The sequence below is a fragment of the Periplaneta americana genome, chromosome 16 (assembly GCF_040183065.1).
Source record: "Periplaneta americana isolate PAMFEO1 chromosome 16, P.americana_PAMFEO1_priV1, whole genome shotgun sequence".
NCBI lineage: Eukaryota > Metazoa > Arthropoda > Insecta > Blattodea > Blattidae > Periplaneta > Periplaneta americana.
Window position 1 is genome coordinate 175224671 of NC_091132.1, and position 143025 is coordinate 175367695.

The following is a 143025-nucleotide window of genomic DNA, read 5'->3' on the forward strand; positions in this document are numbered from 1 at the left end:
CCTATAAATTGCCATAGTAACCATATTAAAAAATATAAAAAAGAAAACGACATAAATACTTACGCGGTATTCTTAAGTATTGTTGAATATCACGTAGTTTGCTTTATGTCGCAATTTTATTCACGCAGAGCAGCAATAGGCGTATTAATAGAAAATTAATTTCCTTTCAGTCCACATAGTACAACAGTCCTACATTTCGAGATGCAAGGAAACTACAGAAGGACTTACGAAATACTTACAACTGGATATCATCAAATAAGCCGTGGACAATAATATATTTATAGTATGTTGTACTGTATTGTACCCTATGAAAATATTCTCCCCTACATGATATCATATACTATTTTCATAATAACATGGTAACTTGATCGCATGATAAGACATGGCGATTTGTTACAAACAACGTAAAATGGCAGGGTAGAACATGACATAAAAATGGCATAGGCCTACCTACTGACACCGTATCACGTCACTATCTACATCACTACCATCTCAAGTGACTTCCTCCACCACCACAAGAAACAGCATACAAATAATTAACAATCAACTTAGTGCAAAATTAGAAGTATAGAAAAAATGCGCCACGACTTAATAAAACTAAAAAGAAAAATGAGAATATAGGCATACTATCATTATAATGAGTTGGTACACGAACCCAGAACTCCTTGGAGTGTGAACCCAAGACTATAATGTAATATGAATTGTGGGTGTCATCAGAAGAGCGTTGCTTTAGTAACTTCCATATTTTATTAAGAAATAATCGTTGATTGTGTTAAGAAACAGCTGCAAGTTAACCTCTGAAGTGACCCTTAATAGCTGGACACGAACGATGACATTTCCAAGTTTTGGTTTCTATCACATGATGACGCCTCGTGTGACAACGCCCTCACAAAATATTATAAATGTGTGTGACTTGAGTTTTTCGATAGAATTTAGCCTCCACCGGTGTTAGCATGTAGTTAACTTCTGTACTTCTTCTTCTAAATACATCTTCATTTTCTTTCAAGTCTAAATTATTGGACTTAGTCTGTGAACGTCGGCCTGCGCACCTCATCCTCCCTAAAGTGGAAGACTTAGCTTTTCCACCGAATTCATTCCGACATCACGTTATCCATTAGTCGTCCTATAAGGGCAACGTTACATCATGTCAGACGAAATAGAAGTTAATGATTCTTCATTTTTGTATATATAGGCTACTTTTAACAATTATATAATATCACTGATTAAATTTCAAAATTATTTACCGTTACAAGACTTTCAACAATGAAGTACAAGACTTCGAAACTAGTCAAGCAAGGTAAATTCTAAATATTAACACGACAAAGAAGTTTGCAATTTAATCAGTGAGAAATTTAACACTGTACCGAATTCCATACCTCAGATTGAGGTTCTGGCTGATATGTAGCCAACATCTATTAACGATATATTATATCAGAAAAAGAACAATAATTGTTTCTATACATTGTTTTTTATTGTTCACTTTAACACTTGATTAAAACTACAAAACTTCGTAAGTTAAAACGTTAAAAGCGTTACAATTAAAAATAAAAAAGAAAATGTACCTTTGTGACAGATGGGCCCCATTTCTACATCAGTGTGGTGTCATTTTGAGTGTCCTTCGAACTACATTAGTGTTTGTATACATTTGAAGTCTGATTAGTGTAATATGATGCATTTCACTGACACTATAGAACACATTTCATTGACGCTATAAATTATCACTGATCGAAACTGTTCACTGCACTGTAAAACCATAACTTCACTGACTCACCTCGCTTCACTGATACAACAGTTCAAATAAGTCAAATAATTACATCCTTATGCATACTTATAAACAAAACTACATTTAAACTAAACATTTCTAGTCTAAGGCCCTCTTATACGCTATTTTTAAATAATTTACAATTCAAACCAAGGAAGTAACTCGTCAAGCTAGATAAATACATGTCACCTTAAAAAATTAAATGTTGAATGTCACCTTAATTTTAATTTGCACTTTATACACAACTTTTTAAGTTATTATTGAATTTCCTTAAGGAAGGACAGCCCTCAAAGACCGCTGCAGGTAGGTCATTCCAATCATTTATAGTTCTATTTAAAAATGAGAATTTACCTACATCCGTTTTCTGTTTCCTACATTTGATTTTAAAATCATGATCGTTCCTACCATTTCAGGCATAATCCCACGGAATTGTTATAATTGTAATAGCTTTTTTGTAACACAGAAATCTTATGAGTACTATTACCCCATAAAAGTAGTCCGTGTCCACACCTGTGGAGACATGGTCAGCGCGTCTGGATACGAAACCAGGTGACACGGGTTCGATTCCCGATCGGAACAAGTTACTTGGTTGAGGTTTTTTCCGGGGTTTTCCCTCAACCTAATATGAGCAAATACTGGGTTACTTTCGGTGCTGGACTCCAGACTCATTTCACCGGCATTATCACCTTCATCTTATTCAGACGCTAAATAACCTAAGATATTGATAAAGCGTCGTAAAATAACCTACTAAAATAAAATAAAAGTAGTCGGTAAGAAAGTGTGCTCGTCAAACACTGTGGAGTAACGGCTAGGATGAAATGACAGTGAAACAAGCGGGCTCCGGTTCAAATTCTGGTTGGGACAATTTACCTGTTTGATTTTATTTTCCAGGGGATTCTCTCAACTCATTGAAAGCAAATGCTGGGCAACTTTTGGCGCTGGATTCATTTCACTGGGAGTATCACCATGTCATTCAGATGCCAGATAATCACAGCAAATGAAAAAGCGCCGTAAAATAATTAACTAAGAAAAAAGAAAGTATGCTATTAAAATAAAGTATCATTACGATAATTTCAAGTCCACACCTGTGGAGTAACGGTCGGCACGTCTGGCCGCGAAACCAGGTGGCCCGGGTTCGAATCCCAGTCGGGGCAAGTTACCTGGTTGAAGTTTTTTCCGAGTTTTTCCCTCAACCCAATATGTGCAAATGCTGGGTAACTTTCGGTGCTGGATCCAGGACTCATTTCACCGGTATTATCACCTTCAGCATTTCATTCAGTCGCTAAATAACTTGAGATGTTGATACAGCGTGGTAAAGTAACGCAATAAAAACGATATTTTCATTAATTTTCAAATGTTCTTTATTAGCAGTAAGTGGACAATGTATAATTTTTTTTATTCACAATTTAAACTTTATACAAATAAAAGTTACAGTGTGTTCACTCAAGGGAACACTCCACTAAAAATGAAAATCCTTTTCCTAATCAAACTTTTTCAACCAAATTTTGAAAGCATGTTTAGCATGCAAAGGAGTAACAAAATGTACAGGCTTTTGATTATTTTTAGACAAATTTTCAAACCCACCTTTTCAGTAGAAGATCTCTATTTTTAAGCTTCCTACTCTTTTTGGCTTACTTACTTACTTACTTACTGGCTTTTAAGGAACCCGCAGGTTCATTGCCGCCCTCACATAAGCCCGCCATCGGTATCCTGAGCAAGATTAATCCAGTCTCTACCATCATAACCCACCTCCCTCAAATCCATTTTAATATTAACCTCCCATCTACGTCTCGGCCTCACTAAAGGTCTTTTTCCCTCCGGCCTCCCAACTAACACTCTATATGCATTTCTGGATTCGCCCATACGTGCTACATGCCCTGGCCATCTCAAACGTCTGGATTTAATGTTCCTAATTATGTCAGGTGAAGAATACAATGCGTGCAGTTCTGTGTTGTGTAACTTTCTCCATTCTCCTGTAACTTCATCCCTCTTAGCCCCAAATATTTTCCTAAGCACCTTATTCTCAAACACCCTTAACCTATGTTCCTCTCTCAGAGTGAGAGTCCAAGTTTCACAACCATACAGAAGAACCGGTAATATAATTGTTTTATAAATTCTAACTTTCAGATTTTTGGACAGCAGACTGGATGACAAAAGCTTCTCAACCGAATAATAGCACGCATTTCCCATATTTATTCTGCGTTTAATTTCCTCCTGAGTGTCATTTATATTTGTTAATGTTGCTCCAAGATATTTGAATTTTTCCACCCCTTCGAAGGATAAATTTCCAATTTTTATATTTTTGGCTACATTCAGAAAACAGAGAGATACATTTGTATGTATCATTTTATGAAATATCTCATATATACGCCTTCAAGAAAGTTGTTAATGTTTTGAAAACGTTATTTTTTATGATTGATAAAAAAATTAATAAAATAAACTTGTAGCACTTCTTACAAGATAAATGCACAGAAACTTACAACTACTTCATAAATACTTGCGTAAAAATTTCAACCCCACTGATTAATATTTCCCACAAAAAAGGTATTGAATCTTACGGAAAAATGGATTTGAAAGTAAAATGAATATTTATGCAACACACAACTATTAAGATTCTCGTCCCCTATATTGATCCACCAACTTCTGGAAGCCAACTTTAGAAAAAAAAAGTTACTAATTTGCAATCAGCCATCGGCGTGGCTCAGTCGGTTAAGGCATTTGCCTTCCGGTCTGAAGTTGCGCTCGGGAGAGGGTTCGATTCTCGCTTGGGCTGATTACCTGGTTGAGTTTTTCCCGAGGTTTTCCCCAACCGTAAGGTGAATGCCAGGTAATCTAGGCCGAATTCTCGGTCTCATTTCGCCAAATACCATCTCGCTATCATCAATCCCATCGACGCTAAATAACTTAGTAGTTGATACAGCGTTGTTAGACAACCAAGTAAAAATCAATTTAATCAGAAATTTGTAAACGTACATATATAGATGTTCTGTCCATGGGCAGCAATTGCACTTCAAACCCAGGTTTCTATAATGTTTCTGATTTTATACATTCCTCATAGTCTCCACATATGAAATTTCTAAAAAAAGAACTAAAAACATTATAACTCTTTTTTTCTTAACGTATTTGTAATCTGATTCGACTAAATCTATTTGCGGTATGAAAATCTACAGGGTGTAACAATTTTAATGTTTAGAATTTCTGGAACATGTTCCCTGACATGTTCTACGTCGATTAAACCTAACATACCTATATCCAAAGTTCTATAGGTTTGGAGTATTTGTACCCCAAAGTTAAATATTTTAGTTTAATTTTATCGCTGAATACTGAAAGAAGCAACACCAATTTCCGAAAGTGACATGTCTATGTCATTATTTTTATTACTACCATATTACATTTTAATATCAACTACTTGTGAGTATGAAAGAAGCAGTGCAAAGTTGAAAAAAAAAATGTCGTTAAGATTCCAAACACTGTACTTCTTGAAATTTGCCAATAGGCACGTGAAAATACCTGTGCACTAGGAATCCTACGATTTGGGAACCGTGCTTGATATGCCAAAACAGCTGCTGTTGCATTGCCATCACACAGTCCATACACAAGAACTATGTCGGCGTATTCCTGATGTGTGTACACAAAAGGCATGTTTTAATGGTCAAAACTCAATCAAAAGACTAGTCACAATACGGTTTATTTTTCTCACAACTGTTATTTTAAACTGTTGTCTGTTTCGTTTCTTTAGCAACCCAAACAATTTTAATTTAATTTCTCTTAAAAGTAAAATTTCCTTAACTCACTGCTTTTCAAATGTTTCTTATGTATCTCTACTTAGTAATGCCATAAAATAGGCCTTGTATAAACGGTATAATGCTTGGAGCTGCAAGAAGTTCTATTTTTTCCAGCTCTGTTATCTCTGTAACCTCTCAATTTCGGATATAGGTATGTTAGGTTTAATCAACGTAGAATGTGTCAGGGAACACGTTCCAGAAATTCTGAACATTAAAGTTATTACACTCTGTTTATTGTAACGAAGTGAAATGGTCAAAATAAATATTTTGAAAAATAATTCAATAATTTTCACTGGAGTCTCCCCGTAACACTCTCCACTTACGTCACATTTGTATTGTAGTTTTATCGTTTGTGGTGGCGTATATGGGTAGTGCGATCTCCAGATCGCGAAAAAACCTTTCCACAAATATAACACTTGAATGGCTTGTCACCGGCTTTGAGATCTGCCGATTGAGCGAAAAACTTCCCACACACATCACACTGGAAAGGCTTCTCGCCAGTGTGTATTCGCGACTGTCTTTTGAGATTCCCAGACTGCGAAAAACATTTTTCACACATGTCGCATTTAAATGGCTTCTCACCGGAATGTTGGAGTGCGTGCCTTTGGAGACCTCGAGACTGCTAGAAACACTTTCCACAGATGTCGCATTTAAATGGTTTTTCGCCGGTGTGTTGGCGTGCATGAGATTTCAGATGTCCTGAACGCCAGAAAAATTGTCCACAAACATCGCATTTGAATGTCTTTTGGCCTGTGTGGTAAAGTGCATGTGTCTTTAGATCTCCCGATCGTGGAAAACTCTTCCCGCAGAAATCACATTCAAAAGGTCTCTCGCCTGTATGAGTGACTGAATGGCATTTGGGGGATAGAGCAGAGGCTAAAACTTTTCCACAAATATCACATTTCATTCAGCCATCACCTGTATCACTACTAGACTGTCTCAAGGGGTCTTCTTTCTCAGATGACATAAATTCTTCAGGATCTTCATCCAGAGTACTACAAAGAAAATGTACAACTGGTCTAGTCCAAATAATAATCAAATTAAATCGAAATAAAAGTGCACCACACTAACCCGAAACATCCCATGATTCTCAAATACTAATCAGTATTAACAGTGACATATGCCTTCTCTTCATACTCGTATGCACTGCGGAGAGATTTGGGATTTAACCCAAGTATATTGGTGCACAATGTAGTGCTTAGAAGTTGCGCATCGCCACCTCTACTAGTACAGAGATAGACATTTTACGTGAACATTATTGACCCCGGCTGACTATTCTAGAGGCAGACGCACTACCACAGAGTAACCAACTTTATAAACCTTTGCAACCGTCCGGAATATTCCCGGATTGTCACTAACTCAGTCCTCTATGCACAAAAACAAAATACATTCTTTTCAGGACGTTTAATGTCCGGAATTTTGTTAATTGGAATATTATATTCTCAGAAACTTAACTGTTTTGCATTAAACTTAACTAGTGGCTTGTGCAACAAATGCTGCAAACTAAGTTCGTTAGACGTTGATATAAAAATTTTTCAGATTTATTTTCGATGAAGAATACTTGTCTTTTTGATAGTTATTTGCATCCATAATAATGAAACATACTCTCTCTGAATGGATTTTTTTAGGCCAAATACTTTTTCTTGAACCTATCCAACTTCAGTTTTTGAGTTTCAACGCGAAAACGCAAATATCAATGTCAGGACGATAGCAGTATCTATTTCACGTCATTGTAGATTGTAGGCAAAAGTTTAAAAAATGTCAGGTTTGCTAAGCTTTCGAACAATAGCATTTTCGTATAGCTGCTGCATGTAGAATTTAAAATGTAGAGCGTAAAATCATTTTATCCTACTAAGAGATCATGCTGAAATGATCTGGAGACTACAAAATTTTCTAGGCTTCTTATTATACCAGTAAGTAATACCTTTTTATCTTTCCTTAGGAACTGTAATTTTTGCGCTCTCTCGAGCCAATACAGAAGACAACGACACATATCAATATCTACACTACACCACCATTATGTATATGAAAAAGACCCAACCCCACTGGGTAAATAAGTATAAAAATATTTGATTTTTAATAACAATATTATTATCTTACTTAAGTTTTGTAGTTATATATAGCAGTCACTCAGTAAACTATAGAAATGAAGATCTAAATTAAGATATTCTCTACATTTACTTACATAACCTCAAAACGTTTCACTTTTATGTCATCAATATAGCATCAATATTATGTACAATTAATGAAGAATAGACGTATAATGATATTAACTATAATAATGTTTAATTTCTAATGGTAATAATGTCCTCACACCACCTCAAGTTTCGCACATTTGAATATCCAATACACAGCTGTACTCAGAAAATTATACATTGCAGAATCAGTTTTTAATAACAAACTGAATTGAGCTCTAATATGTCGGCAATCCTGCAGGTCATGGCCTTCGTGTAATAGCCTATTGTTTATTATAGTGTGTGTTTTGTTCTGAAATTGAATCAAGTCGGTCGTGATTCAATAAAATTAGTTCTCAAAACTGACAACAGATGGATTTTGGAAAATAGGAAAATTATGTAGGAAAATTGACATTTCACTGAAAACTACTATTTTTCCAAAAAACTTTGGATGCCAGGCATGAAAATGAGGGGTCACTCATTAAAATCCGTTCAGCCGTTTTCCCGTAATTTCCATTACCAGTTCAAATTACACATATAGATTTGACTGAAAAGTTCAGTATTATCTATTAAAGTATTGATCAGTTTGTAAAGAAATAATATTAAAAAATAAATAGATAAATCATTATTTACAGTAAAATCTTGAAGAAATTAATATTTAAATATATATACCATAATATTAAAGAGGATATGACAGTGAAAAGAAGCAATATCAGATTATAAAATTCCTCTTTAGAAAATATGCCCACGGCATAATAGAATCTCAGGTTGATAAAAACATATCTGACGAATGCTTAAATGGTATTACATGTATATATATATATAAAACTAATCAGACATATTTACACACAGAATAAAAAAATTTACAGAGAAAGAGTTCGTCCAAAGGGCTGGAATCTGGAAGAGTACCCAAAACGCTCATTGCATTTCCGCGTTGAATAGCAATACTTAAGCGTTGACGCAAATAAGTAGTGCAACGGCGATCACCAGTAATGCAGATCAAAATTTGGCCGATTTGAGATACCAAAACTTTAGCATCATGACTCCAAGGACCAAAGGTCTCCACAGCAAAGGGGACAAAGATATAATTGTCTAAAAGATGAGCATATTTACTGACCTTCTTCTTCACGGCTAATTCAGCAGCAGATGCTGCGCGTCTGGAGGTATTCGGCAAGTGAGATGGAGCTAGAGTGTCAACGAAAGTGGAGTCCCAAATTAAAGATTTTCCTCTAGACCATCGAATTAAGGTGAGACCATATAATATTCTGCAATTTCACATTGATATTTCATTATTAGGGATCCACCGTAGTTTGTAATCGCTACATAACAAATATAAATGACACTCGGGAGGAAATTAAACGCAGAATAGGGAAATGCGTGTTATTATTCGGTTGAGAAGCTTTTGTCATCTAGTCTGCTGTTAAAAAATCTGAAAGTTAGAATTTATAAAACAGTTATACGATCGGTTGTTCTTTATGGTTGTGAAACTTGGACTCTCACTTTGAGAGAGGAACATAGGTTAAGGGTGTTTGAGAATAAGGTGCTTAGGAAAATATTTGGGACTAAGCGGGATGAAGTTACAGGAGAATGGAGAAAGTTACACAACGCAGAGCTGCACGCATTGTATTCTTCACCTGACATAATTAGGAACATTAAATGCAGACGTTTGAGATGAGCAGGGCATGTAGCACGTATGGGCGAATCCAGAAATGCATATAGTGTTAGCTGGGAGGCCGGAGGGAAAAGGACCTTTAGGGAGGCCGAGACGTAGATAGGAGGATAATATTAAAATGGATTTGAGGGCGATGGGATGTGATGATAGAGACTGGATTAATCTTGCTCAGGATAGGGACCAATGGCGGGCTTATGTGAGGGCGGCAATGAACCTCCAGGTTCCTTAAAAGCCAGTAAGGAAGTAAGTAAGTACGATATACTTTTTGATGAATAGAAGCAAAGAGTTTGTAAGTATTATAAGCTCTTTGGATAGAACACAGAAGCGAGTTCGTGGCGCTCATTGGTTGACAGGTCTTGGTACTAAATCGGCATTTGAATAACTTGGGTTATTTCTGATGTGCATCTCTTTAAGAATGAAGCACTGAATGTGTATAAGAGGTCCATTGATTATTTTAAAAATGGTTTGATTACTATTTTTCATTTCTTAAGAAAATCACTTTTCTAAGCCTTAATGAGATTTTCACATTCAGTGTCCTTACTGAAATTGTGAATATATTGCACGTTAATATAGAACTGGACTTTGAAAATGGTGACGCATTGTACCAAGAGTATTGCTTATTGAAAGAGACGATGCCAATACTGAAAGATCTACCAATTCCTCAAGAACGCCAGGATATGGTTTTCGAGACACATAGTATATCAAACTTAAAGAAAATTTCTGAACACATACATGCTTTTCCAATTAGTAATGCTGATGTGGAGCGAGTTTAAAAAAAAATTGAGGAATCTCTGAACTGACGAGAGGAACTGGATGAGGCCAGAACTTGTAAGATCAGAACTATTGGTAAAGACGAACTTTTAATATGTCATGTAGAGAATTTTTGATTATATTTCAACAAACAAAGAACTAATAAACAAAAACAAAGGAAGCAACGAGTATTGTTTCAAACAATGTTAATGTTAATGAGTGTAGAGACATGTATACGTACCAAACCCTGTGTTTTTCAATGTGTACAGACATGTTCTTTAATACAGGACTACAACACTACAACCAATTAATAACACGAAGGCAATTCTAATTGATAAAATGAGCGTGAAAATAAAATTCTATTTACATTTAAATTCATTATATGTTTATGTGCTTTTTAATTTTTTTAAACTGTCCTGCTTTTCCGTCCTCTAGACTTGGCAACCCTGCCACAGATCTACCTCAGCAGATTGAAAATAGTAGGCTACCTCCAAATTGGCATTCACCATAATTTTTTTGATATTATTTATGATCCTATACTTTCCAGCAAACATTGTCCAATCTTTATGACATTTTGTAGCCACACAGAACTATTCCCTAGATAAGTTTCATGTATCGATGTTTTATACTTTGTTTGTACCCAAAACAACTATTTTAAAAAATAGTGACATCAAGTAGGAAGACAATAACTACAAAAGTAAAGATTATATAGAAAAGATTATACTACAAGTTACTTGTCCAACTATTCTACACCACATATTAAAATTTTATAAATTTGACTGAAAATAAATAGGGCCCAAAAATACTAAAAGCAACAATAAATAATAATACAAAAAACTAGAAAACTAATTACTTCCAAATGTTCAATATTTCAATACAATGTCAACGGGAATATAGTAAGAAAATTTGGTTGAAAGTTCGTTGTAAACAAATCCTGTAACCACAATGCCACTTTTTGAATAGCCCTTGTATCATTACACATTTATGTTCCAAGTCATCTATTAACCGAAACAATGAGAGAAAAAACTGAGGATTCTTCTTTCACTGTACTGACATCATATGATTCTTTCTGGGAAAAAAAAAAAAAAAAAAAAAAAAGCGTAAATAACCGAGGATTCAGTCCACTTATTGATATGCAACAGATCTGAATTAAATTCTACTGGACACACAAAAAATGGTTAAGTCACAATTGACGGTTCTGGGCGTCAGTTCTCATGGAATGTCCCAAAGGATTTGAACTAACCAAAGCTGCAAGATGATTGGGAACAAATATATTGCAAGCTTGGAAGAGCCCTTGTAGATTGGATTGGACAAAATCTAGGGTTTTGCCACTTTACCACATTAGTTAACAGTATGTAATAATTTTCGGGAGCATTTTCAATTTATTTTAACTACTCCTATAGTTTTGTAATCATTCAGTGCTCATCACATAAATTCTGGTAGCAAACGACATTTTAAAGCCTTAACCTCAAAGGGGGTCCAAGCAAGGGAAAATAATAATAATAATAATAATAATAATACCAACAATAATAATAATAATAATGTTAACAAAAATACTAACAATAATCACAATAATAATAATAATATTAATAATAATACCAACAATAATAATAATAATGACAACAAAAATAATAATAATAACAATAACAATAATAATAATAACAATAATACTAACAATAATAATAATAATAATGATAACAAAAATAATAACAATAATAACAATAATAATAATGATAATAATAATACTAACAATAATAATAATACTAACAATATTAATAATAACAAAAATAATAACAATAACAATAACAATAATAATAATAATAACAATAATAATACTAACAATAATAATAATGATGATAACAAAAATAATAACAATAATAACTAATAATAATAATAATAATAATAATAATAATACTAACAATAATAATAATGATAACAAAAATAATAACAATAATAATAACAACAATAATAATAATAATAATAATAATAATTATTATTATTATAACAATAGGCCTAATAACAATAATAATAAATATAACAATGATATCAACATTAATAATAATAACTTTAATAACAATAATAATAACAATAATAATAACAACAATAATTACTTACAAATGGCTTTTAAGGCACCCGAAGGTTCATTGCCACCCTCACATAAGCCCGCCAGCGGTCCCTATGCTGTGCAAGATTAATCCAGTCTCTGTCATCATACACCACTTCCCTCAAATCCTTTTTAATATCCTCCCATCTACGTCTCGGCCTACCTAGAGGTCTTTTTCCCTCCTGTCTCCCAACTAACACTCTATAAGCATTTCTAGATTCGCCCATACGTGCTACATGCCCTGCTCATCTCAAACGTCATAACGTCATAATTATGTTCATAATTATGTCAGGTGAAGAATACAATGCGTGCAGTTCTGTGTTGTGTAACTTTCTCCATTCTCCTGTAACTTCATCCCTCTTAGCCCCAAATATTTTCCTAAGCACCTTATTCTCAAACACCCTTAACCAATGTTCCTCTCTCGGAGGAGAGTCCAAGTTTCACAACCATACAGAAGAACCGGTAATATAACTGCTTTATAAATTCTAACTTTCAGATTTTTCGACAGCAGACTGGATGATAAGAGCTTCTCAACCGAATAATAACACGCATTTCCCATATTTATTCTGCGTTTAATTTTCTCCCGAGTGTCATTTATATTTGTTACTGCTGCTCCAAGATATTTGAATTTTTCCACCTGTTCGAAGGATAAATTTCCAATTCTTATATTTCCATTTCGTACAATATTCTGGTCACGAGACATTATCATATACTTTGTCATTTCGGGATTTACTTCCAAACCGATCGCTTTACTTGCTTCAAGTAAAATTTCCGTGTTTTCCCTAATCGTTTGTGTATTTTCTCCTACCATATTCACGTCATCCGCACAGAAAAGTACCTGATGTAACCCGTTCAATTCCAAACCCTGCCTGTTATCCTGAACTTTCCTAATGGCATACTCTAGAGCAAAGTTAAAAAGTAAAGTTGATAGTGCATCTCCTTGCTTTAGCTCACAGTGAATTGGAAACGCATCTGACAGAAACTGACCTATAGGAACTCAGCTGTACGTTTCACTGAGACACATTTTCATATTATATATAATAGACTACAAAATTATTTTAAATATCTGTAGCCTACATAAAACATTTGAAAAAGCTTCTTACAAGGTTCTGATTAAAAACTCCTCTTCACTGTAACGAATTTAGTGAAAATTGCCGTAACTGGCTAGAAAAATAACACTGTTTCTTATGATCACTTTAACACTAGATTAAAACTTTCTAGAGCATATATTTCAACTGGGCTTTACAAAATAAAATGCAACAGTTGTCCACATTTTTACATAGAACAGAGAGGAAGATCATTTCAAATAAGATACAATGGACACATAAAAGCTATAACTAAACCATACATCACATTAAATTACGCAGAACATATTGCTAACAAGAATCATGGCTACAATAAGATCGAAACAGATATTGAAATGCTACACATCACATCAAAAAATCCACACTTAAACATATTAGAACAATAAGAAATATACAGGCACACAATAACATATCCACAGCATATACTTAATACACAATTACAATTCAATACACATACGTTATTCGGTATCATAATACATGACACACAAACAACCAACCCCCACCATAAAAGAGCAACACATCCCTAGCGCCCACCAATGACGAAAGCTAACGGCGGAAATCAAGACCAGCTGGAGGAACAGTAGTTCGAATGACATTGAATTTGACAACACACCAGTGTTGAAACGGGACCTATGTGTCATAAAGGTACATTACCTCTTTTAAATTTTAAAATTGGCTTTAATTTTAGGCCTACTTTTTCTTTTCACTAACAAAATATGTTCATAAAACTCCATTTCCTCATCATCTGAATATTCCGATTCAACACAGTAGCCTTTGTACATAATTTGTAAACGACAATATACGTAAATACATAACCTATAATATTTTCCAAGCGGTTAGCAACTAGAAACAATAGACTGTCCACGGCCAACTTTGGACTGTGTCGTATTTCCATTGAGTGCTAGCTCGTTGCGTATTTCACATTGATGCTTGTGAAATGTTCGTTATTGGTTGTAATGAAAATGTTAATGACCAAAATACAATAATTGGAATAATAATATTTTACTAGAGACGTAGAAAAATAAAGTTTGTTTTAATGAAATTTATTGATCACGTTTTATTTTCAATTCTGGTGGGATTATTATTGCTTAGGCCTACTTTTTTTTTCAAAGGATATGTTTTTTAATTATAGCTGTTAATTTTGTTGTTATTTTTATTTGTTACTTTACTAGAGACGTAGAAAAAGTCTGTCGCAATAAAATTTATTGATCACGTTTTATTTCCAATTCTGGTATGATTATTATTGCTTAACCTCATCCCACTTTGTTAACTACGTAAGCATACACTACAAGTACCGGTACACGTAAATTACTCCATTAATTCATATTTCCATTATTATTGTTGTAAAGGGAAATGCAAATTAATATTTATTGGTTTCATAGTTAATTATCGCTATAATCTTGAATGAGTGAAGCGATTATAGTAAATTTCAGTTCGTTTTGCACAAACAAAATTAATATTAACCTATTTCTTGCAGGTATATTCGAGTTTATGGTGGAATTTAATATACTTCATTAAACTAATAAATTAACTTTATGCATTTAATATTTCAATAATGGAAGGAAGGTGTTAATATTACCAAAAGAACACAACGAAAGTGTAACATATTATTTTGTCGTCTACTAGGAGAGAGATCTGCGATGATGAGGCGATAGTAGCGATCCTAGTGGCGGGGAACTACCCATGTTTGCATTTTTACTACATATTGAGCTTCGCGACTGTATATAGTAGACTGTGTCATTACTATAATCAGAAAAATGCTTTCTGCATGAAGGCAGTGCATAGATGATCATAGCGAGGTGTGATCTGTGATAGCGAGAACTCGCCAAGTGTGTGGAGGAAAGCTCTTCGCCTCTTTCTCGCAACACATTTCTCGCTAGCGAAAACTCTTCAAGTGTGTTAGGGCCTAATAAGCTAATATTTAGTATATTATAAACACATATGTATAAATGCCATCCGTATAAGTGGGTTATGAATATTAATTCGATTCACGGCGGTGATTCGATTATTGTCCAAGACCGCTTTAAAAATGCAGTCATTTGTTTTATCTTTATTGTTCATATAACCTGAGATGGCCATGACACAAAAAGCATTGTTATTTTGAAAGTAATGTATGTCCTTAAATAACAGTCCTACCAAAATTTTACATAATTAAAACTTATCGGAAATCATTTTAAAATAAACTTTTGTTATGTAACATTTTTCATGAAAATCAATAATAAGGAAGATATTTCAATTTAATTCAGACCCCCTTATAAACCTCTTTTTAGTATTTTGAATGCTATATAGCATAAAATCTAAGTTGGAACAAATTTAATTAAGCTCCAATTTTCATATAAATCGGTTCAGCCATTATCGCGCGAAAAGGTAACAAACATCCAGACAGACAGACAGACAAAAATGTCAAAAAAGCGATTTTCGGTTTCAGGATGGTTAAGTATACATGTTAACACCAATTATTTTTGGAAAAGCGAAAATTACCAGAAAAAAATTTCGGTTACAGATTTATTACTAGTATAGATTGTCTATTGTTATGCCTGTTCAATACAGAAAACAGATATTAATGTCTTTCAGTTTACCTGTGATAACGGCTTCTTCTCTTCTACATTCGTGTTATCACTTCCTTCTGTAGCCAATGGGTCGACTTTGGATTCCATCTTGATCACATCCATGACGACTGAAAGAGATGATAAAGAAAATAATATTCATTTGCAGAACGTTGGCTGTTGGCATGGAGTTCTTACCACATATTTTCCTAAGACTTCGAAACATTCCTAAACTAATTGAAGACTTGAAGTAAATAAGGGTCTGAGGGCTGTTTTAGTGAAAATCATGTTTCTGCTGGAATAACAATATTTATGTAGCGCGTCTTATAACACAGTTGGCTGGTTTAAGTTTATTTAGAGACGTCCTAAACCAGGTATGCTCAAAATTGTAAAAGCTCCGATTACACGGATGATGCTGCACTGCATAACACACACAGCGTACGGACTGGGCTCCGCAACTACACTGCAGCACCGCCCGTGCCATAGCTCTCACACTCTTACAAATACGGATAATAAACTGAATTTGAAAAAGGAAAGTGTATACATTGTAATATTAAGTTATTACATTATATTTTATTATATTTAATATAGTTATGATATTATTATATCATAGGTAATGTTATTTTCATATTCCACCACACATTGCGGTCTATTCAACATGTGCATTATTTTCTGCAAGTAATCGGAAATCTATTTCTAACGAATTTACTGAAATGCGCAGCTGGCTCAAAAGATGCTCATCTGTTAATCGGGACCCATGTTTGGATTTCGCAATCTTCATTCTGGAAAATAATTCGCACACGTAATGTCGAGGCAAAGATAGTTAACGTAGTTAACATAGTCGCAGCGCATAAGCTCAATAATAATAATAATAATAATAATAATAATAATAATAATAATAATAATAATAATAATAATAATAGACCTAATAATGATAATAATAATAATAATAATAATAATAATAATAATAATAATAATAGACCTAATAGTGATAATAATAATAATAATAATAGACCTAATAATGATAATAATAATAATAATAATAGACCTAATAATGATAATAATAATAATAATAATAATAATAATAATAGACCTAATAGTGATAATAATAATAATAGACCTAATAATGATAATAATAATAATAATAATAATAATAATAATAATAATAATAGACCTAATAATGATAATAATAATAATAATAATAATAATAATAACAGACCTAATAATAATAATAATAATAATAATAGACCTAATAATAATAATAATAATAGACCTAATAATAATAATAATAATAATAATAATAATAGACCTAATAATGATAATAATAATAATAGACCTAATAATAATAGACCTAATAATAATAATAATAATAATAATAGACATAATAATAATAATAATAATAATAATAATAGACCTAATAATGATAATAATAATAATAATAATAGACCTAATAATGATAATAATAATAATAGACCTAATAATGATAATAATAATAATAATAGACCTAATAATGATAATAATAATAATAATAATAATAATAATAGACCTAATAATGATAATAATAATAATAATAATAATAGACCTAATAATGATAATAATAATAATAATAATAATAATAGACCTAATAATGATAATAATAATAATAATAATAGACCTAATAATGATAATAATAATAATAATAATATTAGACCTAATAATGATGATAATAATAATAATAATAGACCTAATAATGATAATAATAATAATAATAATAATAGACCTAATAATGATAATAATAATAATAATAATAATAATAATAATAGACCTAATAATGATAATAATAATAATAATAATAATAATAATAATAATAATAATAATAATAATAGACCTAATAATGATAATAATAATAATAATAATAATAGACCTAATAATGATAATAATAATAATAATAATAGACCTAATAATGATAATAATAATAATAATAATAATAATAATAGACCTAATAATGATAATAATAATAATAATAATAATAATAATAATAATAATAGACCTAATAATAATAGACCTAATAATAATAATAATAATAATAGACCTAATAATAATAATAATAATAGACCTAATAATAATAATAATAATAATAATAATAATAATAATAGACCTAATAATGATAATAATAATAATAATAGACCTAATAATAATAGACATAATAATAATAATAATAATAATAATAATAATAGACATAATAATAATAATAATAGACCTAATAATGATAATAATAATAATAATAATAATAATAATAATAGACCTAATAATGATAATAATAATAATAATAGACCTAATAATGATAATAATAATAATAATAATAATAATAATAATAATAATAATAGACCTAATAATAATAATAATAATAATAGACCTAATAATAATAATAATAATAATAATTATAGACCTAATAATAATAATAATAATAATAATAGACCTAATAATAATAATAATAATAATAATAGACCTAATAATAATAATAATAGACCTAATAATAATAATAATATACCTAATAATAATAGACCTAATAACAATAGTAGTAGTAATAATAATAATAATAATAATAATAATACTAATAATAGACCTAATAATAGTAATAATAATAATAATAATAATAATAGTAATAGACGTAATAACAACAATAATAATAATTTTAATAGACCTAATAGCAATAGTAATAATACTAATAATTTATTTATTTATTTATTTATTTCAAATATTATTGTGCAAAACAACAGCACAAAGCCAATTACAGTTTAGCACAAAATAAAAAAAATAAAACAAGACAGAACAAATGATTGTGAATGAATGACAGAAAATGGCAGTGAGATGAAATACAATCAATATAATGGTCAACATTAACCATTCACCAAATGCAACAAACTAAATGGCAATATCTAACAAATAATAAAACATATTAAATAACAAGTAAGGAATATCATGCATAAGTAAAATCAAATCAGATCTTGCAAATTGGCACTTTTAATACATCTGGCTATTGGAGAAAGGGATTTAAATAATTTAGTGAAGAAAATTCTTTGACCACGAAAACCTTTCACGGGAATTCTAAGGTAGGTGTTAGGTATAAAAGAATCACAATCAATTACACCATTAATAGCATTAATAAAGAAAGTGTAATCAATATCCTGACGTCTCGAATACAGACTGGTACAGTTAAAATATTTACTAGATAGTTCATAATTTAAAGAAGAGGAGTTGGGTACGAATCTGAACGCACAAAGAGAAATGAATTTGCTTTGGATATTTTCTAGTTCAGCTGAATCAGTAGACGTAATAGAGTTCCACGCAACAGATGCATATTCTAATTTAGACCTTACTAAAGCATAATATAATGTAAGTAGTGTATCAGGAGAGGAAAAGGAATAAGTAATAGACCTAATGAGACCAAGCATTCTTAGTGAATGATTAAATAAGTGATTAATATGGTCATGAAAGTACAATTTAGAATCAAGATATATACCGAGATCCTTTATACAGTCCTTCCTGATTATGGCTGCATTCGATAGCGAATAGTTGAACTTCAATGTAGTTGTCTTCCTAGAGAAAGAGATAACGCATGTTTTAGAAATATTAATTTTCATACCGTTATAATCAGACCAACGTTGAATGGCATGTATATCATTTTGAAGTAAATGACAATCAGCAAGACTATTAATTTTTCTAAATATTTTTAAATCATCGGCAAAGAGAAGATAATGGGAACAGATGGGCTTACAAATGTCATCGATAAAAAGCAGGAATAATAACGGACCTAGGGTGGAGCCCTGTGGAACACCACAAAGAATAGTGAAAGGATCAGAGAGAGAGTTTCCCAACCGAACACGAGATTGTCTGTTGGTTAAATAGTTTTCAAACCAGCTAAGATAATTAATGGAAAGTCCAAACTGATCTAATTTACTTATTAAGATTTGATGAGGAACAACATCAAATGCTTTACTGAAATCAAAATAAATGGCATCAATTTGGCCTTGGGATTCAACTGTAGGCATAATAAGATTGAGATAATTGACCAAATTCGTTGTTGAAGATTTATTTTTAATAAAGCCATGTTGAGCAGGATTTAAATTAGATTTAATATAAAATGAAACATGTTTGTGAATAATTTTTTTAAAAATTTTTGAAAAGTTATTAAGTATTGAAATAGGTCTGTAATTATTAACAGAATGTTTATTGCCATTCTTAAATATCGGAATGACAGACGCTTCCTTCCATAAAGAAGGATAAATACCCGTTCTAAGGCTAAGATTAAAAATAAAAGTTAATAGAGGAATAAGAATCTGAGATCAACCTTTAATAATGAAATTAGGTATGCCGTCAGTTCCCATGGATTTATTGGGCTTAAGCCCCCTAATGACATTCAAGACATCTTCACACACAATAACCGGTAAACATAAGCAGTCAGTAGTGATAGAATCATTAACAAATATATGATTGAGCTTTTTTTGTACCGATTTAAATTGATCAGCAAAAGCATTTGCGATCTCAGTTTGATCAGTGATGTGCTCCCATCAATAATTAACTCAGTAGGCAAGTATTTTGATTTATGAAATGATTCTACATACTTCCAAAATTTCTGAGGCTCATTTTTCAAATTTCTATCAATAGATTGGAGCCAGAGTAATTTATCAGATTTTATCTTATTTTTTACTTGTTTTCTAAGGGAAGAAAATATAAGATAATGATAGTTAGATTTTGATTTTTTAAAATTCTTGTGAGCTTTATTTTTTTTCTTTATGAGTAAACGAAGCGAGTTTGAAAACCACTTAGGATAAGTAGATTTTTTTACTCGTGATAAAGGTACAGCATCAGCAATCGCGTCATTTATTGTATGAGTTAATGAAACTACGGCTTCATTGACATCAGTAGACTCGTGAAGACTAGTCCAATCATGATTAAAAAGAGTTGTGTATAATTTCATATAATCACCCTGCGAGAAATTAAAATAAGAATGATTAGAAGAATATAAAGGAAGAGATAAATTGACTTCAAGATTAACACAAATAGAAGGATGATAATTGTCTTGACGAACAAGAGAATGATTAGCTAGGTAAACAGAACTATTAATAACATTGGTAAAAACAAGGTCAAGAAGATTTTTATTATTCAAAGTAAAATTAATCTGATTTAAACCAATAATAATAATAATAATAATAATAATAATAATAATAATAATAATAGTAATAGAGCTAATAATAATAATAATAATAATAATAATAATAATAATTAATAAGACCTAATAATAATAACAATTATGATAATAGTAACAGACCTAATAACAATAATAATAATTGTAATAGACATAATAATAATAGTAATAATAATAATAATAATGATGATAATAATAATAATAATAATAATAATAATAGACCTAATAATAATTATTTATTTATTTATTTATTTAGAATATTAATGTGCGAAACAACAGCACAAGGCCAATTACAGTTTAGCACAAGTACAAAACGAAACAAAACAAGAAATGATGATGAGAATGAATGATAGAAAATGGCAGTGAGATGAAAATATAATCAATATAATAGTCTACATTACTTAATTGACCAAAATGCAACAAAATAAACAGACAAATAATATTATTAAAATTACTTCAGTGAGATAATTAAAATAATGGCAATTAAATAAAATGTATTACAAATGAATTAATGAAATCATATAAATGGAGACAGGAATCATATAATTAATATTGTAAGTTATGCAAATGACGAGAATAGTATGATACATATCTAACAATGGCATAAATAATAAAACTGACATAAAACTCGAAAAGTATATACTACACATTAAATGGATCCAAGTTCAATCCATGCAAATTAGCATATTTAATACATCTGCAGACCGGAGACAGAGATTTAGAATTCCTATTATAAAACATTTTATGAAATCTTAGACCCTTAGCAGGAATACGAAGACTGATATTGCTTATGAAGGATTCACAATCAATATCACCCTTAATGACTTTACAAAAAAATAAATAATCAAGATCCTGACGCCTGGTAAACAAACTACCGCAATTGAAATATTCGCAATTAGTCTCATAGTTATAATCGGAATTTGGTAAAAATCTACAAGAACACAGGGAAATAAATTTTCTTTGAACATTCTCCAATTTAGCCGAGTCAGTGGAAGTAATGGAGTTCCATACAACAGATGCATATTCAAGCTTGGATCTAACCAATGTATAGTATAAAATTAATAAACACATAGGAGTAGAAAAAGAATAAGTTATAGATCTAATTAGACCAAGCATTCTTAATGAATGGGTATAAATATATTGCACATGATCATGAAAATATAATTTTGAATCAAGGAAGACACCAAGATCTCTAATACAATCTTTCTTAGTAATTACGACATTACTAAGAGAATAATTAAATTTTTGGGAAGTAGTTTTCCGTGAGAAGGAAATAACAAAAGTTTTGGATTGATTAATTTTCATTCCATTTTCAACAGACCATTGTAAAATTGAATTAATGTCATTTTGAAGAATTTGACAATCAGCCGAACTATTAATTTTACGAAAGATTTTGAGATCATCCGCAAATAAAAGACAGCCAGAACTTATTCTCTTACTTATATCATTTATAAATAATAAAAATTGGAGAGGTCTCAATGTAGAACCTTGAGGAACTCCACATAAACTATTAAATGGAACAGAGAGAGAATTACCTAGTCGAACACAAGACTGTCTGTCTGTTAAATAATTTTCAAACCAATTAACGTAGCTAGTGGAGAGACCAAAATTACTTAATTTGTTTAATAAAATTTTGTGAGGAACAACATCAAATGCTTTGTTAAAATCAAAATAAATTGAGTAGATGGGAGGATAATATTAAAATGGATTTGAGGGAGGTGGGGTATGATGATAGAGACTGGATTAATCTTGCACAGGATAGGGACCACTGGCGGGCTTATGTGAGGGCGGCAATGAACCTTCGGGTTCCTTAAAAGCCATTTGTAAGTAAGTATGACAGAGTTTTGCCTTTCACAGCTCCAAACTCCAGAAGATCGCTGTGACACATGATAGCGATTTTGTCACAGTTAGTTTTGTGTTCGGAAGATTCTTCGCGACTATGAATGTAAATCCTTGGTGTTCACGGAGTCAATCATTAAAAATGATGGCAGGCAATACATGGCACATTTAAAAAATAACATCATCAGCAGTCGTAATGTGAAAGTTGCTTATTGCTCCAAGTACCAGCTTGTCTGGTTTCTTCAAACCTTCAATTCGTGGCAATTTTACAATATTAAGAAATGTGTTCTTTGCAAAGAGTAAGTACCGTATATCGGAATAAAACTGGAATGAATCCGAACATTACAAACAAAAGGCATAATACAGCACGTAATGTTAAATGTACCGAAGACAAATCTTCATTTTGAGTACCATTACTTCTAACTGGTGACAAGTAATGTGTTTAGACTTCTCTTTCACATTTTCCATAACATTAGAAAATTGAGATCTTACAGAAATCAGGAATGAAGGTTACGTAGTTAAATCCTTCTAAATTAATCGCTTTTAACAATAAGAATTATAAATCAGCAGTATATTTAATCAAGATATCTTGGAAGATCTGGATTTAGCTGATGATATCCGTTTGCTCTCCCGTAGTTTTGGTGATATGCAGAATAAAGTTAATACTTTATTAGAAGTAATGAAAGGGGCTCATATGAAAATAAACGTAAAGAAAACTAAAGAAATGTGATTAAATAGTAAAAATACAGATAAAGTTATAATAAATAATAATTAAGGAGCGGGTTCCTATGTAATTAAATATTTTTCTTGCGTGTGATAAAACACAATCAACAAAGTTAAAAATGCCGAATGTCAAGTTTCAAGTTTAAAACCCGAATTTTATTTCACACAAAAACACATATTTTCACAAAAAAAATTATGTAAATACATATTATCAGAAAATCTATTATAAACACATAAATCTTGGAGTTTTTTACTTAAATATTTTTTTTACAAGGACTTTTTAATATTTTAAAACTAAATCAATTATATCACTCAGAAATACGTTATCTTTTTAAGAATTCTTGGTTGCTTCGTGTTTCTATGGGCTGTGTGGTGTATCCGTGATCCATTTTTGTAATAGTATCGCCTCAAGTTCTGAGAACAAATCAGTGTTATTATATGAGAATAAATTAACATGGACAAGGAGGAGAGATTTTGCAACACATAATTAGGAATGTTTATTGTTGCTGAAGATGATTTCATTCCCGCTTTGTTTGTGAAACACAACTGATAAGAGCTCGGGTATAAACATTATTTAATTTAAACGAATCTCTCGCCTCTCGCTCATGCCTATGAAGTGAGGAAATACATCTTGTGATTCCCCATTATCGGACCATAAGCATAAGCTGCGTAGTGTAGACGTGGTGGCGTCGCTATAGGAAGCTTTTCTCTGACATCGTCAGCCGGTAGCTAGAAACATTTTTTTACGTTAAGACGTGTGTATATTAGCCTCTTAAGATGCCTAAAATCAAATCGAGTTTAAGATCGCATCTTCAGCATATGTAGATAAATATAAAAACATTTTTACTACCGACGGAAAAGAGTTATTTTGCCAACCATGTGGTAAATCAGTAAGTGCAGATCAGAGCTCTCAGGTAACCCAACATTTGTCTGGAAACAAGCACATTGCCGCTGCTTCACGTGTGCATTCACGGCGAAACAGTGTATATAAAAAAATGTGCAAAGTTGCTCAAGTATTGGAGGGTGTGCCTGTAGGTGAAATTGACGGTGTTTGTGTTTGTGACATTCCTCTCTTTAAATATGCATGTCTGACGTCCTGTGATGTGGAAAGATCGTTTTCACAGTATAAGTCGTTGTTCAGAGATAATCGGCATGTATTTGTGATGGAGAATTTGGAAATGACCTTTTGTTGTTCACTGCAATACTCGGCCAACTACTAGCAACTGATACTCAAGTGTGATCGGTGAGTATCTACCTAGGAACGTTCTTTTTTTCAAGCTAAGCAAGATATTCTTGTCATATTTAAAAATATATATATATTTTTTTATTTTTAGCAAATATTTTCGTAATTTTTAGCACATAAAAGTAAATATATTAACATTTTTAGCACATAAAAATCTGCTCCCTGATAAAAATAACACTGATGCTGTTCAAGGATTTAAATATTTGGGTAGTATAATTGACAAGGATGGTGGAGCCTTTGAGGATGTAAAGAACCGAATAAAAAATGCAAATAGTGCATTTGTCCAGTTGTACCCAATACGGAAATCTTATATTATATCTAGATCTACAAAAATTAAAATCTTTAACAGTAATGTGAAATCAGTCTTATTATATGGCTGTGAGACATGGAAAACAAGTAAAATTATACAAAATAAACTGCAAACATTCGTTAAATTAATTTAAAAATTAGATGGCCAGATATAAACACAAACTCAGAACTCTGGAAGATAACAAGTCAGAAAGAAATCACAATAGAAATCAAAAGACGAAAGTGGAATTGGATAGGGCACACAATCAGGAAAGAAGATGGAGCAGTAGAAAGAATGGCTTTGGATTGGAACCCCCAGGGTAGTAGAACAAGAGGAAGGCCAAAAAATACATGGAAGAGAACAGTTTTGGAGGAAATTGCTAGGGAGGGGAAAATATGGAGCGAAGTGAAGAAGTTGGCTACAAATAGGGTCCGATGGAGGCACTTTGTGAATGCCCTATGGTCCTCATGAGGAGATACAGGAGTTTTATTGATTGATATTTAATCAAAATATTAAATGTTTTCCATCAAGTGCAGCAAATGTTTGTTAATCGCTTTTCTGCGGATTGAATTCATATACCGGTGCAATGCCTTATATCAACAAAAGTGATTAGCGAGGCAATTAAACTAAAAACAAAACACACTCGGAGTATCTTGACGTGTGTTATCGCGGTGTGTGACTCATTCGCGCCAGAATATAGTGAATCAGCATAAAAGAGATAAGAACGCTGACCTCCAGTCTAGAATGTGACTGTAACCCAGATATGACGTACTTCAAGTTATTTATTTTATTGGGTTATTTTACGCCGCTATATCAACATCTAGGTTATTTAGCGTCTGAATGAAATGAAGGTGATAATGCTGGTGAAATGAGTCCGGGGTCCAGCACCGAAAGTTACCCAGCATTTGCTCGTATTGGGTTGAGGGAAAACCCCGGAAAAACCCTCTACCAGAACCTCTACATTGCTAGACAAAAATGGATATAATTTCTGAACTATTCAAGATACATGCATGAAATTTAGAACACACATACTTTAAATTATTAGGAAACTTTTCTCTGTAACAGAATTCTGTTAATTGATTTCATTTTAAAACTACGTCCGTTTGCATGCAAGAAAGGAATTCAAAAAGTGTTATTAAATTTTAATTATTTATTTTACAAAAGTAGGTATAAATAGCACAATTCTGTTACAGACAGATTGTAGAGCATGCTTTTGCAAGTTCATTTCAAAAAACTGGATCAATCTACATTTAAAAATGGTTTAGATATATCCGTTTCAGTAAAATCCTGCATTTGGTATATACAGTACTTCTTTTTCAAATCTGCGCCCCAAATAATTTTTTTTTTTCAAAATATTTATTTTTGGTTGCGTTGCTACAGCTATGAGCTCTCTACATACAAAAAAAATTAATATTTTACACCAAATAGGAAAAATGTTTTGAAAAATAACATCCTCTCCCCTTAAGTAAGTATTTGTTTATCATTTGAGTCAATAGATGGATACATGTACGTAAGGCGCTCCAATTTGCACAGACAATAAAATAATATAAATTACAAATGGTCCGAAACTACAGACAAATGTTCCCTTCAGATTACTCTTATTCGTGAAACAATTTCGACACACCTCACATTTCAAAGGCCTTTTGTTAGTGTGTATGCGTGCATGTCTCTTTAAAAAATCCGATGATGAGAGACACTTTCCACACACCTCGCATTTGAAAGGCCTTTCGCTTGTGTGATAACCTCCATGTTCCTTCATCCCTCCCAATTGCGGAAAACACATTTGCATTTGCGTGGTCTTTAGGCTGTATGTAACCGAGCATGTCTGTTTAAATCTGACGTTACTCTAAAACACTTACCACAAACCTCGCATTTATAAGGTCGTTCGCCAGAGTGTATGCGTGCATGTTTGCTACAATCTGATGACCTTATGAAACCCTTCCCGCAAACATTACATCTGAAAGGCGTTTCTCCTGTGTGTATGCGCAAATGTATGTTTAGTTCAGATTGTATTCTGAAACTCTTTCCACAAACATCACATATGAAAGGTTTTTCGCCTGTGTGAATGCGGGCATGTGCGTTTAAAACTGACAATTCTGAGAAACACTTTCCACACACCTCGCACTTGTATCGCTTTTCCCCAGTGTGTACGCGAGAGTGCGTTTTTAAAGCCGACGATGTTGCGAAACACTTTCCACACTCTTTGCATTTGAATGGCCTCTCGCCTGTGTGAATACGAGCATGGATTGTTAAAGTCGATAAATGAAGGAAACACTTTCCACACTCTTTGCATTTGAATGGCCTTTCAGCTGTGTGACTGCGAATGTGTGCCCTCAAATACGGCATTCCCGAGAAAAACTTCCCACACTGCTCGCATTTAAACGGTTTTTCGACGGAGTGAACGACCACATGGTTGTTTAGACTTGAACATTGGATGAAGCACTTTCCACATATGTCGCATTTAAACGGCTTTTCCCCTGTGTGAATCCGAACATGTTTCTTTAAGTTTCCCAACTGCGAACAACATTTCCCACAGAACTCGCACTTGAATGGCTTTTCTCCTGTGTGTATGCGAACGTGCATCTTTAAAAATGCCGGTGATGAGAAACACTTTCCACACACATCGCATTTGAAACGTGTATCGCCTGCGTGTAAACGTGCGTGTCTTGATAAATCTGTCGATACTGAGAAACACTTTCCACACAACTCGCATCTGAACGCACTTTCGCTTGAGTGACTTTGTAAATGTCCTTTTAAATATCCCATTTGTGAGAAAAATTTCCCGCACACATGACATTTGAATGACTTTATTGCGTTTATGTGAGAATGAATTTGCATAGATTCCGGCGTCAAAAAAATCTCGTTGCATATATCACACTTGAGAGAATTGCAGCTTACGTCACCATTACTTGAAGTGTGTTTTTCTTGACTGTTGCTACCATTCTGTGTCAATTTATCTTCCTCAAGATCATTGCTTGCGTGTTCCTGTGACAAGATCTCCTCAACATTATCCACAATGCTGAAATGAATATAGAAATATATCGATATCCACAATAGCCAATGTGGTGAAATCAAAATAAGGTACTGGTAATGGTTATTTATACATGCGTAATTTCAAGAACAATTCCTGGAGAGAGAATATCATCGAAATGATAGCTGTCCAAATCTTGGATTTAAAATATCGGCATCCTAATCAATTCATATGAACAAAAAAGAAAATGTAAATTAACGTTAAAAAAATACATAATGAAATTTTGGTTATTTCCAAGAAGTCGTCGCTGTACGATTCACATCGTTTATAGTTTACTTCTATTGTTACACAACAAGATGGATGCACTAAACGATTCACATCATTTATAGTTCACTTTTGTGAAGAATATTCTGCGACAAGATTTGGTAGCTATCAAAACGATAAAAAATTTATTGAAAATGAATAAAATACATTGAATATTATAAAGATGAACAGAGATGAGATTGATGATTTTCAATGTAGATTTTAAAATGGTTGATGCAATTGTCTGAAGAGTCTTATCAGGAACCTTTAATTTTCTGAGGATCTCCAATGTAAATTTGAGAATTGTTCCTCGCGCATCAAACATAAGTCCAACGACATTCCAATCTTGAATATTATATTTATGACAGAGATCATTACAGCATGGAAGGTAAATAGCGCATTTCTCTTCATGTACCTGCTTTGGTTGATGTTCATTAATTTCGAAAATTACAGTGGGATCAAGAATGAGACCAGTTTCTTTATCTCGGTCAATTATTATGATGTCAGCACGCCGTGTAGATCCTTCCGCAAAAAGACATTGAACTTCCTCATATACTTCGTATTCACCATGTTTATAATATAATATAATGTATATAAAACAGTGTTTTGCAAAAGTTGTATATATTTAAGGATCTGATTTTCTGTTATACGTGTGAACAAAGTACGTATTTAAACCTTCAAAATGACCCAAAGGTCGCATATCTTTGACAGGTAATAACAGAAATATTCACAATTACCTAGAAACGATGAGCAAAATATTTCAGAACCTTAAATGCTTTGTACTTACCCAAATAATCAAAAGGGAGTGGAATAAAAAAGACGTATTTCATTCTTTTTTTTCAGTGATGTAATATGTAAATTTGCTTTCACCGAAATCCGGGACATGAAGGACAAATTTTCTCTAAATTCATGCGATTAGACGTGGAATTATATGTACAGTGGAAGCGTAAAAACCTTGCAGATTGAAAGGCACAATAGCATATGCTGAAATGAATACAAAACCTATATTACGTTTTGTAATTAAATGTACGGTTAATTATATACTAAGAATTCTAGCAACAACGTCGCTAAAATACCTTCTCGTGATAAACATGTAAAAGGTGAATGAACTCGGTACGACTCGGTAGATGACCTGTTATCTTGCGCTGTGTACCAACCAACTGGCATCGAGCAGTGGCATGAATTTAGAGGTTCTTAAAAGTAAATTTACACGAAATCCGTCCACACTATTCAAATACGCCAGAGGGATAAATCAGTCTTAGGCCCGTAACACACTTACAGAGTTTTCGCCAGCGAGAAATGTGTTGCGAGAAAATAAAAAAAATTGATAACATGGATTCAAATGGACGTCCACACACTGGAAGAGATTCTCGTTCGAGGCAAAAACCTCGCGCGAGTTTCTCGCTGGAATCGGTAGCTCAGCGAATTTTCTTGACTCATGTAACAAAGATCTTTGACATTTATACTCTTTATGACGATTGAATGTAGAGAAAGATATCAAAGGTGGCGATGAATTGTATTGTTTTTATTTGAAAATGAGGAAAGATGGCTGATAATTGCAGTCAGAAACTTATCGAACTTGTACGATGTCACCCATAGGCCTATTTATATGATACACGGGATGAAAACTATAAAAACACGATACTTAAAGAAGAAATCTGGAGACAAATATCAGATTATATGAAAATAAATAGGGCTGTATTTTATTTTGTTGAGATTTAATAGTATTGATTAAACATTTGAAATAAAGTATCTACAGTATATGTCTTAACAGTTTACGTAATTTTAATGAGAATATAGCAAAAAATCCTCTATCATATCATGAATGGCAAAGTAAAGCTGTGGTCCATTCAACCTGAAATAACGCCTAAATCGAAACCAGTGTCCAAAACTACCCCTTATTTTCGTAAGATGCAATGTGATTTTCAGATATTTCTGGCTTTAATTTTAGGCCTACTTTTTCTTTTCATTAACAAAATATGTTGATGTAACTCCATTTCCTCATCATATGAATACTCAGCTTCAACATAGCGTTCGTACGTCATTTGTAAAGTACGACAATATACTTACAGGTTATATATTTACGTATGATAATATACGTAAATACATAACCTATAATATTTCCCCCAACGAGTGATTACTACAATCAGAAAAATGCTTTCTGCATGAAGGCAGTGCATAGATGATCATAGCGAGGTGTGATCTGTGATAGCGAGAACTCGCCAAGTATGTGGAGGAAGGCTCTTCGCCTCTTTCTCGCAACACATTTCTAGCTAGCGAAAACTCTGCAAGTGTGTTACGGGCGTTAATCAGTTTTCCAATCGATATGGACAAAAATCGCGATACTAATCGCAATCTCTCTAAATTCCAAGTCATCCAGAACCAGTTGAATGGAATCATTATTCATTTCCCCCCAGTCCCTCGAGAGATAAATTCCATTATGAATTAAATTTGTTAACTGTCGACGAATTCATTGCTCACTTGGTAGGAATCTGTGCACAGTTGAAACAATAGAATTAATTCCAACAACGGAAGTTCACTGGACTAAATGCAACCTACAAATTGTCAACGTACTTCATTAACATTATGTTTATAATTTAAACGAAAAGTTTTTGAGCTTACAAAATTTTTAACCATGCCAAAATTTTAATTCCAGGCCTGTAAAATGCAAAGCAGGGGCCAATATGATCAGTCTTCAGTGAAGAAGCAGGAGCTGAAATAACATAACTTCAATGTTACAGCAAAGTAAAAAATATCAGCCTCAATCAATAGCCAAAACAGGTTTTTGGGAGCCGAAACGTCAATTTGTCGAAAGCAGGTAGATGCGGATATAATTTTATTACGCAGATGTTGAAGATCAAGGCATTTCCTCGGGAGAATAAATCTCATCACCACCGGCGTGGCTCAGTCGCTTAAGGCGCTTGCCTGCAGTTCTGAAGTTGCGCTCGGGCGCGGGTTCGATCCCCTCTTGGGTTGATTCCCTGGTTGGATTTTTTCCGAGGTTTTCCCCAACCGTAAGATGAATGCCAAGTAATCCACGGCATACTTCTACTCCGAATTATCTGTTATCGCGCTTTCAATTTCTTACAACTCTTCGAAACCGACATCAAGCACTTCTTTCTATCCCTCATCATAGAACGTCTTTATACTCATCTTCCTATACCGTAGAAATAGCTCGCCTCTGGAATTCGTTACCTAATGACGTCAGGGACTGCCGGACTTTATCACAATTCAAAATTAAATTGGAAAAATTTTGTCTTAGTTAATGTTTTTAGGTACTGCTGGAAGTATTGATTTGTGTTTTTTTTTTTCTTTTTTAATCGAGATTAAAATTGCAAGTTCCTTATTTCTGTTAGTTAATTAGTTAGGATACAATTAATTATGATACTTAATCACTCATTTAAAGTTTGTGTGACTGCAACGTGTGCATATTTTTCTGTGGCTTTACTTCGTTTATAGTGTATTTTTTCTGTTTATTTCTATTATTGTATTTGTATTCCTGGTGTTGTGGAAGAGAAGGCCTGATGGCCTTAACTACACCAGAATAAATAAATAAATACATAAATACATAAATAAATTCATAAATAAATAAGTAAATAAAAATAAATAAATAGGAAAACAATTAAGCAGGAAATAAATACATATATATATAAATGAATAATTAATTAATTAATTAAATAAATCAATAAATAAAGTCATAAATAAATCAATAACTAAATAAAAAAATAAATAAATGGAAAAATAATTAAGTAGGGAATACCTAAATAAAAATAAATAAATAGGAAAATAATTAAGTAGGAAATAAATAACTAAATAAAAATAAATAATTCAGTAGAAAAAATAATTAATTAAATAAATAATTAAATAAATATATAAATTCATAAATAAATAAATAAATAAATAGGAAAATAATTTAGTAGAAAAAATAATTAATAATCAATTAAAAAATTATTAAATGGATAAATAAATTCATAAATAAATTAATAACTATATAAAAATAAATCAATAAATAGGAAAATAATTAAGTAGGAAATAAATAACTAAATAAAAATAAATAAATAAATAAATAGGAAAGTAATTAAGTAGAAAAAATTAATTAATTAAATAAATAAATAATTAAATAATTAATTAAATAAATAAATAAAAATAAATAAATAAGAAAATAATTAAGTAGGAAATAAATAACTAAATAAAAATAAATAAATAAATAGGAAAATAAATAAATTGGAAATAAATAACTAAATAAAAATAAATAAGTAAATAGGAAAATAATTAAGTAGAAAATAAATAAATAATTAATTAAATAATTAAATAAATAAATCATCGGCCTCGTTTCACCAAATATCATCTCGGTATCACCAATCTCTTAGATGCTAAATAACCTCTTAGTTGAGACAGAGTCGTTAAATAACCAACTAAAAAAAAATAAATAAATTTCATTCAGCATGAATATGTAGTATTTAGTATTTATATTGGTGTTCATATCCCCGGTTTTATGGCCAAAGGGGCAGTCTTTCTTACCCATTCTGATTATTGGTGGAAAAATACACGTGGCATAGAACAACTATTCCATCTCACATACTAAGTTTTTCACAACCCGAAACTGCCTAGCAAGGACTCGTTTTCGCGTAACTCTTAAAGTTTCTCCTCCCATTTCCCCTCTTTCAATTAATTCTATTTCGGCTGCAGAATCAGTTCCCCTGGTACACTGAGGGGATAATATCGCCTGTATGTACCTCGCCACTGAAGATGTCTACCGCAGCAGTAGACGAAACGTCTGGTAGCAACATCACCACCAGAGCAATGGTCTCTCAGCCCAGAAATTACTTGTTCAATAAAATTTATGTCCTGCGTCATCATTAACGAAATGGTGACAAACTGGAAGGAGAAGAAAAAACCAGCACAGTACACTCACCTATTAGAGAACACTTCATCTTCCTCTGAAGATACTTCCACTTTTAGTTCCTGCTGAACGACGTCCAGATCGAACACATCTTCCTGGAAAAATTATTAAAATTTGAATTCAGAATCAATTTCAACCTCGAAAATACGTGCATGTGATGTATAGAGGTCCTGCAAAATGCATAACCAGAAACTGCTACAATATTTGAACGGAGTTACGCTATAAACCAACCGACAGAAATCTGTTTTCGAGATACTGAAGTAAATCTCGTTATTTATTAAACATTTTATACAGGAAGCATTGTATTTTTTTTATTATTGGGTTATTTTACGACGCTGTATCAACATCTAGGTTATTTAGCGTCTGAATGAAATGAAGGTGATAATGCCGGTGAAATGAGTCCGGGGTCCAGCACCGAAAGTTACCCCGCAGGAAAGTATTGTAACATTCACACTACAACAATATATAAAACAAATGATAATAAAAAAAGGACTAACTGATTTTTAATAATAGATCGGCAGTTGATTTAATATAGCAAAGCAAAATAAATTAATGAATTTTATGTAAGGAAAGATTACACAGGATTACAACGAAGAACTAAACACAATCAAATACAGAGCACAAGAAAACGGATACAACCCCAACATAATACGTAAGACAAAACAAAACCACAAAAAACAAAAGAATACAACACAAACACAATAACACAAAAAATACATCACGCTAACATACGAAAACAAAAACACACATAAAATTGCAACCTCATTCAAGAAATTAAACTACAACATCGCATACAGAACAAATAACACTCTACAAAAACATCTCAACACACAAACAACACAAACAAACAAATACAACCACACAGGTGTATACAAACTCAAATGTAACACCTGCAACAACTTCTACATAGGACAGACAGGCAGATCGTTTCAAACACGTTACAAAGAACACATCACAGCCATAACAAAATTACAAAACACCTCCACATATGCAGAACATATCACAAATGCCAACCACACCTACAGAAACATCAACACAGACATGGAAATACTGCACATCCGACCAAAATGCCAGAAACTCAACACACTAGAACAATATGAAATATACAGACACACGAAAACACACCCCAACGATATTCTCAGCACACAACTCTATTTCAAAACACATACACTCTTTGACTCTACACTACGAACGCACCCACACAGGAAACAAGACCAACAACGACCAGTTCCGAAGATGACCGAAAATAGGTCGAAACATGTTAACAAGGTACGTTCATATTTAACACAAGAAAGTTCCTATCATATATATTCCAAGAAAAGAATTTTGATTTTCAATATGTGCATTCTTCAATTTTTCTGAGTTAATAATCAAGTCAATAACAGATTTCTGCAAATATCTCCATTTTCTTTTTCGGTTGGCCAATTATAGCATAACTGTCTATTTTGTGTCAATAAAATACAAAAAATTGTATATACTGAAACATTACGGCTGGTTTCTCCAAGTATTGTTAGAATGTTAAACTATAAACAGTTTGTTAAATATAGTTTTTTCATATCTTCAACACTAGTTTGGCTTAAGATTGTTAAGTGTTTGTTAACTTTAAATGTGGGATTTTAGGCAGTTAACTCATTTGACAGATAGTTAAATATGGCAGATGACACCACAGCTGTTCAAACAGAAGTTGGAAAATAATATTTTATGTCTCTGTTCAGGGAATGTTTTGTGAATGACTGGTAACATAACATTTAAAAGACACTTTGGAAAGTTAATAATACAGTATATAGGGAAGATAATCTTCAAAAGTGAACTGATTATCATATTGTTTCGAATGTAAAAATGAAAGCTGTCTAAGTTTAAAACACACTTAAAAATTAGAAATTAGTTAACATCATTCGAAATTTTACAGCTCTGTCATACAAAAATGCACTGTGACAGAGCCATCTTCAGTCACAAGCCGGAGCATGGGTAGGTTTGGCAACACTGAGTGGAGACGGCCAGAGGCGAAATAAAAGCATGACGTTTGACATTTTAGTGCTTTGATTTCGTTGTCACATGTACATTTTCGACATTAATTTCGACAAGTGCATATGGTCAAGATTCAGCGTACTGATGTACGTAATTTATTACGAAATACGAAATGGTATTTTATTCGAATTTCAGAATACCGCCTAAGTACTTGCATACAGCCACTTATAACTTCAAAAAAATTAAAATCATACGTGTTTTCAATTGATGGTACAAGGGAAAATAAATAAATACTTAAAGAAATACTTCTACCAAAAACAAATAAAATAACGACGTACTTTCGCAGTACCCTATTCCAATCAATTAACCATTATGTGGCTATTAAATTGACAATGTTTTGTCGCTTTATGTTGTTTCACCTCTGACGTGAAAGGTCTAGAATATCATATAGGCCTACATTTTAATTTCATGTGCTTATCTGTCGTGCTTTTCAATAAATATTTCCGATACCCAGGAAGCCAGTTTTAGTTTGAACCTCGCCAGTCACCATAACAATACTGTTATCCTAAATTATTTGTTATAAACTTTAAAAAATATATAATTTTTAATAGGTCAAGGCCAAGTATAAAGATTTATAAAAAAATTAAGAAAAATACCTTCAATATACGTAACATAAACATCATTATCTATTAAGCATGTGCCAATTAGCATAACATAGTGAACTTTAAATCCTGTAAATACGAAATGAAAAGAAACATGTTTATAACTAATTTATTACAAAAGGAATAATATTAATAAATAAACCTCGAAAACCAACAAAGTGAGTGTATGCATCTACAAATTATAAATAGTTCTGACGTATAGCTGGCATTCTGAATCTTCAACAAAACTGCAACATTTATGGGATCACAAAACAGCTGTTTACAATGAACTTGAAAATCAACTGCGTAACTTTGACATAGCAGGCGAGAACCAACAATTTGGCTAGAATTCTGATACATCACAAACCACAAGTAAGACTATAAAAATGTAGTTAATACAATATTTAATATTTACTTTGTCATCACTAACCGTAAAAATTTCCAAAGACTGCAACCATTTTTTTTTCATTTATTGTCTTCATCTTATCGCCAACACGCACTTAGTTTATAATACATCAACAATTAACGTTTGGTACGACCGCGAACATAATTCCATCGACACACACTTATATTGTAACATTAATTTACACTGAAAATCGGCATTAGCACAAACACCTGTACTGTATGGTCGGCCTCTGGGTGACAGTTAATTACAGTGTTGCCAACGTATGGCTCCGGCTTGTAACTGATGAAGGCTCTGACTACGGGTATATTTATATTTGACAAGGAACCACTTACATCAACTTCAGTTTTCAGCATGGAAAAGCTGATAGGAACTGGAGTGTCTTCAACTTTTATTTCTCTTTTTACATCATAGCTGTGGTCCATGCTGTCTGTCTTCATGCTCGCCACTTCCAGATGCGATAAATTCCCTTCCTACACACACAAAAAAAAAAAAAGACCGTGAATATATAGCTTTATTAGGGTATAGTAAAGACGACTTTATATGTTTAATTACTCTTTCTGGGGTGCTAAACCGATTATTATGTAAGAAAACAATAGGTAACTTTGTACCAGTAATGAAATATTATTATTACTATGACTATTATTATTATTATTATTATTATCTCAAAATTTTTCACTCGATAAATAGTCCTGCCGATTGCCAAACTCTTCAAAATAATATTAACTCTATTGAACTTTGGTCTGACGATAATAGAATGAAAATTAATGAAACAAAAACTTTTGTCATTTCGTACTCTGGAAAAACTACTTCCATAAAATTTAATTATTCTCTTAATAACGTCTGTATTATTAGGAAAAATTCTATTGGTGTATTACAAGATTCTAAATTATATTTTCACGATCATGTTCAATATATTTACTATCATTCAATAAGAATTCTTGGTTTAATAAGGTCTATAACTTATTCTTTTTCTACACCAGAGTCTCTATTTATTCTATACTTCACTCTGGTTCGATCTAAACTTGAATCTGCATCTATAGCCTGGAATTCCATTACTTCTACTGATTCGGTTAAATTGGAAAATATTCAAAGAAAATTTATTTCTTATGTGCTTTACGATTTAACCCAATTCCTCTGACTTCAGTTATGAGATTACCTGTAAATATTTTAACTGTTGTAGCCTTTATTCTAGACGTCAGAATCTTGATTATCAATTTCTTTGCAAAGTTATCTAGGGTGATATTGATTGTGAGTCTATCATAAACAATATCAGCCTTCGTATTCCTACAAAAAGGTTTAAAATTTCAAAAAAAATTGTATAACAGAAATTCAAAATCACTTTCTCCAGTCTGTAGATGCATAAAATATGCCAATTTGCATGGGTACAATTTAGATCCTTTTAAAGTATAGTTTCGTTTTGATTATTAGTATTTACTGTTCTTGTTCTCAATTTTATTCATGTATGTTTTTGTTTATTTAAGATATTATTTATTTTATTTTTGCAACTTTGTATCTTCTGTTTGTGTACTGTGCTGAACTATAATTGGCCTCTGGCTGTTGTTCAGCACACAAATATTAACAATAAATAAATATTAATAATAAATAAATAAATAATATTATTATTAATTATTTATTATTATTATTATTATTATTATTATTATTATTATTATTATTATTATTATCGTGTGTAAGAGTCGTCAATCTAGTTCTTAATGGCAGTCATTGGCTAACTTCCAAAACTCAGGCGTGCAAATTAAAGAAGAAAATTTATGACAGAATAGAAACAAGTCCTTAAAGCACACAAGAAATTTATTAAGCCTAGAATTAAAGCCAGAAATATCTGGAAATCACATCATATCTAACGAAGATATGGGCGAGATTCAGTCACTGATTTCGATTTGGATTATACGTTTAGGCGTTATTTCAGGTTCAATAGACCTCAGTATTTTGCCATTTATGATATGATAGACGATTCTTAGCTATGCTATGATTAAAATTATGTAAGCTGTTAAGACATTATTTCAAATCTTATAATGAACACTATTAAATCTCATCAAAATAAAATACAGCCCTACTTATTTTCAGATCTTATATTTGTCTCTAGATTTCTGTTTTAAGTTTCGTGTTTTTATAGTTTTCATCCCGTGTATCATAAATAGGCCTACTAATGACATCGTACAAGTTCGATAATTTTCTGACTGCAATTATCAGCCATCTTCCCTCGTGAATAAAAATAATACCGTACAATTCACTGCCACCTGTGATAATTACTTCTTTCTCTTTTTCTACATTCAATCGTCATAAGGACTATTAACTGTCAAAGATCTTTGATAAATGTGTCGAGAAAATTTGCTGAGCTACAGTACCGATTCCAGCGAGAAACTCGCTCGAGGTTTCCGCATTGAACAGAAATCTCTTCTAATGTGTAGACGTCCGTTTGAATCCATGTTAGAAATTTTTATTTTTGACGCAAAATATTTCTCGAGTGTAACGACCCTAATACCAACAAATACCATACTATAATAATACCGGACAGCTAGCAGTTCTGAGCGCGAACGACGCTGGTGCTGCTATCTAGGCGATACTCGCGAAACAAGCTGTAATCAACTGCAATGTATATTGTTGCTGGGCTAGTTAATAGTTTTATTAATTAGTGTTGTGTTAAAACGTCAGGGTGTATGTGTGCTGTTTATCATTGCTACGATTACAGCATTACAAATTGGTGCAAATCGTACTTTCGATTTCCGAGGGATCATAAAAACATGAATCAACAACATTCTTTAGTAGGCTTAATTCCTTTGTCTTTGTGTTTATAAAAAAATAGAAATTAGCTTTTTTATTTAGACCTAATAAGTGAACAGAAGTTAAAATGTATTGGAGATTTTAACGTTTTATCAAATTAAGTATTATTGATGACCATGCCTTTGCTATTATTACAAGCATTAGATTGGTATCAATTTTATCTTTGCAGTTGTCAGCAATGCGAAATAAAGCATTATTGTAATTCATTCTTAATGTCAGAATTGATTTTATCTCACTAAAGCAAAGAAACTTTATGTAACAATTAATTACGGAAGGTAATATGAAATACGAAATATTTCTCACAATAAGCAGTTTTGATATAAGATAATTTTACATCAAATACTATTCAACATTTCTTAAGTGTTTCATATATTATACCAAATTAGTTACTCACGTTTTAAACAATAGTCAGAAACCCGATATGTTAATATTTGTATCTGTGGACGTAATTCCACGTCGCTCCGCTAGATGTTAGGTCCGCGATATTTCACACTTACATCAATGCTGCTAGTATACAGTTGTCCGGTATTATTGTAGTAAGATATTTGATACCAACTCAAATTCAGTAGAGGTCGAACATTATTCAACCAGCACTGAGGATAAGGGGTGAATCATTCCTCTGGCCCAGCCACTAATAAATAAATTTAAAATACCTTGAAAACGACTTGTATTTATAGTATTAATTACTAGAAATTGATGTGATCACTCGGAGAGCTGCAAGCCCACCCAACTCGCCCTAAATACGTACCTTACTTATATACGAAAATCGTCGTGCGTAAACGAAGAATACCGCCATATTTCTTTAATGTAAAAGTGGGTTTCAGTGTTGCCAACATAGTAATAATACTACACAACTAATCAAACCAAACCTAATCTGTCACATAATACACACCTAATCAAACCTAACCTAACCTGTCACATATTACCATACACCTATAGTAAAATACCTCACATTTAGTATCATTTCGTTCTGCCAATCTTGTCAGTTTCCATCTAGTGGATCATACTAATACTACTATTTCGAAGAAGCAATGGGGACTTTCATAATAATTACATTTTACATGTTTCGTGATAAACTAAATGTGTTAATATAATAATTCTACATGGCTGAATATTCTGAAATGGGCAAATATAAATAACAAAACTGGAAAAAATATATTATATTAAATTGTGTATTTTTTCTCACGTTGGTTACATTTGCTCCTATTATTGAAGATTCTGGTATCAGTTGAGCTTAAAAAATTTTTATGTGAGATTTTCTAATTTAAAAAAAAGCCAAGGGATTATTGTTATCTTTCCCTTACAGCCCATTGTTTAAGGTATCTTCTGAACTTCTGTACTTCAGATTTCACTTGTCTTCGAACATTTCTTTTTTCACGATCAGTCATATCTGCAATTTCCTTTCCTTTTTTTATATTCTTTGCCATAGTCCCTTTTTTTCTGCAACTCCTCTTCAGTCATATTTGCCCTCTGCCTACGTATCTTCTTCCTTTCATATTTCCTACTTTCATCATCAGACTTTTTTTCTTTCCTATAAACAATCACATGAAATAATATTCGAAGTTACTTTCAGTATTTAATAATTGTATGTTAAATGGAACCTCGGTCCCATAGTAAAGGGACCGACGTTACAGGGACCATTGTTACAAATTAATATAATTTCCGCAATAGTTGTGACACAAAAAATCGTTAAAAATATCATGGAGGTTAGATTTTTTAGTCGACAAACATTGTAATGTTTTGCATATACTACGAAAGTTTAATATATACAAACTATATTTAATGCACCTGGGACCGGTGTTACCAATAGAAAACATAACATTCAGTCATCAGTGATGGTTTTTGTATTTTTCAATAAAATAAATTACGACAATGGACGAAGAGTTTCTTCACTGGCGCTATGTTGACCTCTCATCACTACCAACCGTTAAAATTTACCACATGAAGCAAAATTGTCTTTTGTCTAGCTCTTTTATTTCGAGGGACCGGCATTACGAAATTTTTGGGGACAAACTTTACGTTAAAGTTGTGTCCTTTCAGAATTAAACAAACAACAATTCCTGTCTTTCATAAGTATTTTAACTATTTATTTTTATAATCTTGGCCGAGAAAATAAAATCAAATAGAAACATTCCGAGAAAAACTTTGTGAAACGGAGTAAAATGTAGTTGGGGACATAGACGTTAATTTTTAATTATAAATTTTAAAATTAATCTTTTATGCTTTGTTTCCAACTAGAACATGTTAGAGTTAGTTAATTAAACGCAAAAGAAATGAGTTAACATTTTCAAGAAACTCCTTAAATCAGCCGGGACATACATTTACCCATTTCAGAATATTCACCCATATATGGTACAATAAGATTTGAAATGTGTTGTGGTTGTGATAAAAGTATTGAAAATTGGTTTATAGCGCCACATTGGCAGTGATAAAAGTGTGCAATATTCGTTTAGTGGCTGGTGGAGGCTCTAGATTGACCAGATAAGGTGTAGCCAGTGAAATCATTTGCTGTGCAGTCAAGCTGGTTTTGAGACCAGATTATATTACAAATTATTCCTCTGCATTTCTGGATCATGATTCAAAGTTAGAATCGTTCCCACAGACTAGTCTAACTTCATGTGAAAATTCCTTCCTACATGCACAATCGAATCAGTTGGAAAATCGCCAGGTCAAATGAAGACGCCTTATATCACTTAGCTACAGCTAGAGATGAGCTTAAACAATATTTTCGAGTATCTGTGACAACTGTGACTGTGACAATTAAATATCTGTGACTTTTATCGATGATTTTGTCACACCGATATTTTATATCGATAAAAATTAATAGGAAATATTGAAGAGCAGTGCAATGTGAATACGATTTCTCTATTCACACCACTCATTGGTGATTTTTATGGGGAAATCCAACAAAGAAATTATGTACATGTACCATTAACAAATAAATACTTACCTAACTGAATAGTAACATGTCAAAAGTTAACCTCATGTACCAAGAGGTTATATTATAGATATTGAACCAGTTGATTATTTTTAAATGTAGTTGGGTAGGGAGAAATTGAGGTTATATGATTATCCTAAACGTTTTAAAAATTGATACTTTTTATTGTTATAATGGATAAGTTATTTTAATCGTGCATTAACATTACAATATTCAGTCACAGAATAAAAATTAATGAAACATAAGTATTCGGAAAAAGATTGGAAAATAATTACAAAACAAAACAGTTGTTCAGACAGGATTTTACACAAGATTAAGTACTGGTAACCAGTGGTGTTATTATTTAAATCGTGTAATAACTACATCATTTATAATAAGATGGAGAAACTACCGCCTGATTGCTGTTATTGTATCATGCACACGCACAAACCTACGACGTAGAGGAGAAAATATCAGTCACAGAGTACTGAATACGGAGCAGATTTCGATAGCCATATTTTGTCACAGATATTTCGCGCCATCAGTCACAGGTTTATCTGTGACAAAATATCGGTTTGTGAAATATTGGCCATCTCTAGCTACAGAGTGGGACTCATAATTTAGTCTACTGAATGTAAAGCGTGAAATATATGCTTCACTGCATTGTTAGACAAACATATAAACAAAATAAAATCTAACACTTTCCAGTTTACAGCTAAACTAGCGCTGAGTTCGTTCCTCGTAGACACCATCAAGAATTTATAGTGTCAACTTTTGTTACAATACGAAAGTTTTATGCTAGTGTCGAAGCCGCTATTCTTTGCATATACGAATCTGTGACAGGTTATGATATGTCAATTTAGGCTTTCGTTGCTCCTTGCATATATACGAATCTGATAGGTTAGGTTAAATTACTTTAAGCTTTTATTACGCCTTGCATATATGCTGGGCAATGGCTGCTCAGTTTTTCTTTTGTGATGTCAGAATTGGTCTAGTAACAAAATATTTACACTTCCGAAATGCTCGGAAGAAACTCAGCGCTAGTTCCAACCACTTTACCTCTGACAAAGTGCTGTTCTCCCCTATTTCGTATGTGTCACCATATGGTTGTACGCCCAATGGGTGAACGTCAGGTTCCAACTTGATCACATCCATCACAACTGAAAGACAAGGGTGATCAAAATTGAAAGTGAATGACAGAAACTGAGCTGTGCAGAACAAATTTTCCAAAGATGTCAGTAGCTGGTAATAATGTTACACAGAAATACGAATGTTTAATACAGGTGTAATTATCACGAAAAATTCAACACATTCAGTTCGTGTACATAACAAATAGCTTGGTAGATCTTTCTTTTAAATAGGTTATTTTACAATGCTGTATCAACATCTTATACTATTTATCGTCCCGTGCCCAAAGTTACTCGGCATTTTCTCAAACTGGATTGAGTGAAAACCCCGGAAAAACCTCAACGAGGTAACTTTCCTCGACCGGGATTCGAACCCGGGCCACCTAGTTTCGCGACCACACGCGCTAACCGTTCCTCCACAATGTGGACAAAAAAAAATGGTATGTAGTAACAGGTTACCCCTGCACCCATCCCAGGGATAAATCGATGACTTTACTCACAGTGCTGCGTTTGGTTATTAAACATGGAAATTATCAAGAAACCGTACTTCAACCATGACCAATTCTGTTTCTCGTTTTGAACAATTTGGATCAGATTTCATTGAATTCAAAAATTTTGACATAGAACCTACATTATAAAATTAATATAACACGTTGGTAACAGCTGTAGCCCCATTACAAAGTATAAATCTTGTAATCCAACGACAATGGACCAATATCAGACTTTTCGTACAATAACAAATGAACGTATATACATACTTTATGTTATAAGACAAGCAATGGAATGAATGAGTCGGTAATTATATTCTGGTATCAGCGCAATTCCTACTACACTTCCTGAACGATAGAAAACGAATATAGCATCAAATAGAAATAACTGCTATAATGATAATACGTTTGTTAATCCCATCGCACACGGCCTTCTGGAGATATATTTTTCATTAGTAAGTTTCACTTTTCACTACAGGGTTGCGACGAGAACAAAGTAAATTCCAACTATTTGAGTGATTGCATTTATGAAAATTAATATTAACCATATCGAAAATAGAAAATATCCAGAACAACTTCTTCCGTCCTTTCAAGAAAAGACGTTGCAAAAACATTTTCTTTGGCGCGAAAATGAAAACACTACGAAAAAATGTGCGGAAAAAAGAAAACTTGGAATAAGTTGAAAAATAATATAAGAACTCCAAATTTCCGCAAGTAAATTAACAAAAACAAAGGAAAGATCACCCTTTAAATATAGACAACTTCAAAGATACATTTCAATGTATAATAACGATCAACTTAACATCCCTAGTCTGTGATAGTCTACCCAAACCTAACCCAATCTATGTCATGGACGAAACATTCAGTAAATAACTACCTATACTGATCACTTACCTCATATTAATGAAGAGGTGGATACATATCTCCCACTTCCATGAAAAAATAATGCATGCGATCACGATGATCTGGATATGCCCTCTTGAATATGAACTCTGCTAATATCCGATATCAGGACGTAAGTACGACTTAAACATATCAGACAAACATAGCAATATGGCTGAAAACCACTTCCAATCTGCCGACATCCGTATATGTGTCAATATATTAAATCTACACACTGGTTTTCCGCCCACTCTTTCTAAGTGTTTCCACATTAGGAGTAATGATCATAGGGTTTTAGATATTAATTTCATAAAAAAAAAAAAAACCAGTAAGCTAGGTACTTGTAGTTCATAAGAAGAGTGTGACAAATATTTATTCAGATATACACTCTTGTTTGTGGAAATTGCAAAACCAAGAAGGATACAAGTGACAAATGAAAATGATACCACAGATTAGGTACATGACAATATACAAACCATTAGAATTACAGATCATTACAGAATACGTTTTTCTATACGATATACTCAAATTGCATCCTGCCTAATAATTCAATATTGCACAACGTGGTCACACTGGTCTGTAGCGATGCCGAGATTTTGTATGTATGTATTTACTCACACTGCAAATGGGTAAATACTCTGTGGCAGTGGAAACTAATATTTCACACATAATGAAAATTAATAATTTATTACAATTACTACTACTACTACTAATAATAATAATAATATAAACTAGGAGCATCCTAAATTAAATGAAGCAAGATTACCTAAAATATCTTACATACTTACTGGCTTTTAAGGAACCCGGAGGTTCTTTGCTACCCTCACATAACCTCGCCATTGGTCCCTATGCTGAGCAAGATTAATCCAGTCTCTATCAACATACCCCCACCTCCCTCAAATCCATTTTAATATTATCCTCCCATCTACGTCTCGGCCTCACTAAAGATCTTTTTCCCTCCGGCCTCCCAACTAACACTCTATATGCATTTCTGGATTCGCCCATACGTGCTACATGCCCTGCCCATCTCAAACGTCTGGATTTAATGTTCCTAATTATGTCAGGTGAAGAATACAATGCGTGCAGTTCTGTATTGTGTATCTTTCTCAATCCTCCTGTAATTTCATCCCTCTTAGCCCAAAATATTTTCCTAAGCACCTTATTCTCAAACACCCTTAATCTCTGTCTTTCCTCTCTCAAAGTGAGAGTCCAAGTTTCACAACCATACAGAACAACCGGTAATATAACTGTTTTATAAATTCTGACTTTCAGATTTTTTGACAGCAGACTGGATGATAAAAGTTTCTCAACCGAATAATAACAGGCATTTCCCATATTTATTCTGTGTTTAATTTCCTCCAAAGTATCATTTATATTTGTTACTGTTGCTCCCAGATATTTGAACTTCTCTACCTCTTCAAAAGATAAATTTCCAATTTTTATATTTCCATTTCGTACAATATTCTCGTCACGAGAACATAAAAATAGCATTTAAAGTAAATCTAATTTGTATCTGAATCCTAAGTTCCAACTTACACCCACGAGTATATATGATCTGTTCATATATGCACAAGTTTCTTTCAGCACTACACTCATTTCACTGTCAACTCATTCGCTGCACTGGAACTACGACACATTTCACTCACACTATCCTGATTTCACTAACACTTCAAAAACATTTCACTGTTCAAGGACTTTGCACTACCACATAAACTATAAAACTTCACTAATACAAACACACTTCAGTGACACAAAACACTTCTTCACTGATATAACATTTCAAATAACAAAACATCAATTATACCCTTATTATTCCATAGATTCCTACTTACTATATACATAGATGTTGATACAGCGTCGTAAAATAACCCAATAAAATAAAAAAAACAATACTTGCTATATTAACCTCAAAATCGCTAGTCTAGATCCAATTGCAAGCTATTTTAGGACGTTTACTGCAACTCACACCCCTTCAATGTAAATCAATCTCATTTCTCTGTCACTATAACTCTGAAATATTAATTGTCAACATTACAGAGATTATTCTGTAGGACAAATTAATAAAATCCATATTCTCAAAATTTGGTTCAAGCTCACTTCACTTTCACTACAACACACTGTACACCCAATATAAATCATTGGAGATTAACTAAGTTTCTCTGCTTACTAACTATACTTGTAAAAGGACAAAGTAGTGTGCATAATATACTACAGTCTATTAGTAAAGTCCTCAAGGCTACATTAAATACCATAAAACGAGGTGAAGGTGACAAATTCTGAGCTTTGCATAACTGTGGCGTTCAGATTATTTTTAAATTTTGTTTTGTGAAAGCATATAAAGAAAGGTGTGTATCTGATGAATAGAATTTAATCAGAGCAAACATACTTTCGCTATTATAAGTAGGCTTAAGGGTATATGTACGTGAACAACCACAAATATCAGAAAATGCAGGCACTAAATTTCTAAAATTTTATAAGAAAATGTACTCAAAATTGAACAAAAATTACAAGGTACCACAACAACACTTAATAGAACTTAAATATCTGATAAAAGTATAAAAAAGGTTACTAATAATCAGGGAAAGGATTTATATGTAAATACATATTTACTTATAAAGCTAATATAATTTATATTTTGCATTATCTTTATGTTTCACAATGTGTAGGGTTGAAAAATCCTACTTTTATTTTCCATATTTTTCCATATTTTAGAGTTTAGTACATATTTTCGTTAATTTCCATATATTTTCCATATTTCATATAAAACAGTCCATATTATATTAGGTTTAACAATAAAACAAAACAAAATTCCATTAACTTTTAAAAATACATTTCAACAATAGAGATTTAAACACATGTTCAGTAATCCCTTTAACATCAGAGTTATTTGAAAATTAGCAGTCCTATCAACAATGGGAAAGTAAGTTACAAAACTGTATTAATTTAATTTAAAATTTTTAACAGACTTCAGTTGTGCAGCTCAACAGTTAAATGCCAGTCAGAGTACACATAGGTTCAGTTTTGTAAATCATACTATAAAGACGGTAAATATGCCAAAAGTACGTCATTCAGTCAATTTAAAATCAAAACTAACAAGTTACATTTCAGAATTTAAAGAAGATGGTTTATCAACTGACAATAAAATATTATTTTGTAATTTGTGTCAGTGTGCAGTATCATCTACACAAAAGTTCCTGGTGCAACAACACATTACAACTAGTAAACATCAGGCCAACAAACAACTAAATTCCAAGCAGAGACAATTGTTTTTAACACAACCAACAACATCGAATGTAAGATCTGAGTTTAACATCGACCTGTGCCGTTCTCTCATCTCTGCTGATATTCCTCTCTACAAACTAAAGAATAAGGTCTTCAGGGAATTCCTTGAAAAATATACTCAACATACAATCCCGGATGAGTCAACACTTAGGAAGACGTACGCTCCATCCATCTATGATGAGACAATACAGAAGATAAGAGATGAAATTAAAGATAGTTCAATTTGGGTTTCCATTGATGAGACTCCCGACAAAGAAGGTAGACTTGTTGGTAATGTAGTTATCGGTTTGTTAAGTGAACAATATTCTGAACGAATTATTTTACATTGTGATGTTCTAGAAAAGTGCAATAACAAAACTATAGTTAAACTGTTCAACGAAGCTATGGGTATCCTGTGGCCAAAGGGTATTATGTACGATAATGTGTTATTCTTTATTAGCGATGCTGCCCCTTATATGGTCAAAGCTGGACAAGCATTATCTGTTGTATATCCTAAATTGACTCATTTTACTTGTGTGGCGCATGCATTTCATCGTGTGGCAGAAGTGGTCAGAGACAATTTCCCTAAAGTAGATTTGTTGATTTCATCAGTGAAAAAAGTATTTCTCAAAGCTCCCAGTAGAGTTAACGTGTTGAAAGAAATGTACCCTGAAATTCCATTGCCACCAAAGCCAATTTTAACTAGATGGGGTACATGGCTAGAAGCAGTTGAATATTATGCCGAACATATAGACTCTATTAACAATGTTCTCCTTGCATTGGACTCTGAAGATGCAGTCTCAATTGATACTGCGAAAACAGTTACCTGTGACATAAGTGTGAAGAATGACTTAGCTCACATTCAGCATACATTTTCATGCATCATAAAAACGCTCAAAAGTCTCCAAAATAGGCACCTTTCACTATCTGAAAGTTTTGAAATTATAAATAGTACTGTGGAACAACTGAATCGTGGTAGAGGTAAAGTTGCAGATGCAGTAAGAGCTAAGGTGGACACTGTACTTTCAAAAAACCCTGGATATGAAGAACTACAAAAGGTTGTTGCTGTGATGAGTGGTGAATCAACAGTGAAGATTAACTTGGACTTATCCCCAGCAGACATTGTGAAATTGAATTATGTACCAGTTACTTCTTGTGACGTCGAACGCTCTTTTAGTCAGTATAAATCTATCCTCAGAGACAATAGAAGAAGATTCACTTTTCAGCACTTGAAAGAAATGTTTGTAACCTATTGTTATGGTAACAGACAATAAAAATTGTGTTTTGTTGAAACTACATTGGAAGATAAGGTACGTCCATTATATTTTTTGTTTAGTTTGATTAAAATGTACCAATATTTAACGTACATAGTCATTTTTTTATAATTTTAAGTCCATATTTAATTCCATATTTTGGTAAAAATCCATATTTAATTCCATATTTTGGTAAAAATAACTACATATATATTTACATATTTCATATATTTTTAGTCCATATAAATCCGTTCCCTGCTAATAATATATTTCAAACCAGTTTTGTCAAAGTATGAAAAAAAAATTGTGCAGTTACATCATTTGGTAACCATAACAGTTATGGTATCTCTAGCAGCTATAATATTTTTCCTGCATGTAATAAACACTTATTTCTGTAAAGATGATTACTCTCAGACATGTAGAGTTGTTTATGTTAATACAATTAATTTTTTTGTTCTATATAAAATATGTTAAAATTTACATAATGTTTCGTGACCTAATTTTTCTGTTTTCAAAGAAACGGGCATTATTGTAGTCTATTTTTGCATAAATGCGTGTTAAAGCAGTGTACAAAATTTCAGAATTCTATGTCTAACGGTTGTGGAGTTATGAAATGATGTGTAAAAATTTTGAAATTATGGAAAAATTAATTTAAATTAAAAAGTAAATTGGTTTGAAATATATTATTAGTAACCTTTTTTATATTTTTATCAGATATTTAAGTTCTAATAACTCTTGTTGTGGTACCTTGTAATTGTTGTCCAATTGTGAGTTCATTTCGCTGTAACATTTTAGAAATTTAGGGCCTGCATTTTCTGATAATATTTGTGGTCGTTCACGTACATAATCCTTAATTTTAATGAAACGTTATTTGGCCATCTTCTCCCCGCATGGGGTGAATGTGAAAACAGACAAGTATTTCATTTTGAAATAAGTTCTTTAAGGCATGAGATGAAGGTGACCTTATCAAAATAAAGGTTAACCATTGCTTTTATACCACAGTGATTAAAACACCAAAAAAGAGCACCCATTAACTATACGTAACACATTACACCTTATCAAACGTAATATTTATTGAAATTTCAATTTTAATACAGCAATTTCTAAGAAAAGTACTATAACTGCCTTCAAACACATTAAAAACGTTAGAAAATTTTAAACAAATTATAATTACTTAAAGGCTTATTGTCACCATTTTTTGTGCTCATTTTACTGTTTCCGTGTATTTATTTCTGTTTATTTTGCTCCTTATTTCCACCATTTTTCGTTCTTATTTGCTTGTTTATTTTACTGTTTCATTATGCTCAGATCCAGGTATTAATTATAACCAGTTTTATTCTATGTTAAAAACATTTGGCGCATGCTAATCAACGTGTTTTCAGGATAATAAACCAAACTGCGATATCTTAGGTCCAAATTCGACTGAATCCAAACCTAAAGCAGACTTTAATGGCTCGGAAAGCTAATATATGGTACCAAATAGTAATGTTAACTTTACGTAACGCGACCCAATTCAAACAGACAATAAATAAATTAAAAAAAAATAGCACTGGTCTCAATTTAAAGATATATGCCTTTTCACATAGTGTCATAGGTGAAACACTTCCCTCACACCTCGCATTTCAATGGCCTTCACTAGTATGAGAGCGTGTATGTCCCTTTAATGAATCAATTGATGAGAAAGACTTTGCACACACCTCACGTTTGAATGACCTTTCGCCTGTGAGATTGCCTGCATGTTTGTGAATACGTTCGTGTCTATACATATGTCCCAATCGTGAGAAACACTTTCCACATACGGCGGATTTGAATGGACTTTCGCCTGTGTGTATTTGAACGTGCCTCTTTAAATCTGACGAAACTGTGAAACACTTTCCTCACACCTCACATTTGAATGACCTCTCACCTGTGTGAATGCGTGCGTGTTTTTGTAAGCGCCCCAATTGTGAGAAATACTTTCCACATACCTCGCATTTGAAGGAGTGAATACGTTCATGTATCTTCATAAGTCTCAATTGTGAGAAACACTTTCCGCATACCTCGCATTTGAATGATTTTTCGAGTTTGTGTATTCGATCGTGCCTCGTAAAGGTGATAGTGCATCTCCTTGATTTAGCCCGCAGTGAATTGGAAACGCATCTGACAGAAACTGATCTATACGCACTCTGCTGTACGTTTCACTGAGATACATTTTAATTAATTGAACTAGTTTCTTGGGAATACCAAATTCAATAAGAATATCATATAAAACATCTCTCTTAACCGAGTCATATGCCTTTTTGAAATCTATGAATAACTGATGCACTGTACTCTTATACTCCCATTTTTTCTCCATTATCTGTCGAATACAAAATATCTGGTCAATAGTTGATCTATTACGCCTAAAACCACACTGATTATCCATACTACTAAATACTACTATTGCTTACCGAAAAAGAACATATACCTCATTCTCTTCGACATGATGCTGTAGCAAGATTTTGGATGTTAACTGGCCACAACTGGTTAGCAGCACACTTGTCTAAAATTGGAATTTTTGGTTCACCAAAATGCATCCTATGTAACCTAGAAAACTCATTGATCAAGAACATCTACGAAAATGTCCAGCTTTGGTATCAGATCTTTTGGATTCGGACTTTAAATTATACTGGGAACCTAGAAGCCGAATGGAGACACACTCACACACATTTCAATTCAATGCCTTTCGTCTTTGTGCATGTGTTTATGTCTCTGTAAATATCTCGACAACGAGAAACATTTTCCACAAATCTCGCATTTGTATGGCCGATCTCCTGTGTGTAAGCTTACATGTTCCTTTAATCGTCCCGACACCGAGAAACACTTTCCACAAATATCACATTTGTACGGCCGAGCGCCTGTGTGTAAACGTGCATGTGCTTTCAAATTTCCCGATGTAGTGAAACATTTCCCACACACATCGCATTTGAACGGCCGGTAGCCTGTGTGTATGCGTGCATGTATTTTTAGATATCCTGATATCGTAAAGCACTTTCCACAAACATCGCACTTAAATGGCCGATACCCTGTGTGTAAACGTGCGTGGGCATTCAAACTTGCTAACGCTGTGAACGACTTTCCACAGCAATTGCAATGGAATGGCTTCTCGCCTGAGTGTACCCTTGCATGTACCTTGTAATTAGGTAATGACCTGAAAGACTTTCCACAGATATTGCAATGAAATGGCCTCTCGTCCGTATGTAGGAGGCCATGCCTTTTTAAATCACTCGAAGTCACGAAACACTTTCCACACACCTTGCACTTGAGTTGTCTTTCATCTGTGTGAATCCTTGCATGTGCCTTGAAATACGACGGTGTTCTGAAACATTTTCCACACACATCACAATGAAAAGGCATCTCGTCCCCGTGTAAGAGTGCATGCCTCTTCAATTGACTGATATAGGAGAAATATTTCCCACAATTATCACATTTGTATGACTTTTTCGAACTATGAGACCGGAAATGACTTCTCAGAGACTGCGAGGTTACGAATATCCTGTTACATATATCACACTTCATAGAATTATGGCCAATGTCAGTACCAATTGTGTTGTCAAGTATATAGCTGCGACACTGAGTCGATTTGTCTTCTTGATGAGCAATTACATCGCATTTTGCTCTTGACACATTCGTCTCATCATTATCCACAAAGCTGAAATGAAATTTCATCAGTTTACATAATAGTCACTATCGTGATATCAAATATAGGACAATATATATGTACATGAATATATAATTAATATCGAAGGAATCAAATTACACCAGCAGATAATAACAGTACATTTTGATGTCTCAATCGCTATGCATGGACACATTCAATTTTATTTAGTAACTAGCCATAACCACGGCCTTCACTGCATTTGTTAGAAGAAATATATTTGACGTAACTCTATTATATTTTCAAATACAGTTTTGTAATTACTTACTGAATAATTGCTTATTATATGTAGTAAGTCATTATTTTCAAACTTATGTTCAAAACTATGAATGTAACTCTTATTCTCAAGAGTTGATCAATGCATTCTACTTTTAAGCTTCGTACACTGACGTTCAAAGGCACACGACCCCAAGTTTTCGATAACTTGTTCGTGTAAGTGTCGCCAACAGTACATAATTATATCCCCATTATGAAATTCAAAAGTTCATCCTCCTCTAATGATTGTGTAAAAAAAATTAGATTTAGCAGGAAACCGCTGACAATGTCAATTATGAGGATAATTTATATTTAATCTACATCGACATTCTACCAAATACTTTTTTTACCCATCCCAATAATAGAGTCACCCATTGAGAAAGGTGCAGAACTGCTCCAAAGTTTGTCAGTTTCTTATATCTTTGGTTCTGACTTAACCCATTGGTAGAAAGTTCGCTTACACGATCATAAAATCGTACGTCAGATATCTTTGAACATCAGTGTACAATGACGTTCAAAGGTTTTCGACCTACAATTTTATGAACGTGATATTATTCTGTTGGAGTAATTATTAACATTTTTAGTAAATTCGTCTAGCTAGCAGTGCACGATTCTGTACAGATTACTGTGCACTTTACTGCGGAATCCCGGCCAGTAGTCACTCAGCTGAGTGTGCTCCTTGTATCATGGCAGTTGACTTGAAATGTATACGTCAACGTATATGCCCAACTTGGAGTCAGGCCAGAAAAGGGAAATAACAGGGCGAGAGTTCGATGCGATACTGTGGATTGAATTCGGCGTAGCTCAGCAGTCAGAGCGCTTGGTACGTAGAATCAAGGACCCGGGTTCGAATCCCGGCGCCGGAGCGAATTTTCTCCTCAAATATTAATTGGTACTATAACAGATATTATTCTGTTGGACTAATTAATTACATCTTTAGTAAATTAGTATTCTGAAGCTAAAGATATGTTGTGAATTCCATAATTGCTTCCTACAAATTTTTTTTTCCGATTTTTAACTACAAAATTACATTTTCATACGCATTTATTACAACAATTGAGGGGCTGAGTGCAAGAAGGGCATTTTAGAGAATGTGCCCTTTTTGAGTAAAACACTTTATTGTGTTCTCTGATCTGTTATGTATATGACCACCAAGTTTTAGTTCAATACTGTGATCATAGGGGTCAGGAGTAACGAAAATGTAAAGGCCTGCATAGATCACATTTCTGTACTCTTTTTTTCTTTGTCATGAACTCAAATAGGCACTGACGTTTCCTGCTGTAAAGTATTTGCTTGAGGTTATGGTACAGTATACTTGTTTGGTGTTGTGCTCCTCAGTCTGTAATTCGTTTTTCTAGTAATTCGGAAGAGTCACGAGTGCTACTACGGGATCCACAGCTTCTACGCACAGTGAGGCTGTTGTTGAGAAGGGAAAGGGTTTGAAGAAGCGTGTGGATAAAAGTAAGTGGAAAAGAAATATAGCAAATGTCAACCGAGCATCAGGTAAGCAATATCTTGCTACTACCGGCACAGTCATAGCAAAGAAGAAGTTTCAACGAGTCCACAACTGCTGTAACAAACAATGTTGCAAGCACGTAACTATTGGTGAACAGAAGTCTCTTTTCCACGACTTTCTATCCATGGCTGACAAGGGACAACAGGACATGTATCTCGCAACAATATTAATCCCTGTACAGCCGAAAGAATGCACAGCAAAACCCAAGTATATTCCTAGGATTTTTAACTGGAAATATGAAGTGATACATTTAGAACGTAATTATCTTAAAGATTTGAAGAACAACGAGAAAAGGTTCAGAAAAGAATTAACCAAATTTCTACATACCTTCTACACAATTGATGAATTGTTTATGCTTGTGAATTGAATTATTCTACTTAAATGACATGTACAATTTTATATAGCTCAACTAAAATATGTTTTTATATTGACTTAATCTGTTTACTATGTATTGTATTTTTTGTTTAGCATAACTGATGAATTGTATGTACTGTAAATTGAATAGTATACTGCATAGGTCAACTGATGAATTGTTTAAGCTTGTAAATTGAATTAATCTACTTCATATGAATTGTATAGCTTAACGAAAAGAAGTTTGTAAATTGAACTAATTTGATTGTATATGTTTGTATAGTTTGGCTGATGAATTGTATATGTTCTTAAAATGATTACTAGTCTGTGTAGCTCTACTGATGAATTGTATATAGACCTACTGTAAATTGAATGGTAATATGTATAGCTCAACTGATGAATTGTTTATGATTATAAATTGAATTAATCTACTTGATATTAATTGCACAAATTTGTATAGCTTAATGAAAGTATGCTACTTTGTATTGTATATATTTGTATAATTTTGGCCGATGAATTGTATATGCTTTAAATTGAATAGTAAACTATATAGCTCTACTGATAAATTGTTTGTGTTTGTAATTTGAAGTAGTTTGCATGATATGTATTATCAATTTCTGTATATCACAACTGGTTGAATTGTTTATGCCTTAAATTTAATTAACTTCCTTGTTTTGTATTATAATATAGCTCAACTTATGAATGATCGTTTGCATTTGTAAATTTAATAATCTGATTGGCTATGTATTGTACACTTTTAGTAGAGCCATCGATGTAGATCAGTCGACAGACTCGCTGGGCTGCTGATCCGGAGCTGCGTTCGGGCTTGGGTTGGATCCCCCTTTGGACTTTGGTTTCTTCGGAGGTTTTCCCCAGCCGTGGGACTGAAGCCGGATGGTCTATGGCGAGTCCTTGGCATCAACGCCTTTGATTTGATTACCTGGTTGGGTTTTTCCGAGGTTTCCCCCACCGAAAAGGCAAATGCCGGGTAATATTTTGGCGAATCCTCGGATCTCATCTCATCTCACTACATCTCGCCAAAATGTAAAAAAATGTAAAAAAATTGTACAAAATTGTAGAAAATTACTAAATTGTAAAACTATAAAAATTTATAAAATTGTAATTGTAATATTGTAAAATGTTGACATGTTCCACATCTTAAAGCTTCATTGCTCATGTAAGATCTATGAAATAAAATAAATGAATGAATGAATGAGTAAGCAGTTTGTGATAGAACTTTTCCAATGCTAACCATCCAGAAAAAGCTGTGTGTGGGGACATCATCTGTACTTGCTGACATGAGGGGAAATCTTTCTAATCGACCGAACAAGATTCCCTCCAAAGTTTGGGATTTAGTACAAGAACATTAGTAATGCTTCCACACAAAACTACATACTATTGTGCCGCCTCAAAGTCGAGAAAATATTTTGATAATCCTGGTCTAAACGTCCGGGAATTATTCAATTTATTCTCTGAGTTTTTTCGTGGAAAGACTGGACAGAGACTTCAGATGAAGTACGCAACATATCATCGATACTTTAGAAAAAACTCTGAGTTCTCATTCCGGAAGCCTTGCACGGATACTTGTTACTTCTGCGCTCAATGTGAGATTTTACTCAAAGAAAATATTCGAACGCAAAGCTATCAGATTCATAAGAACAATGTCAATGCATACATACAACTCAAAGACAGAATGATCTGTCTGGCTCGTGGTGATCAAAGTGTTTTGGTTTTTGAGTTTGATTATGGGCAGAATTTGCATATTGAGCATATTTTTCCAGTAGACTGCCATTCGTGTTGTGTTTGCGACCGTAACTTTGGACTCTACAGGACTGTGAAAAAAACGGCAAGAAAGACTTTGTACTCCTGAATCATACGTAAAGATATTTTCTAGCTGTCGAAAAAATCCAAGTCCATTTGACATTCGAGAAGGTTCACGTCTCACCAAGGACTGACACACTATTCAGAGCTGAGCCAACAAGCAAAACTAATAAGTTTAAAACCCAAGAGAGTGTTCGGACACACTATTCTCATTTCGGCATAACATCTGCATCCAAATCATACGCAGCTGTCTTGGAGCCCTTCAAGTATTGGCAAGATCACAAGCTGGAACTTCTTGACTTCGGAGAACTTCAAGCACCGTCCATCAAAGAGAGCAAGCTAGACGACCTAAGAGACCTTATGAAGTTCTTGTCAACTGAAGAAAGGGAGTGGTATGATAGAAACATTTTTATTTCTAGTACTCAAAATGACGCCACTGAATATGACGACATAGATGTTGATTCAGGCAGTGACTATCAAGATGAACATCTGTAATACTTGAACATACTAGTGTTTACAGTAACACACTCATTGTCTTTTGTTTTTATTTACTTAAGGCCCAGTACTTGTATTTGTTTTCATAACACCACAAATTGTTAGAGAAGTTCGATATTTTCATTTGGTATAATGTATTAAAGGTTAAAATTATTATTTGTTTTTGGATTTATTCACAACACTTCATGTTTACTCGTTTTAACGTGTTCTGTGCAAGAAGGGCAGATTCATGGTCTTTTATTTTACTCGTTTTCAGTATTTCCTTTTTATATGCGGTACAAAATATGTTTGAAAGTAGTTACTAAAGACAACTATATTCCATATGGCATAAGCCTCGTTATTATCGAAGATGATTCAATAACATTATTACAGTTTGAATTTTAAACATCAATTTTCTCAAAACTTGCATTTGAGACAAGTGTCTTTCTTGCACCCAACCCCTCAATTGTGACAAAACACGCCACTCTTGTAAATTCTTTAAGACTGTACATTAGGATGCATAATTAAACTGTGAAGAATTAAGTTCCTTAAGTCGTATGATTTGCAACAATTTTTGTGATACGTATGTACGAATGATGTCTTTCTAGTTAAAAATTAGAAAATAAAATCTGTACAAAGCAATAAACAACACATTTTTAGCTTCAGAACAGTAGCCAGTTAAAGAAATAACACTTCTCAATAGTTCATTCACAACTGCTAACCTGATGATGACGGTACGGTTTGATGACACGAAATAATTAGTTAATAGGCATAATTAAACATAAATATGAAAGTTATAGAATAAATTTAGATGCTTAAAAAAAAAAAATTGATTTAAAAATATTCATGGTAGTAAATTGTGAAGAGGAGCAGATAACTAAGGTTTAGAATCTTAATGGTTATTACATTGGTTTAAACATGCACTAAAACCAGACGTAAGTGCAAGTCTGAACCAATAAATTATTGAGATTTGCGATAAATTAATTTGCTTAGGAAATTGTATATTTATTATGTATTACTACTTTTGTATTCAGATCATTTTTTTAAATGATTAAGTTTGTACTTTTTTTAACTAATATCAATAGTACATTCCCTATTTTTAATATTTTTTACCCTTAAAACTAAAGAAATTAGTATTTTACTAACAACTTCAAATTAACATAACTTTTAAAATATTGAGAATACGACATGTTTATATCACATTTTTTTCTCAGAATGTCTTCGGAAATAAGCTCCATAAATGACGGTAAATCCTCGTGAATCACCATGTATAAGTAAGTCTAGTATGTTGGCCACATGACATCTTACAGCATTTCAGTACCAAAATTTATATAAACCATCCATATCTACAACCACATCCCTATACTGTTTTCGCTGTAAGAGAAATCCTAATGTAAACACAAGCATGTGGCTGTCATACCCGTGATTTGCTCCCAGTCGAAACACTAACACGACGCAGGAAAATATAGTCCGTATTTGGAAACTATCATCTTGTATTATTTGAAAATAAAAAATTGATTTCTAGTTGTTAAATACAATGAAACATATAACTTCACTCATATGTAAAAGAAAAGCTACTTTTATATTTTGTTATGTACTATGAACGCGGATGAATACCAACAGTAATACCGAAGTAGTCTGTTCTTGTAACAAGCTGGCGTCACTTGAGCTCGTAGTTGTTCACGTTGTAAGCACGTGGTACTGAAGTATGGCTTCTGCATCCTCGGTGTGTGTGGTTATTAAACATAAGAGTGGAAACCCTCTCAAAAGTGGAGAAAAACAAATAGTCTTAAATGTACATAATAAGTTAAGTGAGTTTTAATTACAGTAATTATAAAGTAAATGTTTCCTAAGCAAACGAATGCATAGTAGTGAGGTTAGGCCTACTTCACGAGTAACGGGAAATGTTTAACATGAAATAGAATGTACAACAGTAGGCGGGAACACGTACTGAGAATCTATGGCGCCACATAGCGGCCAATGAAGCCTCACTTTAGTCACGTGCTATTGTTTATATTAGGATTTTTCTTACAGCGAAAAGATTATACCTATAATTGCTAGCAAACAGCAGAGTCGCTTATGTTATGCTTTTCGAGTCCTTGCGAAGATATCATCCATGGAACTTTTAATATCAGTCTATTTTGGATATGTTCATTCAATACTATCATATGGCATTATTACTTGGGGATCTTCACCAAAAGTGACACAAGTCCTCAAATTGCAGAAAAGAATACTCAAAATCATTAAAAAAGTTCCTATTCGGACTGAAAGTATAAAAATTTTCAGAGAACTAAAAATCTTACCTGTACCCTGCATATATATTTTAGAAACAGTGTGCTTTATTCATCAAAACAACAAATTCAACCTATCATGAATATAACACCAGAACATCCCAAAACATACATCTGAATTACCACAGGCTTACCAGAAGTCTTAACAGCATATCACATAGAGGCAGCAATTTATATAATAAACTTCCACAGAAAATCAAAGAACTTAACATAAGAAAATTAAAAAAAGAGGTAAAGAACATTTTATTAACACATATGCCATTTTGCACAAATGAATATCTAAATTTAAAATTTTAGAATTTAACGTTTCTTGATACTGCCCTTGATCATTTATGTTTCAGGTAACTCAGAGTTGAAGAAAAGACAGGGAAAAGCAAAAAGAGAAGATACTAGATAGAACAGTGGAGACTGAAGATCTAGCTTGTCACATATATATTTTTTTCTTTTTTTTGCATGTCACGTAATATTAAACTGTTAAATTTATTTAGAATTAAGTCTATTTTTGTATTATATTGTATGTTATGTCATTTTTCTTGTGTACTGACGACGCCATGAATGCTTGTATTTCTATTCGGCTAATAAAGATCTAATCTAATCTAATCTAATCTTACATTAAAATATAAGTCCCCTGCCAACATATAAATGAAGTTGGGAAACAATGGAGGACAAATTTCCCACTACACTTACCTCTCATCCTGCTTTAAAGGAACTGGCAATGTCTCTTCCTGCTGAACTATATGGTGACTGAACGATTCTTCCTGGAAAAGAGAGTAAACAGTGAAGGGGGTCAAATAGTTATATTTTGTTACCAGAAATATATGTTTGAGAAATATTATCTTTTTTGAAATCTAAAATGAAAGGAGTTTAAATTCAGAAAATACTGAAAAAAGAGAGAACAATGAGTAGTATCCCGCCACTGATAACTATTTAATGTAATAAAATACACAGCCACAATAACTGTATACAGATAGTCAAACACTAACCTTAACTTCACTCTTTACCGTAGGAAAGGTAATAGGCATTGGTGTGGTGTCTTCAACCTTTATCTCTGACGTGAGATCATAGCTGTGGTCCACGTATTCTGTCTTCATGTCCGTCACTTGCAGATCAAATAAATTCCCTTCCTACACAACATAAAGGTGTAAGGAATCTACATGCTATTACAAAAATTACCTTTATATTGCCATTCAAAATTATGATACATTATATATACCACACAGCCATTTACAGCCTGAAAATGTAATTTGGTCTACTCAATATAGTGGCATATGTATGTTTTTCGGCCACTGTTAGGCCCGGAACACTTTTGAAGAGTTTTCGCTATCACAGATCACACCTCGCTATGATCATGTATGCACTGCCTTCATGCAGAAAGCATTTATCTGATTATAGTAATGACTCGTTGGGGGAAATATTATAGGTTATGTATTTACGTATATTGTCGTACTTAAATATATAACCTGTAAGTATATTGTCGTACTTTACAAATTACGTACGAACGCTATGTTGAATCTGAATATTCAGATGATGAGGAAATGGAGTTACATCAACATATTTTGTTAATGAAAAGAAAAAGTAGGCCTAAAATTAAAGCCGGAAATATCTGAAAATCACATTGTATCTTACGAAAATAAGGGCGAGTTTTGGACACTGATTTCGATTTGAATGATGATACGTTTAGGTGTTATTTCAGGTTGAATGGACCACAGTTTTTTGTCATTCATAATATGATAGAGGATTCTTTGCTATGTTCTGATTAAAATTATGTAAACTGTGAAGACTTACAGATATATTATTTCAAATGTTTAATTAATACTATTAAATCTCATCAAAATAAAATATAGCCCTATTTATTTTCAGATAATCAGATATTTGTCTTCAGATTTCTTCTTTAAGCTTCGTGTTTTTATAGTTTTCATCCCATGTATCATATAAATAGGCCTACAGGTGACATCGTACGAGTTCGACAAGTTTCTGACTGCAATTATCAGCCATCTTTCCTCATTTTCAAATAAAAACAATACAATTCATTGCCATCTGTGATATCTTTTTCTACATTCAATCGTCACAAATAGTATAAATGTCAAACATCTTCGATAAATGTGTCAAGAAAATTCGCTGAGCTACCGATTCCAGCGAGAAACTCGCGCGAGGTTTTTGTCTCGAACGAGAATCTCTTCCAGTGTGTGGACGTCCATTTGAATCCATGTTATCAATCTTTGAAATTTCTCGCAACACATTTCTCGCTGGCGAAAACTCTGCAAGTGTGTTACGGGCCTTAGACAAAGATAAAATAAAGTAGGCCTACATAATGAAACTTTCCAGTTTACCTCTGATGAAGCTTTATTCTCTCCTATTTCATGCGGATGTAAGGCCAATGGGTCAACCCCAGGTTCCATCTTGATCACATCCATCACGACTGACAACAGTGTTCTGAAATAATTGAAAGTAATTTAAAGAAACAAAGCAGTTCACAAACACAACAAGCATCTGTAAAAATTGCACTGTAGGTATAATGTCTCAGTTATCAGGTAGGGAGAAATTTATGCTTTGACGTAGAAGGTCCCTGTGAAGCAAACTTGAATAACTTCAAGGGAAAAATTGATCCGGAGCCGGGTATCGATCCCGGGACCCATCGCTTAGCGCACGAATGCTCTGCCCATTTGAGTTGTGTGGATGTAAAGGGAAGAATTGTGACGGTGTGTATAGATTCTGGGGTATGCCCCGGAACAATTTTTCCCTTGAAAGTATTCAAGGGAGAAATTTACTTCGATTGTATTGTATTATTGATGATGGTCGGGTCTACTAGAGAATACAATATGGAACTTTACGTTGTATCCTAGACTGAGAGTTTTCGTAAGTCCGAGAATCAGTGGCAAGTTAGGTTAGGTTTATTACGGCTGTTGTTATGCCTTGTATATATAACTGTTACGTCATCGTCACGATCTTTGTTTCATCAATGGAGTATAATATGGCTATATCGTAGTCTTCAGTAATCACTACATTTGTACCTTAATGTGGTAACGCAATAGTTCCCTACCTCTGTATCTACTATTGTTTACTTCTCATGTATGCAGCAGTGTAAGACACACAAATATTAGGTAATCCTACATTTTTTTGCATAATTCTACAGGGCCAATATTGTCTACCCTGGTTTCATTCGCTGTTTTCACAATCAGCGTAAATGCAAATCCGGGAAAATCGCTCGTTTGTGGCTCACGACGCTAAATTAAGGAATTAGCTAAGTACAATTTTCAGTAGGTATTTGGAAGATCTAACCCTTCCAAACGAACGATGACGCAAAATAGCAGGTAACCATTAAATTATCAACTGTCTGAATAAATTCAATGTAATAACTATGTTTAAATCTCATTTGATATTATAAGTATGCAAACTAAAACGTATTACGAAATATACGTAACAGCAAAATAATGGTGTAATGAACATAATGGAAACAGAACGACAATTCTCTCCTTATAATCAAGAAAGAAAGCTATGTTCATTAAAACATTTTTAAATCCGTATTAGCTCTCACAATTAAAAATCGCAACCTACCTCTTTTACAATATTGCACTTCAACGAAAGGAAACAACTACGTATACACCAACGGAAGGTAGAAACTATTCAATTGGACACAGAACCAACGAGTTACAAAGAGAAAGATAGTCTTCTCTTTCTAACTCGTTGCACAGAACGAATAGAAGCGATCGAGGCTGCCGTGAATGGGAAGATGTAAATTTCATGTAAAGTTGAACCACGTTGTACAATTAACATAGGTCACTGCTCCAGACAAGCCCTATCGTTGTGATAAGTACAGCGATTACACCTGTTATATTAAGTAACTGCTCGCGAACAGAGAGGCGATAACAAATTAGGCGTTCAAATTAATACACGTATTCCATAGGCTACTCTTCAGAACTGGGGACTTGAAACACAAACTTAAAAAAAGCTTTACTGAAGTTTCATTAATGTACTGCCAATATAGGAAATTAAAAAGAAACACTGAAAATGCCTTAGTATTTTAGTGTGGAGCAGTAGAAACTCGATGTGATCACTGGGAGAGCTGTTTCATTTAATACTATAAATTGTGCCAGCAAACAGCGGTAATAGTGGAACAGATGTAATGAAACAGAATGACGGCTATATTCGAGTGTAATTCTGGAGAACGACCACTCTACGATTTTCCAACTCTTTTTTTTTCCCCCCCTTCTTCTCTAAGGACAAATTTATGCTTGATTTACGACGGAAAATAGAAAGAAACTTGCAAATCAAGATTTCAGGTATAACTCCCTGTAAAGTTGATTTGAATAATTTCGGGGCCGGGCATCGGACCCGGGACCTTTGTTTTAACGTTAAACCAAAGGTCCCGGGTTCGATGCCCGGCCCCGGAACAATTTTTCCCCTTGAAATTATTCAGAAAGAAACTTTCTCAAACAAATAATATCGACTATAACCTAAGACAACCTAAACTAACCTACCCTTGAACTCTAACGCAAGGAAAACTAAGTTAAATTAAAATAATTTAATTTAAACAAACTTAAAGTAACCTAAACTAATCAAACTTAACCTTAAATAAACCAAGCAAAACTAAGCCAACCTGATAACGTTACGTTAGCTTAGTTTTACTTGGACTAGAATTAAGTTAGGTTAGTTTAGGTTGTGAGAGGTTATGTTAGGTTACAATCGAAATTATGTTTTCGAAAGTTTTTCTATTACCTCTTGTAAGTTGAGCAAAAAATCATTTGTAAAAAAAAAAGTTTCGAAAATCCTGGAGTGGTCGTTCCCTAGAATTACCTACTCGAGTTTCAAGTTTATGTTGACTTACATACGTTAGAAGTAAAAATTTCAACTTACTTCTTCCACAGAATTGCAATCCTACGAAACAAATACGGAGCTATTAACCGAAAATGTAAACTGTAAATTTTATTACCTATGAATGTACTCTCAGGAATGAAAGGTAATGTTCTCTTAGATGTGGCGACTGAACAGAGATTGCCACTGCTCCAGAGATGCGTTGTCGTGTTAGCAACAAAGCTTTCAAGAGAGATGATATAAAAAAAAAGTAATTAAATCCAGGACATTTACGTCATACTCCCTACTCTTCAAAATTTAGAATGTGGAAGAGTTACTTTATCATAGCTAAAATAATAGGTATATGAGAAATTAAGAAGGTAATCCAAATTTATTTACTGATTCAATCAATTAAATCGTGTGTGTCCCACTGAATATTATTGGTGCATACAAACTATGTATTAACGCAATTAGAGCTAATTCTATTCCAACTGTCTGAAGGGCTTTCTATAACTTAACAAATTGGTACTGAATCATAAGCCTTTTCCAAATCTTCAAAAATTAAATGCATTTCTTGGTTCTTTGTTGCAACCATTTCTGCGAATTGTCTAATGCTAAAATGTGATCCATACAAGAACGATCAGCTATAAAACCTGATACTCCATCTTCTATAATTTTCTCCAGTTTTTATTTCACTATAAGTTACTACTTAATAATGTTACTTGTTTAGGCCAACATACTATTTCCTCAGTAATTTTATGGATCTGAAAGGATAAAACGACAGGAGGAAGTAATCTAAGCAAATATATTTGAGATCGGTGCGATGGATATGACGTCAAACTACACCTTCTAAGCCAAATATCCTCTGCGAAATACCGCCAATCGCCAAATATTCAATTGCTACTACCGGTTTCGGTCATTTGCCGATAAAGAGAGAGAAAACTCACAAAAAACCATGTCCAATCAGGCCCGCTTGTTTCATGCTGAGTCTACTCTACACAGAGCCATTTGCATTGCACTAGGAATTTCGGTTAATAAATACACAGCAAGTTAATTTCACTGACTGGTTTCGACTCTATGCCACAACACAACACAAATGCAATGTCTGGTTACAGCCACACATTGACAAATTGTTCCACTCATTTCTCTAAATTCGATGTTCTTTGAAACCGGATGATTACAATATTCTAACACCCTCTGAAGCTTTAATAGGTATTATGTAGAGCAGGCGTGGCGAGAACGTGACTCGCGAGACATTGTGGCTCGCAGTGATAGCTGTACATTTCTCTTCCTTCCTACCTTCCCCAACCCCCACCCTCTCACTCACTGGAGTCAACTCCGTTCCATTTGTATTTGTCTCTGACCTGCGAGTGGCATACGTCTCTCTCGAAACCATGTACGAAAGTTCTAAGTAGGATGGGAGGACGCATTTTTTTGTTGTCAATATGATGAGAATATTAAATGTATGATTTGTTCACGAATATTACTAGGAAAACGGTTGTATAACATAAAACGGCATTATACTACTTGTTACTCATGAAAGATTAAAAGATTAAGTATTATTATTATTATTATTATTATTATTATTATTATTATTATTATTATATTATTGTTATTCTTATCATCATCATCTCTGTACATCGACCCTTTTCCAGCAGATGTATGAATAATGCGGTTAGCTCTTCAATTTGAACTCACAGATTTACAATGTGATGTCAAATGAAAGCTAGATGTAAGAACTTGACAAATGTTGAACATTCAAATCTTTGCCAAAAAATAAATATCCGAAGCTTCGTTGTTTCGCTTACTCTGATGAAGCCATGTTTGCTACAGCTTACGTTTGTGAAAAATTATTTTCAACAGTGAAAATAGTAAAAACCAAATTTAGATCACGACTGACAGACAAATACCTTCGTGATCAACTACGACCGGCAGTAAGTGACATAATTCCTGATTTTGAAACTTTGTCGCAGAGACATTCTGAAGACAGTTAATTTTAGGTTGTGATAGTGTTCATTTATTGTTCATTTCTTTCTTCGTTACACGTACTAAACATTAGTTTGTAGCCTTGTACTATATAAAATTATATTTAAGTGCCTGACGTAAGGAAAATGAAAATCCGTTAATAAGTCATACAGTTGCTTCACTTCCCCTTCGGGTGTCCGCCTCCCTCCATAGGTGCTATGCACGTTGCAGGTTACACAGTGGCTCGGCGCACGATTACATTTTCGCCACGGCTGATATAGAGTATTCGTGTCAATGCTATACAGAGCTTCGAGAAAGAGTTTCTCATGATTGCAGAAAGCGATGTCTCAGGAACCTCTACACATCGAAAATTTCGATGTTCAGAGTGCATGGTGGTGAATTTAGACTGGAAGAATCTAGTATACGTACTGGGCACTTTCTGATTACGCAGGTGAAAAAGCAGTGGGCAGTGAAGTCGAACATTTTCTGCAGCAGCACGTCATCCCAAGGTTAACCACAATAATGAAAACAATTCCATTAGTCAGGACAATTTTAGTCAGGAAGATGATAAGCTTTAAGAGTCGAGTTGGTCGTGGGGGAGCCCAGAGAATTGGGAAGGCCCTCCATCCCACTTCAGTGAGGGTTTGCAGGGATGCCACTTATATTGGAGATCAGAGGTCTGCATCGGACGTTTTCGCTCGAGCGCCAAGTAGTTCATAGCATCATCCAATAGGTATCGCACATGCATGATGGGTAAAATTGTCACGAGCGATAAATCCTCGAACGGTATCATTGTGTAGTAACATCATTTCAAAACTCTGCAGTGTTTAAGCTCTCCATAGTACAACTACAAAATATAATAATCTCTAATAATTAGTGTATCAATCTTTCCGTCTGTAACAGTTGTGCAGCATGATTATTCGTTTTATTATATTTTCTGTGACCTTATCTCTGTACTAATATTGTTATTAATCTACTGCTATATAATAATATTTTGTAAAAAGTTTCTACATTGTCGCAGTATATAGGCAGAACACTATGTATGGACCTATCATATTATATATATGGTAAATCAAATATTGAATAATTATTAATTAGCAATAATAACTGTATATCGAAGTTTTTCATACTATTTTATTTATAACTACATGTTACTGTTTTGGTAGGTTCCATTAGACGTTTGTCATAAACGCAGAAAATAAAGCCTTATTTTTACCGTGTGAGCAAAACATATGTGTATCTTATCTGTCGCTTTCCATACAAGACAAGACATGTCGGTGAGATGACCTTGTACTGTGCTTCTACTTATTACGAGCGTATCACGACCGATCGTATCTCACTCGAGCGTGCGACATTTAACCGACTTCAAGAGAGCGATTTAACTCCAATGCAGCACTCTGTTGGAGATACTTGATTTGCATTCTTATGAAATGGTCTGGAAATGCAGTGCTGAAGAATATCATGAAAGTGTGTCGGAGTGTCTCTTGAAAAATATGAGATATAATTTACTTACAAATAAACAGTGGAGTTCACATTAATTTTCTGCAACAATTTAGGCCTACAATGGCAAAGTCTACTTAGTGGTAGTAAGGGCTCCATGTTGCTGATTTCAAATGAACTGGTGAAGAGCCTTGTGGCATGTCATGACCCCCCTCAAAACATTGCACTTTAAAATGTTTCCAGCGCTTCACGGCATTATCTGGAACTAAAGGTACTTTGGTGTAAAAGAGTGAAGCGAAGCTTAAAGGGGGTAATTATAGAATTGCCAATTGAAGACAACTGTACTCAAACAGCCAAATCTCGGAATGTCTGCAAGTGTGTATGTAAATAATGCCAGCATTTTGGATAATTGACTGCTGTACCATGTGTGAATGATATGTAGGTATTAGATATTAAGTACCTTAAAAATTTGAAGACCTTTAACAGCATTTCTTTCATCATTCATAAAATTATATGCAACAAAATTTTCATCAAGATCAAGCACTCCTGATAGTAGTACTATACCACATATAATATTGAATGGGATTATTGTTAAATAGTGAAACCGTTAAAAATCTTGGCATTTTTATGGATAGCGATCTAAATTTGAACACTCAAGTAACACACATTTGCAAAAAAAATATTTTCTCAACTTTACTCCTTGTTTCATATGAAAGAATTTCTACCACTTAGTCTAAAAAAAGAATCTTATTCAGACGCTTGTAATCCCCCATTTTGATTATTGCGATTCTTTGCTAACTAATGTAAGTTCACTCTTAGCTGAGAGACTACAACGTGTTCATAATGTGTGCATACGATTCATCTGCAATACTCGTAAATTTGACCATATAACACCTTCCCTCCAGTTACTTTCATGGGCGCGTCTGAAGGAACGAAGAACAATACATTCATTGTCTCTTCTGTTTAGAATCATGTATACTTCTACTCCGAATTATCTGTTATCGCGCTTTCAATTTCTTACAACTCTTCGAAACCGACATCAAGCACTTCTTTCTATCCCTCATCATAGAACGTCTTTATACTCAACTTCCTATACTGTAGAAATACCTCGCCTCTGGAATTCATGACGTCAGGGACTGCCGGACTTTATCACAATTCAAAATTAAATTGGAAAATTTTGTCTTAGTTAATGTTTTTTACGTATTGCTAGAAGTGTTTGTGTTTTTTTTTTCTTTTTCTTTTTTAATCTAGATTAAAATTGCAAGTTTCTTGTTTAAGTTAGTTAATTAGTTAGGATAGAATTAATTATGGTATTTTATCACTCATTTAAAGTTTGTTTGACTGCAACCTGTATATATTTTTGTGTGGCTTTACTTTGTTTATAGTGTTTTTTCTCTCTCTCTCTCTTTATTTTTTGTGTAGCTTTACTTTTCATATAGTGTATTTTTTTTTCTGTTTATTTCTATTATTGTATTTGCCTGATGGCCTTCACTACACCAGAAAAAATAAATGTAAGATGTCTATGAAGAAAGTCAATACAAATATAATCTAACACGAAATTGGGTAGGAAAAATTTAGGTGACACAAAAACTAAATAAGTATTATTACTGTTTTATTGCCTAAAATTATATATAATGTGAACATTTGTTTTCTATATAATCTATGTAAAAATACTATAACATAATGAACTTTACAATATATAATAGCCAGAAAACTCTTTCACAAACTTTACACACATCGATAAAGGCATATGTACATATATATTGTGTGTGAACTGTGTACCAATTGTACTTGTTTTTCATTTAAAAGAAAATACCGACAATTTCCTAAGCTCACACCAATGCACATGGGAGCTGAAATACAAATAAAAATACTAACCTCAACAAACTTAACTCCGGTTGTGGATGCTGCAGTTCCTTAATAAGCAGTCGCGATCTGCTGGTCTGTATATGAAACATCTTCCCTGCATTTGTGTCCTAAAAATCCTAATTTTCCAGCATAAATTGACACATTATATTAAAAATAGTCTACGCATAAACAAATATGCCTGCTTAACATAACCTTAACGAAAACATATTCCGCAGGGATAAAATTTTGTTATTTCAGATTTCCCGATCCCGGGTAACTCTTTCCCCATACATGGATTTAAATGCTCTCTGGCCCCTGAGTAGGAGGGCGTGATTTACATACCTTTAGCCTGCCTGAATGTGTAAATGTTTGCGTTGAAGTCCCGATTTTGATACACAAGTTTCGAACACCTCGCATTTGAATGGTCTTTCGCCTTTGTGTATCCGCGTATCTGTTTATAAATCCCGCCAACCCCCATCCAACCCAAAAGACATACCATACATCTCGCACTTATACGGCGTTCCACATATATGAATGCATACATCATTCCAGGGCCGGATTTAGGTATAGTGCCAACCGTAGGCAGTGCTAAAATTTGTCGCTCCTTCCCCCAAATCTTACAAACAGTTCATGAACAACTATTATACAGGTTATGTTTAGTTTAAATTAGTTTTAAATGCACAATTGAGAAATCAAATTACAGGAATCAAAATACATGCATCTTACTTGTGAATTATGATTTCCTTCGCACTTTCTTCACAGAGAAAGCACTGATGATGTCATCAAAGTCTAAATGACGAAGCACACTACACTCGACGCAAATAAATATATTCATTGTTGAAACAAAATGTATTTGTAAAAGGCAGGCTGTGGTTTATTTTTAAGCATTGGATTTCTTGGTGGTATACTAAAATTATTACGAGTATTTCTTTCTTCGATAGGAAGTATAAAGTAAATTGAAAAATAAACTTCAACTCTTTCCGAAACAAACATTTCATATCGAATTATATGTATAGCGTACATCAGAGGTCTGCATCGGACGTTTTCGCTCGAGCGCCAAGTAGTTCATAGCATAATCCGATAGGTAGCGCACATGCATGATGGGTAAAATTGTCACGAGCGATAAATCATCGAATGGCATAAGCCGAGCATTAGATATTGGTTCTTGTTACAGTGGTGAACTGTGTAGTAACATCAAACATAGATGTTGATAATTTCAAAACTCTGCAGTGTTTAACTAACCTCTCCATAGTACAACTACAAAACTTGTTTTAAAATGTAATATAAATGTTTTTTTTTTTTTTTTTTTTTTCACACAGGAGTGATTTTGTTTTTGCCACATTTGATAGATGTTATTGGATGTAAATGTAATTATTATAAACGGAGAACATAATAATGATAGTGCAAGAACCATATCAAGTTTTCTAGTAGTAATAATAATAATAATAATAATAATAATAATAATCTCTAATAATTAGTGTATCAATCTTTGCGTCTGTAACAGTTGTGCAGCATGATTATTCGTTTTATTATATTTTCTGTGACGTTATCGCTGTACTAATATTGTTATTAATCTACTGCTACATCAATAATATTTTGTAAAACGTTTCTACATTGCTGCAGTATATAGGCAGAACACTATGTATGGACTTATCATATTATATATGTGGTAAATCAAATATTAAATAATTATTAATTAGCAATAATAACTGTATATCGAAGTTTTTCATACTATTTTATTTATAACTTCATGTTCCTGTTTTGGTACGTTCCATTAAACGTTTGTCATAAACGCAGAAAATAAAGCCTTATTTTTACCGTGTGAGCAAAACATGTGTGTATCTTATTTGTCGCCTTCCATACAAGATAAGACATGTCGGTGAGATGACCTTGTACTGTGCTTCTATTTATTACGAGTGTATCACGACCGATCGTATCTCACTCGAGGATGCGACACTCGACCGAGTTCAAGCGAGCGATTTAACTCCAATGCAGCAATCTGGTGTACATGCTAGAAAGTGATTTAAATATTATTTTTGACGACGTATTATATTGGAAATTTAACTCAAAGATGTGGTTAATATGCTTACCGATAAATAATAAACACACATCCAATTCGAGTTTCAACAATGCATTCTTGTCTATACAAGCAGTTAAATTTAAGCAGTTTCATAGTATAGCTATGTAGCTGCGCTACACACTTCCCTTTTACTCTCGCCACGACCAGAATACTACGATAACAAAACAATATCCGACTTAACCAAGGTGTTGAAGAACAAATTTCAGAAAACATTTACCGAAAGATATTTTAAAAACAAATTTCACTGCAAAATAAAAATGAAGAAAAAAAAAAAAAGAATTAGAGTGTAAATGCCGCCCCCTCTGGAAATTGCCGACCTAAAATGCCTAGGTCTAAATCAGACACTGCATCTTTAATTCGCCCATTGGTCATAAGAGTCATTTGCAGAATTTGTATAACAAATGATGTCCATCAATTCTTACCCTTCCCATTATTGCATTTATAAAGACAGAGTTATAAATTCCTGACAGTGAGTAGTAAAATGTAGAGGGGGGCATGGAGGTAGAGCCCCATGCTTTCCATGACCTCGGCAAAGAATGAGGTGGTGTGGTCGGCACCACGCTCTGACCGCCTTTTACCTTCGGGAAAGACCCAGTACTCAATTTTATAGGAGGACGAGTGAACCTCGGGGCCGTTCTGAAAGTGGCAACGAGAAAAAATCCTGTCACCGCCTGCGATCGAACCCCGGACCTTCCAGTCCGTAGCCAGCTGCTCTACCAACTGAGCTACCCGGCCGCCAACAGTGAGTAGTTTCAATACTAATGTAGTAAACGTCACAAGAATTATTTCCTTCATGTGAAATATTTCACGAGAATAAAATGCAATTCTCATAGTGATAGCTAAATTGCCGTGCCATACTACTTAAGTTTTTAAAATGGAGCACGATTATGTCCAGATAAAGGTTTGTTTAATAATGTAATTAAGAAAAAAATTAAAGAAACATTTGATATTATCACAACTTCTATTATTTATGTCCGGGTTTATATTTCCTTAAACATGACTACATAATTACTCTAGTCCAGTAAGTCAGTCCGGTCTGTTACACCATTCTGTTCCTATGGATACATAGTTGAAAAAGAACTCCCACAGATGTCAGCAGAAGCCAAGATGATGCACAAAGACACATTTTGATTGTACTGCTATGTTCACCCATTTTGATTTGGCGAGTTTGTGTGTCAAACTCTTGCTTTGTGTTTTAATGTAAGCGTGCATTTTTACTCTGTCAAATCTGTTTGTGTTGTTTTCCACAAATAACAACATATAAAGTAAAGATCAAGAGAACATAATACCACAGTCTACTATATACAGTCGCGAAGCTTGAGGTGACTTTTTGCAAATCTCGCGATAAAGCACTCCAAGCGGTTAGCAACTAGAAACAATAGACTGTCCACGGTCGACTTTGGATTTAGAGTGGACTGAGTCGTATTTCCATCGAGTGCTAGGTCGTTGCGTATTTCGCATTGATGCTTGTGCAGGGAAGATCTAATGACAAAGAATGAAGCATATCTTTATAATAATATAAAGTTTTGCTCTCTTCATTTCGAAAACACACAATTTATGAATGAAAACAAAAATAAATTAAACTGGAATGCAGTTCCAACTTTATTTGATGTTTCAAATAAACCTGTTCTGTTATTACCTGCAGCTGAGAAACAAAAGCTTTGCACTAATTCTACGTCTGTATCAGCTGATTCCTTGAATAATTGTACATTTTCAGACAACTTAGGCCTACTCTTTTTTTCAAAGGATACGTTTTTAATTATAGCTGTTGATTTTGTTGTTATTTTTATTTGTTACTTTACTAGAGACGTATAAAAAGTAAGTCTGTTACAATAAAATTTATTGATCACGTTTTATTTCCAATTCTGGGGTGATTATTATTGCTTAACCTCATCCCACTTTGTTAACTACGTAAGCCTACACTACAAGTATCGGTACACGTAAGTTACTCCCATTAATTCATATTTCCATTATTATTGTTATTATATTAATGTTGTAAAGGGAAATGCAAATTAATATTTATTGGTTTCATAGTTCATTATCGCTATAATCTTGAATGAGTGAAGCGATTATAGTAAATTTCAGTTCGTTTTGCGCAAACAAAAATAATATTAACCTATTTCTTGCAGGTATCTTCGAGTTTATGGTGGAATTTAATAACCTTCATTAAAATAATAAATGAACTTTATCCATTTAATATTTCAATAATGGAAGGAAGGTGTTAATTTTTCAAAAAAGAACACGACAACGAAAGTGTAACATATTTTGTCATCTGCTAGGAGAGATCTGTGATGATGAGGCGATAGTAGCGATCCTAGTGGTGGGCAACTACCCAAGTTTGCATTTTTACTACATATTGAGCTTCGCGACTGTATATAGTAGACTGTGATAATAGTAGACGTGTCCAGTAGTTAAGTTGCTATTTTGAAGATTTTTAAGCAAAAAAATTTTAGGTTAGCACACGCTTGTTTGCTTTGTCAAGTCTGTTACTCCATGTCATGTCTGTTACATCATTCAAAACAGTGCTGTAAAGCAACGTAAGTGTACAGTGGTTTATTACTATGGCAGAAACATTGCACTACATTAATACATGCAGAATATGCAATAAATAGTACTTTAAATTTGACGTTCTCAATCGTCCATTTGTTATACAACTTTTGCGAATAACCCCTCAAAAAAATTCCACAGGTAACACATTAGGGTTGGCTTTCGAGTGCGTGCATGTGTAAATGTCTTTCTAATTTTCCAGCCTGTGAGAAAGCCTCTGCACATATCTCGCATTTGAATGGCCTTTCTCGTGTGTGTATGCGTGCATGTCTGGATAAATCTCCCGACCGCCAGAAACATTTCCTGCACACGTCACACTTGAATGGCGCTTCGCCTGTGTGAATGCTTCCGTGAATCCTTAAGTCCCCTAATCGTGGAAAACATACTCCACAAATGTCGCACTTGTATACTTTTTTGCTTATGTGTGTATGTGAATGTCTTCTTAAATTTCCTGAATCTAAAAAATCCTTTCCACACACCTCGCATTTGAATTCTTTTTCGCCTATGTGTACAAGTTCATGTCTTCTTAAACTTCCCGAATCTAAAAAACTCTTTTCACACACCTCGCATTTGAATGATTTTTCGCCTACGTGTATGAATTCGTGTCTTTTTAAACCTCCTGAATCTAAAAAACCCTTTCCACACACTTCGCATTTGAATGCTTTTTCGCCTACGTGTATTAGTTCATGTCTTCTTAAACTTCCGGAGCAAGAAAAACACTTTTCACACACCTCGCATTTGAATGGCCTTTCGCCTGTATGTGTGCGCATATGTATTTTTAAATGTGTCGCCGTTGTATTACACTTTCCACATTCGTCACATTTGAATGGTCTTTCGCCAAGGTGTACGCGTGAATGTGCTTTAAATTCTGGTGATCTTACGAAACACTTTCCACATACCTCGCATTTAAATTGCCTTTCGCTAGCGTGAATGCGTACATGTCTCTTGAAATTCCCTGAATGTGTGAAACAAATTCCACACACCTCACACTTGAATGGCGGTTCGCCTGTATGTACTAGTGCATGTCTGGTTAACTCATTTAATCGTGTGTAACAACTTCCACAGATATCGCATTTAAATGACTTTTTAGTTGTATGTTTATCTGAATGAAGTTTCAAAGATTCGGGTGTTACAAAAACCTCCTTGCATATATTACACCGGATAGAATGACACCACATGTCGTTAATGTTTGAACAATCTGGTCTGTTGCTACCACATTGTGTCAATTCGTCCTTCTGACGATCGTGATCTTGTGACACACTCTTCTCAACATTATTCACAGTCCTGAAATGAATATATAAATGTATACTGTTTTCGCTGCAAGAAAAATCCTAATGTAAACATAAACACACCCGTGATTGGCTCCCAGTCGAAACACTCACACGACGCAGGAAAATATAGTCCGTATTTAGAAAGCATAATCTTGTAATATTTGAAAATAAAAAATTGAATTCTAGTCGTTAAATATGATGAAACATATAACTTCACTCATATGTAAAAGGCTATGTAAAAGAAAAGCTACTTTTATATTTTGTTATGTACTATGAACGCGGATGAATACCAACAGTAATACCGAGGTAGTCTGTTCTTGTAACAAGCTGGCGTTACTTGAGCTCGTAGTTGTTCGTAAGCAAGTGGTACTGAAGTATGGCTTCTGCATCCTCGGTGTGTGTGGTTATTAAACATAAGAGTGGAAACCCTCTCAAAAGCGGAGAAAAACAAATAGTCTTGAATGTATATAATAAGTTAAGTGAGTTTTAGTTACAATAATTATAAAGTAAATGTTTCCTAAGCAAACGAATGCATAGTAGTGAAGTTAGGCCTATTTGACGAGTAACGGGAAATGTTTAACATGAAACAGAATGTACAAAAAATCTCTCTCTCTCTCTAAATATATATAAAGAAGTAAATACAGGATAACGAATCTTTAGGTTTTTAGGTGTTAAGGTCCAATTTACTGTACGTTTTTTTTATGTTCAACAGAATTAACATATACGACTCCTACGATCATGATTCGGAAAAGTATTGAAGAAATTATGAGTTTAAAAAAGCAAGGAAAGAATAAGTAAAAACCTACAAATCTGGTCCCTAGTAATGACAGTAAAGAATTCCAAGTAGAGGGCAATTTTGTTGCTGTATGGTGCAGTAACACTTGTACATATTTTTTAAAACGTCATTTACGTAAACGAGCAAACTTAGACCACACTTCACTCACCTCTCAGTTGGAACTTCACATTCCTCTTCCCTTATCTGCACCTGAATCTCCCCAAATTTCTCTTCCTGAAAATAATGAATACAGAGGGAGTAAAACCTAAGTTACCAGCATTGTTACCGGGTCATGAGGTTACATTTCCAGGGCAGTACATTGGGGTTTTCCTGGTTAGATGTTTCTTTTAAACACAACGACAGAGGGAATGTGACGAACATCGCTAACTGTACTAAAGCAGTGATAAAATTCTGCTGGCACATCTGCATATGAATTTGCATCACTGACAAGGAAGACTCAACAAATGATAATGCATTTTCACAACTATTATCCCCCATACGTTCAATTTGAAATAAGAAACCTCCCAACGAATATGTACATCTGAAAAGGGCCTAGTTTTCGATAAGATTTTCTTCGACTACCTCCGTGGTCTGTTGGTCAGCGTGCTGGCTTATAGACCTGGAGGTCCCGGGTTCGATTCACGGGCTCGGCTATCGGTGAATTTTTCTTGAAGAACAAAAATTACCTAGAATCTGGAAATTTGTATGATTGTGAGTGAGCCAGGTTAATATTAATTAACCAATCATCAAAAATATAAAATACATCAGGAATGTCGCTTCGCAGCGTCACATTTTTCACTAATAACTCCATCTGTTAGCACAACCATAAAGCATCTAATAGATGCTATAGAGTTACCAACAACGAGAGAGAGAAAAAAAAGGATTTTCTTCAAATGTTTCAATCTAGAGCTATGTGCTAGACATATTCAAGCAATAAAATCTCATCTAGCTGCATACCTTACTGTCAAAATTCCATAAAATAATAAGTAATAAAAATGATGTAACAGATTTATTATAATACTATCGGTGTTGCCTAAGGTTTTCCTCTTTGTTTCTGACTTAAGCAGAACTCGGCAACAAAACCAACATGAATTACTGTGTTTACTAAGCTTTCCTCGTCCCTAAAGATGAATCTTTACATAGCATCACTTACATGAATTAATAACCTTCTTAGCCAAAACGCCTGCTAAGGTTAACACGATTTAAAACAGCTTTACTTGTGTTTAGCATTGACTCAATTTTCTACACTGATCTAAACCTGTTCTCATACAAATTTAATAGTAATATACGTTACAAGAGCGGTATGCTAACGTTTTCACGTTCGAGGAAAAGATTGAAAAAGCGAAACGTAGTTGAGCTTTTTTAATTTCCGAGAACATGAAAACAAACATACCGCTCGTGTATCGTACATTATTTTGTGAGAAGATCGTTTATTACATACCTGAAAGACGAATTTCTAATTAGTTGCAATGAAATCTCCATGTTGGTTTCTGTTCAATGACGGCAACTTCGGAAAACCAAAATATCTTTCTTCAACATTGTTGCTATAAAATATTTTCTGTGTTTACTATACTCCAGCAGGCCGTGATATACGTCTGTCTTTTTTTTCCCCCACTCTATAAATGCGAACTTAAAACAAACGGTAAGGTTATGTAATGATTTATTTTTCATTTTAATATTTTAACAATATTATTTATATAACATATTGCAGTAATAACATCGGCATCTGTAATCTTGTCGATTTTTTCACGGCTTCCTTAATGTTACCTGTATCAGGAATGCAATAAGTTTCGTGGAGTAGTAGATGGGAAAGGCGTGTTATTAATCGGTTGAGAAGTTTTTATCATCTAATCTGCTGTCAAAAAATCTGAAAGTTAGAATTTATAAAACAGTTATATTACCGGTTGTTCTGTATGGTTGTGAAACTTGGACTCTCACTCTGAGAGAGGAACATAGGTTAAGGGTGTTTGAGAATAAGGTGCTTAGGAAAATATTTGGGGCTAAGAGGGATGAAGTTACAGGAAAATGAAGAATGTTATACAACGCAGAACTGCACGCATTGTATTCTTCAACTGACATAATCCAGACGTTTGAGATGGGCAGGGCATGTAGCACGTATGGGCGAATCCAGAAATGCATATCGAGTGTTAGTTGGGAGACCGGAGGAAAAAAAAACCTTTGGGGAGCCCGAGACGTAGATGGGAGGATAATATTAAATAATATTAAAATTGATTTGAGGGAGGTGGGATATAATGATAGAAACTGGATTAATCTTGCACAGGATAGGGACCGATGGCGGGCTTATGTGAGGGCGGCAATGAACCTGCAGGTTCCTTAAAAGCCAGTAAGTAAGTAAGTATTCCGAAATGAAACTGTCGCCAGCAATTCCTTACTTGAAGTAGTTATTTTTGTTTAATAGTTAGCACTTTCGAGCCGCAAATTTATTAATTAAATTTTTTAAGGTTTAAAGCATATATTCAGAATATTTCGGGACCTGAATGAAGACAAGGCTTTCCCTGGTTTTTACATATAGGAACAAAATAAAAATTTGGCATTTTGAGTTGTTTTTAAGAGTATTTAATGTACTAATACACTACGTAAATTCTCAATGTTTATATCCCGGAAAACAAATGCACACGCAAAGTGCATCCCCCAAAATACACGTGCGCCCTCTATTGGTGCTAGTTCAGGATATCCCTATTGAATACTTCAATCGATCGAACAATCGAACTCCCCCACTCAACAACCAATCACAATCCCCAATGAAACGGAGCCACCAATCGTAACAACGCCAGCCAAATTGAACCATATAAATCGTAATAAATTTCTAATAAAGAAGCAACACGAAAAAAAAAAAAAACATGTTACAGTCAGTTTCGGAAAATAAAAACCAAAACAATGCTTTTATCTTATGAAACTACCCTATATCAAACACTGTGTAGTAGTCAAATTCCATAATTAACTTATAATTTAACCAATGTGTTAAGAATTACAAGACAAACCCATCTTGGGAAGATTCCCATGGAATAAAAAAAGGACGTGAATAAAGCTTTATCAAGGGCTATTGGAATTAAACATATCTGACAAACATTTCAATCTGATTGATATTTAATTTATCAGGCCATCATGGTCGGAAACAATGGCTGAATGTGTTAGTGTGCCAGGAACTTCACTTACCTCAGACCCACACCTCACAACAGGAAATGTAATTGGCACTGTTATTTCCTCAATTTTTATATCCGATTTGAGATCAAAGCTGAGGTCCATGCTGGGTAGTGTTGACCCACAAACAGGTGCATTCAGCACGTGACCATCCTGTGAATCACAGATATAATTAATTAGTAATTCATATAGTTTTCCAGAAGGTGACTTAACACAACGAGGACAACTTTTAACAGAAGAAATACTGAAATCAGAAGCAAACACTGAAATAATGAAACAATTGTCTTTAGAGACAATTAATTTTAGGTACCCTCCACAAAACTTGCTTCATTTATACACCGACGGATCCTTGATCTCCAGAGAACAAGGTGCCGGTGCAGGTGTTACGTGCTGTCTCTTCTCACTTTATAGATCTACTGGATATGGAACAACAAGTTTAGATGGAGAAATCATTGCAATAAGTGAAAGTCTCAGGAATCTTCTATGCCACATCAGTAAATTTAAGAATGCAGTTATATTGTCAGACTCCAAAGCAGCTATTCTATCAATAATCTCTAAACACACACCTTCATCTCAAACAGCAGAAATAACTAAAATGCTCTTTCAATTCATATCACTCAATAAAAGAATTGTATTCCAATGGATACCATCCCATTGTGGAATCCTGGGAAACGAGAATGCGGATGCTTTAGCAACGAAGGGCAGCACTGCTACTTACAGACCTGTTACTAAATCTACGTATTACTCTGTGAAAAGATTTATTAAATCTACATACTTAGAGTTCAACAAACAAAATTTGATAACACAATCTCAAGGGAAAAAAATGGAATTCTCTGCATCATAATCCACAGTTATTTCCCGATTTACCACGAAAATTGTCTGTAGTTGCATTTAGATTCGCAACAGGCCATGATTGTTTGGCTAAACACCTGTATAGAATTGGAATATATCAGTCCCCTAACTGCCCATTGTGCAACTCAAACCTAGAAATGGATTCGGAACACCTCAAAATCTGTGCTTCAGTGGCTGGCCATGATAATATCTTTGAAAAATATTGGAGTGTAAGAGGTCAAATGACTTTATTGTCAAGCGCCTGGCATTAGAAAACAACAACAACTTTTAAACTACCTAGTATGATTAGCATCGGCCATTTTGACCCACAAATTTTATCGTAAAACTTTCTCTTATTAGAAACTTTGTACTTGAAATAATATCTTGTAACAATACAAGAATATGAATACTTTGCGTAGAAATATTATGACTGATAGAATACATGTTGATTGCATGTTAAAATATTTAAAATCTGGTTATATATAAACATGGACACATTAAAATGAATTTATTGTTGAATGATAAAATAAAGTTAGGTAAATGATTCAAATATATATATATATATATATATATATATATATATATATATATATATATATACAGTCGAACCTAGACAGATGCCTAAATAAATGGCCGAATATTGGTGTGAAGAATTTGGTCAACATCTATAACCCACTAGTAAAATCAAATATAGTATATAATATTGAGATCCGGGGTAGTAGGTTATCCAGGAGAAACATTGATAAAGTAAAAGCCAAAATGTGTAAAAAAATTTCTAGGAATACCGGAGAATGCTCCTAACCTGGCAGTGTTACTAGAGATGGGAACCGATTCGAGTCTGGGAATTATTCTAGAAAGAAAAATGAAATATTTAGGTAATATTCTGTGTAGCAATAATTCGGCAGTTATGAAAACATGTATCTTTTGTATGAAAGCCGCTAATTGGAAATCGAATTGGCTGAAGGAATGGAACAAGAAATAAGCAGATTAGGTCTAAATTGGCTATGGAGAGAACTAGGGTCTATAAACACGAAAACTATTGGAAGAATAGTAAAAGAGAGGGCAAACGAAATTTCGAGACAAGATATTTTTAGTAATATTAAAGACCTAGGATCACTAAAGTACTATAGGGAGGTTAAGCAGTTCTGGGAACAGGAAGAATATGTTAGACTAAATTCAAGGGAAGAGAGAACAGGAATGGCATGGTGGAGATTAGGTATCTGGAGACTCAAGAATAAGAGAGGGAACGTAGAGAAGGATAAATGTCCTTTGTGTGGACTAGCTGAAGACGCAATGCATATTGCGCTGAAGTGTCAGGCAACGAATGATTTGAGAAACAGTTGGGTGGATAAAAAATTTCTACAAATAAACGCTATAGTAGCTTATAAAAAATGGTCACCTAAACGCAAGCAATCTGCATAAATTAGTAAAATTTCTTTTTAGAGTTAAAATTAGATGGGAAGAGAAAGTCAAAGCTCTAACGGAGATGGAATTATAAATGTTGAGTAGACACACGATAAGAAACTACGAAAAGTAGTCAATGAAGTTAACAGAATAATTCTTAAGAGATTGAGCATAAAGTGAAATAGCTAAGGTAGGAGTTTTAAATACAAGAGCTATACTTATTATTAGTTGTGCATTATTATTATTATTATTATTATTATTATTATTATTATTATTATTATTATTATTATTATTATTATTATTATTATTATTGTAAACAGAGGATACTTATAGGTTCAGTAAGTATTAGTTTTTGTTATATTTGTATAGAGAGTGATGGTGGATTAAGAACTGGAATACATCTAATCCGCCATGACGTGAACAAAGATTGACGAAATAAATAAATATACAGTCGAACCTCGATACATCGAATCGTTATGGGATGTCTAAATAAATTCGACTTTTCGAAAATTCGAGTGATCGAGATACGTAGGTAAAATGTTCAATTCGTGATGTACTGGTCGCAAAATACTGTATGTAGACATGCAACATATAGTTGTCTAAATTTATGTAATGGACATTCATAATTATGAAAGTTAAAGTTAACAATACAAAACGCATCTACCTTTTCATGACTTGAAGAAATCCGTCATACTATTCTGCATCATTTTCTATAATCGAGGTTTCTCCACAAAGTTCTCAACCACATTTGGTGATGTAAACACAGATTCACTTACTGATGATTGTCCCCAAATAAACATTCTTCCAGTATACAGTACTGTACATTACATAACAAGACAGGCGCGACAATTTGCTGTCTGTAACTAAACTAATGCCACGTTTTAACGCGACAATGTACTCTCTGTAATGAAACTGGAAGAAAGTGCTTTGAACTCACAACAGTAATCGGTGCTAAATTGGAATTGAAGCCTTCAAATGAGACAAGTTGCACTGCATATTGCACTCTAAGAATAAATATTCCAGATAAAGAATAAGTTTAAGTGCCAGGGATATAATTTAAGTGGTTAGGTACAGCTTAGAGCAGTGAAATTTTGGAAATATTCAAAATTCTTTTCCATCCATCGCTGTATCTTGTACAATAATGACAATTAGTGTGTGTAGAACACTGTTCTGTTACATAAAAAAAATATTTTGCGATTTAAAAAAATTATACCTATACATTTCTTTTTTCCATATTGAAAATGGTGGCAGTTCACTATGCAGTAATGAAGTGTTTACTTCATAACTCGAAAACTATCCAACATTCTGAGATGAATTTTTTGTGCGCATTTATGCATGTCATATCTACAATATGATGCAAAATAACTTCTCTACGTCTGACAGATTGTCTGATAAAAAAATAAATTCGTTTAAAAAATAGTCAAATAAAAGTATCCATTTCTAAAACTAAAATAAAAAAAAATAATATTATTTATAAAGGAAAGTCATTAAAATCATTGTAAATATGAATTTCAGCAATAAAATAAATAAGTGAGAACATAAAAAAGTTAATAGGTTTATGAGTTATGAGGGAAATGCTACATCACTGCACTCTCAACTGCCACCATTTTGAATTTTGAAACATACACACATATATATATATATATATATATATATATATATATATATATATATATACACACATACATACAAATGGCTTTTAAGGAACCCGAAGGTTCATTGCCGTCCTCACATAAGCCCGCCATCGGTCCCTATCCTGTGCAAGATCAATCCAGTCTCTATCATCATATCGCACCTCCCTCAAATCCACTTTAATATTATCCTCCCACCTACGTCTCGGCCTCCCCAAAGGTCTTTTTCCCTCCGGTCTCCCAACTAACACTCTATATGCATTCCTGGATTCGCCATACGTGCTACATGCCCTGCCCATCGCAAACGTCTGGATTTAATGTTCCTAATTATGTCAGGTGAAGAATACAATGCGTGCAGTTCTGTGTTGTGTAACTTTCTCCATTCTCCTGTAACTTCATCCCTCTTAGCCCCAAATATTTTCCTAAGCACCTTATTCTCAAACACCCTTAACCTATGTTCCTCTCTCAGAGTGAGAGTCCAAGTTTCACAAACATATATATATAATAATTGATTTACTTCATCTGGCACAGCTAAGGCCGGTAGGCTTTCTCTTCCGCCCAGTCAGACTCTAAATCTAATTGAATACAATTGGTTACATAGTTATTACATTAATATCTAGACCATAAAACAACATGAAAGTAAATAATGAAAGTTGGATAAGTAATGCTGGTGTGACAATAATAAACAATGGTAAGAAATAGTGATGATGATGATGATGATGATGATGATGATGATATGGGAGAAGGACAGTGTTTTATACATACTAATTTTCATTATCGTACAAGATACAGCACTGGAGGAAAAAAATGTTGAGTATTTCCAAAAATTTTACTGCTCTAAGCTGTACCTAATCCCTTACGCCTCGAGATATCGAAAATTCGAGTTATAGAAATTCGATTTAAGAAGAAAATAATTAATGTACGCCAAATTATATGAAGTTTGTTCGGGAAATATATATTACTACGACTTATCGAAAATTAGAGTAATCGAGGTTCGAGATATAGAAGATCGACTGTATAAATTATCTTCCGGCAGCAGTTAGCACATGTTGCGAGTGTCAGGTCGTTAAAAGTGATGTGGAGGTTAAGAGGGGCCTGTGCTGATTATGCAGTATGACGGTGCATCTACACTCACCTCAGGTTCACGTTTCACCTCAGTGAACGAAACTGGTTCCTGATCTTCCTCACATTTCACTTCAGATGAGAGATCATGGCTCTGGTCAACATATTCTTCCTTTAAACCAGTCATACGTTCATCCAAAAGATTGTGATCCTGCAGTAAAACGAAACATTTTAATAGAGCACTTCGGAATTTTTTAAAATTAGGATCTCTCTTTATTTTCGTAAAGTTTGGCAAACGATGACGTCATATTGCGTAATGAATTTACCACACGGCCTACGTAAAGACGACATAAAAATCACGTAGACAAAATTATCATGAAAACAATAATTACGTACAATTCAGCATCATAATCACTTCAAATGAACAAAAAAGAAAATGTAAATTACTTAATGAGAGAAGAATACAGCTATAATGAAATTTAAATATATATATACTATTCTGCGACAAGATGTGGCAGCTATCAAAACGATAAAAAAAATTATTGAAAATAAATAATATACACCAAATATTATAAAGATGAATAGAGTTGCTGATTGCTGAAGATTTTAAAATGGTTGATGCAATTGTCCGAAGTCTTTTCAGGAACCTTTAATTTTCTGAGGATCTCCAATGTACATTTGGGAATTGTTCCTCGCGAACCAAACATAACTGCAATGACATTCCAATCTTGAATATTAATACATATTAGTATTACTATTAATTCATTTCAAATAAAATAAGAAAATTACAATCGAAATCAAGGACATTGTAGAGCAAACAAAGACCAATCTTCGATATCGCCCCACACTATACAGAATATGATACAAGTTGCTTTATGGGTTAAATGAGAGGATATCTATGTGGCATTAATCCGAGGTATGTGACAAGGTTAGTGGGTTAGTTGAGGGATTTATTGAAGTTATTTGAGAGCAACGAATTGTGTACTGAGGGCAGATACCTAAGTTAAACCCAAACAAAATACAAAATTATTATTATCATCAGGATAGAGAGATTACTAATTTCTGCTCCCCATGGGGAAAACAGCAGCTCACCTCACATCTTACTATCGGAAAAGTGATCTGCAATAGAGATTCTTCAGATTTGTTCTCCGATACGTTATCACAGTTGTAGCAATCCATCTTTATCTCAATTGATAATTAAGGAAGCCATGGTTTTCGCTGGTGAAAGTACTCTCAAACACAAAAAAATATGTATATTAGAACCACACACAGTTGAACTTTTTCTTTCAACTTTACGGACTCAAGCAATGTAACGAAACGAATTCATTTGTGCACTCCTTTTCCCCCGAAAAATCAGAGTGCATGCAGCATTGAAAGCTATCCATCACAAGTATACTGTATGTCTTGTGCCGTCTTTCACTGAGCTAGCAACTGATTGTTTAAGAAGACCGTGAATCAATGTGCCCAACACCAGAAACACAAACTCCGCTAAGAAGCTATCAATATTCCGCTACTATTGCCGGTACTAAATAAATATGAAAAGAAAATAATAGTATGTTTGGGGATCACTGAGAGTATGTTTAATTGTTTGAAAATCAAAGCTATGAATTATATTCATTTTGTGTAATATTTATTCACAAATGCTTAAATCTTAATGAAGACGTATTTTGATTATGTACTGGCCTTCTATGCCCAAGGTTGCGGGTTCGATCCCGGGCCAGGTCGATGGCATTTAAGTGTGCTTAAATGCGACAGGCTCATGTCAGTAAATTTACTGGCATGTAAAAGAACTCCTGCGGGACAAAATTCCGGCACATCCGGCGACGCTGATATAACCTCTGCAGTTGCGAGCGTCGTTAAATAAAACATAACATCTGATTATTTAAATATAATTTGGGCTGGATTTTCTCAAAAACCCTTAATCTCTGTTCCTCTCTCAAAGTGAGAGTCCAAGTTTCACAACCATACAGAACAACCGGTAATATAACTGTTTTATAAATTCTAACTTTCAGACTTTTTGACAGAAAACTAGATGACAAAAGCTTCTCAACCGAATAATAACACGCATTTCCCATATTTATTCTGTGTTTAATTTCCTCCAGAGTGTCATTTATATTTGTTACTGTTGCTCCAAGATATTTGAATTTTTCCACCTCTTCGAAGGATAAATCTCCAATTTTTATATTTCCATTTCGTACTATATTCTGGCCACGAGGCATAACCATAGACTTAGTCTTTTCAGGATATACTTCCAACCCTATCGCTTTACTTGCTTCAACTAGAATTTCCGCGTTTCCCCTAATCGTTTGTGGATTTTCTCCTTACATATTCACGTCATCCGCATAGACAAGAAGCTGATGTAACCCGTTCAATTCCAAACCATCTGTGTTATCCTGAACTTTCCTAATGGCATATTCTAGAGCGAAGTTAAAAAGTAAAGGTGATAGTGCATCTCTCTGCTTTACGACGTCAACAAAAGTGATATTCATCGAAAGTTACTACAGTTAGTCTTGATTTGGGCTGGTTACAATATTTTAAAACAATTATTTTATTAAACCAAGTTGCTTTACATAATCCTATCATAGTAGTACGCTAACACGTTGCAATTTAAATTTTGTATTAGTAATGTTACATAATGCTACTCAAAGCTGAAACACATGTAGGTCTAATATATAAATTCAAAAATATTTCTTTACTTACAGACCCCCAGATTTTACATTACAAATTAAAATCTGACTATCTATAACATTAACACATGGTTATAGTGGTGAAAAGATAGCAATGTGGTTATAAATCTTGTAGGCCTACTATACGGGCCAAGGGCAATCCTGATAATAGGAGGATGAGAGAGCTATGTGGGAGAAAACTCGGACCCAGTAATGTAGAAAGACATTATGAACGCGCTTTTATTCCTAGTACAGTACAGTAACTTATGTGATTCACTTGAAGAAAAAATGACTTATCGTTCAGTACTATAGTTACGTACACTACTTAATAAAAAAAAATCGGGTAACACAGATGGCAGGATTTATCGATACTATACTGTAACACGTTAATCATATTCCTCTCCAAGTGAATCCTGTGAAATTAAAGGAGTACTCATCATATACTGTATATCTTGGTTCAACATCCTAATATGATTATAATCTATTTTGTAGGTTTCACAACATCCAGTACATTCTTATTTTGGAGATATAATTGTATTCTCAGTACCCTAAAGACTTACAATGGAAGGCGACAATCTTCTTTGTTGCAATAGGGAAGGCAGTGAGATTTTAATTTCTAGCTGTGGTTACAAGCATTAGCGCCATCTCTTAGACAACATTGGAGTTAAGTATACGTACAATCTTATAGAAAACTAATATTTATATGCGAAATTTAAGAGGAAATACGCTAATTCTTTTGTTTTGTGTCTTTGGTGATGGCGGAGCATTTAGCTGAAAATGGCGGAAAATACGATTGGAATTATTGAAGGTTATCGCAAATATGAATGTCTATGCGGTGTCCAATCACAATTTTGAGAATCAAGTAGCCTACATCTAAGAATTTGATTTATATGAAAATGACGTTCAACACGGTGCACCATGCAGACACAAAATCTGCATTGATATTAAACGAACTTTTTCAACTTCTTTCAATATTCTCCCCATATCGCATGCGTACGCGTATAGAAAATTGAACACTTGTACTGCCAAGTGTGAATAACAGCGCAACAAGAAAAGTAGCGACTGCTGAACCAATTTCTCGCTACTTCTTCATGCTGTACATAGCTTAAAAGTAGCGACGTGTGTATAGGTTTCTCAAGTTCCAACCGCAGCATTTTTGATATTGGTTCAATCCAGAGGGTACCTACAGAATTCTGTTCTGTACTTTAACTCGCAAACACATTAGCAACTTTTTTGCAGCAATCGGCTTCCACAATATTAAAGTAGGGTGATACTTGTAACATTTTTGGCAGCTCCATATTTTTTTTTTTTTTTTTTGGTATATCAAGATGCTCCATTACATTGAAGTAATACTACATGCTTTACATAAAATATTACAATAATTAGTTACATAATTTATGACATGAGAACAAGATATTTACAATTTTGATTGAGATCTTGAAATTCTTATAGATACAAGTGTTGCCTGATTGTACTTCTTCTATTTTAGGTTACCATCATTGTTAATATTATTTCTAATTTCAATTACTGTTACATTTTGCCAAATTCTATGGATTTTATAAATTTTCTGAAGCTTTTGAGGTATGTTGTTGTGAACTGATCAAAAGGTAGAGGCCAGATTTGACCTGTGCGTATTAATTAGCTCGTAGAATTCTTCTTCCTTTTATCACTGATATTCGCGAAGCTCAATATGTAGTAAAAATGCAAACATGGATAGTTGCCCACCACTAGGATCGCTACTATCGCCTCATCATCGCAGATCTCTCTCCTAGCAGCCGACAAAATATGTTACACTTTCGTTGTGTTCTTTTGGAAAAAGTAACACCTTCCTTCCATTATTGAAATATTAAATGCATAAAGTTAATTTATTACTTTAATGAAGTATATTAAATTCCACCATAAACTCGAAGATACCGGCAAGAAATAAGTTAATATAATTTTGTTTGTGCAAAACGAACTGAAATTTACTACAATAGCTTCACTCATTCAAGATTATAGCTATAATTAACTATGAAACCAATAAATATTAATTTGCATTTCTCTTTACAACAATAATAATGGAAATATGAATTAATGGAGTAACTTACGTGTACCGGTACTTGTAGTGTAGGCTTACATAGTTAACAAAGTGGGATGAGGTTAAGCAATAATAATCACACCAGAATTGGAAATAAAACGTGATCAATAAATTTTATTGTAACAGACTTTTTCTACGTCTCTAGTAAAGCAACAAATAAAAATAACAACAAAATTAACAGCTATAATTAAAAACATATCCTTTGAAGAAAAAAGTAGGCCTAAGCAATAATAATCCCACCAGAATTGAAAATAAAACGTGATCAATAAATTTCATTAAAACAAACTTAATTTTTCTACGTCTTTAGTAAAATAACACATAAAAATTATAACAAAATTAATAGCTACAATTAAAAATATATCCTCTGAAAAAAAAAAAAAAGTAGACCTAACCTTTATTTCTCTGGAAATTTAGCAGCCTAAGTGACAGAACTTTAACCGGTATCTAATGTCCTTTCGGTTAGACTGAAACATTCCATTGTGAAATTTAAGGATATAATGTATTCTAACACTCACAAAGAACTTCAAATTAACAGTTTTGTTTCTGCACGGCATTCTTGTGGAAACCCAGGAACCTTTCTGAATCTTTCGGAAATCGGATAACTCTGGCCTCTTTCTCTTATTGTTGCTACAATTTATAGCACTACAAACGTCTCCTCCTTGTCCCATATTATTATTCCAATTGTTATATTTTAGCCATTAACATTTCCATTATAACCAATAACGAACATTTCACAAGCATCAATGTGAAATACGCAACGAGCTAGCACTCGATAGAAATACGACACAGTCCAAAGTCGACCATGGACAGTCTATTGTTTCTAGTTGCTAACCGCTTGGAGCGCTTTATCACGAGATTTGCAAAAAAACACCTCAAGCTTCGCGACTGTATATAGTAGACTGTGATTTTATCGTAAGACCATTTAAAAACTCTAGGAATAATATCAATACAAATATAATGTAATACGAAATTTCTGTAGGACAAAATTAGGTGACACAAGAATTCAATTAGTATTGTTACAATTTTAATGCCTAAAATTATATATAGTGTGAGCAATTTATTTCTTTCGATTCTATGTCAAATATACCATGATATAATGAACTTCACAATATACAATGGCGAGGAAACACTTTCACAAAATATACACACATGGATAAAGGCATACATACTCTGAGCTTAATTGAGTTACAGGCGGCATACTGGTAGAATTCAGTCTTCAAGATCATATAATGTATTTGCAGGTAGCGGCTTGTAGGTAGTTTGACGGAAGATTAGTCAGAAAGTGTCAGTGCGTTCGTTGTGAGTGAATGTGTGCCAATTGTACTTGCTCTTAATTTAAAAGAAAATATCAGACAAGAAATTGCTAAGCTCACATCTATGCACATGGCAGCTAAAATATAAATAAAAATACTAACCTCAACAAACACAACTCAGGTTGTGGATGCTGCAGTTCTCCAATGAGCAGCCGAGATCTGCTGGCCTGTATATGAAACATCTTCACTGCATGTGTGTCTTAAAAATACAAATTTTCCAACATAAATTGATACATTACATTAAAGATTGTCTACGCGTGAACAAATATCCGTGCTTAGCTTAACTTTAACGAAAACATATTCCGCAGGAATAGAACTTTAAAGATATTGGGACTGTGACAAATCTTGTTCTTTTATATTTCCAGATCCCGGGTAACACTTTCTCCATACATCGTATTTAAATGCACTTTGGCCTGTGTGAATCCGAAAATATTTGCTTTGAAGTATCGATTTTGAAACACAAGTCTCAAACATCTCGCATTTCAATTGTCTTTCTCTTTTGTGTATCCGCGTGTGTTCATAAATCCCCCTTCCAAAACACACATACCACACATCGCGCACTTATACCACGATTCACTTGTGTGAATGCATACATCTTTCCAGGGCCGGATTTAGACAAATTGCCACCCCTAGGCAGAGCTAAATTTTGTCACTCCCCCAAGCTCTCACGAACAGTTCACGAGAATTTCTTCTACACATCATGTTTTATTTAAATTAGTTTGAAATGAAATGTTACAATTCCGAAAACAATAAATTACGAGATTCAAAATACATTCATCTTACTGGTGAATTATAAAGATTTCCTTCACAATTTCTTCACAGAGAAGGCGTTGACGATGTTATCAAACTCTGACGAAACACTTTAGATTCGACGCAAGTAAATATATTCATTGTCGAACAAAATTCATTTGTAAAAGGCGAGTTGTGGTTTATTTTTAAGACATGGTTTTCTTGATCGTATAATACAATTATTAGTAGTATTTCTTACTTCGGTAGGAAGTATAAAGTAAATTGAAAAAAAAAAATTCAACTCCTTGTGGAATAAACATTTTATATCGAATTATATGTATAGTGCACTTACTAGAAAATCATTTAAATAGTATTTTTGACGATACATTATACTGGAAATGTATCTCAGAGATGTGGTTAATGTGCATATCACAGTCCTGCATCGGAGTTAAATCACTCGCTTAAACTCACTCGAATGTAGCACCCTCGAGTGAGATAAGATCGGTCGTGATACGCTCGTAATAAATAGAAGCACAGTACAAGGTCATCTCACAGACATGTCTTATCTCGTATGGAAGGCGACAGATAAGATACACATATGTTTTGCTCACACTGTAAAAATAAGGCTTTATTTTCTGACTTTATGACAAACGTTTAGTGGAACAGTCAATGGAACGTATCAAAACAGGAACACGAAGTTATAAATAAAATAGTATGAAAAACTTCGATATACAGTTATTATTGCTAAATAAAAATTATTCAGTATTTGATTTACCACATATATAATATAATATATATATATATAATACATAATACATAGTGTTCCGCCTATATACTGCGACAATGTAGAAACGTTTTACAAAATATAATTGATATAGCAGTAGATTAATAACAATATTAGTACAGAGATAACGTCACAGAAAATATAATAAAACGAATAACCATGATGCCCAATTGTTACAGACGCAAATATTGATACACTAATTATTAGAGATTATTGTTAGATTATTATTATTATTATTATTATTATTAATATTATTATTATTATTATTACTAGAAAACGTGATATGGTTCTTGCATTATCGTGATTGTGTTCTCCGTTTATAATATTTACATTTACATCAAATAATATCTATCAGATGTGGCAAAACAAAATCACTCCTGTGTGGAAAAAAAAAAAAAAAAAATTACCTACAACAATTATATTACATTTGAAAGCAAGTTTTGTTGTTGTACTATAGAGAGGTTAGTTAAACACTGCAAAGTTTTGAAATCATATACATCTATGATGTTACTACACAGTTCATCACTGTAACAAGAACGAATGTCTAACGCTCGGCTTATACCGTTCGAGGATTTATTGTTCGTGACAATTTTACCCATCATGCATGTGCGCTACCTATCGGATTATGCTATGAACTACTTGGCGCTCGAGCGAAAACGTCCGATGCAGACCTCTGGTGCATACTTACTTACTTAGTAATTGGCTTTTAAGGAACCTGGAGGTTCATTGCCGCCCTCACATAAGCCCGCCATTGGTCCCTATTCTGAGCAAGATTAATCCAGTCTCTACCATCATATCCCACCTCCCTCAAATGGATTTTAATATTATCTTCCCACCTACGTCTCGGCCTCCCCAAAGGTCTTTTTCCCTCCTAACTAACAGTAAGCCTCTGGTGCATACTGATAAATAATTGACACCCATCCAATTTGAGTTGCAACCATGCATTTTTGTTTAAACAGGCACTAAAATTTAAGTAGTTTCAAAGTATAACACTTGAAACCGGCATTACGACACAACTCTATAGCTGCGCTGCACACTTCCCTTTTACTCTCGCCTCGACCACGATATTACGATAAAAAACAATATCCGACTTACACAAGGTGTTCAAAAGCAAAGTTCAGAAAGATTTATTTTAAGAACAAATTTCACTGTGAAATGAAAATAAAAGAAAGGGACTTAGGGCCGTATTCATAAACGAGACTTTGGATGAAGACTTCCCAAAGGCGAATTTCGTAGTAAAGTTTAACTTTGTTAAAAGTCCTGTTCATAGACAATACTTCCAAGACTTTGACTTTGAATTCGGTAAGTCGAGATTTGACGATCTTGTTCTAATGCTGGCAATCAAAATCACTGCCTTCTAAACGAATTAAATTAGTAGATAGTTGAAATAGAGTAGGCATTGCCACAATCAAAGCCATCTTTTGAGTCACAAATCAATTAAACAATTGGACATCGGTACATGTTAAGCAATTGTTAACCGTTCTTGCAGCTTTACATAAGAATAATATTATTCGAGGTCTTATTGTGAAACTTACGTATGTACAAAAATGGACGTTTTTAGATCTTTACGCCAATTGATAATAATTCGTTCTTCTACCTTGTCACAAACAATCGTAACTCAGTTCGAACAGTCTTGTATATAACACAATTCATAACTACAAAACGTGATGGTATAGTTTATCTGAAATAGTATTGCCTGTTAAGAATTTTGTTGTGAATAAAACATCTATTGTAGTTAAGTTAGTATCACATTAACCCCTGGAATTATTTCATTGTAAAATATTTTGTTGTGAAGATATGGAAAATAAGATTTCGCCAATGACAGACTATGAAAGAGACGTATTATCCTGCGTACAGTTGACAGAGTTCTTCCCTGCATGTCTGCAGAAACTACTTAAAAATTATCTGCAATCAATATGTAGAAGACATTATTATGAGAACCGCAAGGATTATAAATTAACTGCGTTTCCAACTGTATAACCTATCCTCTATAGAATTAAATATTGAGAATCAATATTAAGCTATTATTCCTTACCTATAGCTTAAAATCGCGATGAAATAAGTTGTATTATTTATTGGCGGAAGTCCACACCTGTGTAGTAACGGTCAGCGCGTCTGGCCGCGAAACCAGGTGGCCCGGGTTCGATTCCCGGTCGGGGCAAGTTACCTGGTTGAGGTTTTCTTCGGGGTTTTCCCTCAACCCAAGATGAGCAAATGCTGGGTAACTTTCGGTGATGGACCCCGGACTCATTTCACCGGCATTATCACCTTCATCTCATTCAGACGCTAAATAACCTAAGCTGTTGATAAAGCGTCGTAAAATAACCTATTAAAATAAAAAATAAATATTGGCGGAACACATAATCCTCTTTCATTATTCATCAATGAAAGGTGAAACATGACAAGGATATTTAATACCGTCTGTTTATCAAACCTGTACCTTGATTTGAATTTATAATCTATAATAATACGCTAAGGAACATGAGCGGCTATAATAATCTCCTAGATATCTTAAATATTCTCGGCAAATTCAACAATTTCCAAATTATCAGCAATTTTCCTGTTGTCCACAAACGAAAGTCAAAGTCAAAGTCTAGATTTTCGGCGACGTTGAAGTAAAGTCACGATTGAAGTTTACTTTCCTCAAAGTGTCGACTGTGAATATCAAAATGGTGACTTTGTAGTTTCCAAAGTCAAGTTTGGTCCAAAGTCTCGTCTATGAATACGACCCTAAATCCGGCACTGTAAATTTCTTTAAGGCACCCAAAAAAAACTCCACGGAAAACACATTAGGCTGCAATTTCGCCCGTGTGTGTGCTAGCATGTCTTCTTAATTTTCCCGAATCTGAAAAAGACTTTCCACATATGTCGCATTTGAATGGCCTTTCGCCTGTGTGTACGCGTGAATGTTTTTTTAAATTTGTCGAATCTGCGAAACTTTTTCCACACGTCTCGCATTTGAACGGCCTTTCCCCTGTGTGTATGCGTGCATGTCTGGATAATTCACGCGGCACCCAAAAACATTTTCCACACACATCGCATTTGTACGACCCTTCGCCTTTGTGAATCCGTGCATGCCTGGATAACTCACACCAAGACCAAAAACATTTACCACAAACGTCGCACTTGTAAGGCCCTTCGCCTGTGTGAGCACTTACGTGAAATCTCAAGTCTCGCAATCGTGGGAAAAATTCCCCACAAATATTGCATTTCTGTAAAAGAGAACCGCGCGCGTGCAGGAGAGAATGATTTTTGAATTTTCCCGAATCTGAGTAAGCCTTACCACATACCTTGCATTTAAATGGCTTTTCTCCTGTGTGGGTGCGTGCATGTCTCTTTAAATTTCCCGAAACTGAGAAACATTGTCCACATATCTCGCATTTGAATGGCTTTTCGCCAGAGTGTACGCGTCCATGTTGTTTTAAATTTCCCGGATCTGAGAAAGACTTTCCACACATATCGCATTTGAATGGTTTTTCTCCTGTGTGTATGCGTTCGTGTCTGTATAATTCTCCGGGCACCCGAAAAGTTTTTCCACATACGTCGCACTTGTAAGGGCCGTCGCCTTTGTGAATGCGTGAGTGTCTCAACAATTCTCCCGGCCCCCAAAAAGATTTTCCACATGCGTCGCACTTACAGGGCCCTTCGCCTGTGTGAATGCGTGCGTGAGTGGACAATTCACCCGACATCCAAAAACACTTTCCACAAACATCGCACTTATGCGGCCCATCGTTTCTGTGAGTGGGTGCATGCCTGGATAATTCTCCCGACAGCCAAAAACATTTCCCGCAAACATCGCATTTATACGGCCCATCGTTTCTGTGAGTGAGTGCATGTCTCGATAACTCTCCCGAAACCCAAAAAGATTTTCCACATATCTCGCATTTATACGGCCCTCGGCCTGTGTGAATGCTCAGATGATACCTCAAGTCTGTTAACCGTGAGAAACATTCACCACAAATATCGCATTTGAATTTACTATCGCGTTTGTGTATTGGTATATGTTCATTTAACTCCGACGATGCTGAGAAACACTTATCACATACCTCGCATTTGAATGGCTTTTCGCCAGTGTGAATGCGTAGGTGTCTCTTGAAATGCCCTGAATGTGTGAAACACATTCCACATACTTCACACTTGAATGGCGGTTTGCCTGTGTGAATGCATGAATGTCTTTTTAAGTCAGCCTGTCGAGAGTAACATTTTCCACAGACTTTGCATTTAAATGACTTTTCAGTTCTGTGTTCATCTGAATGAAGTTTCATAGACTTGGGTGTCACAAAAACCTCGTTGCATACATTACACCGGATAGAATAACGACCTATGTCCTTAACGTTTGAACAATCTGGTTTGTTGCTACCACACTGTATCAAATTGTCCTTTTCACGATCTATATCGGCGCGTTCTTGTGACACACTCTTCTCAACATTATCCACAATCCTGAAATGAAGATATACATTTATCGGTCCACTATAATGAATGTGGTGATATCAAAATATACAGACATGGATGTACCAGTTGTAACTGGATTCTGGTAGAACCCAAATATATTTTACAGTTACGCTGCAATTTATGTGACTTAGGGAAGTGTTGATGTGATATAAAATACTCTAACATTTACAACTGTTATTTAAATACATAGGTTGGATAAAAAGTAATGGCAACATTGCTGTCACGTGACGATTGTGCGATCGAGAGCTGCCAGCTGTGTGGACATGAACAGTCAGATGAGTTAGTGCAGCCAGCGGCGACAGTACTCCATCAATCTACTGCAGTGTGTAGAACGTTGACTTTCATAGGGATAGTGCGAGCGCCCTAAGATCATCCTTACAAAACTAGAGCAACGTTCCTGGATCAGAATTGAAACGGCACGAGGTCATAGTGCACAAGAATGTTTTCAGGGACTGCGTGAAGCATTTGGCGATGCAGCGTTGCCATATCGCACAGTTGCACGATGGGTTAAAGTGTTCAGGGAAGGCCTTGTTGCACCTGCACCAAAGGGAAGGTGACGACTTTCCTGGACGAATCTCCGCTATGGACGAAACCTGGACTCGCTCGTATGAACCAAACTTGAAAGGCCAATCAAATGAATGGAAGCATCCCGGTTCTCCTCGTCCAAAGAAAGTGCGCCCTACACAAAGTGCTGTGAAGGAGATGTTCATTGTGGCGTGTGACATTGATGGGGTAATACTGCACCACGCTGTACCTCCAAGGCAGACGGAAAACGCGGACTACTGGAACATCCACCGTACTCACCCGATATGATCCATGCGATTAAGATCTTTTCACCAAAGTGAAAGAACCACTGCAAGGGACCCGGTACAATACCAGAGATGAACTTATCCGTGCTTTAGGGCGTTCAATACGGAACATCAACAAAGATGGACGCGCTGATGGTGTACGACGCCTTCCAAACATTTGGCAAAAGGTAATAAATAAGGGGGGCGACTATATAGAAGGTACGTAAATGTTGTACCCCCTGTGAATAAAGCCATGTCAGAAATATCGAACTGTTGCCATTACTTTTTATCCAACCCACATAGGTACCATTTCTGTTTTAACCGGATATTTCTCCATCTTATGAACATCCTGTATGTTAGTATAGTGAAACCTCTCATTAAGGACACCCTCAAGATACGGACAGATTTTTATGTCCCAAGTGAAATAATTGAGAAATAATGATAAATTTAACTCTCGTTTATGGGCACTCTCAGCCATGGACACGGACAGCTGTTTCAAAATCCTAAAGCTTGCTTTACCTCCTGACTGCGGACAGATCTTGGATTTCAAGACCTAATGTGTCACAAAAATGGAAAATTTAGTTTTGAGAACTGTATAGAAATTCCTTAACATGAAAGAAGACAATAAGGGTCTCGTAGGCTACCCCTTGTTAGCTGAAAGCGTGTGGATAAAGAAAGTCATAAAATTTAACCTGTCTGATGGGTCCAAGGTTACCGCGATCGTGAAATTGTATTCTAGACATGGTAGGGTTATTCTTTTCACTTCAATCAGTTCTTCTGAATGTAAAGTTTAAGTTGAAAACTGAAGACTTAGAATATAATTGCATGGCACAGTACTGCATTTTCCTTTTTCGGTCATATTTACTGTAGTTCAAAGTTGCAAAGAATTTACTATATTATACCGTATTTGGAATTAAACTACAACAAAGCATTCCATTCAAAGTGTGAAGGGATACATAATGCATATTATAAATTTACTATTAGATTAGGGAGCCTTCCTCCCAATAAAGGACACCTCCCAGATGCGGACAGATTGTTACTTCCCTTCGATGTCCGTAAATGAGAGGTTTCATTGTATATAATTTTGATCGCCTCTAAATTCTGAATTCATAGATGTATAACATGTTCTTATTTGAAGTGATACTCTTTTGTTTAATAACAACAAACTGCAATATGGTACCAACCCAGCATCGAAACCTCAATCTCTCTTAAAATTATCCTTGCAGAACCAATCTTGGATTTCTTCGTGTCCAGTATCTGCAGTTATTATTGTTGCAAATTCCATTATTTGTAAAACGTGTTTCGTCTGAGTGCAGAATTGAGTACCTGAAAATTATTATCATTGATGACACATTGCAATAACCAATTACAAAGTCAAGGCATTTCTGTTATCAGTCTTACAGAGATTTTGGTGTAACTGTCATTTAAATGAATAAAATCCGTGTTTGCATAAAATTCTCCAGTTTGATGACTAACTCATAAAAACCACAGCAATTTCTTTTGTTGGTGCAGTAGATTTACCCCCCGCATTAGCCAAAATATCTGTTTATGTTTCTTCAGAAATAAAGATATGTTGTATTTCATTATTATCATCCATACCAAATATCTCTTCGACTCTACGAAAATAATTTTCCGCTGGGTGATGAGATAAGGGTGCCTTTCAGAAAAAACATGAACTGCGTGCATTTCTTCCGAATTGAGCAAATATTAATATATAGACCTGTTCAGAACTAGTACAATAATAACGTTCCATTTACACAACAGATAATAATAACTAAATAGTAACTGTATAACAATTTCACCACATCTATCTTTCGTTTCTATTCACAATCTCTCATAGCAACGAGTATTGGAATTTGTTGAATTGAACAAAAGACTATCACTTCAAATCTAGATATAGTATACACCTTTGGATTCAAAATTAAGATAGGAATAAAAATATATACCAATATAGTTTTTTTCTATTAGGAATGAGAAAGGAAAGTAATTTCCGGTTAAAACGGAAATGGTATTTAAGTTAAATAACACTTGCAAATGTTTGTATTTTTTATAACACTTAAATTCCCATTTGCCACATAAAATGTGCCATAACTGTAAAATAAATTTTGGGTCTAACAGAATCCAGTTATATAAATATATATATATATATATATATATATATATATATATATATATATATATATATATATATATATATCTAAACAGGCAAAAACGCACTTTGGTGCTGCCTTAGTTTTTAGACCTACTGTTGGGGTTATTAGGGGCGGTGATTCAAAATATTACATTAGATAGATCGCACAAGCACTGCTTCTTAGATACTGTGCAATTTATATAGTATGTAGAGGCTTGTGCAGCAAATACTGCAAACTAAGTTTATTAGACGTTCAAATAAACATTTTTCAGATTTATTTTCAATGAAGAATACCAGACATTTTGAAAGTTATTGGCTTCCATACTAATGAAACATACTCACTCAAAATGGTTTCTTTTATGCCAAATACTTTTTCTTGAACCTATACAAATTCAGTTTTCGAGATTCAACGCGAAAACGCAAGTAACAATGTCAAGACGATCAGAGATAGAGTTTATATGAAAAATTCTCATTCTATAGATGAACTAAAGAATATATACGAGAAGAAATCGAGGCTATCAACGATGTGGAACATCACAGTGTTGTTCATTCGTATATCAGAAGATGTCAGTTGTGTATGGCCGCGAAAGGGGGCCATTTTCAGCAATGACTGTGAACACTGTAAGTCCAAATTATTGAACATTTACTGTTAGTACAATTCGATATTATAGAAGTGCCGGAGAAATAGTGATGTTCTAGGTGGCAACTACATTAGCAATGGGCCACAAGGCACACGCCAATTTCACGTCTCCAATAATAATAATAATAATAATAATAATAATAATAATAATAATAATAATAATAATAACAATAATAATAACAATAATAATAATAATGATAATAATAATGATAATAATGATAATGATAATAATATTGATAATAATAACTGATAATAATGATAATAATAATGATAATAATAATCATAATGATAATGAACTAATAATAATGATAATAATAATGAAATAATAATGATAATGAATATAATAATGATGATAATAATAACGATAATAATAATGATAATAATAATGATGATAATTTATTTACTTTATTAATTTTTTTATTTATTTAGAATATTAATGTGCGAAACAACAGCACAAGGTCAATTACAGTTTAGCACAGGTACAAAACGAAACAAAACAACAAATGATGATGAGAATGAATGATAGAAAATGGCAGTGAGATGAAAATACAATCAATATAATAGTCTACATTAATCAATTGACCAAAATGCAACGAAATAAATAGCACAAATAATATTATTAAAATTAGTTCAGTGAGATTATTAAAATAATGGCAATTAAATAAAATGTATTACAAATGAATTAATGAAATCATATAAATGAAGAGAGGAATCATGTAATTAATATTGTAAAGTTATGCAAATGACGAGAATAGTATGATACATATCTAACAATGGCATAAATAATACAACTGACATAAAACTCGAAAAGTATTACTACACATTAAATGGATCCAAGTTCAATCCATGCAAATTAGCATATTTAATGCATCTGCAGACCGGAGACAGAGATTTAGAATTCCTATTATAAAACAATTTATGAAATCTTAAACCCTTCGCAGGAATACGAAGACTGATATTGCTTATGAAGGATTCACAATCAATATCACCCTTAATGACTTTACAAATAAATAAATAATCAAGATCCTGACGTCTGGTAAACAAACTACCGCAATTGAAATATTCGCAATTAGTCTCATAGTTATAATCGGAATTTTATAAAAATCTATAAGAACAAAAGGAAATAAATTTTCTTTGAATATTCTCCAATTTAGCCGAGTCAGTGGAAGTAATGGAGTTCCATAAAACAGATGCACATTCAAGCTTGGATCTAACCAATGTATAGTATAAAATTAATAATGATAATATTAATAATAATAATAATAATAATAATAATAATAATAATAATAATAAAAGGTAATTTCATAGAAGACGGGCACTTGGTTGAATATAGTAGGTATTACCAACTTTTTTTATTTCAGAGTTAAATGTTAGTGATCTTTTAGTGACTTTTACATGTTAGTTCTAGGATTTTATACTAGGTGTCGCCGTGATTTTCTTTTAATTTTATTGGTTATAGTTGTCATTTGTTCTAGAATTTTCGTTAATTTTGAATGGATAATGACGTTATCAGTTGTTCTTAGTTGTTTGACGTGAGTGGTGTTATGTTTTGTCTAATGGCTAAAGCTATTGAAAGTTTGTCATTTTATGATTTTTGTGGTTTTCTTTCGATTTGATTGGTTATAGTTGTAATTTATTCTAGAGTTTTCATGAATTTTGAATGGATAATGACGTTATCAGTTGTTCTTGGATGTTTGACGTGAGTGGTGTTATGTTGTGTCTAATGGCTAAAGCGATTGAAAGTTTGTCATTTTATGATTTTTGTGGTTTTCTTTCGATTTGATTGGTTATAGTTGTAATTTATTCTAGAATTTTCATTAATTTTGAATGGATAATGACGCTGTCAGTTGTTCTTGGTTGTTTGACGTGAGTGGTGTTACATTGTAGATTTGTCTGCATTTGTCGAATGCGCATCATCATGCTTACGAAAAGGCACTTCTCAGTGTCAATAATTTATTTTGTGTGCACGAGGTTGGAATTTTGAAGTAAGAGGGAAAGGAAGGAATCCGTATTCTGAAATTATTTATTAAATTTTGTGTCGATTTTGGTTTAGTTCTTTCGCTGGTGAATAACGATTGTGTTGAATGTTGAGGAGAACACTGTTTTCCTATGGTTTAAAGGAATTATTTACTGAATTTTCTGTAGATGTTATGGTGTAATAAGTGTTCGAAGAGAATTTCATTTAGTGTAAAGACGTGGTTTATTTATGCAAAGTTGACTGTATGACAAAGTGTTGGTTTAGTTCTTTGTTGGCTGCATGGTTTAAGGTTAGATTGCCTTAAAGCCTGTGTCATTTATACTGTGAAGACGTCAATGAGAATTGAATTTTATTTGATAACTTGATAAATTATTATGTTTTGTTTTGTGTTGTAGTGATTTTTGGGGGTAAAGTGCGGACGAAAACTGCCAGAAAAGTACTACCAACTATGAAGTCCGAATGCCACGAAACGCCAAAAAAATCAAAGGAAAAAAATTAAATAGATTTTCATTTTTTTGGAGGGCTTGATATCCTTTAAAAATATGATTACATATTTGATTTTTCATCCTTGATTTTGCGATGTTTGTTGACATTTGGACTTCATAGTTGGCAGAACGTTTTTGGTAGTTTTCGTCAGCCATGTTGGATTTTGCCCGTCTTCTAGGAAATTACCTAATAAAATAATAATAATATTTACTAAATAATGCATACCGCTAAACTATATAAACGAACTGCTGAAGTTTATTTAACGCACGTGTTTGGCACTGTCTTTAAATCTGTTCTTCCCTGCATCAATATTAGCGTTTGCCAAGATTACTTGTACAATAAAATAAAGCACGATTAATGAAAGTAAAGAATTCCAGGTAGAGGACAATTTTCTTGCCCTATGGTGTAGTAACACAAGGTGTGTATATTTATTAATACATTAATTACGTTAACAAGCAAAACTAGGACCACACTTCACTCACCTCTCTGTTGGAACTCCACATTCCTCTTCCTTTACCAGCAGCTTATTCTCCAGAAATTTCTTTTCCTGAAATCAATTAATACACAGGGAGTCAAACCTAATTTACCGGCATTCCTATGGGCTATGAGGTTACATTTCCAGGACAGTACATTGGGGTTTTCCTGGTTAGTTTTTTCCTCTACACCCAGTGACAAACAGAATGCGTCGAAACTTCGCTATCTGCACTAAGGCAGTGATAAAATTCTGCCTGCATTTCTGCTTGTTAGTCTGCATCACTGACAAAGAACACTCACTAAATCATAACGGATTTTCATAACAATTGTTACCCAATACGCTCAAATGATATAAAAAACCTCCCTACGAATATCTACATCTGGAAACGGCCTAGTTTTCGAGATAGTATTTTCTCCAAATTCTTCAATCGAGAGCGATAACAGTTAATGCAAACAGTGCTATGTGCTAGATATGTCAAACAATAAATCTCATCTATTTGCACACAGTACTGTCAAGATCGGCTAAAATACTATGTAATGAAAATGATGTATCAGATATATTATAATACTAGCTAAAAGCACCCGGTGCTGCCTAGGTTTTCCTTTTCCTTTCTGACTTAAGCAGATCTTGGCAACACATCTATAAAAAACTAACGTGAATTGCTGTGTTTACTAAGCTTTCCTCGTCCCTAAAGATGAATCTTTACATAGCATCACTTACATGAATTAATGACCTTCTTAGTCAAAATGCCTACCAAGGTTAACACGATTTAAAACAGCTTGATATGTGTTTAGCATTGACTCAATTTTCTACACAGATCTAATCCTGTGCTCACACAAATTTAATGTAATTTTGTGTCTAAGTGCGCTTTTGCTTTACTTTTGAAGACAGTTGATGATTAATAGAGAATTTTCTTGTTTTCAGTCTGAAACCCTTGGGGTATCATGGTCAGTTAAAATATACCTCTTTATCGGTCGTATCAAACAATCAATACCTAAATAAAAAAATATATATAATAGGATCGACGAATTTTGTACCCCTTCTCTCCTTTACGTCCGCTTAAAGCATAAACGGTTTTTTAAATGGCTTGAAAAATGACGTCTTAAAAATACATAATACTGTATATTGATTATGTCATTTTTATTTTATGTATAGAATACAGTATAATCTCGCAATAAATCATTATGTTCGTTTTTAACATTAAGAACAACAATTTCCACACCTGCTATAAAGTAAGAACAGTTGTTAATTTAGCGGTCATTGTAGCCAACTCATCTCAACTCAGATAGGAGAGACGAAATAAAAATATGTCATGAATTATAATTATTAATTATGGAGTATGACTACTCTTGGACATTTCTCTTCAAACTTCTTTTTTTACCGTACTTTAAAGTCGTGAAAACGACAGAAATATTTTCATTTGTTGGAAATCAAGTATACCCTAACCTAAGAATGTTAGGTTAGGTTATCATGGGTTATGTCCGACAATTTAAAGTATTTCTGTCCTACTTACAACGGTAAAAGTCAGGGAAAATGAAAGTTTGAAAAGCATAGTCCAAAATCTATAATTATTGACGAATGTAACACGATCTCCAACGTAACAATTACACGTGAAGTGGTGAATATAGAAAGGATCTCCCAATCTGCTTCCTAAATATCCCCACAATTGCCACACACAAAACTATCAGATTACACACGTTGATTAATTAAGAATTCATGCTATTTTTCTTCAATCCACATGTGTGCCTCGCGACAGGACAGGATAATCTTTGCTGTGCGATGATAATTGCACATAGGCGGAATGAGCAGACTTGGTTAATAAAAATCTAAACTAACCAAATCTAACCATGTATATCGGAGTACGACGGCAACGTCTTCATTTGATCTTGATTTCATCTGGACTAGCAAGCGAAAAAATCCTGGTAACGATCATGCTGGCACTGCATTAGAGGTCCCGAAACATTCCCATCGAAGTCATAAAGGCAGAAGACAGATCCTTGAATACTCCAATCGATCGAACAATCGAACTCCGCCACACAACAACTAATCACAACCCCCAATGAAACGCAGCCACCAATCGTAACAACGCCAGCCGAATTGAACCATATAAATCGTAATAAATTAAAAAATAAAGACGAAACAAGAAAAAAAACATGTTACAGTTAGTTTCTGAAAATAAAAACCAAAACAATGCATTTATCTTACGAAAATACCCTATTTCAAACACTGTGCAGTAGTCAATCTCCATAATTAACTTATAATTTAACCAATGTGTTAAGAACAACACAAACCCATTCTGGGAAGGTTCCCATGTAATACATAGAGGACGTGAATTAAAAGCTTTATCAAGGGCTATTGGAATTAAACATATCTGACAAACATTTCAATCTGATTGGTATTTAATTTATCAAGCCATCCTGCTCGGAAGCAATGGCTGAATGTGTTATTGTGTCAAGAACTTCACTTACCTCAGACCCACACCTCACAACAGGAAATGTAATTGGCACTGTTGTTTCCTCAATTTTAAATTCCGATTTGAGATCAAAGCTGAGGTCCATGCTGGGTAGTGTTGTCCCACAAGCAAGTGAATTCTGTAAGTGACCTTCCTGTGGATCACAGATATAATAAATCAGTAAATCATATAGTTTTCCAGCAGCTGACTTAAAACTACAACGACCGGAACTTTTAAACTATCTAGTATAACCATCATCGGCCATTTTGACCCACAAATTTTATCGTCAATTTTTCTCTTATTAGACACTTTCTACTTGAAATAATATCTTAATGCAGACATAGTGACTGTAATTAAAGATGAACATGGTGTGTGGGTCTGGTAAGCATTTATTCAATAGATAAAAAGATATGGCTGTCAATTCCCTTATCAAAATCATGATATTTAGTGCTAAACTACCATTTTCAGAACACGTAACAATACAACAATATGAATACTTTGTGTGGAAACATTATGACTGATAGAATTCATGTTGATTGCATATTAAAATATTTAAAATCAGATTACATATAAACATGGACACATTAAAATGAATTTGCTGTTGAATGATAGAATAACAAAATAAAGTTAGGTACATGATTCAAATATACATATGTATACACATGAACCTCGATACCCAGAATCGATATGGGATGTCTAAATAAATTCGACTTTTCGAAAATTCGAGTGATCGAGATACGTAGGTAAAATGTTCAATTCGTGATGTACTGGTCGCAAAATACTGTATGTAGACATGCAACATATAGTTGTCTAAATTTATGTAATGGACATTCATAATGATGAAAGTATTATTAAATTTTGTAAGTTAAAGTTAACAATACAAAACGCATCTACCTTTTCATGACTTGAAGAAATCCGTCATACTATTCTGCTTCATTTTCTATGCTCGAGCTTCCTCCACAAAGTTCTCAACCACATTTGGTGATGTAAACACAGATTCACTCACTGATGATTGTCCTTGAATAAACATTCTTGCAGTATACAGTACTGTTCATTACATAACAAGACTGGCGCGACAATTTGCTGTCTGTAACTAAACTAACGCCACATTTAAACGCGACAATGTACTCTCTGTAATGAAACTGGAAGAAAGAGCTGTGAACTCACTACAGTAATCGGAGGAGAATTAGAATTAAAACCTTCAAATGAGACAAGTTACATTGTATATTCCATTGTAAAAATAATTTTCATGATAAAGAACAAGTCTAAGTGCCAGTGATATAACATAACTGGTTAGGTACAGCTTAGAGCAGTGAAATTTTCGAAATATTCAACATTCATTATTTCCCCCCATTGCTGTATCTTGTACAATAATGACATTTAGTATGTGCAAAACACTGTTCTGTTATATGAAAAAATAATTCTTTTACGATTAAAAAACTTATATATATATATTTTTTTTTTCAATATTGAAAATGGCGGCAGTTGACTATGCAGTGATGAAGCATTTACCTCGTAACTCAAAACTATCCAACATTCTGTGATGAATTTTTTGTGCGCATTTATGAATTTCATATCTACAATATGATGCAAAATAATTTTTCTACGTGTGAGATTGTTTGATGAAAAATAAATCCGTTTAAAAAATAGTCAAATAACAGTATCCTTTTCTAACACAAAAATAAAAATAATATATTATTTATTAAGGAAAGTAATTAAAATCATTGTAAACGTGAGTTTCAGCAATAAAATAAATGAGAAAGAACATGAAAAATTAATAAGTTTATGAGTTATGAGAGAAATGCTTCATCACTGCGCAGTCAATTGCCACCATTTTGAATTTTGAAAAAAGAATATAAATATTTCTTTTTAATCGTAAAAATATATATTTTTTTCGGTAATTTCATAGAAGACGGGCACTTGGTTGAATATAGTACGTATTACCATCTTTTTTATTTCAGGGTTAAATGTTAGTGATCTTTTAGTGACTTTTACATGTTAGTACTAGGTTTTTCATACTAGGTGTCGCCGTGATTTTCTTTTAATTTGATTGGTTATAGTTGTCATTTGTTCTAGAATTTTCGTTAATTTTGAATGGATAATGACGTTATCAGTTGTTCTTGGTTGTTTGACGTGAGTGGTGTTATGTTGTGTCTGATGGCTAAAGCTATTGAAAGTTTGTCATTTTATGATTTTCTTTCGATTTGATTGGTTATAGTTGTAATTTATTCTAGAATTTTCATTAATTTTGAATGGATAATGACGTCAGTTGTTCCTGGTTGTTTGACGTGAGTGATGTTTCATTGTAGATTTGTCTGCATTTGTCGAATGAGCATCATCATGCTTACGAAAAGGCACTTTTCAGTGCCAATAATTTATTTTGTGTGCACAAGGTTGGAATTTTGAAGTAAGAGGGAAAGGAAGGAATCCGTGTTCTGAAATTATTGATTAAATTTTTTGTCGATTTTGGTTTAGTTCTTTCGCTGGTGATTAAGGATTGTGTTGAATGTTGAGGAGAAAACTGTTTTTTTCTGTGGTTTAAAGAAATTACTTACTGAATTTTCTGTAGATGTTATGGTGTAATAAGTGTTTGGTGTAAAGACGTGGTTTATTTATGCAAAGTTGACTGTACGACAAAGTGTTAGTTTAGTTCTTTTTTGCTTGCATGGGTTAAGTTTAGATTGCCTTAAAGCCTGTGTCATTTATATTGGAAGTGAAGTGGTTGTCGATGAAGACGTCAATGAGAATTGAATTTTGTTTGATAAGGTGATAAATTATTATGTTTTGTTTTGTGTTTTTGTGATTTTTGGGGATAAAGTGCGGACGAAAACTACCAGAAAAGTACTACCAACTATGAAGTTCGAATGCCACGAAACGCCAAAAAAAATCAAAGGCGAAAAATTAAATATATTTTCATTTTTTGGAGGGCTTGTTCTTCTTTAAAAATACGAATATATATTTGATTTTTCATCTTTGATTTTGCGATGTTTGGTGACATTTGGACTTCATAGTTGGCAGAACGGTTTTGGTAGTTTTCGTCAGCCATGTTGGATTTTGCCCGTCTTCTAGGAAATTACCTTTTTTTCATATAGCAGAAAAATAGTGTTTTATAGATACCAATTTTCATTATTGTACAAGGTATAGAAATGGAAGAACAAAATGTTGAATATTTCCAAAAATTTTACTGCTGTAAGCTGTACCTAATCCCTTACGCCTCCAAATACCGAAAATTCGAGTTATAGAAATTCGACTTAAGGAGAAAATATTTAATGTAAATTATAGGAAGTTTGTTCGAGAAATATAAATTGCTACGAGTTATCGAAAATTAGAGTAATGGAGGTTAGAGATGTAGAAGATCGACTGTATATATTATCTTCCTGCAGAAGTTAGCAATCGTTGCAAGTGTCAGTTAAAAGTGACGTGGAGGTTAAGAGGAGCCTGTGCTAATTATGCGTTAAGACGGCGCTTCTACACTCACCTCAGGGAACGAATCTGGTTCCGAATCTTCCTCACATTTCACTTCAGATGAGAGATCATGGCCATCGTCAACATATTCTTCCTTTACACCAGTCATATGTTCATCCAAAAGATTCTGTTCCTGCAGTAAAACGAAACATCTTAATAGGGCACTTCGGAATTTTTTTACATTAGGATCCAGGGTTGCCAGATAAATGAAACGCAATCGTCGTACCAACTTATGAAAAATGTCGTACTTCAGCATAAAACTGTCGTATATTCATCATTTTACTATTTTATAGATAGTGCGCACAAATATATTTCACATAACACTAAAAAAAAAAGTGGTTCATAGGCCTATAAATTTATATTCATTCATTCATAGTGTTTTGTCCAAGGGCAGACCCTTCACTGCATATCCTGCATTCTCCAGTCTTTCCTATTCCAGCATCCATTTCTTCATCCAATCAAGAATTTTAGTAATTATAAGTGATAACCACAATGGTATTTAGCATTCAAATTACCATTTCTTCATCAAAACTATCATTTTCGGTAAAGCATGCATGATGACGCTTGGTCGGAAACATTATTATATTGAAAGCCAGCAGAAACTTTATCTTTAGCCCATGCAACGGCAGATATGTAATATCAATCAGTGCGGCAGCTGATGATTACATCAAATTAATCCTCCTGCAATTCACTCAAGTCCGACACCGCCAAAATGTCGGCGTGTTTAGACTTCATAATCCTAGTGCGGTATTATTTAATTGATGAAAAAATAACATACAATGCAGTTAGCAGATTTCTGAACTCGTGTTACTTTGATATAACCGCACAGCACATGAAACTGGAGCTCAAGATGATGAATTTATGACTCGCATGGCAAGTATAGTTACCAATATTGATTGTCAAAGCATATTTTACCCTTTAAAGCATATATATGTGTGATCAGGGATATTAGTCAATGATATACTAAATGAAGAAAAATTGTTTAGAAAAGGGGCAAATTGACTATTACTTTTTTTTTTAATTATAGTCCGACATTGTGAGTTCCAAAATAATCTTGTCCCTTCAGTAAAATAGTCGTACAAAATTGCGTACGACTTAGAGTTCGGTCGTACCTCGTACAATTAATCAAAATAGTCGTAAGTATGGCAACCCTGTTAGGATCTCTCTTTATTTTCGTAAAGTTTGGCAAACGATGACATATTGCCGTAATGAATTTACCACACGGCCGACGTAATGACGACATAAAAATTACGTAGACAAAATTATCATGAAAACAATAATTACGTACAATTCAGCATCATAATCACTTCAAATTAACAAAAAATAAAATGTAAATTACTTAATGAGAGGAAAATACAGCTATAATGAAATTAAAGAAAAAAATAATATTCTGCAACAAGATATGGCAGCTATCAAAACGACAAAAAATTATTGAACATAAATATTATAAAGATGAATAGATGGTGATTGTTGAAGATTTGAAAATGGTTGATGCAATTGTCCTTAGTACTTTCAGGAACCTTTAATTTTCCGAGGATCTCCAATGTACATTTCAGAATTGTTCCTCGCGAACCAAACATAACTACAATGGCATTCCAATCTTGAATATTAATAGATATTAGTATTACTATTAATTCATTTCAAATAAAATAAGAAAATTACAGTCGAAATCAAGGACATTGTAGAGCAAACAAAGCCCAATCTTCGATATCGCCACAACACTACACAGATATGATACAAGTTTCGGTAATTTCATAGAAGACGGGCACTTGGTTGAATATAGTAAGTATTACCAACTTCTTTATTTCAGAGTTAAATGTTAGTGATCTTTTAGTGACTTTTACATGTTAGTTCTAGGTTTTTGTACTAGGTGTCGCCGTGATTTTCTTTTAATTTTATTGGTTATAGTTGTCATTTGTTCTAGAATTTTCGTTAATTTTGAATGGATAATGACGTTATCAGTTGTTCTTGGTTGTTTGACGTGAGTGGTGTTATGTTGTGTCTGATGGCTAAAGCTATTGAAAGTTTCTCATTTTCTGATTTTTGTGATTTTCTTTCGATTTGATTGGTTATAGTTATCATTTATTCTAGAATTTTCATTAATTTTTCATGGATAATGACGTTGTCCTGTTGTTCTCTGTTGTTTGACGTGAGTGGTGTTACATTGTAGATTTGTCTGCATTTGTCGAATGGGCATCATCATGCTTACGAAAAGCCACTTTTCAGTGCCAATAATTTATTTTATGTGCACAAGGTTGGAATTTTGAAGTAAGAGGGAAAGGAAGGAAACCGTGTTATGAAATGTATCTATTAAATTTTGTGTCGATTTTGGTTTAGTTCTTTCGCTGGTGAAGAAGGATTGTGTTGAATGTTGAGAAGAAAACTGTTTTTCTGTGGTTTAAAGGAATTATTTACTGAATTTTCTGTAGAAGTTAAGATGTAATAAGTGTTCGAAGAGAATTTCATTTAGTGTAAACACGTGGTATATTTATGCAAAGTTGACTGTACGACAAAGTGTTGGTTTAGTTCTTTGTTGCCTGCATGGTTTAAGTTTAGAATACCTTAAAGCCGGTGTCATTTATACTGGAAGTGAAGAGATTGTCGTTGAAGACGTCGATGAGAATTGAATTTTATTTGATAAGATGATAAATTATTATGTTTTGTTTTATGTTTTAGTGATTTGTGGGGGTAAAGTGCGGACGAAAACTGCCAGAAAAGTACTACCAACTATGAACTTCGAATCCCACCAAACACCATAAAAATCAAAGATGAAAAATTAAACATATTTTCATTTTTTGAAGGGCTTGTTCTTCTTTAAAAATATGAATATATGTTTGATTTTCCATCTTTGATTTTGTGATGTCTGGTGACATTTGAACTTCATAGTTGGCAGAACGTTTTGGTAGTTTTCGTCAGCCATGTTGGATTTTGCCCGTCTTCTAGGAGTTTCTTTATGAGTTAAATGAGAGGATATCTATGTGACATTAATCCGAGGTATGTGACAAGGTTAGTGGGTTAGTTGAGGGATTTATTGAAGTGATATGAGAGCAAGAAATTATGTAGTGAGGGGAGATACCCAAGTTTAACCCAAACAATATACACAATTATTATTATCATCAGGATAGAGAGAATATTAATTTCAGCTCCCCATGGGGAAAACAACACCTCACCTCACATCTTACTGTGGGAAAAGTGACCAGCACTGGAGATTCTTCAGATTTGTTCTCCGATACGTTATCACAGTTGTAGCAATCCATCTTTATCTCAATTGATTTGCAACAAAATTCTTCTTTTCCAGGTCACAAACACATTTCATAACGTATGTGCCCGGCAGTTAGGCAGTGGTGGTAATTAAGGAAGCCGTGGTTTTCGCTGGTAAAAATATTCTCAAACACAAAAAAATTATTAGAAGCACACACAATTGAACTTTTTCTTTCAACTTTACGCACTCAAGCAATGTCACGAAACGAATTTATTTCTGCACTCCTTTTTGTCCGAAAAATGAGTGCATGCAGAAATTGAAAGCTACCAATCACAAGTATACTGTATGTCTTGTGCCGTATTTCATTGAACTAGCAACAGATTGTTTAAGATGACCGTGAATCAATGTGACCAACATCAGAAACACAAACTCCGTTAAGAAGCTTTCCATATTGCGCCACGATTGCCGGTAAAATAAATAACAGTATGTTTGGGGATCACTGAAAGTATTTTTAATTGTTTGAAAATCAAAGCTATGAATTACATTCATTTTGTGTAATATTTATTTACAAATGCTTAAATCTTAATGAAGACGTATTTTAATTATATAAATATAATTTCGGCTGTTACAATTGTTTAAAATATTTATTTTATGAAACCAAGGTGCTTCACATATTCTTGTCATTGTGGTAGGCTAACAGGTTGTAATTTAACTTTCATACTTTTATTGTTATGTAATGCTACTCAAAGCTGAAAAACATGTAGGTCTAAAATATAAATTCTGAAGTATTTTTTTACTTACAGACCCCCAGATTTTACATTACAAGTTAAAATCTGACTATTTATATGATTAACACATGGTTATACTCCTGAAAAGATCGTAATGTGGTTATGAATCTTGTAGGCCTACTGTACGAGCCAAGGGCAATTCGGATAATATAGAGGATGAGAGAGCTATGTGGGACAAAAGTTCAGACACAGTAATGTAGAAATACACTACAAACGAGCGTTTATTCATAGTACAGTAGAGAAGCTTATGTGATTCACTTGAAGAAAAAAATGTATTTACGTACACTACTTATTAAAAAAAAATGTAACCGGGTAACACGGATGGCAGGATTTATCGATACTCTACTGTAACAACGTTTTTATGTAGGTAATACAAAAGTTTATCCTATTCCACCTGTGAAGTTGGAGTACTTTTATCATTATGATTATATCCTATTTTGTAGGTTTCACAACATACATTTTTTATTTCTCTGATATAATTATATTCTCAGTACCCAAAAGGCTTACAATAGAAGGCGACAATCTTATTTCTTTGTTGCAGTAGGGAAAGCAGTGACATTTTAATTTTTAGCTGTGATGACAAGCATTAGCGCCATCTCTTAGACAACATTAGAGTTAAGTCTACTCAAAATCTTATAGAAAAAAAAAAAAAGCGAATAAGATTTATTTGTGAATTTTAAGAGGAAATACGCTAATTGAATTTCCTACAATTAGTTCCTCAAAATTTCCCTCCATTTCGGAAGAATTTCTATTAGGTCGTGGGAAGCCTCAATTTCCGCTAATGTTGGACACACTGCCGTGAATGAATAAATTGAAAATTCTTTTGTTTGGTGTCTTTGGCGATGGTAGAGCATTTAGCTGAAAATACGATTGGAATATTATTGAATATCATCGCAAATACGAATGTCTATGTGGTGTCCAATCACAATTTTGAGAATCAAGTACATCTAACAATTTGATTAATATGGAAATGACGTTCAACACTGTGCACCATGTAGACACAAAATTTGCATGGATATTAAATGAACGTTAGTTTTCAACTTCTTTCACTACTCTCCCCATATCGCAAGCGTACGCGTACATAAAATTGAACAGTGTAATGTTTGCACTATTTTGCATTTCAAAATGCAGCTCGTTGAGCGCAACACTTCTACTGCCAAGTGTGAATAACAGCGCAACAAGAAAAGTAACCGCTGCCAGAGCCTTCTTTAATTTCAAGCCGGAGCACGGGTAGGTTTGGCAACGCAGAGTGAGGCGGGAGATTTTAAAGTGATATTGTGTTTGCTCATTGCTTCCGTTATACGTAACACGCATTTTTTCAATATTACTTCATGCACAAAGGTAAGATCAAGATTCAGAGTAGTGATGTAAATTATTACGGGTTCGAAAATAGTGTTTTATTGCAATCAATTAGCTATACTTCAGAATACGGCTAAGTAGGCCACTTACAAAGGCTGCCACTTAAAGTAATTACAACAAACATATTTTTATTGATAGTACGAAATAAATAAATAAATAAATAAATAAATAAATAAATAAATAAATAAATAAAAAAGATATTCCTTGCACCGAAAATTATAAAATTATTAATGCAATAAAGACGTAAGTTCCTACGCAGTATTCTTAAGTTCCATTCAGTTAACAAATTTGTGGCTAGTAAATTGACAATGTTCTGCCGCTTAATGTTGTTTCACCTATCACGTGAAAGATGTAGGATATCATTATGTATTTCAATTTCATGTGATTATGTCGTGCTTTTCTATAAATATTTCAGATGTCCAGGAAGCCAGTTTTAGTTTGAATCTGGCCAGTCACCATAACAATACTGTTATCCTAAATTATTTGTTATAAACTTTTAAAAATATAATCTTAAATATAACAACAAGAAAACAAGCTAACAATGTAAATTATGCAAATAGGCCTAAAATAAAATGTAAACAGAAGAAACTATTGACATACCTATTATAATAAAAGTATGAGGATGTAAATACAGTTAAGCCAAGTAAAAAAATCTCTGAAAAAATGAAAAAAACATACCTTCAACATAATACGTAACAAAACGCAACATTATCTATTAAGTACATGTGTCAATTAGCGTAAACTCAGTGAACTTTAAAACCTCTAAAAAAATACGAAGTGAAAAGAAACATGTTCATACCTAATTTATTACAAAATAAATAATATTAATAAACAAAACTTGAAAACTAGCAAAGTGATTATATGCATCTACAAATTGTAGGTAATTCTGACGTATTGCAGGCATTCCGAATCTTCAACAAAACTGCAACATTTATGGGATCACAAAACAGTTGTTTACAATGAATTTGAAAACCAACGACGTAACTTTATTGATATAGCAGGCGAGACCCAACAATTTGGCTAGAATTCTGATACACCACAAACCACAAATAAGACTATAAAAATGTAGTTTCTACAATATTTAATATTTAGAAGAATTGTCAATCATTTTGTAATTAACAATAACCGTAAAAATTGCTAAAGACTGCAGCCATATTTTCATTTATTGTCTTGTTTTTATCGTCAACACGCCTGAACCCCACAAGTGACACCAACAAGGCATTACTCATGAGGGAAGTAGACGAGAATATGAGGTGGGATGGCCACTTCCTTTCCCCATCAATGGCGTACATCACTGACTAGTTACATATTAGAGTCATCAGAATTCACATATATACAAACAAATTGTTCTTTCCCTGAAACATATCGTCAAGTGATTATATACCGCCTGATAGAGGATGTACATATGAAGGGTCCAGGGGAAAAAATCAGGGAAGTCACTTTTTTGTGGAGATGAAATCTGAGGTGCCATTAGATTCTCTATGGAAAGGATTATCGCTTAGAGATATGAAACATGAAAAGAAACATTGCTTTTCTTATTCGTTTTATGTAGCAAAAATTAACAATCTTAAATTCACAATGACCTAATGCTGAGCCATTAAATGACAAAAGAAGAGCGTTCTTAATACAAAGATAACAGATTACGAAATGGTTACTTGTATGACGTAACAAAATTTTATTGTAAGACCATTTAAAAACTCTAGGAATAATATCAATACAAATATAATGCAATACGAAATTCTGTACAACTAAATTAGGTGACACAAAAATTGAATGAGTATTGTTATAGTTTTAATGCATGAAATTATATATTATGTGAGCAATTATTTTCTTTCGAATCTATGCCAAACATACCATGATATAATGAACTTTACAATATACAGGGACATCATTTTATTTTTACTAACATTTTTAATATTAACTTGCCTATACCTCTGGATCAACGCCGTTTGCTACCCCCTTCCACGACTGTAGTTCGGTGATACTGGCGTAATATACAAACAAATCTCTTTTCTAGGTATAGGAGGGAAGAAAAGTAGTTTTTCCATTTACGTAAACTAGAAAACATTGCGCTTTTGAGTTTGATCATTTTCATTAGGTTTTTGTTTAATCAAAGTACAGTACAGTATTAACAATGAGTGTTTTTACTCACGAACTGAGCTGTCTATGTGGACGTATTCATTATGCAGTGTATATTGTACTGTCTTCAGCACATTAGCGTACAATATGGAGAAAGAAGTTAAATTGAAAAATAATCATAATATGGGTGTTTAAACACATTTTTGAAAATGATGGTCGTTCATTTCGATACAGGCTTCAGTTACAATGTGCATATTATCGCACTATAAACTATTGTACCTAATCCCAATTACTAGTTTCGTTCTTCGTATCAGTAACTCATGTTGAAATAATTCTGGACCTACTCTATAAAATAGTACTTTACGTACTGCAAATTCAATCTTCACTTCTGCCCGATCCAAAAAGATAAAATTACTCAGACATACTATCTACTGTCCGTCCAAGTGGTTATGTCGTAGGATCGTACAAAGGGAGGAAATCACGTGACAGTTAATTACTTAACGAGACCCTTTTATTTAAGTTATTTTAAACAGTTGTATAATATTACGTAGACGTCCAATTCCAAACAGAAATTAATGTTCTCAGAAAAGAGCTAAGACAGCCCAGCCACTAGCTGGCGATTAAAAGCTGGTGGGGGAAACCGAGATACGACGTAGGCAAATGGACGAGAGTACCTGTGCGAAAATGATGCAATATTGAAAGCTCTTTCGTCACTGGAAAACGCGAACATATTTTTGGAACGTACTGTTTACTATGACCGTAAGGCTATTATGACTGTATATGCGGTCTTGGATCTGTGTGGAGGACGGGTGAACTTCATTAGTAGAAGGGGTGGGAGTGAACTACATTAAAAAACTCGGGTACAATAAAAATTCAAGTAAAAATAAAATGTATCTGTATAATGGCGAGTAACCACTATCACAAAATTTACACACATGGATGAAGGCATACATACACTGAGATTATTGAGTTACGGGGTACAGGCAGAATCCAGTCTTCAAGATCATATAATGTATTTCCAGGTAGCGGCTTGTAGGTAGTTTGACGGAAGATTAGTCAGAAATTGTCAGTGCGTTCGTTGTGTGTGTGTGAATGTGTGCTAATTGTACTTGGTCTTCATTTAAAAGAAAATATAAGACAAGAAATTGCTAAGCTCACACCTTTGCACATGGCAGCTAAAATATAAATAAAAATACTAACCTCAACAAACTTAACTCCGGTTATGGATTCTGCAGTTCCTCAATAAGCAGATGCGATCTGTTGGCCTGTATATGAAATATCTTCACTGCATTTGTCTTAAAAATAAAAACTTTCCAAAATAAATTGACACATTATATTATAGCTTGTCTACAACCCGATTGTATAAACCATTTAATCTTAGATCAGAGGTTAAATTGATCCTTGTTTCAGCTGAACTTGGAATTTTGTGTTGTATAAAGTCTAATCTGAGATTAATTTATCTCAAACTAAAGTCAACTTTGACTGAAGAAATTTCTCCGATTAAGTTAGATGATCCAGGTTCAGTTATTTCTTTTCTGTTTGAAATATACGAGTGACAGATTGTGCAAATAAAATATCCATTATTATTAATATTAATAGATATGATAGGTACATTTATATATATTTCTTTCAATTTCTTGCCTTAATACACAATCTTATATTTTATAAGGCTCTATCGTGTTCAGCAGTATCAATTATATTATATTTATAACAACCATTAATTATTAATGGATATGATAGGTACATTCATAAATTTTCAATTTACTGTATTACTAAACGAAAATTGTCGTTTTATAAAGCTTTGTTATGTTTAGCAGTATCAAACACCATAACATGTTAATAACTCGGAGAACAGTCAACTTTCTTCTTATTGTCCACCATTATTTACATTGCACAAAAAACCAGTGTCTCCAATAGAGTATACGGAAAGTCGCCAAAAAGTAGTTGTAAAGTCGCTAGATTTCTCATTATCAACAAAGAAAGATTAAATTTTGTCACTATTGGGGTGCTAAAAAGGTCACTAAATCCCTATTTAAGCAATATAAAAGTTAAAAGAAATTGTTGTTGAAAAAAAGTTAAAGTCGCTGGATTGGCAACACGGAACAAACCTGTATAACATGGTCCGCGCATCACGTATTTCACCTGTTTATGCGATGTTGCCAGATCCTTTTCACGTGAACATAGATTGCATTTGAACCAAGGTAATTCGATCGCAGAAAAGTTTTATACAATAGAAGAAGTGTCTGAACTCGGTTCACTTTTCGATCTACGATCAAAGTTGATCTTTAGTCAGAGAGTTTTATATAATTGGGCCTACGTGTGAACAAATATGCCTGCTTAGCTTAACTTAACGAATAGAACTTTAAAGACATTGGGACTGTGACAAGTCTTGTTCTTTTAGATTTCCAGATCCCAGGTAACACTTTCCCCAATACATCGTATTTAAATGCATTCTGGCTGGTGTGTAGGTGGGCGTGATTTGAATACCTTTAGCCTGTGTGAATCCGAAAATATTTGCTTTGAAGTACCGATTTTGAGACAAACGTCTCAAACACAGCGCATTTTAATGGTCTTACGCTTTTGTGTATCCGGGTGTGTTTATAAATCCCCGATCCAAAATACATTTACCACGCATCTCGCACTTATATCTAGTTTCATTTGTGTGAATGCATATATCTTTCCAGTGCCGGAATTAGGTATAGTGCCGTCCCTAGGGAGTGCTAAAATTTGTCGCCCCCCACCAGCTCTCACAAACAGTTCATAAGCAGCTACTGTACACTTCTTGTTTAGTTTAATTTAGTTTTAAATGAATTGTTACAATTCTGAAAACAATAAATTACAGGATTCAAAATACATTCGTCTTACTTGTGAATTATAAAGAAAGCCTTCACATTATCTTCACAGAGAAGGCATTAACGATATCATCAAACTCTGACGAAGCACTTTAGATTCGACGAAAATAAATATATTCATTGTGAACAAAATTCATTTGTAAAAGGTCAGCTGTGGTTTATTTTGATCGTATAATATAATATTATTAGGAGTATTTCTTACTTCGATAGGATGTATAAAGTAAATTGAAAAAAAAATAAATAAATAAACTGCTTGCGGAATAAACCTTTTATATATGGATTTATATCTATAACGAACTTGCTAGAAAGTGATTTAAATAGTATTTATCCATGACCATAACGAAAAACATGCCTTTAATAAATGCTTTTGCATTTGTGAAGTAGGCTTTTATTCAACATTACTTTATTCCACTAGTGAGATAAAGACTTTACCTCACAGTCTGAACTTTATCTCACAGTTCATCAGTATTTTCCTAGTACCAGGCACACACGTATACTTTTCCATTGAACTGTTACTCAAGAAGTTAATATATTAGTTACTAGATGTCACTACCTCTACTTCTTTATTACCATTTCTTAAATATACATACACTCAATCTCCTTCTCTTTTTTCTATCTACTACGTCGTAATTTGTGCATTGCATCCATATCTAAAGTTTTTTTTGTTTTAATTTGTAATAATTTACCTTTTGGGAGGCGAGGAGACTTGAAACTGCGAAGTTGGGTTTAAAGGATTGTATGACAACATACGTTAGCCAACTGAGCTAAACAAACACGACGATTAATTACGTTTTAATATTTCTCTTAACTTTACAGAAGTAAAATGTGAAATTATTTTAATCACATTAGTCCCGTGAACATTTCTAAATAGTCCCTGAAACTTCGAAAAGACGAACATACACGTTTAAAATGAAAAAAAAAAAAAAAAAAAAAAATTAAAGTCATATAATTAATTATAATTTATTTATCCAACGCCTTAAATAGCATTTTTCACTAATCATGGCCTCCTACATCATGACCTAGCAAGTACACGTATCGATTCTAAACTACCTGCCATGTTCTGTGATTATATGAGGACTTATTTTCAACATATTTTCTTTTATAAAACAAAATTTTTCGTTATGGTCATGGATAAAATTACGTATGGTACTTGTGAGCGTGATCTTTATTTCGCTCGTGTAATTTAAGCACTCGGCTGACGATTCGTGCTTAAATTTTCCACTCGCGGAATAAAGATGCACTTACCTCAGAAGTATCATAAATAACTATTTTGACGATATAATGTATTGGAAATGTAACTCTGAGATGTGGTCAATGAGCATACTGACAAATAATTAACACACATCCAATTTCACTGTCAAGAATGCATTCTTGTTTATACAGGCAGTAAAATTTAAGCAATTTCAAAGCATAATAACTTGATAACGGCATTACGACAGAACAATGTAGCTGCGCTAAACACTTCCATTTTAATCTCGTAATGACCACGATATTACGATAAGAAGACAATATCCAACTTACACAAGATGTTCAACAGGAAAGTTCAATAAAGATGTACCACTAAGTATTTTAAGAACAAATTTCACTGTAAAATGAAAATAGAAGGGTTCTAAATCAGGCACTGGCTTTATTTAAGGCACTCCACTATTCAAAGAAAAAAAACTATACAGATAACACATTAGGCTCCAACTCTTCCCGAATCTGAAAAAGCCTTTCCACATATATCGCATTTGAATGCCCTTTCGCCTGTGTCTTCGCGTGTATGTTTTTTTTTTAAATTTGGCGAATCTGCGAAACTTTTTCCACATATCTAGCATTTGAAAGACCTTTCTCCTGCGTGAGAGAGTGCATGTCTTTTTAAATTTCTCGAAATTGAGAAACACTGTCCACAAATCTCGCATTTGAATGGCCTCTCGCCTGTGTGTACACGTGTATGTTTTTTTAAATTTGCCGAATCTACGAAACTTTTTCCACATATATCGCATTTGAAAGGCCTTTCGCCTGTGTGTACGCGTGTATGTTTTTTTAAATTTGCTGAATCTACGAAACCTTTCCCACATATATCACATTTGAATGCCCTTTCGCCTGTGTGTACGCGTGTATGTTTCTTTAAATTTCCCGAATCTCCGAAACGTTTTCCACATGTCCCGCATTTGAATGGCCTTTCTCCTGTGTGTATGCGTGTATGTCTGGATAATTCACGCGGCACCCAAAAACATTTTCCACATATGTCGCACTTGTACGACCCTTCGCCTTTGTGAATGCGTCTATGTGTGTATAACTCGCCCCACGACCAAAAACATTTTCCACACACATCGCACTTGTACGGTCCTTTACCTGTGTGAGCGCTTACGTGAAACCTTAAATCTCCCAATCGTGGGAAACATTCCCCACAAATATCGCATTTATATGGAAGGCAAACGGGCGCGTGTAGGAGAGAATGCTCTTTTAATTTTCGCGAGTCTGAGAAAACCTTACCACATACCTTGCATTTGAATGGCCTTTCTCCTGTGTGAGAACGTGTATTTTGCTTTGAATTCCCCAAATCTGAGAAAGACTTATCACATATCTCGCATTTGAATGGCCTTTCTCCTGTGTGGGTGCGTGCATATTGTTTTGAATTTCCCACATCTGAGAAAGACTTTCCACATATCTCGCATTTGAATGGCCTTTCTCCTGTGTGAATGCGTGCATGTCTTTTAAAATTTCCCAAAAATGAGAAACACTTTCCACATACCTCGCATTTGAATGGCCTTTCTCCTGTGTGGGTGCGTTCATGTTTTTTTAAATATCCCGAAACTGAGAAAGACTTTCCACATATCTCGCATTTGAATCGCCTTTCTCCAGTGTGTATGCGTTCATGTCTGGATAATTCTCCCGGCACCCGAAAACTTTTTCCACAAACGTCGCACTTACACGGGCCTTCAACTATGTGAATCCGTTTGTGACTGGACAATTCTCCCGGCACCCAAAAACATTTTCCACAAACGTCGCATTTAAACGGCCCATCGTTTTTGTGAATGCGTGCATGTTTGGATAATTGTCTCGACATCCAAAAACATTTTCCACACACCTCGCACTTATACGGCCCTCGGCCTGTGTGAATGCTCACATGATACCTTAAGTTAGTCAATCGTGGAAAACATTCACCACAAATATCGCATTTGAATTTACTATCGCGTTTGTGTATGAGTATATGTGCATTTAACTCCGACGATGCTGAGAAACACGTATCACATAACTCACATTTAAATAGCCTTTCGCCAGTGTGAATGCGTGAATGTCTAAGTCGGCAAGTCGTAAGTAACACTTTCCACAGACTTCGCATTTAAATGACTTTTCAGTTCTGTGTTCATCTGAATGAAGTTTCATAGATTCGGGTGTTACAAAAACCTCGTTGCATATATTACATCGGTTAGAATAACGCCCTACGTCGCTAATGACGTTGCTACCATATTGTGTCAATGTGTCCTCTTCACGATCAATGTCGGCGCGTTCTTCTGACACACTTTTGTCAACATTATCCACAATCCTGAAATGAAGATATACATTTATCGATATCGAATGTAATGAAAGTGGCGAAACCAAAATATACACACACAGATGTACCAGTTGTAACTGGATTCTGGTAGACCTCAAATATATTTTACAATTACGCTGTCATTTAAGTGACTTTTAGGGAAGTGTTGATGTGATATAAAATACTCTAACATTTCCAACTTATTTAAATATGTACCATTTCTGATTTAACCGGATATTACTCCATCTTATGAACATCCTGTACGTTAGTACAGTGAAACCTCTCATTAAGGACAACCCCGAGATATGGACACTCCTCATATACGGACAGATTTTTATGTCCCTACTGATATAATATCTTGGACTGATAGCAACAAATATAAATGACACTCGGGAGGAAATTAAACGCAGAATAAATATGGAAAATGCCTCTTATTATTCGCTAGAGAAGCTTTTGTCATCCAGTCTTCTGTCAAAAAATCTAAAAGTTAGAATTTATAAAACAGTTTTATTACCGGTTGTTCTGTATGGTTGTGAAACTTGGACTCTCACCTTGAGAGAGGAACAGAGATTAAGGGTGTTTGAAAATAAGGTTCTTAGAAAAATATTTGGGGCTACGAGGGATGAAGTTACAGGAGAATGGAGAAAGTTATACAATACAGAACTGCACGCATTGTATTCTTCACCTGACATAATTAGGAACATAAAATCCAGATGTTTGAGATGGGCAGGGCATGTAGCACGTATGGGCGAATCCAGAAATGCATATAGAGTGTTAGTTGTGAGGCCGGAGGGAAAAAGACCTTTGGGGATGCCGAGACATAGATGGGAAGATAATATTAAAGTGGATTTGAGGGAGGTGGGATATGATGATAGAGACTGGATTAATATTGCTCAGGATAGGGACCAATGGCGGGCTTATATGAGGGCGGCAATGAACCTCCGGGTTCCTTAAAAGCCAGTAAGTAAGTACGGAAATAATATAGAAATAATGATAAATTTAACTCTCGTTTACGGACACTCTCAGCCATTTCACAGTCCAAAAGCTTGCTTTACCTCCCGACTGCGGACAGAACTTGGATTTCAAGACCTAATGTGTTACAAAAATAGAAAATTTAGTTTTGAGCACTGTACAGAAATTCCTTGACATGAAAGAAGACAATAAGGGTCTCGTAGGCTACCACTAGCCCAGCCGGTTACCCCTTGTTAGCTGGAAGGGAATGGATAAACACAGTCATAAAATTTAACCTATCTGATGGGTCCAAGGTTTCTGCGATCGTGAAATTGTATTCGACACATGATAGGGTTAGTAGGATTATTCTCTTCACTTCAATCAGTTGTTCTGTTTCGAGAGACATGGCACCTGAACGTAAAGGTTAAGTTGAAAACTGCAGACTTAGAATATAACTGCATGGCACAGTACTGCATTTTCCTTTTTCGGTCTTATTTACTGTAGTTCAAAGTTGCAAAGAATTTAATGTAGTATACTGTATCTAGAATTAAACTACAGTATTAATTTCATTTTAAGCGTGAAGGGATACATAATGCATATTATAAATTTACTGTTAGATTGGGGAGCGTCCATCCCAATAAAGGACACCTGCCAGATGCGGAAAGATTGTTACGTCCCTTCGATGTAACTGAGAGGTTTCACTGTACACACTTTTTTTTTGTTTCTAAGTTCTGAGTTCATAGATGTATAACATCTTCTTATTTGAAGTGATACTCTTTTGTTTAATACAGCAAACTGCAATATGGTACCAACCCAGCATCGAAACCTAAATCTCTCTTAAAATTATCCTTGCAGAACCAATCTTGGATTTCTTCGTATCCAGTATCTGCAGTTATTCCTATTGAAAATTCCATTATTTGTAAAACGTGTTTCACCTGAGTGAAGAATTGAGTAACTGAAAATTATTACCATTCTTCAGATACTGCAATATACAATTTAAAAAATCAAGGCATCATTTGTTTTTATTTTTTTCACAGAGATGTTGGTATAACTGTTATTTAAATAAATAAAATCTATGTTTGCATAAAATTCTCGAGTTTGGTGACTATCTCTTGAAACAGCAGCAATTTCTTTTGTTGATACTGTAGATTTAAATAGTTATGTGCTCGGCACCAACCATGCTAGCAGTGGGCCATGAGTCACCCGCCATTTTCTCGCCTCACGTCATAATAATGTTTCTGTATTTATTTATTAACGGATATTGCTAAACTATATAAACCAACTGCCAAAGTTCATTTAATGCACGTGTTTGGCACTGTAATTACATCTGTTCTTCTTTCTATCAATATTAGTGTTGTCACAGATTACTTGTACAATAATATACCGTACGATTATTGAAAGTAAAGAATTCCAGGTAGAGGGCAATTTTGTTGCTGATTTAGTAACACATTATTTACGTAAACAAGCAAAACTAAGACCACACTTCACTCACCTCTCTGTTGGAAATCCACATTCCTCTTCCTTTACCTCGAGCTTATTCTGCACAAATTTCTCTTCCTGAAAACAATGAATACACAGGGAGTCACACCAAAGTTACCGGCATTCTTATGAGGATATGATGTTACATTTCCAGGACAGTACATTGGGGTTTTCCTGGTTAGTTGCTTCCTTTACACTCAGTGACAGACAGAATGCGTGGAAACTTCGCTATTTGAACTAAGCCAGTGAAAAAATTCTGCCGGCACTTCTGCTTGTTAGTCTGCATCATTGACAAGGAAGACTCACCAATTGATAATGGATTTTCACAACGATTCGAATACTTTCAATTGGATATAAGAAACCTACCCACGAATATCTGCATCTGGAAAGGGCCTAGTTTTCGAGATACGATTTTCTCAAAATTCTTCTGTCCAGAGCTATAAAAACGCCTAAAATAAGACCCCCGTAACACACCTGAAGAGTTTTCGCTAGCGAGAAATGTGTTACGAGAAAATTCAAAGACTAATAACATGGATTCATATGGACGTCCACACACTGGAAGAGATTCTCGTTCGAGCAAAAACCTCGCGCAAGTTTCTCGCTGGAATCAGTGGCTCAACAAATTTTCTTAACCCATTTATCAAAAGATGTAAGAAAATTTGTACTCTTTAAGACGATTGAATGTAGAAAAAGATATCACAGGTGGCGATGAATTGTATTGTTTTTATTTGAAAATGAGGAAAGATGGCTGATAATTGCAATCAGAAACTTATCGAACTTGTACAATGGCACCCGTAGGCCTAGTTATATGATACATGGATGAAAACTATAAAAACACGAAAATTAAAGAAGAAATCTGGAGACTAATACCTAGGTATAACTTGTAAATAACTAGGTATATATTTAAGTAACAAACTGGGTTGGGAAGAACAAGTCACTAATACCACAAGGAAAGCCTGGAAAGCACTACATTTCTCTATGCGTATTCTGAAGATATCTAACCGAAATTTAAAAGAATTAGCGTACAAAACCCTTGTTCGCCCAATTATTGAATATGGAGCAGTAGGTTGGGATCCGTACAGACAAAACCAAATCGATTCAATAGAAAAGGTCCAACGCAAGGCAGCAAAATATGTCAAAATGGGGAAGGGACATGGTGAGGAGATAGTGAAAGATTTAGGGTGGGAACTTCTCAAATCAAGGCGACGAAAAACCAGACTCACCGCATTCTTTAAGGCACAAATGGGACACAAAGCATGGACCGATATCAATGCTAGATTAGCAACACCATCTTACTTAGGAAGGGCAGATCATATTAGGAAGTTTAAATGTAGAAAACAAAGAAGGGATGTGGAAAAATTTTCCTTTGTTAACCGCACAATAGTAGACTGGAACAGCTTACCTGCGGCAATCTTTCAGGGTGGTCCTCTTAAAATCAATACATTTACGGAAAGGTTGAGAAGATTAGACTCAAAATGTAATTGGAGGTGCAGTGTAATCATTTAAGTTGTGTCATGTAATTAATTGAGTTATATATAATTAATTAAGTTGATATGTAATTAATTAAGATGATATGTAATTTAGTTGATATGTAAATAAATTAAAGTGATATGCAATTAATTAAGGTGATATGTAATTAAGTTGGTATGTAACTAATTAAGGTGATATGTAATTATTTAAATTGGTAATAGTTGGGTAAAATAGAAGTACTTATAAGTTAGATTTACTTTTGCTTATCGTAGGCGTTATTGCAGTTTATTTTATTTTATTTCATTTACGTTTATTTATTTTAGTTCATGTAATTGTAATTATTGTATATTATATATCACTGCCACCGGGTGTATACCCAATTGTAGTGTTAATAAATACATTTATACATACAAATATAAGATTATCTGAAAATAAATAGAGCTATATTTTATTTTGATGAGATTTAATAGTATTAATTAAAGATTTGAAATAATGTATCTATATGTCTTAACAGTTTACATAATTTATTCAGAATATAGCAAAGAATCCTCTATCATATCATGAATGGCTAAAAACTGAGGACCATTCAACCTGAAATAACGCCTAAACGTATCATCATTCAAATCGAAACCAGTGTCCAAAACTCGCTCTTATTTTCGTAGGTTACAATGTGATTCTCAGATATTTCTGGCTTTAATTTTAGGCCTTCTTTTTCTTTTCATTAAGAAAATATGTTCATGTAACTCCATTTCCTCATCATCTGAATACTCAGATTCAACCTAGCGTTCGTACGTAATTTGTAAAGTATGACAATATACTTACAGGTTATATATTTAAGTACGACAATACAGGGTGTTTAAAAAATACGGGGCATAATTTCAGGTATGTATTTCCCACATGTAGACAATCAAAATAGTTCATTACAACATGTGTCCGGAAATGCTTCATTTCCGAGTTATGGCCTTCACAACATTGAAACTCACCGGAACGTTTTTCTTTCCGCAAGTCGTTGTCGTTACAGAAGATGTTCAAAATGTCCACCTCCTGCTTGAATACAGACCTCACATCGATGTCTCATTGACCTGAGAACACGATCCCAAACTCCAGGAGTATTGCGAATGTCCTCAGAACATGCCACAATTCGATTCCAAAGGGATTCCAAATCAGGCACCGGAGACGAATAAACCAATGATTTTAAATGGCCCCACAAGTAGAAATCGAGAGGGTTCAGATCAGGTGAGCGTGGAGACCAAGCAATTGGGCCACTTCTACCTATCCATCGATCAGGAAACCTTCGATCCAAGTACCGCCGAGCCGTACGACTGAAGTGTGCAGGAGAGCCATCTTGCGACGATTGATCAGTGGAGTGTCTTCTAAAACATGAGGCATGGTTCCGGTGAAGTTCAATGTTGTGAAGGCCATAACTCGGAAATAAAGCATTTCCGGAGACATGCTGTAATGAACTATTTTGATTGTCTACATGTGGAAAATACATAACTGAAATTATGCCCCGTATTTTTTAAACACCTTGTATACGTAAATACATAACCTGTAATATTTCCCCCAACGAGTGATTACTATAATCAGAAAAATGCTTTCTGCATGAAGGCAGTGCATAGATGATCACAGCAGGTGTGATCAGTGATAGCGAGAACTCGCCAAGTGTGTGGAGGAAGGCTCTTCGCCTCTTTCTCGCAACACATTTGTTGCTTGCGAAAAGTCTTCAAGTGTGTTACGGGCCTTAGAGAGTTTACAACACATTTTAAAAAATGTCGCCGTTCTCTTCAGTACAACTGCCAACATGCTCGTGAATGGCACACGTCGCTCTATATAACTGCAGATGGCTATCTCTGATTTCTGTAGCGGCATGCATGGATGCACCCAAGTAGCTTCTCACGTGTTTATGACTTTGTTTGGTAGACAAGATCCTTCATCTAGCCACACATACGCTCACGAACGTCTCCTGGATACTTAAGACATGTTCGACTCTTCAAATCAGTGAGGTTAAGATGGGAAGTGTTAGTGCAGACGAATAATAAGACTAGAGATTTAATTCAAATTTTCGCCAAAAAGAAAGAAACTTAAAAGTGTCTGGGTTTTGAAATATTTAATTACAATTTCAACACACAACTTTCATGAAAAGTATAGTAAATAAAGTACATAAATTAAAATTATCTTTTCGTAGTAAATTATCGAAATTCTATTTTCTGCAATTTGAATTAGCAGCAAAACGATAACAATTAAGCAGCCCGTTCTCAGCCAAAGATGATCAAAGTTAGAGCATCTCTGGATTTAATAAACAATGATCCGAAAAAGCAATCCAATATCATACAGTTCTCTTTCATTCCCGTAGCAAATACACAAACAGCACATGTGCAAAAGATAATCCATGAACTGATACATGAAGCAGTAGCTGGAACGAACCTCACAACATTCGGAACCAAAGGCAACAATTTGGCTCACTGTTCACTGAACACGAACCTCGTCAGTGAAACAGCTGCGACACGACGTTGTCACGCGCTCACGCTATCTGCTGGCAACTCGAACGCCAAGATAAGGCCCGTTACACACATGAAGAGTTTTCGCTACCGAGAAATGTGTTGCGAGAAAGAGGCGAAGAGCCTTCCTCCACACACTTGGCGAGTTCTCGCTATCACAGATCACACCTCGCTATGATCATCTATGCACTGCCTTCATGCAGAAAGCATTTTTCTGATTATAGTAATCACTCGTTGGGGGAAATATTATAGGTTATGTATTTACGTATATTGCTATACTTAAATATACAACCTGTAAATAGATTGTCGTACTTTACAAATTACGTACGAACGCTATGTTGAATTTCAGTATTCAGATGATGAGGAAATGGAGTTACATGAACATATTTTGTTAATGAAAAGAAAAACTAGGCCTAAAATTAAAGCCAGAAATATCTGGAAATCACATTGTATCTTACGAAAATAAGGGCGAGTTTTGGACACTGGTTTCGATTTGAATGATGATACGTTTAGGCGTTATTTCAGGTTGAATGGACCTCAGTTTTTTCCAGTCATGATATGATAGAGGATTCTTTGCTATGTTCTGATTAAAATTATGTATAAAATTATGTAAACTCTTAAAAAGACATATAGATGCAATATTTCAAATGTTTAATTAATACAATTACATCCCATCAAAATAAAACATAGTCCTATTTATTTTCAGGTAATCTGATATTTGTCTCCAGATTTCTTCGTTAAGTTTCGTGTTTTTATAGTTTTCATCCCGTGTATCATATAAATAGGCCTACAGGTGACATCGTAGAAGTTCGATAAGTTTCTGACTGCAATTATCAGCCATCTTTCCTCATTTTCAAATAAAAACAATACAATTCATCGCCACTTGTGATATCTTTTTCTACATTCAATCGTTATAAAAAGTATAAATGTGAAACATCTTTGATAAATGTGTCAAGAAAATTCGCTGAGCAACCGATTCCAGCGAGAAACTCGCGCGAGGTTTTAGCCTCGAGCGGGAATCTCTTCCAGTGTGTGGACATCCATTTGAATCCATGTTATCAATTTTTTAATTGTCTCGCAACACATTTGTCGCTGGCGAAAACTCTGCAAGTGTGTTACGGGCCTAAGACAATCCATGGTTCGTACATGACTGATACTTGAAACGCTTGTTGGAACGAACCTCTCAACATTCGGAACCAAAGGGAACAACCTGACTCATTGTTCACTGAACACGAACCTCGTCAGTGAAACAGCTGCGACACGATATTGGCACGTGCTCACGCTATCTGCTGGCAACTCGCAAGCCAAGATAAAGTGTTGTTCACAGCAATACCACAGTCCAGTATATACAGTCACGTAGCTTGAGTTGTGCGGGTGCTAGGAACAATAGACTGTGCTGGTATGACAGTCTACTACGTATATACAGTCGCGAAGCTCAATATGTAGTAAAAATGCAAATATGGGTAGTTGCCCACTACTAGGATCGCTACCATCGCCTCATCATCACAGATCTCTCTCCTAGCAGACAACAAAATATGTTACACTTTCGTTGTCGTGTTCTTTTTGAACAATTAACAACTTCCTTCCATTATTGAAATATTAAATGCATAAAGTTAATTTATTATTTTAATGAAGTATATTAAATTCCACCATAAACTCGAAGATACCTGCAAGAAATAATATATATTTTTTTTTGTGCAAAAGGAACTGAAATTTACTATAAAAGCTTCACTCATTCAAGATTATAGCGATAATTAACTATGAAACCAATAAATATTAATTTGCATTTCCCTTTACAACAATAATAATGGAAATATGAATTAATGGAGTAACTTAAGCATACCGGTACTTGCAGTGTAGGCTTACGTACTTAACAAAGTGGGATGAGGTTAAGCAATAATAATCACACCAGAATTGGAAATAAAATGTGATCAATAAATTTTAATGTAACAGACTTTTTCTACGTCTCTAGTAAAGCAACAAATAAAAATAACAACAAAATTAACAGCTATAATTAAAAATATATCCTTTGAAAAAAAAAAAAGTAGGCCTAAGTAATAATAATCCCACCAGAATTGAAAATAAAACGTGATGAATAAATTTAATTAAAACAAACTTAATATCTCTACGTCTTTAGTAAAATAACACATAAAAATAATAACAAAATTAATAGCTACAATTAAAAATATATCCTCTGAAAAAAAAAAAAGTAGACCTAACCTTTATTTCTCTGGAAATTTAGCAGCCCAAGTGACAGAACTTTAACCGGTATCTAATGTCCTTTCGGTTAGACTCAAACATTTCATTGTGAAATTTAAGGATATAATGTATTCTAACAGTCACAAAGAACTTCAAAATTAAGAGTTTTGTTTCTGCACAGCATTCTTGTGGAAACCCAGGAACCTTTCTGAATCTTTCAGAAATCGGACAAAGGATAACTCTGGCCTCTTTCTCTTACTGTTGCTACAATTTATAGCACTACAAACGTCTCCTCCTTGTCCCATATTATTATTCCAATTATTGTATTTTAGCCATTAACATTTTCATTATAACCAATAACGAACATTTCACAAGCATCAATGTGAAATACGCAACGAGCTAGCACTCGATAGAAATACGACACAGTCCAAAGTCGACCATGGACAGTCTATTGTTTCTAGTTGCTAACCGCTTGGAGCGCTTTATCACGAGATTTGCAAAAAAACACCTCAAGCTTCGCGACTGTATATAGTAGACTGTGCTGGTATTACTTCGCATTGTCTGTAATGAGGAGATATTAGCGACCCTAGTGGTTAGCAACTATCTATGGATACATAATTACTACGTATTCAGCTTCATGACTTTATATACTAGACTGTAGTAATTTGTTCCAATAAGTAAACGTAACCCTGTAAATATTGAAAATATATAATTTGTTTATTGACATTTTTTCCTCAAAATATCTTGAGAAATAACCTCCGTAAGTGGTGGTAAATTCTCGGGAATCACCCTGCAGAAGTTAGCACATGGTGCGAATTTTACTCAGGTGGTTAAAAGTGATGTTGAGGTTAAGAGGAGTCTGTGCTAATTGTGCGCTACAAAGATGCTGCTAAACTCACCTCAGGTTCACGTTTCACCACAGGGAACGTAATTGGTTCCGGAACTTCTTCACATTTCACTATAGATATGAGATCATGGCTCTGGTCAACATATTCCATCTTTACACCAGTCTTATGCTCGTCCATAAGATTCTGCTCCTGCAGTAAAACGAGACATTTTAGTTGGGCACGTTGGAATTTTTTTTACATTAGGATATCTCTTTATTTTCGTAAAGTTATGCAAACAATTGCCGCAATGAATTTACAACATGGCGGACATAACACGTCCGCATTTATTTACAATATACCATAAACACCGAAATTACGACTGAAGAAAAGAATACAATCTATATAATTTAACTATACATTCTCCTTCTGCTTAACAACGCTATTATATTACATTTGGCCTTACCCACAAATCATACGTGCACACTTTAGAATCACATTAGAAGGCTGTCAGTTGAAAAGAACAACAAAAAAATTCCAAAAACAACTTAAAAAACTAATGTGATTCTTATTAATTATTCATATCACATCTTGGCTACATTAAATTCGTTATTGTACACTGCAGATCATTCCTCTATTGAATAAATATACGAAGTATATAAATATATACTTTTTATTTATTGATTAGGAATTGTTTTGCAAATTTTCTAACTTCGAGGATAGTCAACAACTCTTACAAACTTACTTACTTACAAATGGCTTTTAAGGAACCCGAAGGTTCATTGCCGCCCTCACATAAGCCCGCCATCGGTCCCTATCCTGTGCAAGATTAAGCCAGTCTCTATCATCATACCCCACCTCCCTCAAATCCATTTTAATATTATCGTCCCATCTACGTCTCGGCCTCCCTAAAGGTCTTTTTCCCTCCGGTCTCCCAACTAACACTCTATATGCATTTCTGGATTCGCCCATACGTGCTACATGCCCTGCCCATCTCAAACGTCTGGATTATAGGTCAACAACTCTACGTTCTCTTTTTAGCATTGTATGCGAAGGACTTCAGAAAAAAAAATCATCGAGAAACTAGCACACAGGTCCTTTTGCTCATTTTGAAAGTGAAAATCGATGAATTTGTAATGGACTTTTCGTGGAACTCAAGTTGAAAATGAGAGAATTTTATTTTTCTTGATTCAACACGAAATTTTTTATGTCAGATATTAATCAATGTGGATGAAATCTTTACTGCAAGTATTTATAAGGTAGCTGCAGGTTTCAATGCATTTATTTTATCAGAAACGCTGGTAGTTGATTTTAATAACATTTGCTTCTTTTAAATATAGAAAGAACGATATATTCAAAATTTAAAAAAAAATGTCTGAAGGTGAATAAGTGGCATATTTCATAAAATGAATGCATAGAAATGTTTCTCTATGCCTTGTGAATGTAACTAAAAAAAAAGGAAGCTTAAAAATTGAGATCTTGTAGTAAAAATTTGAGTTTGAAAATATACTTACTTACTTATTGGCTTTTAAGGAACCCGGAAGTTCATTGCCGCCCACACATAAGCCCGCCATTGGTCCCTATCCTGAGCAAGATTAATCCATTCCCTATCATCATATCCCACCTCCTTCAAATACATTTTAATATTATCTTCCCATCTACGTCTCGGCCTCCCTAAATCTCTTTTTCCCTCCGACCTTCCAACTAGCACTCTATATGCATTTATGGATTCGCCCATACGTGCTACATGTCCTGCCCATCCCAAACGTCTGGATTTAATGTTCCTAATTATGTCAGGTGAAGAATACAATGCGTGCAGCTCTGTGTTGTGTAACTTTCTCCATTCTCCTGCAACTTCATCCCTCTTAGCCCCAAATATTTTCCTAAGCACCTTATTCTCAAACACCCTTAACCTATGTTCCTCTCTCATTTTGATAATATAAAAAAAGATTAAAAAAGTAAAAAATTTCAGAATTTCAAAATTTTAATTTTGTTAAATCTTTATAGGTAAACATTGTCTAAAAATTTGGTTGCAAAGAAGATTACGAAAAAAGTCATTTTTAGTGAAGTGTACCCTTAAATGGACAAAACAGGCTAAACTAGTAAATTACATAATAATCAACTGGAAGTGCTCGCAACTCGACGGTGGAGCTGGCAATGTACTTTACTTTAGTTTCTTTACCACATCACTGTAACTGACATTAGACAAAATGCACAGACAGGTCATTGAGTTACGTATCCAAATTAAAAGAAGCGTAAGAAGAGCTTGCCACGGAAAGCTGGACAAACTTTCGGCAACATTAGGGTGGACTTGGCTTTGCTTCGTTAGGATCGCTGCCAACAGTTCTACGTGAACTGTCTGCTTGGCTCAGGATTGTGGAAACGTTTCGAGTCGTATTTATAAAATTATTACAGAGCTTGTAATGTATTGTAAAATAAAGCTTGTCGCAGAGGAACCAATATCAAAACATTGTAGAAAATGCAGAAGCACGATTTCTTTTATGTATGTAAACACAAAATGTAATAACAAACAAATTAAAAAAAATGGAACAATTGAATTGGATAATACGCACGGTAGAGCAATGTCGATAATCGACGTTACTGGGCCATACCGAGCCGTGTCAAACAAAAGACAATCGAAATGGTAGTAAAATTCGCGACTATATTCTTAAATGAATCAAAGTACCTTTTGATTTCTAATCCAGTACTCCATCAATTGAGATAAAAGGTCACCGCCTTCTAGAGGCCGTCCAAATAGTCAAATAGCCCACTCATATGTTTTTAGAATAACTTCAATATCGTCGTTAAGATAGCAAAACCTCGTATCTAAAAAATTGACGATTTCGAGCTCTGAGTTTCATGATGCTAAACAACACGTGCCGCACAAGATGCAAGAACCCGCATCTCAATATGTTGAATAATAGCAGCACAATGTAGATGTATCAAAACCTCGTATCTCGCGATGTTTATACTATAAGGTGTTAAAACTCGTATCTCAACATACATGTTTATCGCACAACAATTGGCCATTCTATGCTCCAGTTTTAAGATTCCATAACTCGTATCTCATCATTCCAATTTACCGCGTTATGATTTGCCGCGCTTTTCTGTTATTACGTTATTGAATTTATTCATGGAAGTTGATAGAACTGTTTAGTAATCGAAAATCTATTAAAACTATTAATTTTGTGTCCATCATATATATTATGCGAAAGCGAATTAATCTCTGAAGTGAACAACAGCAGCTGGTTACACATTAGAGATGGTAAGTAAATAAATCACTTGAAATACTAATTCAGAATCTTTTAGCAAAGTAAGGTTAGTTATCCTAAGAAACACTATCCACGTTATTATTTACACTCATTAATTATATAATCAGCACATTACAGTTTGTAGGTAAATTATTTCTAAAGTAAGACTAAAGTGTCTGAATTACAAATAAAACCCAAAGTATTGTACTTTCAAAATGGAAAGTTGTATATCTGGATATCAAAAATTCTACTTATTTCAGGATAAGGATTTAGAACCAAACACACGTTATCAATCAAGAGGGAGAAAGGTTCTTGAAATGACACTGCAATTAACTGAAGAATTATCCACAACAGTGAAATCTCCAGTATTGTCGCCTCTGTTGCCAATGCTGCTGATACTACCACCAGGACCACCTCCATCATTATCACCACCACCAGAACCAGCAGCAGCAGCACCAACAGCAGCAGCACCACCACCACCACCACCACAACCATCACCACCACCACCGACAACAAAAACAGGTACAAAGGATTATAATACTTCAGTAATGAGCCAGATAGAAGGTAGCGATTTTGAAGACTCGAGCTCAAGTTTTGAGCCTAGCAGTGACACTATGTCTGAAGAATCAGATGTTGATGATCCAGCGCCCAGAAGAAAAAGGAGGAAGAAAATTAGTTACACAAGATCGAAGAATACCACAAGTAAGGAAACTGATCACAAAAGAGACCATAATCTAGGAGAAAATGACAGTCATAAAGAACAGGAACTTGTAAATGTTACAGAAGGAGTTGTGAAAATTAAAAAACGTGCTCAAAAAGGAAAAACAGACCCCACACTGTGGAAAAGAAATAAAACAACAAATTTTAGAATGAAAGGTGAAGAATATAAGAGCCTTAGTAAAAAAAAAAAAGGAAGGCAAAATAGAAATAACAAGAGAGCCTCGTCAAATTGGACCGCGGTGCTCATCCCAATTGTGTTTAAGATCAAAAAACAAAAGAAAGTGCTCTTCCATAACTGAAGAGAACCGAACTGAAATATTTAAATTTTTCTGGTCACACATGAATTGGGATCAAAGAAAAAATTATGTTGCTACTCTGGTAAACAGGAAAGATGTTAAACAAAAAACAACAATAGGAGAATCAAGAAGAAAATGCAGTTTCCAGTACAATTTAAAAATAAAGGATAATGTAATACCTGTGTGCAAGGAAATGTTCCTTTCAACGTTAGGGATTGGTGAATGGTCGGTCAGCAGTTGGGTCAAAGACACAGCAGAGGGAGATTCAAAATCGAAGGAAGTTCGTAAAGATGGAAATAGCTTAATGAAAAATAATGTTTCTAAATTTCTTGATAAAATTCCGAAATTACCATCCCATTATTGCAGATCATCTACTTCCAAGCTTTATTTGGAGCTACATTTCTCATCATTCAGTGAACTTTATAGAGTATTTAAAGAAGAGTGTAACAGCTGCAATAATATTCAACCTGTGCCTGGTAGAGACTTATTTGTGAAACTCATTAAGGAACACAACATTGCTCTTTTCAAACCAAAGAAAGATGAGTGTGATCTGTGCCTTTCTTATAAACTACACAATGTTTCAGATGATGATTATAATGCACATCAGTTGAAGAAAGAGAGAGCAAGACAGGAAAAATCTGTAGACAAAAAGGAAGCAGAAGAAGGTAAATGCTGTATTTTAAACAGAAATTAGCATGTCATAATTTCACAATTTACAATTTAGGAGACGGATCTGTAGTATGTTATGTTTGGTATGAAGGTGAAGGGGGACTGGACGCCAACGTGTTTGCAACATGCATTGCAAATTTCTTGAACACAGAAATAAAAGACTGCGATAAAAATAAAAACAAAATATTTTACAATGATGGCTGCTGTGCCCAAAATAGAAATGCAGTCGTCTCTAATGTACTGCAACATTATAGCGTTGCCAGTGGAACAACGATTATGCAGAAATACCTGGTGAGAGGGCATACCCAAATGGAATTGAGAGAAGAAAGAAAAACAGGGATCTGTACTCCCCAGCCAGTTATGTTCAAATGATAAAAGAAGCACGATGTGGTAAACAAGGGCAGTACAAAGTGAAATATTTGTGTCATGAGTTTTTCAAGGATTACTCTGAAATTCAGTATTACAAGTCAATACGTCCAGGAAATCAAGTGGGTGAGCCGTGTGTTACTGACATTTCTGCACTGAAGTATACTCCAAATGTTGGTATTTTATACAAGTTTAATTTTGACAACGATTGGAAATTAATTCCTAGACGCCCAAATACAATCATCGGAAGTGAGAAACAACTTTATGCTGGACCTATTCCTATTTCTACACAAAAATACGTCGACCTGATGTCTTTAAAGCCGGTTATTCCAAGAGGCTATCATCCATTTTACGAGGGTCTTCTTCATAAATAATTCAGTAGATAAAGGACATAAAATGTGTAATACTTACTATTGTGTTCTTGTAGGCATACTGCATTACTGTATTTGAATTATATTAAGTTCCTCCAATTAAACTTGGGTTAAATTAAGATATGTTAAATTGTTTGTTTCCTTCCTTTCCCTATGAGATCGATTTTCAGTAAAATGCAAAAACTCGTAACTTTATCTATTTTCAAAGTTGTTTGTGTTAAAACCTCGTATCTCACAAAAGGCCCCATAATTTATGTATAATGCGTAGTTAATATGAATTATACACATTCAACATTTGGTTTAATAGTAGATATTAAACAATATTGGTGTCACACAGATTGAATCAAAATTGTGGATATGAGACAGTTTTTTCAGTTTCCTGAAAATTGTGGGTTTTTGAGATACGAGGTTTTGCTATCTTAACGACGATATGCATTCCATAAATGATTCTAGTGTAAAGCTAATAACTTATTCCTGCTAATTTTGCAAAACGTAACAGCTGTTGTATCAAGGATAACAGGAAGATAGTTTAAAAAATATTTACTCTGTATCTAAACAAGAAAGGGTATATGCCAGATAAGCAAATAAAATGTTACTTCTGTTATCTGTAAATAATCTTTAATTCGTTTCAGCGATTAAGATTAAGAAGCTTTCGCCATTTTAATCCTCCCAAATTCTGTAACATTACATCAGCCCTCTTACATTCTTAACGTCATCAATGACGCATCTTGTAAGGGCAGCCATATTATGCAAAATAAACTACCTCACGGTCAGCAGGTAACACATCCTCTACATCTGCCAAATTCAGAATAAATTATTACGTAAAACATTCAAGTTGTAACTTCGCAGCAAATAGTTTCGAATACAAGCTCCTCTAGCAGAACATTATGATCAAAAACTGTAACAAGAGTATGTAAACAAATGCCAAGAAATGGTAAAAGGGTTTATATTTACATGTGGTGAAGGATTTGCTTCTTCCATATCTATGTCATCAAATGCCTGTATAGACAACACATCGTCCTGGGTTTCCGTCTTGATTCTATCCATCTAAAGTGAAAGAATAGTGTTAGAAAGTTAAATGTTTGCACAAATGCTTTAGTTACAATTAATCATATGACCAGTCTTATTGTGAGCCAATTTCACAAATCATCATGTTTAACTCACTGGTATGAAATGTCACAAAGATAAAGTATCCTCATGAAGTTATAAAAGTTGTTCATTAACAAGTTCAACCGATTAAACTCGCTTTGGCAATAATTCAAACTAAAACTTGTTATGAGATACCAATTATAATAAAATATCGGTACCGGTACTTTCAATGATAATATATTCGAGGCAAAGGCTATCTTTATTTATATTATATCTTCAATGTTAAAAATTGCAACGTAATTACCTCCTCTACAATATAAAACTTCCACCAAACGAAAGTCCTATCTAACGGGATATCACACAAAACTTTACTGCGCTAGTCAACAGTGAAGCTGTAGGATCTAATGCGCCGTGAAAGGATGCTTTGTCTCTGGAACCGTGAAGGTGCGAAAGTTTAGATACAAATTACAATTATTTAATTCTTTTGGCTACTTCTTTCTTTTAGATCTATTCAGTCTATTGTGCTAATATAATTCGGACTAAGGAGAATGCTTCAATTCATAAGAATTAAAATCAATCGTTCATAAAACTACACAGAAACAAAGTTCAACAATATACGACCCTAGTATTGCAACTTAAATTTTCTAATGCAGATGCAAGAGTTACTGAATTTTTGTACAGACAAAACGCTTTTTCTACGCCCAAAGAATTTAAAATTACTTATAATATTATTTCGAAATAGTGCATTTCATTTTTCTACTAGGCTTTATCAACTGTTAGGGTTACTTATCGTCTGACTGAAATATCATTATGCCAGCGAAATGTCTAGCGCCGAAAGCTACCAAGAATTTTCTCGTAATTGGCTGAGGTAACAGCGCGAGAAAAAATCTCAATGATGTACCTCCTTCCAATCAAGACTTAAACCGGAACTCACAGCTTTCATGGTCAGCTTTGCTACCCATTACTCCAAAGTTGTCAGCCTTTTGTATAGTATTAGCAACTCCGGCTAATGAAAAATGCATTGGAAGGTAAATTCACTCACTAGTTCCGATTGTGTGCCAAAGAACAATACAAAGGACATGCAATATCGGTTACAGCCCCACTTCGACTGATTTATATATGCATTTATCTCCGTAAATTTGTTCCTTGAAACCATTAGATTACGCCGTGCTGCATTTTAATACATTTTTCCGATGATTTTGAACTGATAAGTGACTCTCAACAGTTCTTTTGTACTGAATTGGAAAATGACCTCCAAATAGCCCCATCACATGAGAAATTTTCACAAATCACAAAAAGCCAAAATATCTAAATACAATATTTTTACAGACAAATATATCGCGTTCAGAGTTTGTGATTAAATTAGAACTACCACTAATAACTGAATTAAAGCTAGTAATTTAATGTTTACACTTATGTAACCTTACATTGACCATATGTGCAGCTCACACCACTTGGAACTCCTGTTTCCTTGCCTTCCTGGAAGACTTTTCTGAAGAACTGTCTCTATCTTAAGCATCCAGCAGTAATCAGCCATCATACACTGCACTTTTCTTGATTTCCTAATGAAACCTTTAACCATGTTCCTCACTAAAAGCGCCTAAGATCTCGGGAAAATAATTGAGGTGCGAATATAGAAAATGAACTTTACTCATATTGCAGCCCATGGTTCTGAAGTAATTCAACATAGTTTCCGACATTTTTGTTCGTAATTGGAGTATTTGTAGTTGCCTGTGATATTATTTACGAACATTTTGAAGCCATCCGAAGCATTCCTTTCTGAAAGACACATAAGAGCTTCAAGATAATTATGTAACATTAATTTACGTACTGGTATCTGGGGGTTTACAAAAATTATTCCAGACTTGACTTTATGATAACTTAGTGAGGGAAATTTATCACACAAGTATTTAAAACAGGGACTATTTTTGTCAAAAGCTCTCACAAACTGCTTCATAAGATCTAATTTAATAACCAAGAATCAGGGTGTTAAGTATTGGCTCCAGAGTAATTCTCCTCATTCCCAGTGTAAATGTTTGTCTCTTAGGCCATTCTTATCTCTCCCAATGAGAAGTCTTGTCTCTACTGTCCCATTCACACAAAAACAGGCATATTTTGAAAAACCACTTTGTTGACCGAATAGGAAACCAATAACTTTAAAAATCAGCACATACAGATCACGTATAATTTTCATATTCCACTTTCTGCAGGACCATATTTACATTTTCATATACACACACACACATATATATATATATATATATATATATATATATATATATATATATATATATTTAGTAGGTTATTTTACGACGCTTTATCAACAGCTTAGGTTATTTAGCGTCTGAATGAGATGAAGGTGATAATGCCGGTGAAATGAGTCCGGGGTCCATCACCGAAAGTTACCCAGCATTTGCTCATATTGGATTGAGGGAAAACCCCGGAAAAAACCTCAACCAGGTAACTTGCCCCGACCGGGAATCGAACCCGGGCCACCTGGTTTCGCGGCTAGACGTGCTAACCGTTACTCCACAGGTGTGGACATTTTCATATTTTTCATATATAGAAAGTCACATGAAAATATTACATATCAAAATTAAAAACCATCAAGAATTCAAAAAAAGAACAGAAAGGTGTAAGGTGTCCTAGTTGCCTGTTATATTGAAATTGGTGTAAATGGAAAGGATGTGGATTAAAGGCGAAAGGTTTGGAATTACAAAATGAATGTTAAATGTAGTTTATATAAACTTAAGTGACTTTCAGTTAAAATATGTAATTTAACCTAAGAGCCTTATTGTTAAACAAGTATTCACATTTGAGTCATTAAACAGTTTATTGATCCAATACAATAACTTGTACGCGATCTCTAGCTGTCATGAACGAATATAATATATTAAGCATGCATATTTATTATACAACTACTTTTTGTTGCCGTATTTTAGTGTACCTTTTTAGAAAATGTTCCAAGTGTATTTATAAAATCCCATTAATTGTTTGTAGAATTTCAAGACGTATTATGCAATTATGTACAGATATCTTTATGGTCTGAAGATGCAAAGAATGGGCGAAAACGTTCACAAGTAAAATATTAAAATGTGTTAACAAACATACTTCTGGGTTAACATTAAAAATAGGTCAAGACAGAAACAAAACTAAAATTACATTATTTCTTCATTATAATTCGATTTGACAGCTTTATTAAAATGAATTCAAAATTCAAATTGGCTATAATTGAGTTTTAAAAAATTTGTATTCAATTGAAAGGAAAAAGAAACAAAAAAAACCTCTTAAATTCACGCACCTTTCTCTTGAAAATTGGTTAATGTACATGGTTAAAATTGTTCATACAGATTTGCAATATACTTATCTACGTTCACTAACAGAATTATAGATATAGCTCGATTTTATCATTTTTTTTTGTTAATAAGATACTTTCATAAAAATTCTACTGAGGAAAAACCTGAAATTTTCATCACAAAAATATATCTAAATCTCGTAATCTATTATCATTATTAAAATACTACCATTAAGTCATTATATGATCAAAAATGAGCATGCACTGTTTCAGCTCTGTAACGATAATAGTTTCTGAGCTGTATATATATATATATATATATATATATATATATATATATATATATATATATATATACACAGGGACATAATTTTATTTTTACTAACATTTTTAATACTCCAGGTGGCCCGGGTTCGATTCCCGGTTGGGGCAAGTTACCTGGTTGAGGTTTTATCCGGGGTTTTCCCTCAACCCAATATGAGCAAATGCTGGGTAACTTTCGGTGCTGGACCCCGGACTCATGTCACCGCCATTATCACCTTCATCTCATTCAGACGCTAAATAACCTAAGCTGTTGATAAAGCGTCGTAAAATAACCTACTAAAAAAAATTTTTAACATTAACCTGTCTATATCTTTAGAGAACCGGAAACACCGCTTGCTCCCCCCTCCAAGACTGGAGATAGATGATACTGGCGTAAAACACAAATCACTCTACTAGGTATAGGAAGGAAGAAAAGTAGTTCATCCATTTACGTAAACTAGGAAATATCGCGATTTTGAGTTTGATCATTTTCATTAGGTTTTTGTTTAATCAAAGTACAGTACTGTATTAAGAATAAGTGTTTTTACTCACGAAGTGAGTTATCCATGCGAACGTATTCATTACGCAGTGTATATTATACTGACTACAGCACATTAGCGTACAATATAGAGAAAGAAGTTCAATTGAAAAATAATCATAATATGAATATTTAAACACAATTTTGAAAATGGTGGCCGTTCATTTCGATACAGGCTTCAGTTCTTTTGTGCATAT

At 33.9% G+C, this 143025-nt stretch overlaps 5 protein-coding genes across 6 annotated transcripts in view; all 5 read right to left on the reverse strand.

The window, feature by feature from the left end:
• The window catches only part of LOC138691996 (zinc finger protein 782-like), a 13379-nt gene extending 13164 nt beyond the window's left edge, over positions 1-215 (reverse strand). Inside the window, exon 1 of the mRNA XM_069814733.1 lies at positions 64-215. The gene's annotated coding sequence lies outside the window, so the exon portion shown is untranslated. The remainder of the gene's footprint in view (positions 1-63) is intronic.
• Positions 216-26616: 26401 nt separating this feature from the next.
• LOC138691999 (zinc finger protein 98-like) lies at positions 26617-44787 on the reverse strand. The gene is made up of 5 exons (XM_069814736.1): positions 43957-44787; positions 43131-43231; positions 36685-36822; positions 33350-33432; positions 26617-28179 (listed from the first exon to the last, which is right to left on the reverse strand). The coding sequence occupies exons 2-5, from the start codon at positions 43224-43226 to the stop codon at positions 26961-26963; spliced, it is 1536 nt and encodes a 511-aa protein (XP_069670837.1). The 5' UTR covers positions 43227-43231; positions 43957-44787; the 3' UTR covers positions 26617-26960.
• Positions 44788-44909: 122 nt separating this feature from the next.
• On the reverse strand, positions 44910-85707 carry LOC138692001 (zinc finger protein 235-like). 2 transcript variants are annotated; one of them, XM_069814740.1, is made up of 8 exons: positions 85366-85707; positions 84347-84484; positions 79361-79498; positions 76353-76417; positions 61797-61899; positions 60450-60590; positions 60154-60224; positions 44910-52752 (listed from the first exon to the last, which is right to left on the reverse strand). In XM_069814740.1, exons 1-8 carry the CDS (start codon positions 85450-85452, stop codon positions 51777-51779), a joined length of 1719 nt encoding a protein of 572 aa, XP_069670841.1. In that variant the 5' UTR covers positions 85453-85707; the 3' UTR covers positions 44910-51776. The 2 variants fall into 2 exon arrangements, with proteins under 2 accessions (XP_069670841.1, XP_069670842.1); XM_069814741.1 differs by lacking the exons at positions 44910-52752; positions 60154-60224; positions 60450-60590; positions 61797-61899 and adding an exon at positions 72879-75421.
• Positions 85708-88892: 3185 nt separating this feature from the next.
• Positions 88893-112376, reverse strand: LOC138691441 (zinc finger protein 665-like). The gene is made up of 5 exons (XM_069813367.1): positions 111880-112376; positions 108723-108842; positions 105261-105398; positions 102800-102864; positions 88893-96282 (listed from the first exon to the last, which is right to left on the reverse strand). The coding sequence occupies exons 1-5, from the start codon at positions 111964-111966 to the stop codon at positions 94632-94634; spliced, it is 2061 nt and encodes a 686-aa protein (XP_069669468.1). The 5' UTR covers positions 111967-112376; the 3' UTR covers positions 88893-94631.
• Positions 112377-120679: 8303 nt separating this feature from the next.
• On the reverse strand, positions 120680-138650 carry LOC138691442 (zinc finger protein 354A-like). The gene is made up of 4 exons (XM_069813368.1): positions 138558-138650; positions 132006-132143; positions 124953-125017; positions 120680-122521 (listed from the first exon to the last, which is right to left on the reverse strand). Exons 1-4 carry the CDS (start codon positions 138648-138650, stop codon positions 122194-122196), a joined length of 624 nt encoding a protein of 207 aa, XP_069669469.1. The 3' UTR covers positions 120680-122193.
• Positions 138651-143025: the final 4375 nt, after the last annotated feature.

Bases quoted from the DNA above. Each gene is read 5' to 3' on its own strand.
- LOC138691999 (XM_069814736.1), bottom strand. From the start codon at position 43,226: ATGGATGTGATCAAGTTGGAACCTGACGTTCACCCATTGGGCGTACAA. The intron at 36,823-43,130 runs GTAAAGTGGTTG...TTGTGTGTGTAG, and splicing joins AGAACAGCACTTTGTCAGAG to GAAGGGAATTTATCGCATCT. The intron at 28,180-33,349 runs GTGAGTGTACTG...TATTCATTTCAG, and splicing joins GATGAAGTGTTCTCTAATAG to CATTGTGGATAATGTTGAGG.
- LOC138692001 (XM_069814740.1), bottom strand. From the start codon at position 85,452: ATGGATTGCTACAACTGTGATAACGTATCGGAGAACAAATCTGAAGAA. The intron at 79,499-84,346 runs GTGAGTGTAGAT...TGTGATTCACAG, and splicing joins AGGTGAAACGTGAACCTGAG to GATGGTCACGTGCTGAATGC. The intron at 52,753-60,153 runs GTAAGTGTAGTG...ATTTCATTTCAG, and splicing joins CCTTTAAAGCAGGATGAGAG to CTTTGTGGATAATGATGAGA.
- LOC138691441 (XM_069813367.1), bottom strand. From the start codon at position 111,966: ATGGATTGCTACAACTGTGATAACGTATCGGAGAACAAATCTGAAGAA. The intron at 108,843-111,879 runs GTGAGGTGTTGT...GTTTTACTGCAG, and splicing joins TTCCCACAGTAAGATGTGAG to GAACAGAATCTTTTGGATGA. The intron at 102,865-105,260 runs GTAAGTGAAGTT...AATTGATTTCAG, and splicing joins TTGTGAGGTGTGGGTCTGAG to GAAAAGAAATTTCTGGAGAA.
- LOC138691442 (XM_069813368.1), bottom strand. From the start codon at position 138,650: ATGGATAGAATCAAGACGGAAACCCAGGACGATGTGTTGTCTATACAG. The intron at 125,018-132,005 runs GTGAGTTTAGCA...CATTGTTTTCAG, and splicing joins TGGTGAAACGTGAACCTGAG to GAAGAGAAATTTGTGCAGAA. The intron at 122,522-124,952 runs GTGAGTGAAGTG...TCTTCATTTCAG, and splicing joins TGTGGATTTCCAACAGAGAG to GATTGTGGATAATGTTGACA.